At 50.7% G+C, this 142,330-nt stretch overlaps 2 protein-coding genes and 2 pseudogenes across 5 annotated transcripts; all 4 read left to right on the top strand.

Moving 5' to 3' along the window:
- The first annotated feature begins 26,835 nt into the window (after nucleotides 1-26,835).
- LOC103225972 (uncharacterized) lies at nucleotides 26,836-28,598 on the top strand (annotated as a pseudogene).
- Nucleotides 28,599-32,411: 3,813 nt separating this feature from the next.
- PADI1 (peptidyl arginine deiminase 1) lies at nucleotides 32,412-78,103 on the top strand. 4 transcript variants are annotated; one of them, XM_007980318.3, is made up of 16 exons: nucleotides 32,413-32,628; nucleotides 55,837-56,017; nucleotides 57,120-57,192; nucleotides 57,870-57,931; nucleotides 59,305-59,422; nucleotides 59,527-59,652; nucleotides 62,398-62,570; nucleotides 62,720-62,823; nucleotides 63,863-63,986; nucleotides 64,374-64,481; nucleotides 66,474-66,625; nucleotides 70,995-71,139; nucleotides 72,284-72,377; nucleotides 73,360-73,439; nucleotides 74,296-74,421; nucleotides 77,193-78,103. In XM_007980318.3, the coding sequence occupies exons 2-16, from the start codon at nucleotides 55,898-55,900 to the stop codon at nucleotides 77,424-77,426; spliced, it is 1,839 nt and encodes a 612-aa protein (XP_007978509.3). In that variant the 5' UTR covers nucleotides 32,413-32,628; nucleotides 55,837-55,897; the 3' UTR covers nucleotides 77,427-78,103. The 4 variants fall into 4 exon arrangements, with proteins under 4 accessions (XP_037859846.2, XP_037860233.2, XP_007978509.3 ...); XM_007980319.3 differs by lacking the exon at nucleotides 32,413-32,628 and adding an exon at nucleotides 39,070-39,278; XM_038003918.2 differs by lacking the exon at nucleotides 55,837-56,017 and having other exon boundaries at nucleotides 32,412-32,628.
- A 3,876-nt stretch (nucleotides 78,104-81,979) lies between these two features.
- Nucleotides 81,980-117,941, top strand: PADI3 (peptidyl arginine deiminase 3). The gene is made up of 16 exons (XM_007980317.3): nucleotides 81,980-82,111; nucleotides 92,175-92,355; nucleotides 94,765-94,837; nucleotides 98,245-98,306; nucleotides 99,306-99,423; nucleotides 100,423-100,548; nucleotides 102,899-103,077; nucleotides 103,544-103,647; nucleotides 103,732-103,843; nucleotides 106,167-106,274; nucleotides 107,470-107,621; nucleotides 109,272-109,416; nucleotides 109,527-109,629; nucleotides 111,455-111,534; nucleotides 114,415-114,540; nucleotides 116,560-117,941. Exons 1-16 carry the CDS (start codon nucleotides 82,020-82,022, stop codon nucleotides 116,791-116,793), a joined length of 1,995 nt encoding a protein of 664 aa, XP_007978508.3. The 5' UTR covers nucleotides 81,980-82,019; the 3' UTR covers nucleotides 116,794-117,941.
- Nucleotides 117,942-140,853: 22,912 nt separating this feature from the next.
- Nucleotides 140,854-142,008, top strand: LOC103225503 (protein FAM8A1 pseudogene; annotated as a pseudogene).
- The last annotated feature ends 322 nt before the right edge of the window (nucleotides 142,009-142,330 follow it).

Raw genomic sequence — 142,330 nt, 5'->3', positions numbered from 1 at the left:
TCAGTTTCCTCATGTGGCCAGATGACTAAGTGATGCCTGTTGGAGCATGGAGCACAGCCTCGTATGCTGGAGCTTTTAGAAAACAGCACCTACCTTTTACACTTAGTTCTAGGATACAGTTTTGACCCTAAGTATCTCTCTCACATCCCAGCGGGGGAGATGGAATTGGAGAGAAGAAAGCTGGTAGTTCATGAATCCCACCATGGCATGGATCCCATGTGACATGCAACGGGGAAGAGCTGAGACAGAAGCTCATCTAGATTAGAGTGATCAGGGAGGGCTTTCTGGAGAAGGTGGCCCCTGAGCTGAGCCCAAGGGAGGAAAAGGCTGTGGACAGGTGGATGGGAGAACAGAGGGTGTGTGGGCAGGGGGACAGGGTGTGGGAGCCATGGTGGTGGGATAGGACCCATACGCTGAACCTAGGTACAGTGTTAATGGGAGGCAGTGGGGTGACCTGTAGACTCTCAAGGACAATTTGGGGTGTAACAAGAATGGGGTGGGAGGCAGGGCCCACAGTCTTCTGGTGGGGGTGCAGGTGAAAGTCACTGAGTTGGCTCGGTTTAAGGAAGGTTTATTTCTTCAGCACCCAGCAGAGTTGAAATAGGTCTTGGCAGTTCAGGGGAGAGATGGGGGTGAGGGGGCTACAGCCTCGAATCGCCTTCAGGATAAAGTCCAAGCCCTCAGCCCGGCCTGCAGGGACCTTTGGAATTGGGCTTCTTCTCACCTCTCCAGCCTGAGCATCCCCACCCCAATCCTCTAGCCATGTTGTGGCACACCCAGTTCCCTGAGCGTGCCTCTGCGCCACTGCTCCATGGATCCTTCTGCCTGGAACGCCTTCCCTCATAACCACCTGGAAGACCCCCACTAACCCCTTAAGACTTGGGTTAACATGACCTCCTCCATGATATCTGCCTTGATCTACCCAGGAGGATGGTGGCAGGACATACGGGTGGTATCCCATAGCACTTGCTATCCACAGACTTCATAGCCAGTTCATTTTGCTCTCATGATAACTGGCTGTGTGACGTTGGGCAAGTAAATAAACTCCTCTGTCCCTCTGCAAAATAGGGGCAATAATTGTAGCTGCCTTGGTTGGGCTAGCACTTGTAAAGACTTTAGAAGAGTGCCTGGTGCTTAATAAATAGTAAATGTTACCCATTATTAAAATAATTACTCTTACCTCATAGGGCTGTTATGAGGATTAGAAGTTAAGTGCTTGTATCATGCTTGGAACATAGTGAGCTCTAAGGAATGAGAGCTATCATCCCCACTGTCTTCATTGTCCCCCTCATCCCCACAATGATCCTCACCATCCCCAATACCATCCTTACCATCCCCACTGCCATCTCCATCATCCCTACCACCATCCCCAACATCCCCACCATTATCCCCATTACCATCCCCACCATTTCCACCATTCCCACCATGGTCATCATCACCCCTACCATTGCCATCATCATCCGCACCATTCCCACCATCCCTGCCATCACCATCCCCATCCCCACCATCATCCCCACCACCATCCCCATTACCATCCCCACCACCGGTTCCACCACTCCCACCATGGTCACCATGGTGGTGACCCCACCAACCCCATCATCATCCGCACCATCCCCACCACCATTCCCACCATCCCTACCATCCCCACCACCATTCCCACCATCCCTACAATGCCCACCACCATCCCTACCATTGTCCGTCATCCCCAATATCCCCACCACAATTCCCACCATCCCTACCATCCTCACCACCATTCCCACCATCCTTACCATCCTCACCACTTTTCCCACCATCCCTACCATCCCCACCACCATTCCCACCATCCCTACCATCCTCACCACCATTCCCACCATCCCTACCATCCTCACCACCATTCCCACCATCCCTACAATCCCCACCACCATCCCTACCATCCTTACCATCCTCACCACCATTCCCACCATCCCTACAATCCCCACCACCATCCCTACCATTGTCCGTCATCCCCAATATCACCACAATTCCCACCATCCCTACCATCCCCACCACCATTCCCACCATCCCTACAATCCCCACCACCATCTCTACCATAATCCGTCATCCCCACTATTCCCACCATTTCCACCATCCCTACCATCCTCCCCACCCTCCCCACCATCATCCTCAACACCATCCTCATTACCATCCCCACCACCATTTCCACCATTCCCACCATCTCCAATACCACCCCCACTATCATCCCCAATATCCTCACCAGCATCTCCATTACCATCCCCACCACCATTTCCACCATTCCCACCAACCATGCCACCATCCTCACCATCCGCACCACCATCCCCAGCACCACCCCACCATCCCCACCATCACTACCACCATTTCTACCCCCCCACCACATCCCCACCACCATTCCCACCATACCCACCACCATCCCCACCATCTCCACCATCATTCCCACACCCCACCCCTCACCATCCCCACCAACATCCCACCATCCGTACCATCATCCCCACCAACATCTCATCATCCCCACCACCATCCCCACCACCATCCCCACCAACATCCCACCATCCCCACCAACATCCCCACCAACATCCTCACCATCCTCAACATCCCCACCATTCCCACCAACATCCCCACCACCATCCCCACCAACATCCCCACCATTCCCACTATCCCCACAACCATCTCCACCATTATCCCCACCATCATCCCCACCAACATCCCCATTATCCCCACCACCAACCCCATCACAATTTCCACTACCATCCTCACCATCCCCACTACTGTCCCCATCATTCCCACCACGACTGTCACCATCCCCACCCCCATGATCTCCCCAACCCCTATTATCTCATTATCATCTCCACCATCCCCACCCCCCATCATTTCCACCCCAATCCCCACCAACCTCGCCACTATCCCCACCATCTCTACCACCATCCCCACCAACATCCCACCATCCTCACCATCATACCCACCTATATCCCACCATCCCCACCACTGTCCCCACCACCATCCTCAACATCCCCGCCATTCCCATGATCCCCATCACCATCCCCACCACCATCCCCACCAACATCCCCACCAACATCCCACCATCCCCACCAACATTCCACCATCCTCACCATCATCCCCACCAACATCCCCACCAACATCACACCATTCCTGCCACCATCCCCACCAACATCCCACCATCCCCACCAACATCACCACCAACATTCCACCATTCCCATCACCATCCCCACCAACATCCTCACCATCCTCACCATCCCCACCAACATCCCCACCATCTCCACCACCATCCCCACCAACATCCCACCATCCCCACCAACATCACCACCAACATTCCACCATTCCCATCACCATCCCCACCAACATCCTCACCATCCTCACCATCCCCACCAACATCCCCACCATCTCCACCACCATCCCCAACAACATCCCACCATCCCCACCACCATCCCCACCACCATCCCCACCACCATCCCCACCAACATCCCACCATCCCCACCAACATCCCCAACAACATCCCACCAACATCCCACCAACATCCCACCATCCCCACCAACATTCCACCATCCTCACCACCATCCCCACCAACATCCCACCAACATCCCACCAACATCCCACCATCCCCACCAACATCCCCACCAACATCCCACCAACATCCCACCATCCCCACCACCATCCCCACCACCATCCCACCAACATCCCACCGTCCCCACCACCATCCCCACCACCATCCCACCATCCCCACCAACATCCCCACCAACATCCCCACCAACATCCCACCATCCCCACCACCATCCCCACCACCATCCCACCAACATCCCACCATCCCCACCAACATCCCCACAAACATCCCACCATCCCCACCAACATCCCACCATCCCCACCAACATCCCCACCAACATCCCACCATCCTCACCACCATCCCCACCACCATCCCCACCAACATCCCACCATCTCCACCAACATCCCCACAAACATCCCACCATCCCCACCAACATCCCACCATCCCCACCAACATCCCCACAAACATCCCACCATCCCCACCATCCCCACCAACATCCCACCATCCCCACCAACATCCCCACCAACATCCCACCATCCTCACCACCATCCCCACCACCATCCCCACCAACATCCCACCATCCCACCACCATCCCCACCAACATCCCACCATCCCACCACCATCCCACCACCATTCCCACCACCATCCCCACCACCATCCCACCATCCCACCACCATCCCCACCAACATCCCACCATCCCCACCACCATCCCCACCACCATCCCCACCACCATCCCCACCACCATCCCACCAACATCCCACCATCCCCACCAACATCCCCACAAACATCCCACCATCCCCACCACCATCCCCACCACCATCCCCACCAACATCCCACCATCCTCACCACCATCCCCACCACCATCCCCACCAACATCCCACCATCCCCACCAACATCCCACCATCCCACCACCATCCCCACCACCATCCCACCATCCCACCACCATCCCCACCAACATCCTCACCATCCTCACCACCATCCCCACCAACATCCCACCATCCCCACCACCATCCCCACCAACATCCTCACCAACATCCCACCATCCCCACCACCATCCCCACCAACATCCTCACCAACATCCCACCATCCCCACCAACATCCCCACCAACATCCTCATCATCCTCACCATCCCACCATTCCACCATTCCCACCACCATCCCCACCAACATCCTCACCAACATCCCACCATCCCACCACCATCCCCACCAACATCCCACCATCCCCACCAACATCCCCACAAACATCCTCATCATCCTCACCATCCCACCATCCCACCATCCCCACCACCATCCCCAACATCCTCACCAACATCCCACCATCCCCACCAACATCCCCACCAACATCCTCACCAACATCCCACCATCCCCACCAACATCCCCACCAACATCCCACCATCCCCACCATCCCCACCACCATCCCACCATCCCACCACCATCCCCACCAACATCCTCACCATCCTCACCACCATCCCCACCAACATCCCACCATCCCCACCACTATCCCCACCAACATCCTCACCATCCTCACCACCATCCCCACCAACATCCCACCATCCCCACCAACATCCCCACCAACATCCCCACCAACATCCCCACCAACATCCCCACCAACATCCCCACCAACATCCTCACCATCCTCACCAACATCCCCACCAACATCCTCACCATCCTCACCAACATCCCCACCAACATCCTCATCATCCTCACCAACATCCCCACCAACATCCCATCATCCCCACCACCACCCCCACCAACATCCCACCATCCCACCATTCCCACCAACATCCCCACCAACATTCCACTATCCCCACCACCATCCCACCATCCTCACCAACATTCCACTATCCTCACCACCATCGCCACCACCATCCCCACCACCATCCCCACCAACATCCCACCAACATCCCACCATCCCCACCAACATCCCCAACAACATCCCACCATCCCCACCAACATCCCCAACAACATCCCACCATCCCCACCACCAACCCCACCAACATCCCACCATTCCCACCACTATCCTCACCACCATCCCACCACTCCCACCACCATCTCCACCAACATCCCCACCAACATTCCACCATCCCCACCACCATCCCCAACAACATCCCACCATCCCCACCAACATCCCCAACAACATCCCACCATCCCACCACCAACCCCACCAACATCCCACCATTCCCACCACTATCCTCACCACCATCCCACCACTCCCACCACCATCTCCACCAACATCCCCACCAACATTCCACCATCCCGACCACCATCCCCAACAACATCCCACCATCCTCACCACCAACCCCACCAACATCCCACCATTCCCATCACTATCCCCACCAACATTCCACCATCCCCACCATTCCCACCATTCCCACCACTATCCCCACCAACATCCTCACCATCCCCACCATTCCCACCATTCCCACCATCTCCACCACCATCCCCATCATCATCCCCACCAGCATCCCACCATCCCCACCACCATCTCCACCATCATTTTCACCATCCTCACCACCCCCATCACCATTCCCACCACCATCCCCACCATCATCCTCACCACTATTCTCACCATCTCCATCAACATCCCCACCATCCCCACCTCCATGTCCACCATCATCCCCACCATCCCCACTATCCCCACCACCATCCTCACCATTCCCACCACCATTCCCTTCATCTCCACCACCATGCCCACCACCATCCCACCATCATCCCTATCATCCCACCACCATCCCCACCATCCGTTTGCCCACTTGCCTCCTCCACACTGTGAACCCCTAAGGCATGGCTGTGCATCCCAGCCCCTGCCTGCTGCTTCTATCTTCCATCCCACCGTCTTCCCTCCCTCCCTTCCTGGCCACAGAGGTCTTCTTGCAGCTCCCTCAACCATGGAGGCAATTTTCCAGCCCAGGGCCTTTGCATAAACTTCCCACCCACTCCCCCCGCCTGCCCCTGGCCCCCGACCTGGAACACTCTGTTCCTGACACTGTCTGGGGCCTTCTTATCCAAAGTTTCAGTTTAAATGTTGCCTCGCCCAGGAGGCTTTCTCAGACCTCTTTGTTTTCTTCCTTTACAGACCTAATCATGATTTATAATTAAGTGTACTGTTTTAAAACTTATTATCTCTTCTTTCCACCAATATGTCAGTTTCATGAGGACAAAGCTCTCTCTGGCTCCTTATTGCTACATCCCCAGAGCTCCAGGCAGTGCCTGGCATCTAAATAGGCCTTTGAGTGAAATGGAATTCTGTGCTTTGACATGAGGAAGGGGAATCAAGGAAGGCTCCCTGGAGGAGGTGTTTAGAGATAGAAAGAAAATGCAGAGAAGATGGGTGGTCAACAGTGAGGACAGTGTTGAGGTGCTCAGAGATAGATGGAATGGACCCAGGGGAGCCCCTTTACCCTCCCTGGAATATTTTTAGTCCTACCTGAGCCCCCAGAACTTCTGTCTAAGTGTGATCTTGCTCCAGGCAAGCTCTCCTGTAAAATTCCAGAGCCAGGTATACCCAATTCTGCAACGTGGTAGTTGCATGACTGTACAAGTCCCTTAACAACACTGGGCCTCAGTGACCTCATCTATTAAATGGGTTGGTGATTAATGGTCAGCATTTATGGAGGTTCCCACACGGTGCTAAGTGCTTTACACGTATCAGCTAACTGAATCCTCACTGCTGCCTGTAAGACAGGTACTATTGAATCAGAGGCCCGGAGAGAGCTCCATGCGGTTGGTCATACTGGTGAAGAGCTTGGCTCCATGACTGGTGAACTCTCAGCACAAGGGTTGCCAGTGAAACTCATGGTATAGGCATTTGTTTCCCTCCAAGAGGGACAGCAGCCCCAGTGCCCCTGGACGCTGACTAGGACTGAGTCAGGCCCATCCTCACTGGAGTCCCAACCTTAAGGCTGCCTGCACGGAGTGACGTCTGCAGATATGTGGGTCTCTCTCTGAACCTGGTCAGGCTTCATGCCCCTCAGAGCCTGCCCTGATGTTACCCCTAGCAGGGCTGTGAGTCACCTGGTTCCACCTCCCTGGCTGTGAGCCCGGCCAGCTGCTTTTGTGCCTCACATTTTTATGCCAGTTAATTACAACCATTACTGTCATTATGAAAAAGTTATGTGATCTCAAGCAGGTCCGGGAAGGCCCCAAGGCACCTGGGGGAGCTGTCATCCGTGGATGTTTGAGAGGAGGCTCTTCTGTGCCTGCCTGTTCTATCTTCCATTGGACTGGGACCCTTTGAGGTTAAAGATGGTGTCCCCCCTTAGGCTGGTGTCCTGGACAAAAATTCTAAAAGAATCTTTTAAAAGGCATGACTGAGCTGTCAAGAAAGTAGAGGAAACGCTCAAAAGCCAAAAAAAAAAAAAAAAGAAAAGAAAAGAAAAGAAAAAAAGAATGTGTACACAAATCAAGAGGGGGTGAGCCCTCGACTGGCAACTGGCCTAAAAGATTCCTGTAAACTAGAGCTTTGTTGTTTTTTAAGTTGTGGTCAACTTTACGCGGAGTAAAATTCACCCTTTTTAGTATAAAGTTATTTGAGTGTTGACAAACGCACAGAGTTGCGTACCCACCTTCACAATCAAGGTGTAGAAATTTCATCTGTCGTCAATGTCCCTGAGTCCTTTGGAAGTCGATCCCTGTTCTCATCTCTGCCTCCTGGCAAACACTGATCTGGCTTCTCTTCCTATATTTTTACCTTTTCCAGGATGTCACAAAAGTGGAATCATCCAGCAACATGCTGTCTTTTGAGTCTGTCTTTCACTTAGCATGAGGCAATTGAGATTCATCTGTGTTGTGTTTCTAAGTGTGTTAGTACTGTGCAGATGTGCCACAGTCTGCTGATCCACTCACTTGCTGAAGAATATCTGAGCTGTCCTCAGCTTTTGCTTATTAGGTATTTTATTTATTTATTTATTTATTTATTTATTTATTTATTTAGACAGTCTCTCTCTGTCTCCCAGGCTGGAGTGCAATGGCGTGATCTTGGCTCACTGCAACTTCCGCCTCCCAGGTTCCAGCGATTCTGGTGCCTCAACCTCCCGAGTAACTGGGATTACAAGTGTGCGCCACCATGCCCAGCTAATGTTTGTGTTTTTAGTAGAGACAGGGTTTCACCATTGTTGGCCAAACTAGTCTCAAACTCCTATCCTCAAATGATCCGCCCCGCTCAGCCTCCCAAAGTGCTGGGATTACAGGGTGAGTCACTGGGCCCGGCCTCATTTATTGATTTTTAAGACAGGATCTTGCTCTGCTGCTCAGGCTGGAGTGCAGTGGTACAATCATGGCACTGCAGCCTCAAACTCTTGAGCTCAAGCAATCCTCCTACCTCAGCCTCCTGAGTAGCTGGGACTACAGGCGTGTACCACCAGGCCCTGCTAATTATTTCTTTATTTTTTTGTAGAGACAGAGTCTCACAATGTTGCCAAGGCTGGTCTCAAACTCTTGAGCTCAAGCAATCCTCCCACCTCAGCTTCCCAAAGCGCTGGGATTACAGGTGTGAGCCACTGCACCTGGCCTGCTTTTGGTTATTATGAGTAAAGCTGTTACCAACATTCATGCATAGGTTATGGTGTAAATGTAGTTTTTTCACTTCACTTGGGTAAATAGCTGGGAGTGAGATTGCAGGATTGTATGGTCAGGGTTTGTTTGACTTCATAAGAAGCTGCCAAGCGGTTTTTCAAAGGGGATGTGCCATTTGGTACCCCCTCTCCCACTACAATGTAGAGCTTTGCTTTTAACAGATGCAGGGGAGATAGAAGACGTAGCCCAAGGCCTGACTGAGTAGAAAGTGGGGTCTGAGATCCCACACGAAGTCAGAGCTTCTGCAGGCAACATCCTTAGCGAAAGGGCAAACTGGAAAAAGATCTTCCTTCTAAAGGGGTATGGCAAGAAAAGGGGTGGTCTTGGCTTTCACTCAGAATAAAGATGGAAATAAACTCTCCCCTGAGCCAGCCCTCAGGTGAGATCAGGGCCCAAATTCCCACTTCTTGCTTGTTCCAGAAACACCAGGATGAGAACCTAGTTTCAAGGTGAATAGAACTCCCTGGTGAATAGAACTCCCAGGTCTCCAGCAAAAGCAAACTAAAATCCCTTCTAGAGAAATAGGTATCAAACCAGACCTTATAAAGTTCCTACAGTTAGAGTCCTAATGATCATGAGCTCACAATGAAAACATTTAAAAACATGCAAAGAAACCACAAACAGAGGAATCAGACCTGTAAACACTTCAGGTATTGGAATTAGAGTATTGGGTAATAAGGGTGCTACATAATTTAAATAACAGCGTCCCACTGGGCGCAGTAGCTGACACCTGCAAGCCCAGCACTTTGAGAAGGTCACTTTAGGCCAGGAGTTCAAGACCACCCTGGGCAACATAGTGAGACCCCCCACATCTCCACAAAATATTTTTCAAAAATTAGCTGGGTGTGGTGGTGTGAGCCTATAGTCCCAGCTACTTGGGAGGCTGAGGTGGGAGGATCGCTGGAGTCTCGAAGTTTGAAGCTGCAGTGAGCTATGATAGTGCCATTGCACTTCAGCCTGGGTGACAAAGTGAGATCCTGTTTGTAAAAAAAAACAAACAAACAAACAAATACAAAAAAAGAAACATAAAAGCATAAGCACAGAACGAGAGACTATTAAAAAGGACCAGACTTAGTTTCTTATAAAAATTAAATGTACATTTACCATATGAGCCAGTAATACCTAAGTATTTGCCAAAGAGAAATGAAAACACGACCATGAGAAGATTTGTAATGAAAGTTCATAAAAGTTTATAATAGCCCAACACTGAAAACAACATGAATGTCCATCAACAGCGAGCAGATAAGCGAATTGTAATTTATAATGGAATACTACTTAGCAATAACAAGCATGGTGGATACTTCCTTTTCTTTTCTTTTTATTTTTCTTTTTTCTATCTTTTTTTTTTTTTTTTTTTTTTTTTTTTTTTTGGAGACAGAGTCTCGCTGTGTCGCCCAGGCTGAAGTGCAGTGGCTCGATCTCGGCTCACTGCAAGCTCCGCCTCCCGGGTTCATGCCATTCTCCTGCCTCAGCCTCCTGAGTAGTTGGGATTACAGGTGCCCGCCACCATGCCTGGCTATTTTTTTTGAATTTTTAACAGAGACGGGGTTTCACCGTGTTAGCCAGGATGGTCTTGATCTACTGACCTGGTGATCCGCCCGCCTCGGCCTCCCAAAGTGCTGGGATTACAGGTGTGACCCACTGAGCCTGGCCTCTTTTTTTTTTTTTAGTATCCTTGGAAGAGGGCCAAGTGGGTGACTTATGAGATCAATTGTCAGATACGTTCAAACACATGAATCTAAAAAACATTTTGCAGAGAGAAAGAAACAAGATGCAAAAGAATACCAAGTCTATGATTTCATGTATAATTATTTGCAGGACAGGCAAAAATCTCGTCTATAGCCACAGAATGCATGTGAGTGGTTGCTTGGGGACAAGGGTTGAGAAAGGGATGGACTGCAAAAGGAAAAGCGACCTTTTGGGGCTAGTGAAAATGATGTAGCTCTTGATTGGGGGCGGTGATTATGTGAGTTTGTACATTTGTCAAAACTCAGCAAACCATACACTTAAAATGGATGCTTTTACTGTGTGTAAATTATATGCACATGTAAACTACACTTCAATAAAGTTAATTTTATTTATTTATTTATTTATTTGAGACAGAGTCTCTGTCGTCCAGGCTGGAGTGCAGTGACACGATCTTAGTTCACTGCAGCCTCTGCCTCCTGGGTTCAAGTAATTCTCCTGCCTCAGCCTCCCAGGTAGCTGGGATTACAGGTGTGCGCCACCACACCCAGCCAATTTTTGTATTTTTAGTAGAGACGGGGTTTCACCATGTTCGCCAGGCCGGTCTTGAACTCCTGACCTCAAGTGATCCACCCACCTCAGCCTCCCAAAGTGCTGGGATTACAGGTGTGAGCCACTGCGCCTGGCCCTAAAGTTAATTTTAAAACTAAAAAGGCGTTTACCAAGATGGGAGGCCTAGCTGGGGTCACTTTTCAGACCTTTTTCTTTCACATGCTGATCATGCACCTTATCTATTTATTTATTATTTTTATTTCTTTCGGAAACAGGGTCTTGCTCTGTGACCCCGGCTGCAGTGCAGGGGCATGATCTTGGCTCACTGTAGCCTAGAACTCTGGCCTTAAGTGATCTTCCCACCTCAACCTCTCAAGTAACTAGGACCACAAGTGTGTGCCACCACATCCAGCTTATAAAGAAAAAAATTTTTTTAGCGAGGGTTTGTGGCACGGGGTTCCACTATGTTGCTCAGGCTGGTCTTGAACTCCTGACTTCAAACAATCCTCCTGCCACCGCTCCTGGTGATCATGCTCCTTCTTGAGACCCTCTCTTCTGGGACACCCCACTCTGTCTTGGGTTTCCTCCTACCTGCCTGGCTCCTTTGTTCTCCCCAAACTCTAAACTTTGGAGGGCCTCAGGGCTCCGTCCCTGGGCCCCATCTCTCTCCTACCTACACTCACTTCCTAGGAGATCTCTGGCTTTGAAATTGTCTGCCCACTCCCACAATCCTATGTCCAGCCCAGACCTCTGACTTTGGACTCCAGTGAGATTAACCAGTCCCCTCCCCTGTGTCGCCCCTTGGAGGTCTAATAGGCACCTCGACCTCACACCTGCAAAACCATCCTCCTGATGTCCAGCCCTGCAAACTTGCCCCTCCCTGACACTTCCCCATGCTTCTGGGTGCTTGTGCCAAAACCGTGGAGTCATCCACTCCTCTCTTCCTCCCACACCCCACAGTTGATCCATCAGTGAACCCTGTCGGATCAGCCTCCAAAAAAATCATCTCTCACTGTTTGTTACCTGCTCCACTACTTCGTCCCTGGTCCAAGCCACCATTGCTTCTCGCCAGGATTACGACTGCTTCTCTGACTGGTCTCTCTGCTTTCTACCCTTGCCTCCCTATAATCTGTGGTCAGCAAAGCAGCCAGAGGGATTCTGCCAAGTTATGCCTCTCCTCTGCTCAAACCCTTCCGGCAACTCCTGATCTCACTCAGAGGAAGTGGACCCTTCCTTTGGCCTATAAGGTCAATATGATTCTGCCTTTCATCTCTCTGATTTCATCCCCTAGGACCCTGGTATGGTTTGGCAGTGTCCTCACCCAAATCTCGTTTTGAATTGTAGCTCCCATAATTCCCACATGTTGTGGGAGGGGCCCAGTAGGAGATAATTGAATCGTGGGGGTGGTTTCCCCCATGCTGTTCTCATGGTGTTGAATAAGTCTCACAAGATTGATGATTTTATAAAGGGTTTTCCCTTTGGCTTGGTTCTCATTCTCTCTCTTGCCTGTTGCCATGTAAGATGTGCCGTTTACCTTCCACCGTGATCGTGAGGCCTCCCCAGCCATGCAGAACTGTGAGTCCATTAAATCGCTCTCTCTTTTTTTTTAAATAAATTACCCAGTCTTGAATATGTCTTTATCAGCGGCATGAAAACAGACTAATACATAACCTGTCTCTTCCCGTCCCCTACCCCTGGGCCACACTAGCCTCCCAGTGGTTCTTTGAATGAGTCAACCAAGGTCCTGCACTTGCTGCTCCCTCTTCTGGGTCTCAGATTCTCCAGGTGTCCCCATGGCTGTGTCCTTGCATCCTTCAGGTCACTCATAGTTTGCTTTGCTAGAGAGGCTTCCCGACCCCTATAGAAATCAGTGCCCTTGCCCTGCTCTGGGTGCTCATCATCACTGAGGCGAACCTTGATCACCTGGCTGAGGTAGTGTTCATCAGTTCTCACTTGTTATGTGTTGAATTGTGTCCCCTCTACTCACCTAAAATTCACATGCTGAAATCCTAATCCCTAATACCTCAGAATGTGACCTTATCCAGAGACAGGGTCTTTACAGAAGTAATCATGTGAAAATGAGGTTGTGAAGGTGGGCACTAATCCAGTGTGACTGGTGTCCTAATAAAAAAGGGGAAATCTGGAGAGACACGCACACAGGGAGACACTGTGTGAACATGAAGATGGCCATCTATAAGCCAAGGAGAGAAGCCTGGAATAGCTCTGGTATGATGAGACTTTGTGTCCCCACTTAGATCTCATCTTCAATTGTAATCCCCATAATCCTCATAATCTCCTGATGTCAAGGGAGAGACCAGGTGGAGGTAATTAAGTCATGGGGGCAGTTTCTCCCACGCTGTTCTTGTGATAGTGAGTGAGTTCTCATGAGATCTGATGATTTTATAAGGGGCTCTTCTCCCTTCACTTCTCTTTCCTGTCGCCTTGTGAAGAAGGGGCCTTTCTTCCCCTTAGCCTTCCGCCATGATTGTAAGTTTCCTGAGGCCTTCCTGGCCATGCTGAACTGTGAGTCAATTAAACCTCTTTCCCTTACAAATTACCCAGTCTCGGGCAGTTCTTTATTGCTGTATGAAAATGGATTAATACAAGCTCCTTCTCTCACAGCCCTCAGAAGAAACCAACCCTACCAACACCTTGATTTTGAACTTTCAGCCTTCAAAACGGTGAGAAATTTGGGAACAAATTTCTGTTAAGTGACTCAGTTGTGATACCTGGTTATGACAGCCCTAGGACATTGACACAGCACTGTAAAAACAGAGAAACAAAGTAAAATGGCGGGTCTAAACCCAAACATATAAATGATTACATTAAATGTAAATGGTCTATATAGACTAATTAGAAGATGGAAATTGGTAGAGTGGATAAATAATACTGCACTATATGCTGTCTACAAGAAACTCACTTCAAATATAATGATATAAGTAGGTTTAACACAAAAGGATGGTAAAAGATATACCATGTCAACATTAATTGAAAAACAGCAAGAGTGGCTATATTAATATCAGATAACATAGACTTTAGAGCGAAGAAATTACCAGGGATAGAGAGAGTCATTACATATGATAAGAGTCAATTCACCAAGAAAATATAGAAATCTTAAATGTGTATGCACCAAACAATGGGTCTACAAAATATATGAAGTAAAAACTGATAAAACTGAAAAGAGAAATAAACACATTCACAATCATAGTTGAAGGCTTTAGTACTCTTTCAACAATTGATAGAACAATTAGAAACCAGCAAAGTTATAGAACTCAACAAACACTATCAACCAACAGTATCTACTCAACATTTTGTATCAGCTCACCCAACCAAAGTAGAACACACATTCTTTTTCAAGAACCTATGGGACATAAACCAAAATAGACCACATCCTTGGTCATATAACAAATCTCAAAAAATGTAAAAGAATTGGCATTGTAGAGTGTGATCTCTGACCACAATGGAATTAAAATAAAAATCAGTAATGGGAATATTTCCAAATGCTTAAAAACTAAAGAGCACACTTCAAAATAATACATAGGTCAAAGAAGAAGTCTCACGGAAAATAAAAATACAACATATCCAAATTTATGGAACACAGCAAGTGCTGAGAATGAAATCTAAATCACTAAACACTTACATTAGAAAAAAGAAAAAGCTTCAAATTGATACTCTAAGCTCCCACCTTAAGTAATTAGAAAAAGAAGAGGAAAAGAAACCAAAAGCAGCCAGAAGGAAGAAAATAATAAAGACAAGAGCAGAAATCCAAGAAAATAAAAATAGAAAAGCAATAGGGAAAATCAATGAAACAAAATCTGGTTCTTTGAAAAGATAAATACAATTGACAAATGCCTACAAGATCAACAAAGAAAAAAGAGAGAAGACACAAATTACCAATCTCAGGAATGAAATGGGAACATCAAGGCAGACCATGCAGACATCAAAACAATAATAATGGAACACTAAAAACAACTTTACAAGCATAAATTTGACAACTTAGATAAAATGGACTACTTTCTCAAAAAGTACAAACAGACAAAACTCACCCAACATGAAATAGGTAATTTGAATAGCCATATAGCTATTAAAGAAATTGAACTAGTAATTTTTTTTCATGTTTTCCTCTATTTTATTTTTTTTTATTTCCATAGGTTTTGGGGGGAACAGGTGGTGTTTTGTTACATAAAGAAGTTCTTTAGTGGTGATTAGTGAGATTTCGGTGCACCCGTCACCTTAGCAGTATACATTGTACCCAATTTGTAGTTTTTTATCCCTCACCACACTCTCACCCTTTCCCTTAAGTCCCCAAAGTCCATTGTATCATTCTTATGCCTTTGCATCCTCATAGCTCAGCTCCCACTTGTGAGTGAGAACATATAAGTTTGGTTTTCCATTCCCGAGTTACTTCACTTAGAATAACGGTCTCCAGTTCCATCTAGGTTGCTGTGAATACCATTACTTTGTTTCTCTTTACGGCTGAATAGTATTCCATGGTGTATATAAATATATGTGTGTATATATATATATACACCACAATTTCTTTATCCACTCATTGATTGATAGGCATTCAGGCTGGGTCCATATTTTTGCAATTGTGAATTGTGCTGCTATAAACATGAGTGTAAAAGTATCTTTTTCTCCGGGAATTAAATCTAAGACCTAAAACCATAAAAATTCCAGAAGATAACATCAGAAAAACCTTTCTGGACATTGGCTTAGGCAAAGACTTCGTGACCAAGAACCCAAAAGCAAATGCAACAAAAACAATGATATATAGGTGAGAATTAATTAAACTAAAAAATTTCTGCATAGAAAAAAGCAATCAGCAGAGTAAACAGACAATCCACAGAGTGGGAGAAAGTCTTCACAATCTATACATCCAACAAAGGACTGATATCCAGAATTTACAATGAAAAAAAAAACAATCCCATCAAAAAAATGGGCAAGAAGAAAACAAACAATCCTATCAGAAAATGGGTTAAGGACATGAATAGATAATTCTCAAAAGAAGATATATAAATGGCCAACAAACAGGTGAAAAAATTCTCAACATCACTAATGATCAGGGAAATGGAAATCAAAACCACAATGTGATATCACCTTACTCCTGCAAGAATGGCCATAATAAAAAATAAAAAAATAAAAATAGATGTTGGTAGAGATGTGGTGAAAAGGGAACACTTTACACTGCTGGTGGGAATGTAAACTAGTACAACCACTATGGAAAACAGTGTGGAGATTCCTTAAAGAACTGAAAGTAGAATTACCTTTTGATCCAGCAATTCCGATACTGGGTATCTACCCAGAAGAATTAGTAATTTAAAAACTACTGAAAAGAAATCTCCTGGCCCAGATTGTTTCACTAGAGAGTCCTACCAAATGTTTAAAGAATTTACACCAATTCTACACAATCTTTCCAGAAAACAGAAGAGGAGAGGTCATTTCTCAATTTATTTTACCAAACTAGTATTACCCTGACATCAAAAGATGTGAAGCTTAAATTGATGGAACTCCAAGAACTGGACAAATTTACTAATATAGTGGGAGATTTTAACATGTCTCAATAATTGATAAATAAAGCAGGCAAAAAATTAGTAGTCAATAGGAGATCTCATGAACACAAATAAAGCTCCATCCAATCAATGTATAGGTGACCCTGCGTGGGCCATTACACATTTTTCTCAAGCACATAAAACACACATGAAATCTGACTTATGTGGGTATTGGCAAAAGCAAGTCTCAACAAAATCAAAATAAAGTGTATCATCTAGACCACATCCTCTGACTCTAATGCAATTAACTTAGAACTCAGCAAGGATAATAAGAAAACCCTATTCATTTGGAAATTTTAAAAACCAGTCATTTAAACAACTCATTGATCAAAGGAGACATTGCGATGGCAATTCTGAACTGAACAGTAGAAAGGTCACATATGAAAACTCACGGACTCAACAAAAATGGTTCTTAGAAAGAAATGTGTCCTCTTGAATGTTTACGATAGGGACGAAGAACGGCAGAAAGTGAATGAACTAAGGAGAATTTAGAAAACTAATGAAATTAACCCCCCCCAAAAGGAAAGATCAATGTAAAAGTGGGAACTGGTGAAAAAAATAGAACTGGGGATCTCAATGGGCTTGAACGTGTTCCAAGGCCAGGTTTGCCTATGCCTGTCTCATCGCTTATCCCCAGAGAGTTCAGGGAGCCCACAGCCAGGGCTACAACTGGGGGCACGGCCAGCTCTGAACCACGGGCAGAGCCTAGCCCCTGCAGGTCAGGGGTTGAGGTGACAGGATGCTCTGGGCGCTCCCTGGAGGAGGCGGGCGTCTCCTGAGGCCTTTCTGGAGGCTGCTAATACAGTGGGGAAATCAAGCGTGCACTTTGGAAGCAGACCGAGCCAGGCTGGCATCCCAGCTTCCATGTAGGTGTTGCATGACCTCAGGCAAAGTGTCTCAATATCTGGAATCTCCTTTTTTTCTTCATAAAGATGCTTGGGGCCGGGCGCGGTGGCTCAAGCCTGTAATCCCAGCACTTTGGGAGGCCGAGGCAGGCGGATCACGAGGTCAGGAGATCGAGACCATCCTGGCTAACACGGTGAAACCCCGTCTCTACTAAAAATACAAAAAACTAGCCGGGCGTAGTGGCGGGCGCCTGTAGTCCCAGCTACTCAGGAGGCTGAGACAGGAGAATGGCGTGAACCCGGGAGGCGGAGCTTGTAGTGAGCTGAGATCCGGCCACTGCACTCCAGCCTGGGTGACAGAGCAAGACTCTGTCTCAAAAAAAAAAAAAAAAAAAAAAGATGCTTGGTCTCACAACCGTTGAGACTTGAATGAGGTGATGTTATGTTCAAGTGCTCTGCTTTGGGCTGGCACACGGTTGGTGGCCCACAAACAGTAAGTTCCACTCCTTCCCCAGTGGGAGCAGCTCAGCTGTCTCAGCAGAGCCCTTTCCCCTACTTGGGGATCCTGGTGGCTGGTGGGCGTGAGGACAGGGAGGAGGGATGTTACAAACCTCTACAGAGTGCATACGTTTTAAGTGTAGAGCTCTGGGCCAGATGCCATGGCCAGGTCCTGGGTTAGCCTCCTCAGGGGATGCCATAGGGATGGATACAGAGCCAGGAGAACAGCCCCACAAAGGGCAGCCCCCTAGGCCAGGCGCCGTGGCTCACATCTGTAATCCCAGCACTTCGGGAGGCCTAGGCGGGCGGATCACTTGAGGTCAGGAGTTTGAGACCAGCCTGGCCAACATGGTGAAACCCCATCTCTACTAAAAATACAAAAAATTAGCCAGGCGTGGTGGTGGGTGCCTGTAATTCCAGCTACTTGGAAGGCTGAGGCACAAGAATCGCTTGAACCTGGGACGTGGAGTTTGCAGTGAGCTGAGATCATGCCACTGCACTCCAGCTGGGGAGGCCTTGGGACTTGGTTGCTGACTGGAGCCAGAGACTCCATCTCAAAAAACAAAACAAAACAAAACAAAACAAAAACAAAGGGCAGCCCCCCAAGAAACCTGAATACGGAAGACCTTTCCGACATCCTGACCTGTCCCCACAAGGACAGCTGGAGGGGAAGTGCTGCTCCACATGGCTCCAGTGCTGCAGAGAGCCCTGGCCAGGGATTGGGAGCCAGCGTTGGTGACCTTGGGCAGGTTGCCACCCTTCCCTGCTCCTCACCATTCTCGTCTGTAAAAGGCAGGGGTTGGACCAAGTCATCCCCCAGGTCCCTTCTGGCTCTGGCCTTTGGGGATTCCCAGCCCCCTCCCAGCCTTGACTTTCAGAGAAGCTGTGGGCTGGCCAGGGCTGCCCCTTGGCAAGTGTTTCTCTTGGCTCACGCAGAAGCTGTGCCCCAGGCTCCCTAGTCCAGACCAATAAGCCAGGCTCATAAAAGTCTGGCGGGGCAGCCAGTCTCCTTCACATAAAAGTCATTTTCCAAACAGGATTGAGAAAGGCCAGCTCCAGACAGGCCATCTCGGGGGCACTGGGGCAGAGAGTGCCCGGCTGGCTGAGCCTTCCCGGGCCAATTCCGTCTGTCATCTGCCTCTTCTTGGTGCTTCCCTCCCTCCCCCTTGCCCTCTGGAGATAAACCAGGGCACCAGTCCTGCCTCCTGTGTGGCCTTGGTCCTGTCACGTCTCCCTCTGGGCCTCAGTTTCCCTATCTGTCAAACAGGGAGGCCCATCCCTGGCTGGCCTCACTCCTGGACTGTGAAGAGGCCTAAGGGAGGCCGTGTGTGACAGGCCTTGCCAGGAGTGAGCAGCATGCTGGTAGGGAAGCAGCGTGTGACAGTGCGTTGCCAGGAGTGAGCAGTGTGCTGGTGAAGAGTGGCTCTTGGCCCCTGGGTGACCCTCCCCATACCCCCCAGCCCGGACCTCTCATCTCAGCTCTGGCCTCCCACCCTGGCCCAGAACCACATGCCCAGAAGGAGCTCTGTGCACATGGGCAGAAGAGGCCTTGTGACTTGGTTGCTGGCTGCATCCGCTGGTTGTGCTGCCTCCCCCATCAGACAAGGAATCAGAGCAGAGGCTTCCTGAGGACCAGAGCTGCATCTCATCCATCAGACCAAGACCCCTGAGGACAGCAGCAGCTTCGTCTCCAACCTCAGAAAGAGGTGGGTCTTGAAGGCAGCAGTGGGTCCTTTCCACCTGCGGGAAGAGCGTCCTGAGGCCTCCTCCATCAAAAGACTCCAGGGCAGGGCTGTGTCTTCCCCATTAGATTAGAAGGTTCTCAAAAGAGAGAGGGGCATTGCCTATCCCTTAACTCTTATATGACGGGAGCTGTGTTTCCCCTATCAGACTAGATGATCTGTGTGTTCAAAGGCTATGCCTCACCATCAGATTGGAAGCTTCCAAGCGCAGAGGCTGTTCCTCCTTCATTAGCGAGGAGGCTCCTGAAAGACAGGCATTTTCTCTCCATGCTGTCTGGGGTCTCACTGAGCATGACCTGAGCCTCCTCTTCAGACCGTGGGCCGCACCATCTCCCTTCAGAGCCAGCACCTGGGAGGCCTGTGCTGGGTGTCTGGGAGAAAGGAGGGTGCATGTGAACTGAGGGGAAGTGGGGCAGGAAGCATGTATTAAGGCAGAAAGGTGGCTCAGAACCAGGTGTCCACCCTGCCAGGCTGTGCTGGCACCTCGTGCTCCCAGGGCAGAGGGCCAGGGGCAGGCTGGGTGATTCACACCTAGGTTGGAGCTGGTTGCTTCTCAGACTCAGCCCAACCCAGGCTGGACTCACTATGAGTTACTTGGGGGGATCCTTGTGAGGACATGGAGGCTGGGGGCACTGGGATGCTGTAGGGGAGAAGGCAGGGGAGGGGCGTTAGGAGATGTAAGCCTCACCTGGTCTCACTGAGTCAGAACTGGACAGGCCCCTGAGCATCAGCTGCCCAAGCCCCTCCTTGGAGAGGAGGCAGAAGGTTGCACAGCTGGTCTCCAGGGTCTTAGGACAGGGACCTAGGGATCCTGACTCCTGGCCCAGTACTCCTTCCAAGCTGGTGACACAGCTGGTGTTGTTAGAGAGGCCCCTCCCATATGAGTGGGGAAGAGAGAACCCCCACTTCCACCTAATTGTTAGCACTGAGTCCAGCTAACCCAGGCGGCAGGGCAGGGGTCTTTCTGGGAGCCTTCCTAACCACCGCCATCCTTTCTTCCAGCATCATTCCTCCTCCTTCCCTTTTATTACTCTCCTCTAGCTTTGCAAGCCCATTCCTCTGAAAGTCTCTTGTAAAGGGTCGCTTTACATAAGACTTTTCAAAACTGACCCCCCGGTAGACACAAGTAGATTCATGCAACCAGAGGTTGCAGCTGCACAGGTTGGCTGTGAGCAGAGAATCTCCTTGAAGTTTCCTGCGTCATATCTGTGTGCGTGTGAACTGAGTTCCACTCCACCATGCAGGGCTGCTGCGAGTGGATGGACAGGTTGTTCACTGCCTACAGAGGAGCAGTCGGGGCTGACTTCCCATCCGAGCGCCTCTTGCCAAGCTTTGTGCCTGATGTGGGGCTCATCTATCCCAAAGAAGGGGCATGCTTTTTCTTACTTTGCACAAAGATGCCTTAAGGGCCAGCAGAGGCCCCGCCATGACACGGCCAGATTTGTCCTAACATTTTCAAATACTCTTTTTCTCTCAAATTGTTGGGTAAATTGATGCTGCTGCAGGGAGCTGGGCCATGTTTCTCAGGGGGCTTCGTGGATCTAGATCACGGCTTGAGAAGCTCAAATTGACCCCAGATCACAACCTCCTGCGTGGTAAATGAAAACGATGGGTTGGCTTTATCTGCAAATTAAAATTTGGGCTTTTAAATATCTTGTAGCAGGCCAGGCATGGTGGCTCACGCCTGTAATCACAGCACTTTGGAAGGCTGAAGTAGGTAATTAACTTGAGCTCATGAGTTCAAGACCAGCCTGGACAACATAGAGAAATCCTGTCTCTACTAAAAATACAAAAATTAGCCAGGTGTGGTGGTGCATGCCTGTAGTCCTAGCTACTTGGGAAACTGAGGTTGGGAGGATGGCTTGAGCCTGGGAGGTGGAGGTTGCAATGAGCTGAGATTGTGCCACTGCACTCCAGCATGGGCAATAGAGCCAGACCTTGTCTCATAAATAAAATAAAATAAAATAAAAATCTTGTAGTGAATGTTGTTTCTGGAATGCTTTTGACTCTAATCCTATCAGCTGTACATGTGGTTACTTAATGAAACCTTTTCTGGCTTCTATCCTGGTTTGGGTGTGTTTTCACTATATGTAAAAAAAATGTTTAATTGCTTATTGAAGTTCCCATACATAAAGTACATACATTTTAAGTATATAGCTCAATATATGTTTACATATAATTACAGCAGTGTAATCACCACTCCGATCAAGATACAGAACATTTCCAACACCCCAGAAGCCTTCTTCATGCCTGCTGCTAGTCAATGCTGCCTCCTTTAAATATAATTACTTTTCGACCTCCATCACCATAGGTGAGTTTTGCCTGTTCTTGAACTTCATATAAATGGAAAACACGCAGTATTTAGTCTTTTGTATCTGGATTCTCTTGCACATCAATATGTCTGTGAGGTTTATTCCAGTTGTTGCATGGAACTGTAGTATGTTCTTTTTCATTGTTGTATAGTATTTCATTCAATGAAGGTACTATAATGAATGTATCCCTCTTTCTATTGATAGACATTTGGGTTATTTCCAATTTGTGGTTATTGAAAGTAAAGTTGCTATGAATGTCCTTATACATATCTTTTGGTGGGAAATGGTCTCATTCTTCTACGGTGTCTAGGAGTGGAATTACTGGATAATAGGTGTGTTAGTCCGTTTTCACACTGCTATAAAGAACTACTTGAGACCGGGTAATTTATAAAGGAAAGAGGTTTAATTGACTCACAGCTCTGCATGGCTGTGGAGGCCTCAAGAAACTTGTAATCATGGTGGAAGAGGAAGTAAGCACCTTCTTCACAAGTCAGCAGGAAAGAGACAGAGTACAGGGGAAACTGCCACTTTTAAACCATCAGATCTTGTGAGAACTCCCTCACTATCATGAGAAGACTATGGGGGAACCTACCCCCATGCTCCAATCACCTCCCACCAGATTCTTCCCTTGACACGTGGGGATCACGATTTGATATGAGATTTGGGTGGGGACATATATCACAGGGAAAGTATGTGTTGTGCTCCAACTCTAACAGATACTGCCAACAGTTTTCCAATGTGATCCTACCAATTTCCTTTCTCACAGGGAGTGTCTGAGAGTTCTATTTTTTCCACATCCACATTGCCAACACTTGGTATTGTGAGACTTTTTAACTTTGGCCATCCTGGTGGTAGTGTGGTAGAGTCTCCTTTTTGTTTTCATTTGCATCTCCCTGGTGACTAAAGAAGTCAAGCATCTTTTCCTATGTTATTGGCCTCTTGGTTTCTTTTACTGTTTTTAAGTGAAGTGCTTGTTCAATTTTTTTTTCGTTTTTGGGGGAATAGAGTCTCACTTTGTCACCTAGGCTGGAGTGCAGTGGCATAATCTTGACTCACTGCAACCTCCGCCTCCCCGGTACAAGCCATTCTCCTGCCTCAGCCTCCTGAGTAGCTAGGACTGTAGGCGTGTACCACCACATCCGGCTAATTTTTGTATTTTTAGTAGAGACAGGGTTTTGCTATGTTGGCCAGGCTAGTCTTGAGCTCCTGACTTCAGGTGATCTGCCCACCTTGGCCTCCCAAAGTGCTGAGATTACAGACGTGAGCCACCATGCCTGGTGAATTTTTTTTGCTCATTAAAAAAATCAGGAGGTTTGTCTTTTTCATATTTATTTGTAGCTATTCTTATAAATTCTGGATGTGAGCTCTTTGTCAGATATAAGGATTGTGAGTTGCTTCCTCTATTAGCAAATTTAACTTGCTTATTCATCAGCTAATTCCAAGAGCACCAATAATGAATGGGCCAGGCCCTGTGCTGGGTGCCAGGTTATCAGAAAGAGTATGATGTGGCCCTCATTCTTGAAGACAGCTCAACCGTGATGGAGGAGACAGGCATTTAGAATGAGCAAGAAATAAAGGTGGCTATTAAGGGGTCGGCTCCCCTCACCAAAGTAACTTTTGATTTACTTACAAAAGTTTTCTTAAGATTTCTTCAGAACCCAGGTAAAGTGAAAAGCAAGGGTTTCCCTATGCTTATTTTCTGGGCTGGGTTTTTAAATCCCTTGTAGTGAGTGCTGCTTTTAGAAGATTCCTTGACTCCATCAGCTGAATGTGTGCTCATCTGCTGATCCCTCCCTTGGTTTCCACCCTGTTTTGGGGAATGTCAGGCTGGACTCACCAGGATGTGGTCAAATTCTTGGCCCTGGAATCCAGTTCCTGGTGCTCAGTGCGGGTAAGTCAGACCCAGCCAGGAGGGCAGATGCTTTGGTGGGGAGTGGGGGTGGGACCAGGCTGGTGAATGCTCTGGAAAGCTGGGTCCAGTTTAGAAATCTTCACCTCTCCTGGGAAAACTTGCCATGTCAGGCACAGCCAGACTTCCCCTCCCACTCCTCAGGCTGCCAGCCCTGATGGGGACTCAAGGGGGGCTGAGTGGCATGGGGACAGAGGCCAACACATTGGAGTGAAGGGGCCACACTGAGGCCACAGGGGGTGAGCATGCATGAAAGCCAGGCCCAGGACATGAAAGAAGCCCATGGCCAATCAGTGCATGAATGATGGGGGGCACCTTGGCAGGCTTGGGGGCATCGTGTCCTGGAGTCTGAGAACAGGCACAAAACGGCAGTGCACAGGGCACTGGGCAGGGCACAAGCCCTGCATTCTAGCCTGGGCCCTGTTCCTAGCTCACCTGGTACCACCCAGCTTCCTTCTCAGTTCTCTACTCTAGTGGCCCATGTGTCATTAAGGGCCCAACAGCTCTGACATTGTCTGTAGCTTATCTAGGAAGGAGGTACTGTGAACACCTGGGAGCAGGTAGGGGGTGGGGCTGGCCCAGAGTGACGACAGGGAAACAAGGGGTGTGCTGGACACAGAGGCCTGACACCCAGTCCCTTCTTCACGCTGCTGCTCCACTGTCACCTCCAAGGAAGGCTCCCGACCACGGCTGGACCCAGAGCCCATGGTCCTGGGGGGGCCTCTCTATGTTCATCATCTGAGACACCAAAATAGATGCCCCTTTATCAACTAAGATGGACCCCAAGGTTAAGGAAATAAAAGTTACCTACAGGCAGAAGGTTCAAGGCCTGGTTGGCATGGCAACTCCCTAAATTCCTACCACTGCAAGAATAACCACACCTGGCGGGGCGTGATGGCTCATGCCTGTAATCCTAGCACTTTGGGAGACTAAGGCAGGAGTTCGAGACAAGCCCGTCTTTACTGAAAATACAAAAATTAGCTGGGTGGTGGTGGTGCATGCCTGTCATCCCAGCTGCTCAGGAGGCTGAGGCAGGAGAATCGCTTGAACCTGGGAGGTGGAGTTTGCAATGAGCCAAGATTGTGCCACTGCACTCCAGCCTGGGTAACAGACTGAGTGAGACTCCATCTCAAAAATAACCACACCCTTGCTAAACTCCCAATAATAAGAACTGTCAGGCAAATCGTCTCATCCTTCCTGACTTATATTTACAACCCAGACCACTATAGCTCTGACCAGATGGAGGAACTGCCTTACAAACATTTTCTTCTTCTTCTTTCTTCTTCTTCTTCTTCTTCTTCTTCTTCTTCTTCTTCTTCTTCTTCTTCTTCTTCTTCTTCTTCTTCTTCTTCTTCTTCTTCTTCTTCTTTCTTCTTTCTTCTTTCTTCTTTCTTCTTCTTTCTTCTTCTCCTTCTCCACCTCCTCCTTCTCCTCCTCTTCCTCCTCCTCCTTCTTCTTCTTCCTCTTCTTTTTCTTCTTCCTCCTCTCCTCCTCCTCCTCCTTCATCTTCCTCTTCTTCTTCTTCCTTTTCTTTTTTTTTTTGAGACAGGGTCTCACTCTGTTGCCCAAGCTGCTGTTCAGTGGCATGAACACGGCTCACTACATCCTCGACCTTCATATGATCCTTACACCTCAGCCTCCCAAGTAGCTGGGATTATAGGCATGCACCACCATGCCTCGTGATTTTCTTTTATTTTTTGTAGAGACGGGGTTTCGCCATGTTGCTCAGGCTGGTCTCAAACTCCAAGCAATCCACCCACCTTGGTCTCCCAAAGTGCTGGGATTAGAGGCATGAGCCATTGCACCTAGCCGCAAAAATCCTCTTCTGATACGCAACTGCAGTCCTTAAGCCATTTCAGCAGCTTATAGAGTCCGCAAACAAAATGTCTTTGGGTCCTACACCTTTTACTGTAAAGAACCAAATTCCACCTCATTTTAGTACTAGAACCCTAGCCCAAAGTGAACGTGGGGTGTGCCTGTGTGCATACGCTCCCCTCCCTTCATAAATATAGATAGCCTTTTCCCCAAACCTGCTGAATATGTATGACTCTATTGCGTGATACGGGCTCCGAGAGGCACAAAACCCAACCTGCCCTTTTCCTCTCCTGAGAGAGAGCACCTCCGGAGCACGCCAGAGACCGTCTCTTCCTGGTGTGCAAATTCATACCACCAGTAAAGCTCCTTTCTGCTGTTTAGCCATCTGGGTGGTCTTTTGGGCATCATGCTTGTCTGGGAAGAGCTGTCTTGTAATCTCTGCGTCTGCATCAGACTCTGCCAGACGCTGCCAGCCCCAGATTGGGAGTTCTGAGAGGACATGAGGCTGCGTCCCATGCCAGCAGCAGCATGCCAGGTTGGGGACACGTGAGAGTGTGTGGTGCAGCCCTGAGCAGCCTCAGGCAGACTCCCTGCATTCTTGTTCCCAACCCCCTCCCTCCATGGGTCAGGAGGCTGGGGTAGGAGGCCAGGCAGATCACAGCGTCCATGCCTAGATGCTCCCTGACCCCCGGGAGCCAGAAGTGCTGTCTCCTGAAGGCTCTGGAAACCTGGAATCAGCCTACGAGGCACCAGGGCCACCTTGGAGGGTGGAAATGAGGACCCCAGGCCCCAGAGGGCATGCAGGCAAGGTGAAGTTCAGGAGAGGTTGAGCCTAAGGACCCTCAGAGGCCATCACGCTACCCCCTCCACCCAAATGATGCACACAGGAAAACCACGGCCTAGACTGGACCACCATGGCCCAAGAGGATCTCTGACTTGTCTTGTCCCCCAGCCAGGAAGGGTCCCCTCTTCCCGGCCTGCTGTATCCCAGGACACAGGGCATATACGTGGAGGAGGAAGGGCTGCAGGGCGAGGCGGCCCACACTTTGGCTCAGGACAGGGATGGGACCAGGACACACAGGAAAACAGTCTGGGGTCCTGGTAATGGCAGGAGCATGAGCTCAGGGTTGGGCGACTGGCCTGAATGACCTGTGGGACTCTCTTCCTCTCTTAGCCATGCTTTGCTCACCTGTCCCTTCCTTGTGGGATGCAAGAGGCCACGGCAAGCGAAGGTGTGTGCCAAGAGCTGCCACTCAATGTGAGTCAGCGTGCTGACCTTCCTTCCCTTTCTCCAGGGGGCCTAGGTCTTTGCGGGGAGCCTGAGGACACGCTTCGCTGATGTCACTGTGGGGGGTGTACAAATGGCCACCCTGCTGCTTGTCGGCTCTACACGGGTGTCCAGGCTGGAGAGCAGGGTGTGGGGAGATGGAGATGCCACTGACAGGGACCTGGTTCCTAGAAGAGAGGGCGAGTTTGGGTGGTCCCAGAGGCGCCCTTCCCAGAAAAGAGAGTGGGAGGCAGGAGGTGGGCATGGAGAACGCGGAGGGGGCGTTGACAGTTTCTGGAGTGTTGGCCACCGCCCGTCTGATAAGACCTGGAGCCTCATTACCAAAGACTTAATGAGATTCGCTTTGTTTTCTTAGGAGCCAGGCAAGGTGCCAGGGGAACCGGCTTCCAGCCCCAGGCTCTGCAGCTGGCTGCTGTGTGACCCAGAGCCAGGCACCACCCCTCTCTGGGCCTCAATCTCCTTATCCATGACCCTCTTGCCTGCACCCTAACATTCAGTGTCGTTGGCCAAGTTACCTGATGGCTCCCCGCCTCAGTTTCTTCATCTGCACATTAGGGACAAGTACAGCCATCCACCTGGGAGGTGTCAAGGGGGCGTGGCCCCAGCACCCAGCCCATGCACAAGTTCAGTGATCATTACCTGTCTCCTCCAGCCCGGCCTGAGTGCCGGGAGCAGCAGGCTTGGGAAAGGGGAGCCCCCAGGGAAGCAGAAAGTGGAGAGGGAACACATGGGCTCTGGGGCCCCAGGGTTCCTGGGCTCTGTTCTGCCTGCCTGGGAGCTGTCTCCTGCTCTCCCTCGCAGGGTCTCTGTCTTTCTTTGTTCTGTTCCTCCCTCTGTCCTTCAGTTTGTCCCTCTCCATCTCAGTCTCTGGTTGTCTCGGTCTGTCTTTGCACCTCACTGTCTCTGCCTTTCTCTTCATCTCTCTTCCTTCGCCGGGTTCTCTCTCTCTCTCTTTTGTCCCTGTTTTGGGCTTTCTCTGTCTCTGTCTCTCTGTTTTCAGTCTGCTTCTTTCTGTTTCCATTCATTTCTCTGTATGTCTTTGTCCCCTGCACTCCCGTTCTCCTCCCATGCTGTCCTCTCCAGGGGCCCCTCTGGCTTCACTGAGCCACAGGCTCAGGCTGGGGTGCGAAGAAGCAGGAACTCTCCTGTCAGATGACGCTGAGTGCCCCAGTCAGGGCGATGGGGGCCAGACTAGGAGCTCTGCTGAGCGGCAGCTGAATCCTTTTCCCAGGGAACGTGGGGGCTACTGGCCAGCTGTGGGATGGGCAGCTGAGAGCTCTCATACCACTGCAAATCTAGATGTTTTTTACTGACATCAGCTTCCTGGCCCCCTGAGCCAAAGGCCTAGCAGGTCCCTTTCCGTGTCCTTTTGGAATGTGCAGTCCTACTTACCAGAGTGACAAGGGGAATAGAGTTGAAACAGGTAATTTCCCAGCCCAGGAGCCTGTGGGGGCTGCTTAGAGAACAGCACATTCCCTGGGAGCCAGAGCCATCTGGGAGGGCTTCCTGGAGGAGGTAGATCACGAGGGATCAGGATGGGGACTAATATGTACTGAGTGCCTGGTGGTGCTTTATAAATATCAGCAGATTGGGAGGTAAGCACAGCCACCTCCCTGGGAGGTGTCAAGGGGCATGTATTGTAAAGGCCCAGAGTGGTGAAGCGTCTACCATGGTCACCCAGATGGTGAGTAGTAGCCTTGGGTGGGGCCTGCCACTGTCCCCATGCTCTGTCCACTACTGGTGTGGCTTGCCCCACCTGTAACCATTGTTTCTTCCCCTCCACCCCTGGTGCCACTTCCTCTCTCCCTGGTTGTAGGGGAAAGAACACGGGCTGTGTGGCCTTGGGCCAATTGCTTGCCCTCTCTGGGCCTTCTTATTAGTGACAAACAGACTGGTGACTTTCTGAGAGGATCTATGCAACCTCAGGCTGCTGCACCAGGGTTACAGGGTCTTCTGGAGGGGAAGAGATGAGCAGGTAGGCTTTGACACCTGCCTGCTTTGTCCTGAGTGTCTATTATATCATCTGGGTTAAATGCAAAGCCCCTGGGACTTGTGAGTTATCTCTAGCTTTCTCCTTTCCTGACTTTCTGGGAGTGTGTGTACCCCCATTCCCTCACCCCAGCCATCAGGGCCCTTTCTGAGATGGGGCTCTTTCCTAGCTCTGGGCTAGACCCCAACCCTGGCCCTTTCCAAGGCCGGCAGGAACTGGAAGGTCTACACTCATGCCCTGGGAGGCTCCAGGCTCTAAGAGGTGATGGAGTTGGGTGGCCAGTGCTCAGAGGACCTTAATGGTGTGGGGAAACTGGGTGTCTCTTGAACCCTGTTGCCACCAGGCCTCTGTCCAGGAGGGCTGCTGGGGGCCAAGGGACCAGACACCGGACAATGACATCTTTGGCAGGGCTGAAGTTGGGGGTGTGTGACACAATGGGAGGGGCTGGGGCTGGCAGTCCCTGCAGCCTATAAGCACCAGCAACCCATGAAGGGACACAGGCACCCTCTGGCCTCATCCTCCTCGGAGCCAGTTGGATGGAGCAACTAAAATACAAGCTCCGAAGTTCCATGGACTGGGGTCGCTTCTCTGCTTCCATCCTAATTACCAAGAGACCTTGGCCACATTGCTTAAACTCTGACACTAGATTTTCCCCCTCTGCAAAGCAGGGACAACAGCAGTGCTCCCCTCCCGGGTCTGTTGCAAGGATTAAGGATGATGTCTGCAAAGTGCTTAGTCAGAGTTGGCATACCATAAGTGCTCAATACATGCTGGCTCCCATTATCAGTATCCCTTCCCTCCCTTTATCATGGTGGAATAACCAACCCCCTGGTAACAATATGTTCACATTTCCACACTCCCCATCAACCACGCTCACCTATAAAGCAGCCTGCGACCAGCTCCTTTTCATCTGTTCATTACCCGGCCCATGCTAGGGGCCCAAGAAATGTCTGCTGAATAAATGAGTGATTTTGGGAAAGATACTGGGCCCTTCTGTCCCATGAAGGTCTTGTGAGACAGTGTCTTGCCAGCAACCTGGATCGTGAGAACCACAGTGGATGGGCCGGATCTAGATGGAGAGTCTCCATTAGGCAGAGCTGCCCCTGTGAAAGAAAAAGAAGAGTTTTTCAAGAAAGCGTGGCAAGGGGCCCAAGAATTCAAGTTTCTAACTCTGGTTTTCTGTCTTTTACCTCGGTTTGCCTCTCCCTGGCTGTGTGGTTTATGGCAAGTCACTCTCTGCCTCTGTCTCCACATGTTCAAGGAGGCAGCCAGTCCAAGGGGCCTTCACTGAAGGGGCTGCCGATATGTGAGCCCTGCACTGGGGATACCCTACAGAGGTGCTGTCCCCCACCCCCTTTCCAGGTATGAGTGTCCCCCAGCTCTTAGTGAATCAGTAGAAGGTGCTGGACCTGTGCTGATTCTCACGGTGGGACCTCAACTCTAGCCCCAGGTTGACTGACTTTAGGTGACTTTGGGTCGCTGCTCTGGCAGCTGCAAGGAAGAGCCAATGTCCGGGAGGGAAACCCCACATTCCCTGGCACTATTCAAACAAAGGTTTGGTTAAAACAAAGAATTCTCATGGAGAAGAGTCTGAAGGACCCAAAACACATATTTCTTTTTTTTTTTTTGAGACGGAGTCTCGCTCTGTTGCCCAGGATGGAGTGCAGTGGCACCATCTCGGCTCACTGCAAGCTCTATCTCCCCAGTTCATGCCATTCTCCTGCCTCAGCCTCCCGAGTAGCTAGGACTACAGGTGCCCGCCACCACACCCGGCTAATTTTTTGTATTTTTAGTAGAGACGGGATTTCACCATGTTAGCCAGGATAGTCTCGATCTCCTGACCTTGTGATCCGCCCACCTCGGCCTCCCAAAGTGCTGGGATTACAGGCGTGAGCCACCATGCCCGGCCCAAAACACATATTTCTATAGACATCCCATCCCAAAATAAACCCATGGATCAAGCCAGACCCGAATATAAGAATGCTGTGAACCAGATGGTTCAATATTCCACACTTTCCCCATCCATTAAACCTCACCCAAGGTGGGAAGGGATGGATTTCCCTCAGTTCTCAGGGCCTAGAAGAGCAGGGCTTTTTTCCCTCAACTGGTTGAGTTTTACTTTGTGAACACCATGATTCCTAAAACCAGTTATATTTTCTTTTTCACCTGGGCCACCAGGGAACTCACAGTGAAATCTACCAACCTGACAGGATGTCCAGACCTGTCTTTTTCTTTCTTTCCTCATTATTTGACTTAATTTCCTCACTTGAAAAACAAAAAACAAAAAAACTCATCTTATTCAGGGTATACTTTATAGGCAGTCTTAATTTTTTTTATTAGGATGTGAGATGTAAATCTATAAAAGAAGTGGAAATGCTGAGTCTTCCTGTGGAGTAGGTGCTGGAGGGGAAAAGGTGGAGTTAGGGGAGGGAAAGGGAGGGCAGGAAGGTTGGTGATGGGCAGAGATTCACAGAGACTCCCAGATCAGGGAGCAATCCCCCAGAGGGGGCAGCAGGAATGCCCAGAGGAATTTTGATCGGGACAAAGGTTGGGCACTGAGTGAAAAGAGGTCCCTCAGAGGCTGGTCTCAGGGGCCTTGAATGCCACACAAAGTGTCTATGTCTTGAGCATCAAGCATATGCCAGGCACCTTTTACATATGTTATTTCTTACTTCTAAATTATTCCAGATTTTAAGCCAGGCGCAGTGGCTCACACCTGTAATCTCAGCACTTTGGGAGGCCGAGGCAGGCGGATCACCTGAGGTCAGGAGTTCCAGACCAGCTTGGCTAACACAGCGAAACCCTGTCTCTACTAAAAATACAAAAATTGCCTGGGCGTGGTGGTACATGCTTGACATCCTAGCTACATGGAAGGCTGAGGCAGGAGGATTGCTTGAATCTGAGTGGCAGAAGTTGCAGTGAGGCGAGATTGTGCCACTGTACTCCAGCCTGGGCTACAAAGTGAGACTCCATCTCAAAATAATAAACAAATATATAAATAAATAAATTCAAATTTTACCATTTAAGAGACTGAGCCTCGGAGAAGTTAAATCACTTGCCCAGACTCCTGAAATTGGAGAAGCAGCTGTGCCCAGATTGGAACCCTAGATGGTAGGGCCCTTTAGTCCTCTTCTATCTTGGGGGGATCCAGGGAAGGCTTTTCAGCAGGGGAATGATGCAATCGAATACACGTGTCAGAGGGAACATGACTGCTTGCGGCAAGGAATGCAGTAAGCCTGGGGCCAGGGAGACCAGGAGCTGCTGAGGTCTCAGCTGAGAGATGGTGGCTGGAACCAGGATGGTGATGGTGGAGGTGAGGATGGGGGCAAAGAGGAAAGGAAGGGTCAAGAGATGTTTGGGAGGGGGAGCTGACGGTTAGGAGGTGTGAGGGAGTGGGAGGGAGAGGTTGCCTGGGCTGGCTTGGGTGACTAGGGTGGAGGTGGCGCCATTTGCTGAGATGGGAAAAGTCAGCTGGGGGCAGGGAAGGGGCTGATGTGCTTGGAGGCTGCTGAGTTGGCCACCTGTGGGGATGACTCGCCTGGTCACAGCCCCCCGAGGGCAGAGGACACAAGCCTGCTCAGCTGGAGCTGTGCCATGTCCCGCCCTGCCCCATGAATGGTGTCATTAACCCTACTTGCTGATGCTGGCACACGGAGCCCGGGATGTCCCCCGACCTGAGGAGGGAATTGGTAATTCCCGCAGGTCCGCGGTGCCCAGCAGAGCCTGGTCTGGATTTCGGGTGCTGAGGGGACAGTGTGGATTGAGTTGGGTGACTCATGGTCCTCACCACTTCCTGCCATTAGAGCCTCCGGCCCACCCTCTGGCCCTGTGGGAATCAGTGGGTACCCCATTTTCTCACAATGGCCAAGTCAGAACCCCCAAGATTTCTCCCCCATTCACCAGAAGGTCCAGGATCCTGCCCTGGGTGCCAGGAGCACAGGAAGGGGTTGGGTCAACACAGGGAGCTGAGCAGACTCAGCAGATGTCCAGGACTCTGACTTCTGGAACGGCACCTGCATATAAAAAGTGCCTCATAGATGTTTGTTGAATGAATGAAGACTTTGGATCCAAATCTAGCTTCTTGTGACTTTACTGTGTCACCCTGGGTGAGTCACTGCTTCTCTCCGTGCTGTGGTTTACCCAGCTGGAAGTGAAGGGACTGCATTGATAGTTTCGGGGACCCTTCCAGCTTGAAGTTGGAGGATCCTGGAGAACAAGTGGAACTGTCCCTGTGGTACCCTGGGGGTGCTGGAAGGGGAGAACGGCCTCAGACAGGGGGTTACAAGAACTGGGCTCTGCTGATCCCCCCTACCTTCCTCCATGGAGTCCTAGGTGAGCTCAGGCACAGCAGGCAGTGTGTGTGTGTGTGTGTGTGTGTGTGTGTGTGTGTGTGTTAGGGAGAGGTCTCCCAGACCATAAGAGCCCACAGCTAGTGTCAGCAACACAAGAGTAGCCCCAGAACTTACCCTGATTGGTCCCAAGATCTGAGGCAGGCAATTTCCATGCCCTGATGGTGCCAAGGCTCCCTGGGGCCCACGTTGCTTACCCTCAAGGGTATCAAATGACTTCCCCAGCCAGAGTTATTCCGTCCACCCCTCTCCTTACCCACCAACACACAATAACCAATGCTAGGGGCCCAAACTCATGGCCCAAGGGCTGGGTCTGGCCTACCGGTTGGTTTTGTTTGACCTCAGTATTCTGTTCCTGAGAAACACTGACTTAATGTTTCTCATTAACCCAGCAGGCTCTGTTCCCTCTGCAGCAGTGACCACCCCTCCCTATTGTCTCCCAGCTGGTAACGTCACACATTTATATAATCTGCCTGCTCCCCGAAGGTGTCTGAGTTTGGAAACTCTGATCTAGCGTAACAGCCCATTTTGTAGATAGGGAGACTGGGGAGCTGTCGGGGGTGATCCTAGTGTTTCTGGATGAATGAGGTCAGGTTGCTTGCTCTCATGATCCAATAAGGAGATGCAGGCAGATTGAGAAAGAAGGGAGTTTATTTCTGCAACCGGTTACAGGGAGAAGGTCGGAGTAACTCACCAGACCCACTTGAAAGTACAAGTTTTTCTCCGGTGTTGTATACATTCTAAGCTGTATGCCTACGTGTGGGAGTACACCTTACCAGCGAGTAGGTCTGTTTCATTCCATCTTTATCTAATCTTTAGGGTCTAGGGTCTGGGAAGCTTTTTCTAGAGCCTTGGAAAGTTTCTTAATCTTTTTTTTTTGAGACAGAGCCTCACTCTGTTGCCCAGGCTGGAGTACAGTGACATGATCTCAGCTGACTGCTACCTCTGCCCCTGGGTTCCACCAATTCTCATGTCTCAGCCTCCTGAGTAGCTGGGACTACAGGTGCACACCACCACATCTGGCTAGTTTATATTTTTAGTAGAGATAGGGTTTCGCCATGTTGCCCAGGCTGGTCTGGAACTCCTAGCTTCAAGTGATCCATGCACCTCACCCTCCCAAAGTGCTGAGATTACAGGCATGAGCCACTGCGCCCAGCAGAAAGTTTCTTAATCCTAAATGGGCCCTGGTATGAGGTGTATGTGTAAGAATACTTTCATTATTTCATCAGACTTTCGGGTCTGAGAAAACCCAGGCGTGGTCTTAACGGGTTTGTTTTCACATTCCAGCCCTCATACTTGGACACCATTTTCTTCAGTTCTCTAATGTTTAACTTATGCATTCATCAGAATGAGAGGAAAGGGCTCTCTCTGCGTGTGTGCGAGACAGAGAGTGGCTGCTCTGGCTGCTAATGGAAACCCGGCTTGCCACACTAGGTTCATGGAATCTTAGTCCGTAGACACCTGTTTTCCTGGGCTCTGTATCCGTGGAGTAAACTTAGAACTTGCCTTGGTGCCTTTAGGTGTAATGTGCTTTGCAGATCAATAACGTTTGCAATAGGAAAGATTATTTCAAAAAAGACCTTCAAAATCAATAGTAACCTAATAAATGTTTATGTCATTATCACTAAGGTCTCATTTCCAGATCTCTGCTCCAATATCATTTCTTCAGATTGGCCTTCTCTGATCACTTGACTTAAAACAGCATCCCATCCCCTCCTCTCTTCTATTTTATTTGTCCGAATCACTTCCTGATATCAGTTTCTATCCCACCAGCTTTCTACCTGCCTGCCCTCCGGGATGCCCCATGAGGACATGGACTTGATCTATTTTATTCACTGTGGTATCCCCAGGGCCAGAATAATGTCTGGCACATTTTAGGTGCTCAAAAAAAAAAAAAAAAAATTGTTGAAGAAGAGGGAAAATGAGGCCCTGGCCATTGCAGCCCCAGCACCAGACACCTTCCCTATAGCAGTTTCTTGGGTTGTTCCAGGGGCTTCTTGGGGTCATCTTAGAGTCCCCTAGTCATTGGGCAGCGGGCTCTACCCTGCGTGGGGCCCCGTTTCAGGCCAAGGGGGGCCGGCCTCCCAGGTTTACGTCCTCTTCCAGAGGAGAAGGGGGCAGTGATGTCACAGAGGTCTGCCACCCTCGCTCCTCCCCAGTCTGACCGATCAAGGCTGAAATCCCAAGTTCAAAGCGACCACAGCGTGGGTGTGCAGGTTGTGGTGTTCGTGAGCTGTAGGCAGGGCAGGGGCCCAGGCGGGTCATGGTGTCTTAAAAGAATGTTCTTTGAGCTGGAAGAATGAAAAAGGGAGGCGGGGAAGGAATAGCAGAGGGTGGGGAGAGAAGCCAAAAGGAGGAAACGCATCTTATTTTTCCTTGAAGACAGAATAATGAGGGTGACTTCATTTTTTTTTTTTCTCCAACAGTAAAAATGTTGTTTGCTCATGAAAGTGATTCAAACAATACACAAAAGCATGGGGAAGAAATGACCTGATATTCTACCTCCCAGGGATCTAGTCAACAATCAGCCCACCAGGGTCAGATGGCCTGGGCTCAAATCCCGATGGGACCAACTTCCAACTGTTGACTTGCGAGGGTCCTCAACTTCTCTGTGCCTCAGTTTCTTTCGCTGTAAAATAGAGATGTGCCAATCCTCCTCTCCTCCTCCCTGCTTACCTTCTGCTCTTCCCTCCTTGCCGCCTTTCTCTTTCTTCTATCTCAAAGAACATTCTTTTTTTTTTTTTTTTTTTTTTCCGAGACAGAGTCTTGCTCTGTTGCCCAGGCTGGAGTGCAATTGTGCAATCTTGGCTCACTGTAACCTCCACCTCCCAGGTTCAAGCAATTCTCCTGCCTCAGCCTCCCGAGTAGCTGGGATTACAGGTGCCCGCTACCACATCCGGCTAATTTTTGTATTCTTAGTAAAGAGGGGGTTTCACCATGTTGGCCAGGCTGGTCTCAAACTCTTGACTCATGATCCACCCGCCTCGGCCTCCCAAAGTGCTGGGATTACAAGCATGAGCCACTGCGCCCGGCCCAAAGAACATTCTTTTAAGACACCATGACCTACCTGGGCCCTTGCCCTGCCCACACTGGCCAAGGGCACATCCTGCACATCCATGTGGTCTATTTGAACTTGGGATTCCAGGCTTGATTGATACCTGCCACCCAGTATTATTGTGAGGATTAGGTAAATGAATACATAGAAAGGTCTTAAAACAGTGGCACATGGTGAGGGCCACATATGTGTTTGCATCATCGTTATTGTTGTCATCATCACCATCATCATCATCATCTTTTTAGACAGCTCTTTATGCACCAGCCTGCCTTTCTTCCTCCCTCCCTTTTTCCTGTCTTTCACCTATCCATCTGTCTGTCCATCCATCCATCCATCTATCCATCCATCCATCCATCCATCCATCCATCCATCCATCCATCCGTTTAATCTTCTCTAATGGGAACACACCCATATGTTCTGCAGGAACCTGCTTTTTCCATTCCGCATTCCATTCCATATGAAATGGACACGATTATGTCAATAAATGCTATTAAACAAAACGACTGAGGTCCTGGTAAATTGGGGTTTGGGGTTTGGGTGATGGAAAACCATCCCTGAACACCTGTTTCCCTGAGTTCTGTATCCATGGGGTAAAATTAGACTTTGTCTTGGTGCCTTTAGGTGTAATGAATTTACAGATCAATAATATTTGCAATAAGAAAGATTATTTCAAAAAGATCTTCAAAATCAAAAGTAACCAAAAAAATGTGTATGCCATTTTAACATTTCCTGTTTCCCTAATCAGGCTGGGGTTCCTGCAGGCAGGGACTGTGTGTCCCCCACATCTTCCATCAGACTGACAACTCCTCAGGCAAGGCTGTTTCTCCTCTGTCTCTCTCTTTCTTGCTCTTTGCTGCCCTCCCACCCCAGCCCTGTGGACACCAGAGTTCTGGTTTCTGTGCCCCCTTTCCCACTCTGTATAACAGCCCCCTGGAAGGAGAGGACCACATTACTGAGGAGGGGTGTCCTGTGATTCCAGAGGGAACGGCTCTTCTCATTACCCCTGATGCCCGATATGAAGGGAACATGTCACCTGCAATTCACCACCTCTACCCCAAGCTTTGGCTAACAGATATCTCATGTTGAATGAGTCCAACAGAGAATGGCCAAGCTCCCTGCCCTGCTTTCCTTCCTGCAGTCTTCCCCATCTCTCTGATGACAACTCCATCCTTCTAGTTGCTCAGGTCTCAAATACTCCAGTGATCCTTGACCACTCTCTCTCTCACACCCACATCCAACTCATCAGCAAACCTCATCGGCTCTACCTTCAAGATACATTCGGGATCCAACCACTTCCCACCACCTTCCCTGTTACCCTGGGACCAAGTCACGCCATCCCTCGCTTGAATAATGGGAAGAACCTCAGTGCACCATCTAATGTCATACCCACTTTACTCATTTAACTTCACCTATGGTCTGTCTCCCCCAGAATATAAATGTTGTCAGAGTAGGAACCATGGTCTTTTTTGTTCATAATTGTATCCTCACCACCTAAATGAGTGCCGAACACATAAAAGATGATTAACAAACACTTGTCAAATTAACAAATGAAGTTCTGCAAAGAGCCTCAGAGCAGGCTGAAGCTTGCTGTGCTGAGCTGAAAGAAGAGGGATTTTCAGGAATGAGTCCATGCTCCCAGGTCATTACTCTGAGCTCTTTTTCAAGTTCCCTCCTCTCTGGCTCCCCAAGCTTGCCTGGGGTGGCTTCTGCTGTCTGTGGAGTCTGGGCACAAGGGCCTTCCCTCACCTGGGGGGGCGGGTGGTATTGTGTGGTGAGACGGGTGAACCTGCGTGGAATTCTAACTCTACCACTTACTAGCAGTGAGACCTGCAGCCATGATTCTCTTACCTGCAAAATGAGGATACAAGTCATAGTTGTTAGCATTTTAGTGAACACCAAGAGCCAGGAGCTGTGCTAATCTTCTTACATATAACTCATGTCTTTCCCACATCAACACAGTGGGACAGGTACTACTGTTACAGCTGCCAACTTACACATGAGGCAGCTGAGTCACAGAGAGGTTAAAAGATTTGATAAGGATCACAGGTGGTTAGAGGCAGAGCCCGCACATAGTCAGTCCTCAGAAACACTGACATCATTGCAATAGGGGTTCAGGCACAAGGAGTCTTTGGAGGGGAAGATGGGGCTGCTGGGGAGCTCTGGAGGGTCTCCTGTTGGCAGCTGAGCCCTGCTCCACCCGGGGCCCCCAGCTGAAGCTCCCCTTCCCCATCTCCCAGAGAGGCCATGGGCACCCTGACCTCCTGGATTGACAGCCCTGAATGAGGAGGGTGTGGAGCCAGGAGGTGGGGACCAGGCTCAGGCAAGCTAATCAGGTTGCAGGGTGAAATTAAAAGGGAGGAGGAGGCACCAACCCGTCAGAACTCACACTTCTTCCCGGCGAAGAAGTGCCCAGGACGGGAGCTGGGGAGCCGGAGCTGTTTTAGGAGGCTGGGAGCCAGGTGACAGGATGGCCCCAAAGAGAGCTGCGCAGCTATCCCTGAAGATGCCTACCCATGCTGTGTGTGTGGTGGGAGTCTCGGCACAGGTGGACATTCACAGGTAAGAGCTGGGAGGCACTCACCTGGCTACAGAGAGCTGATTTAGAATGGAGGTCAATGGGGTGGGTGCCTGATAGACAAGTCAGGCACATTGGAGAGGATGCTGGCAGGAGATAGCAGAGAAGGTGGACTTGGCTATGGAGCCTGGGAGGAAGGAACTAGGGTCTGGTCAGGTCCTCCTTGGGGCCCCAGCTTCTGGACACTGGGCTCAGGACATTGGCCTCAAGCCCCTGGATAAGAGTCCTCTGAGCCCTCGGGTCGGGCTTTGGGATCTGGGCCCTGAATTCTGACACCTAGGTAGAACTTGTGTGGAACATCAGATGGCTCAAGACGGGGAAGAGAACTGGTCCCCCCATCCCTCAACTTCTTGCCAGGCCCCCATCTCTCTGAGGCAAAGGGACATGTGTGGTAGCTTGATCCTTGGAGGTCAGCCAGGGGTAACTAGATTGATTCCAAACAGGAGGGAGTGGTTAGGAAATATTCAGTGAATTAATATGAGGAGAGAACCTGGAGCAAGAAGGCTGGGGATCGTGTTTGCTGTGACATGATGGTGATGACAGTGATTATGGTGATGAACAGTGATGATGGCGATGATGGCGGTGATGGTGGCAATGATGACATCTGAGGAGGCAGCAGTAGCATTTGCTTCTCCTGTTGACCCAAATCTTTCCTGTGCTGGCTGTGCCCAGATGGGGACTCGGAGACTAATTTCCCTACCTGACCACTAAGGGAATTGGGTTTGGTGATCTCTGGCGGCACTTCCAACTCTGACAGGCTGTCTATGGATTCCATCCCTGCTGGACCAGGTGGGGTTGAACCCCTTGAGATAGGGGGCTCGTGGTGGGAGTCTCCCTCAAAGAGGAGCTGGGGGCTGGGGGTCTGTTACTGGGTGGGATCTGAGCTCCTATTTCCCTCTTGGGACTCAGCCCCTGTACCTGCTGGTCTGGCTAAGGTATGCAGGACCCAGCTGCCCACCTGGCCTCCAGTGATCCTCTGCCCGAGAAGCCCTTCCTGCTTCTCTGTTGGCCAGTGGTCTGTGACCCCAGTGGCAGGGCTAGGGAGGAGAACCAGGAGCCATGGAAACCAAACCTTGACTCTAAGTTGCTGCTGGGAGCCCTGGTGTGGGGGACTGGGTCTCTCGGGTCTAGGTGGCTAGCAGAGACCCCATTGTCTCCTGCCCTGTTAACATAGGCTTGCCAGATTCAGCAAATAAAAATACAGGATGCCTAGTTGAGTCTGAATTTCAGATAAATAACAAAAAGCTTTTTTAGTATATTGCATGGGAGATATTTCTACTAAAAAAAAAAAATCTGCTGTTTAGCTGAAGCTGAAATCTTTTTTTTTTTTTTTTTTTGAGATGGAGTCTCACTCTGTCGCCTAGGCTGGAGTGTAATGGTGCAACCTTGACTCACTGCAACCTCTGCCTCCTGGGTTCAAGCAATTCCCTGCCTCAGCCTCCCAAGTAGCTGGGATTACAGGCACCCGCCATCACCCTGCTAATTTTTGTATTTTTAGTAGAGATGGGATTTCACCATGTTGGCCAGGCTGGTCTCAAACTCCTGACCTCAAGTGATCCACCCACCTCGGCCTCCCAAAGTGCTGGGATTACCGGCGTGAGCCACCGTGCCTGGCCGCTGAAGCTGAAATCTAACTAGGCATCCCACATTGTATCTGGGAATCTACTTTCACACCAAGAGTAGGAAAACGGTCCCTTGCAGGCCCCCTTCTTCTTATTTCAGGCTTCTGCTCTCATCTGAGGGCATGACTGTTTCTAGAAGGTGATTTCAGAACCTCTGGCTCTACACGGTGCTGCTAAGGCCAGAAGCATTTCATGGGGAGCTAGGAGACCTGGTCTTAGCTCTGCCACTGACTTCCTGCCTGATGCGGGCAAAGTTATTAGTCTTTTGTGGGTTTCATTTCCTCATCTGAGCTCCCGTGAGATAGCCGAGTCCACTCTGCAATTCACTGTGGAGGTGAAATACCCAGACTCCGGAGTCGAACACACTCCATTCTCAGGCTGGCTCCAGGCTTGGCTGTGTGACCCTGGGCAAGCTGCTGTACTTCTGAGCCTCAGTTTCCACATCTGAAAATGAAGAAACAATAAGGCCAGTTATAATGGGTTCAGGGGAAGATAAATGAGACCACGCATGTATAAGGCCCCTCGCACCATGGGTGCCCTGGCAGTGCTCACAGCTCTGGTAGCTCTGTGAGTTCCCTTTTCTCCAGCATCTGTTCTTTCCCTCACACCTGAGAGGGTGGGAGGAGACAAGGACATCTCAGACTGCATGTGCTGGGAGCATAGGGTGTCTGTAAAGCTCCTTAGCATCCTCAAACACAGGCCCTGGCCCAGCGAAGGGGCAACAGGAAGTTGCCTGGGCTATTCATAGCTGTTGTGCTCTGGTGGACTCTGGGAGGCAGAGGTTGCTCTGGGATCCTGAGTGAGCCCACGGGGCACCTCCACCCAAGAGCCCTTCAGGAACCTTCACCTGGGTGTTGGTGGTGACTATGGAGTTTCCAGTTGCTCTTACTGGTGGGAGGAGGGAAGCCCCCAGAAGAGGAGGTGTTGCTTGTCACCTGAGCCGCTGGGAGTCTGAGCCCTCCAGGAGATGGGTGTGTAGGGATGACATCACAGGAAGTGATTCATTCCCCCAGGGGCTGTGTGAACTGGTTATTTGGAGAAACATTTGTGTTTAGGGTAATTGTGTGCCCCAGGGTATCCCAGCCTAGGAAACCCTTAGGAATCCTCCACTCAGCATGTGCTGCAGGTCCAACCCCACACCCCAGTGGGCTAGCCCACCACCCTGTCCACCCCTGACCCCAGTGGGTTAGTTCACCACCTTGTCCACCCCCACCCCCCACCCCAGTGGGCTAGCTCACCACCCTGTCCACCACTGACCCCAGTGGGCTAGCTCTCCACTATGTCCACCCCCCACCCCAGTGGGCTAGCTCACTACCCTGTCCACCCCCCACCCCAGAGGGCTAGCTCACCATCCTGATGCCCCACACTCCAGTGGGCTAGCTCACCCCCCTGACCCCCACACCCCAGTGGGCTAACTCACCACCCTGACTCCCTGGATCTGGCCAGACTGCCTTGGCCGTCCTTGTCCTTGCCTAAGGAGTTCAGGTGGCTCATGCCAATAAAGACAGGAGTGGGTAGTGTGAGGAATCCATCTGCGGTCCTGCATGGCCCTCCTTGACTGCCCAGAGGCCAGAACCAGAGCCCCAGGCTGGAGGCCATAAAAAACTTTTAATCTTTGGGATGCCGAAGGCTGGCCTTGTAGGCGACAGGGACATTCTCCTGCACTTTCACCCAAGCCTTCCCTACGCCTGCAAAAGCAGCAATGCAAGACCGACTCGGGATCAGAGAGTGGTAGAATTGGAGGGGCACGGGGAGAAGGGACTCTGCAGGCCTCTCAGATGCATTTTCTGGAATTCCCTATATTTCAGAAAATGAAAATGCCAAAACAGAGTTTGAAAACTTGTGGTACATGTAATGTGTACATCGAGTAAATTAATGCTTTTAACTTGCACAGAAGAACGATGAGGCATAATTGTACTCCTCAGGGGAAAATTATAGGATTGACTCCGACACTAATTTCCAGCGAGCGACAGGCTGCCGGCAGCTGGCTGGACACATTCTCTGCTCCATCCTGTCACTACGGTAGGAAGGACACTCTTCACCAGAAGAAACATTAAAACTTCAAGTTTCAGGGTCCTTGGAGAATATGAAGCTGGGGTCCTCCGCAAGTTCCAAGGGACCCTGATGGGCCCCGGGGTTGTAGAACTGGACTCAGAATGGTGGAGGGTGGCATTCTTGAAACATAAAATATTGACATCAGGAAGGGCCTCAGAGGTCAGCCACCCCTTAATTCTGTGGAACGCCCTGCTCTCCTGGGTCCTAGCTGCCACTTGCCGTTTTGGGACTGGCTGGGAATCTCTCCCCCTCCTTCTGGCCCCCCAGGCCCTCCGCTTTCCGCCTCCTTACTCCTTCCTGGCATTTCCTGGATCCTAGTCTTGGAATGTCTCCTCACTCCGAGCCTTCTCCTCTTCCCTTCTTAACTCCCATCCCTTTTACCCCCAGCTGGTCTTTGCATGCTGTGTGATCTTGGGCCAGTCACGTAGCATCTCTGAGCCTGTTTTCTTCCACGTCACTCCCAATAGGAGTGACATCCCTTATTGCTTGTACCTTCGAAGCTGGCACCTTTATTTTTTCCATTTCATTTTATTTTTATTTTTGAGATGGAGTCTCGCTCTGTTGCCCAGGCTGGAGTGCAGTGACATGATCTCGGCTCACTGCAACTTCTGCCTCCCAGGTTCAAGTGATTCTCCTGCACTCCTCAGCTCCCCAAGTAGCTGGGACTACAGTTATGCACCACCCCATGTTTTTAATGGAGACAAGGTTTTGCCATGTTTTCCAGGCTAGTCTCAAACTCCTGACCTCAGGTGATCTGCCCTCCTCGGCCTCCCAAAGTGTTGGGATTACAGGTGTGAGCCATCTCACCCAGCATCAGTTTTTATCTTTTTTTTTTTTTTTTAGACATGATCTCGCTCTGTCACCCAGGCTAGAGTGCAGTGGTGTGACTATGGCTCACTACAACCTCAAACTCCTGGGCTCAAGTGATCCTCTGCCTTAGCCTCCCAAGTAGCTGGGATTACAGGCCTGAGCCACTGCACCCCCGCCTATTTTTCCCATTTTGCATTGAGGAATTCCACAATCCAAAGAACACGGACACGCTTTGGGGAGAGGAGAGGTGACTCACGACTTGGACTCTAAATTCAGGGCCCTATCTCTCAGGGACATTCTGGTCCCCAGCCCCTGTTTACCTCTTCTGGGAAGACTAGTGAGTGAAAGTTGTCCCTCTTCTCCAGCCTCCATTCCTGGCTGGGTAGAGCTCCACTTGGGAGAAGGCTACTTCAACCTGCGCCCTCAGCCTGGGCTCTCTGGGCGTGCCCCTCCCCAAGCAATGACAGGGCATAAGGCACCCACTAGTGTGATTTCTGTGAATGAGGGAGAAGACAGGACACAGCCACATCATGTGTAACTCCTGACTCCTGAGAAAATGCCTGAGCATGCTGAAGGGTCTGGGATATCAGCCATTGCCCTCCCTCAACCTCCATCAGCCCCAGCCAGTCCCCGGGAGAGGACCCAGGGGAAAGCTAAAGCCAGGGTTGCAAGCCAGGGGACTGGGGGTTGGAGCTACCCCCTCCCACTGTCTGGCGCCCACACCTCACATCTCAAAGAACCTCCTGTGGTCTTTTCCCCAGGGCAGCCTGCTCCTGGGCGCCTGCGCTGTGTTGGGCTCTGGCACTCGGTGATGATACGGCCCATGGCCACATGTGAGGAGCTTCCATCTTAGTCGGGAGTTAAACAAATTTCAGGATGTGGGTTTCAACAATTGCACACCTGACCCATTTTCTTGGTCAGGTAGGAGAGTGAAGGGAGGTGCCAGGGTCCTCTTAACCACAGGGCCCTGTGTCCTCTTTTGCCCAGGTCTGCCCACTCCTCCATGCCTTTCAGATGCCCTCTGTGGCAGTAATGATCATGAGGGCAGCCCTGGTTTTTGTTTGTTTGTGTTTGTCTTGAGATGGAGTCTTGCTCTGTCACCCAGGCTGCAGTGCAGTGGCACGATCTCAGCTCACTGCAACCTCTGCCTCCCGGGTTGAAGCGATTCCTCTGCCTCTACCATGCCCAACTAATTTTTTGTATTTTTGGTAGAGACAGGGTTTCACCATGTTGGCCAGGCTGGTCTTGAACTCCTGACCTCATGATCTGCCCACTTCAGCCTCCCAAAGTGCTGGGATTACAGGTGTGAGCCACCGCACCCGGCCGGCAGCCCTGTTTTAAGTGCTCACTGCACTATCTCAATTAAACCTCACAACAAGCCTGTGAGATGGGGACTACTATAATCCCCATTTGCAGACACATGGAGACACAGAGAGGTTGAGAGACTTTTCTGAAGCCACACAGCCCACAAATGCCAGAGCTGGGATTTGGACCCAGGTCCACCTGGTTCTAAATTCTGTGACTGCCCAGGCTCTGGCACTCTTCTATGTTGCTGGGTAAGTGAGGGGTGAAGTGAGGGCAGGGCAGCAGATGAGCTTTGTTGTCAGATCCAGGCAGGGGCCAAGCACAGCTGTGCCCCATCACCCTCTGTGTGACCTCTCTGCATTTCAGCTCATTTTCTGTAAAATGGGGAGAAGAATAATCACTCCCCTATTAGCAGGCAGCGGCCATGGGGATGGAATCAGAGAATGGAGTAAAAACCCTCCGTAGACTCTGACGGACCTGCCCCTTGTGGACCCCACAAGGGCAAAGCCGAGGATGATTTGTCTCTGCTTTCCTGGTGCCCAGCGTGGAACCTGATGTACAGTAGGTACCCAGGAAGGTACGTTGAGGCAGAGTCACTGGTAGCACTAATGGGAGCCCTGTGTGCCCCAGGGGAGCTGCTGGCCTTTAGCGCTGGAGCTCACGGGGTGGCGGCCAGTATCCCAGGACTTTCAGTCTCCAGGCAGATCCCTGGCTCCAGGCAGAATCGCCCACGGAGCTGGTCACCCCAGGGGATTTGCTGGACCCTGCTGGCTGACCCTATGGCATTTCTTGTGGCTTCATTCCAGGACACCTAGCGGCTGGTACCTGTAGGGCTCTGGCAGGCAGGATCCTGGCCAGGTATGCAGGGGAGCCACAGGCTCAGCCAGCAGTGGCTGCTCTTCAGCCTTGTCATCTGATTCTGCCTGATTCTCCCTCTCCTGCCCCCACCACTCACCCAGCGCAGTGCCCCAGACGACCCCGAAGAGCACACTGGCCCCCACCCCCACCCACTCGGTTTCTGTCCCCAGGATCTGGCCATGTCCAAACTGCAGCGTAGGACAGTTGGCAGGGAAGCCCTTCTCTGCGACTGCTGTATTTCTCTTCTCCCTAGAGACCAGGTGGTACATTTCCGAGCTGTTGCCATAAAGTTTGGCCTGTGGAGCCCCAGTGGGCCGAGGCTTCTGGGAAGCAAGTTGCAGCCACGCAAAAGGAAAAGCTTTCTAATGACCTGAGCTGTCAAAGCAGAGAGGGGTGGAGGTAGTGAGCTGTCTGTCTTGGGGAGCGGGCAGGGGGCTGGCCAGGATGACCTCCGAGGCCCGCCTCTGACCCAAGGCCTACCCTATGCAAGATGCTCCTTGGTCTGTTCTGTCATTTTAGGGCAGACAAGGACAAGAAGATCACAGGCACCAGCCCCCTGGCCTTGCCCTTGTATGTAGATGCATGGTGGGGCCAGGGGGCTGTGGCTCTCCTGCTTCGGTGCTACCACCCTCCCTAGGCCTCCCTGGCCTGCTGCCAAAGAGCCGTGCAGAGGAGCTCACTTTGCACACTCTCAACACATTCCTGTTTCCTTCCGACATTCCCGATAGTCTCCTCCTTCCAGTCCCCAACAGGGGCATGCTCAGGGCACACACGCACTCATTTTAATACCAGCCAGGACAGCTCCTCACTTTGCCATCTGTGTGACCTGAGAAAGTTACTTAAGTTCTCTGAGATTTCTTCATCTGTGAAGTGGGGACAGTAATGTGGAGTCTTCATTAGGGAAAAGGAGCCAGGCCCGTAGGAGCAGGGAAAAGTTAAAAAAAGAAAGCCGATCAGGTCCGAGCCTGCCTTTCTTCATGGTCCGGGACACACAGCCCTCCTGTGCAAATAACTCACAATCTTCCCGGGCCCAGCTCTCACCAGACCCCTGCAACTGAACTCCTCGCAGCCTTGGCATAATCAGTACTGCACAAAGCCCTTTTCGACAGCATAAACATCATCCTATAAAATCCCCAGCAAGGCTCTGTTTCTTTGCAGTCGGCTTCTTTCTTGCACCCCAGAGAAAGGCTTCTTTCTTGAAGGCTGACCGTCGTGTCTCTGGCGATGTATTTTCCTACTTTCTGTAATCAATCTGCTTTCCTTTGCATGCAACTGTCCTGGTAAATTCTTTTACTCCTGCATTACCAGCCGTCATTACCCTGTGACAAGTAACACCTACCTTGGTCGGGAAGCAGGAGTTGGAGTGAAGTCGAGATGAGATCGTGGATAGCAAAAGCTAAGCATGTGCCTGGCACATGGCAGGTGCTTGAAAATGCAGGCTCTTTCCCTGCCCCACTAGAACCCATGGAACATGCTGCCTCATGCCATAACCAGTGGGTGAACCCGCACCTTACCACAGGAGACAGGCAGGGGTGAAGAGTAGCTGGTTTTACACTCCTCATCCCACCCTCCACGTCTCCTTTGGTGAGATTCTGTAAGAATTCACCCCATCCTGCTCATAGCCCCTCTATTGAACCTGATGCAACTGGCCCTGCTCTGGGCATGAGGCTGGCAGGCATTGCAGGGTGAGTAGGAGGACGCTGCTCTGGGTGGCACAGACAAGATGTGAAGTGGCCACCAGGAAGGTCTGAACCAGGGCCATGGGGTCACAGAGAAAGCAATAGGTTTCCAGCTGGAGTGAGTTGGGCTGTGTGGGGCTGTGTGGAGAAGAGTAATCGTCACCGTGGTGACAGCATCTAAGGCTGAGAAGTCACCATCTCGGGGAATCCCTCCAACGGCCTAGGAAGTAGCTCTTGGGATTATGCCCATTTTACAGGAGAGGAAAATCAAGGCAGTTGAGTGACCCAGTTTGAGGCCATGCTCCACACAGAACCCACACTTCACTCCATGGAAGAGGTGGCATTGGAAGTGGGTCTTGAAGAATGCAAAAGATCCCCCTCCCCACCCCCCGCCGTGACCCTGCCCAGCGGAGATGGGGGAGCAGCCTGGTGAGGGGCAGGTTCATCAGCATAACAGTGGAAACCATGATAAATGTAATAGTGATTGCCGGGACACCTGATGGGGTGACTCCTCTAGTGGTAACGATTTTGGTTTTTTTTTATTTGGAGGGGTGCTTTCAAATCCATGACCTCACCTTCCTATGCCCTTGGGGACATGCCAGGACTGCACATCTGGGAGTTGGTTAGGTCTGGGGGCTACATCATGAGACCAAAGAGAAGCATCTTGGATAGAATTATTAGATTCAGAGGAAGCCGGGAGCAACTCGGGAAAGCTGGCGCGGCACAGCCCACTGTGGGGTGGCCTGGGGCTCCCCACAAGCTCCCACTCCTGCCTGTCACACCTCCCAAGGGCAGCCCTTCCTCCACGGCCAGTCACCTGATCTGGGCACCTGAGAGATCAGGAAAGGCAGTGTGAGCCCCGTCTCCCAGCCCCGGGGCAGGGGAGTGGTGGGATGCCAAGGGAATGAGAATCAAAGGCAGCACAGGGCCTGCCCGGCATAACCTGCCTTGCTTGGGTGCCAGAGAGAGTAAGCAGTCCCCTCCTCCTGCCTCTTCCTGGTGGTCTTCAAGCCTCCTGCTGGGGTACCCGCTGCTCTTCTGTAGCTGAAGCTGACCTGGATGGGGATGATGGGAGCCAAGTCTTGACAGCAGTAGGGCTGGGACTAGAACAGGCCCCTCCTCGTGCCTGCGGGAGTGGCCCTGGGTCTCAGACCTGCATAGCAGGTGTCTCCTGCAGGAAGCCACCTTTCCCCCAAGGCCCAACCCCTCTAGGCACTGCCCACTCATCTGTCACTCACAGGGGAGTGAGACATTAAGACCAGGAGCCCAGCACCCCAGAGAGAGGTGAACAGAGGTGTGAGCTACTGAGCAAGTTTGGGGTGGGGAGGGAGCAGATCCAGACTACAGGAAGCTGGGCTGGGCTTGGAGGGTCTTGATAGCCCCAGAGGAATGGTGCCCGTCACTCCTTCCCCCTTCTATCATCATGATCATCATCATCATCATCATCATCATCAATTTTCTACCAAGACTCCAAATAGGGGGGCTGTGACTTGGAGATGTCAACTTTTGCCCAAAGCTGGGGATTGGCTCCACAGAGTCCTGCTTCCCCTGAAAGGGCTGTGTCTGGCACTGGTGGTCCCTGAGTGGGGTGGAGCAGGAGTCCCCTATGAGCTAGAAACCCTTCTGCTGCCAGCTGGGTGCCCTGGGCTTGTGGCTACTTGCTCTTGGAATTCATGGGCCAGGCCGACTGGATTCAATCATGGCTCAGCCACCTCCCAGCTGGGCAGTCCTGAGGAAGCCACTCCACTGTCCTGAGTCACTGTGTCCTTGTCCAGAACTCATTCATTGTGCCCCTGGTTCACGCCAGGCACTAAGTTGGATGCAGAGATGACAGCAGCGATGCAGACAGCATAAAACAGAAAAAAAAAAAATTCTGCATTTTAGAGGGAGAGCGGTCAGGTGGCTGGGAGGTGGGGGCCGGTGCCACGGGCTGGAGTGAATTTGGGGCTGGGGCACCAGGCTCATGGTGTCATTCATGTCACGCCATTTGCAACAGACAAGAAGGGTACATCAGAAGGGCCTCGTATGCTACCCTGAAGGAAGGAAGTGAGGGGCTGGGTGGACTGTAGGGATCAGTGACAGGAGCTTTCCTGGTAGAGAGAGCTGTAGCCCTGGCATGCTCAACGAAGGGCAGGGAACCAAGCGAGAGGGCGTGGGGAGGGAAAGCAGTGGGTCAGGAAGGCCTGGGAGTCCACACAGGCTCTGGCGACAGGCTCTGAGCAGGAGGGATGCGACGGGACTTCTATTTTAAAAGGTCCCTCTGGCTGCTGTGTTAAAGCTGGACTGTAGGGAGAGAGAGGAAGCAGGGCACCGGCCTATGTGAAAAATCCACGTGGAAGCAACTGGTGGCTTGGACAGGGTGTGAGCTGTGGCAGAGGTGAGAGCAGTCAGGGTCTGCAGTTGCTATGAAGGTGGTGCTCATGGGATCTGCTGAGGGGCTGGCTGTGTGAGTGAGGGAACAAGACCAGGTGAGGCTGAATCAGAAGGTGGAGATGCTATGGACAGACTTGCGGTGGGCTGGGCAGGAGCAGGTTTGAAAGAAGTGGGGAAGGAGTGGGCATGGGAAGCAAGCTTTTGGCTTTGGATGTGTGAAATTTAAAATGCCTGGAAGGGCCGGGCACAGTGGTTCACGCCTGTAATCCCAGCGCTTTGGGAGGCCAAGGCCAGCAGATCACTTAAGGTCGGGAGTTTGAGACCAGCCTGGCCAAAATGGCGAAATCCCGTCTCCACTAAAAATACAAAAATTAGCTGGGCATGGTGGTGAGCTCCTGTAATCCCAGCTACTTGGGAGGCTGAGGCAGGAGGATTGCTTGAATCCAGGAGGCAGAGGTTACAGTGAGCTAAGATCAGGCCTTTGCACTCCAGCTTGGGTGACAGAGCAAGATTTTGTCTCAAAAAATAAATAAAATAAAATGCCTGGTAGACACCCAGGGAGAAACTCAGAAAAACAAGAAGTCTGGGAGTTCTAACCATATTGATGTGGCAGGTGGAGAAAACCAAGGAAGTGGGTGTAGACAGAAGAAAGGAGGGAGAGGTGAGGAGAGGGAGGGGAGGAGAGGAGGAGAGGGGAGGCTGAGCCCTAAGCCAGGTGTGCTGGGGCTAGCTACACTCTGAAGAGTACCAGTGTGGGGATTCTGCCGTTGCCGATGGTGCCTATTCCAATTACACATTTCGGAACTTGTTGGGGTGGGGCGGAACCACAGATGGGCTCAGGGGCTCCCTGGACCCACTGTGAGATGAACCTGAGCTGAAACTCCGTGGATCACCTGGCTTCCATGAGCCCCTGCTCTGCCAGGTGGGCGGCAGTGATGTTTCGGGTCTCCCAGACCAGTTCAGGGCCAGTGTGCAGGAGAACTGGAAATGTACGGTTACTTCCTTTTCCCCAGTGACAGTCACCCGGGTAAAAAGTTGTGCGTCCTCTTGGGGAAGGCTGGGAGAAAGATGAGCAGTGTAAGTTTTTGGCAGTGTACCAGGGTCCTTCCTCAAGATCTGATTATTTATTTTTTAGGAAGGTTATGAGCCCCTTTTTAAACACAGACACTATTTAAAATTAAATTGTACACACAATTAAACAAATTATATTAAAAACAAAGGCAGTAATACTGAAACTCATCACCGCTTAATTATTTTACTGCATTCTACCGTCGTCTATATATAGTGGAAGTAGTGATGTCACGAGGTGCTATTATGCATCTCTTTGGAACTCTGAGTCCAATGATGTTGGGCTGGTAACTTGAAACTGGCCAGAGTGGGAGTATTTACACCACAGACATTGGTCGAGGCTACAAATCAGGGCTTCATTCACGGTTTTATTGAATGTCTAGAGTTCAGAAAGTGATGGAGACAGGTTAACAATGCTAACTAAATTTAAAAGTGTATTGCATCTATAGACATGACATTGTGGTTAGTACCAAAAATTGATGAAATATTACTCCAGGATTATCTGATTCAGCAAAGAAGTTGCTCACATCCTAGATGAATGAATGAAGGGTGGCATGTATCTTCATTGTTTCCCTTTCATTTTGTTCGTGAATGTAAACAAAAATATCAACCAACGTTTACGTCACATATCAGATTTAGTGACAATAAACTTACGGAGGAAAGAATAAGCAGACTGAGATGCAATTGCATTGACCAAATCATGGTCAAATTGCAACCACAGGTTGACTACAGTTGCAAGACAGGGCATCTGGAAGAATCAATGGACTACATAGAATTTACAATACATTTTACAATAAAGAATAATATGTATTATATTATTATTTTTACATTATGTGCTACACACTATTTATATCAGTAAAATTTATAATAAATTTATGTATACATATATGTGCATAAGAACCTCCCACTCCAGAGAGCTGGTTGTTAAACATTTGCCAGCACACCATTGCCTGGAGTTGGGAGTAAGGGGGGTAACACAGCAAAGGCGTCAGACGAAAGGCCAGGGAGTCAGGGGAGAGCAAGCAGAGTCCATGTCCCAGCTGCCAAGTGGGAAAGTGTTTCAAAGACAGGTGATCATCTGGGCCAAGTGCCTCTGACAAGTCATCGAGGGGAAGAACAGAAAAGACCCATTGGGTTTGGCAACAGTGGGGTTTCCATGGTGTGGTGGGGAGGAAAGTCTGATTAGCGGCAGGTTGCAGAGGCAAAGAGAAGAAATAATTGGAGGTATCAAGGGAGCAGAAGAAAGGAGGGGATCAAAGGAGAATGAGTTTCAGGATGGGTGATATTCACCATGTCTGTGTGCTGGCTGCAAGGCGGGGGAGAAGGGGCAAGGCCGGTGATGCCCTTGAGTAGGGGATGTGCCCCCAGGAGGGCTGGTCTTGGGCAGGAGCCCAGGCAGCTCACTCCTCGTCCCAGGAGGGAGATGAGGTGGTGGGAGGAGGGAGGTTGAAGGCTCTGAGTGATGAGGAGGAGGAGCGGGGAGGCTTCCGGAGATAGGAGAAGATAGGACATAGTCCTCTAGGACACTGAAAGAGAAAAGAGCCTGGAGCAATGCTGTAGGAGCACCAGGCATGTCATGCATCCCTTGAGGTCAGCAGTCATGAATCCAAGTGAACCGTGGTCAGCTGTGTGGTGCAGGTGCAGAGAGCGTGGAGAGTTGGATCTGATTGTATAGCTGGAGCTCTGCCAGGCAACTCAAGAGAGGGAAGGATGAGCAAAAGATGAGGGAGTGGTGCAAGGGGGTGGCCGCAGTGGGGGCCTATGGCATCTATGGGACTATGCTGGGGAAGGGAAGAGGGAACATGAGGGGTGAGGGATAGCAGTGGGAAGTGGGTAGAGAGGATTCAGCCTTCAAAGGTCGAGTGTCCCATTGGGCTGAAGGCTTGGTGGCATTGGTGTGTTAGGAGCAAGCTGGAATATTGGGAAGCGGTGCCCGAGTGGGTTCCTAACAGGGGAGCTTGTAGTGGGTGCAGTTTTTCAGTAATGACATTCTATAGTGCCTGCCCCAGGAAGGAGGGGATGAGGCCAGGTGGAGGTCATGAGCATTGGAAGAGAGGTCAAGGGGCTGAGGGACCAGGGTGCAATACACCATCTACATCGCCATTGAAGTATAAACTGGTGACAGCAGCAGGCTGAGGAACATGGCAGGCGCTGGCACCCTCGAGATGAGGACAGAGCGACGGTGTGCAGGGGTGTCCCTGTAGATGGGCGGGGTAGTCTGGAAATGTCAATGCAAAGCTGGGGGTTTGCAGAATAAAGATGATGATCTGGAAGGGACATTGAGGAGCATGAAGGACCCTTGCCCACCTCCAGGCCCAGGGGCTGGAGGGAGTAAGGGGGAAGCAGTCACCATAGAGATGGCTGCAGGGGAGGCCATGCCTGCTGTTGGGGGCAGGCTTCCTTTAGAGTACAAGGTCAAGAAAACTGTCCGGGGCAGGACTGAGGATATCATGCAGATGACGGCGGCTGGGATTGAAAGGGAGTTGGGGAGGATGAGGAATGGAGTCAGACGAGAGGATGAGAGTCCAGGAGACTCGGGGTTTCCATGGTAACTGATGTAAATGATGAGGAAGAGCAGGTAAGATGGGAAGGCCCCCAAAAGTGCTGTGGAACGTGGTGATCATAAGGCCAGGAGTGGGGGATGGGGGTGGTGGGTCTTGCCAGCAGTCTGCGGGGGTCTGGGGCCCCTGCACACTCCTGCCTTATCTGTAAAATGGGAATTACAATCTTTTTGCTTTGGGGGGTTGAGATGAGCATTAGGGAGCACCGAGTAGGACTTGTGATTAGGACTGTTGTCACCGCAGTCAATGGAGATAGTTTTTTGATGGGGCCAAGTGATCATGGCAGAGGTTGCGGAGGGGGTCTGGTTTCTCTAGAGGGCTGAATATTTGGGTGGTTTTTTAGGGGTCCAGGAAAGGATGAAGGCGGGAGAATATGTAGAAGGACCCCTTTTGCAGAGTGGCAGAAAGTGAGAATCCATCCATTCACTAACAAGTGTTTATTGAGCACCTACCATGGGCCAGACACTGTTATAGGTGTTGGGGATGCAGCTGTGAGCAAAACAGACACAATTCCTCCAGCAGCATCTTTGTAGTCAGGTGGATGTCTGTAAGTGGACTTGACCTTGGGTGGTGTCCTGGTGGCTGATGACTCTGCCGTGGGGGATGATGTTGGAGAGCCCTGACATACAAAGGAAGAACAAGCACCCATGTGTAGTTCTCTGATTCAACCTCCCCTCCAGAGTGTGGACGCCACGGGCCCAAGAGCCTCCTGGAACTCGGGATTAGTGCAGTGCCTGGCACAGACAGGCCACAGTTCACGCTTATGCAGGGGATGAAAAATGAGATGCCACCCACAAAGGCTCTGTTGGTTTTGCTCTGGGTGCCCTGTAGCCTGAATGTGCAGTGCATCCCCCTCTGATGCTTCAGGCCAGGAAGGCTGGTCCCAATCAGCTGTGACTGGGAGCAGCTGGTGGTGTGAGGAGTAGGGTGGGGCCCCAGAAGATGAGTGTCCCAGGTTGGGGCCAAGGCAGATGGGAAGCTTCTCAACACCCATTTCTTGATCCCAGAGCTCTGGTGTATCAGGTGAATGCGGTGTATTGGGTGATGGAAAGAAGCTGCACTGGGTACTGGCATTAGTCAAGTTCTAGATCTCCACTCAAGTACAGATGGGCTTGAATCCCCCTGCAGAGCGGCAGAAAGTCAGAATCCATCCCTTCATTCACACGTGTTTATTGAGCACCTACCATGTGCCGGACACTGTTATAGGTGCTGCGGATGCAGCTGTGAACAAAACAGATAAAATTCCTGCCCTTGTGGAGTTGACCTGCCAACAAGAAAGATGGACAGTTGACTGGCATTGAGGTGGGAGAATCACTTGAACCCGGGAGGCGGAGGTTGCAGTGAGCAGAGATCGCGCCACTACACTCCAACTTGGATGACAGAGCGAGACTCTGTCTCAAAAAAAAAAAAAAAGAATCCGAGCAGGGGAAGGGAGATGGGGGGTCAGTGAGGGGGAAAGATGGGCAGGGTGCAGCATTAAATGGAGTGATGGGGGGGCGGGGGCTTGCTGAGATGACATTTAGGCAGAGCCCTGAAGTGGGTGAGGGAAGGAGCCTTGTGGACATCTCGGGGAGGAGCAGTCGATGTAGCAGAAGCAACCAGTACAAGGACAGCCTGGCATCTTCATGGCTCAACAGGAAGGCCAGCGTGGCTGGAGCTAAGTGAGCGAGGGGAAGTATAGTAGGGAGGAGGCAGTCAGCAACGTGGTAGGGGCACATCAGAAGGGCCTCTTATGCTACTCAGGAGGATTCTGCCTTTTACTGAGTTTGATGGAAACCACTGCTTTTGAGCAAAGGAACAACACGCTCTGCTGTGCGCAGAACAGACTGGAGGGGCCCGGGTGGGACCACGGACCCAGGAGAACCGCTCAGTGATCCAGGCGATGGGTGATGGTGGCTTGGGCCGCAGCGATGTCAGTGGAGGTGGTGAGAGGTGGTGGGTTAGTGGATTTCCTGTTGAGCTGGAAAGTTTGGAAGTGTCAGATCTGGAAGGGACTTGGGTGTGGGCTGGGGGTGTCCAAGGGTCTGCCATCTATGCCCTGGCTTCCTGAAGCCCAGCCCAGGTTGGTCTCCTGGTCAGTGGCACTGCCCTGTGCCTCCCCGGCCTGGCAGTTGAGGGGTGCCGTTTGAACGGCCAGGCAGCCCCAGGCCCCCACCCCACGGCGGCCACTCCTCTGAGTACTGGGTCTCTTCCCATTCCCTTCTCTGCCAGTGATGTGCCCAAGGGTGCCAACAGCTTCAGGGTCTCTGGAAGCCCTGGGGTGGAGATCTTCATGGTCTACAACCGCACACACGTGACAGAGCCCATAGGCAAGGTCCGTTGGCCACTGGACACTGATGCAGACATGGTCGTATCTGTGGGCACAGCCAGTAAGGAATTAAGGGACTTCAAGGTAAGAGGCCACTTTCTCACAGAAAAGGGTTGGCTCTCCCCACCCCCATCCAAGGTAAGAGCCCCACCATGGCAATTCCCATTCCAAACTCCCCACTTAACCAAACCTCACAAAGCTGATCACGGTACACACACAAAACGGATCCTGACACAACGCCACAGATGCCCCAACCACGCAAACCTCCACCACCGCTCCAGTGTCACACATGTACACATGAATACTCCCACAAAACACAAGCTCTCCTAGTCACCCCCTCAGATTCATGGACAACTTCACATTAATCCCTGTATTCAGCCCACACACAGCCCCAGCCAGAAGCCCCAGCACTCTCGTGAGGGCAGGATCACACAGCAACAACCCGTGCAGGTGCACACACACACGTCCACACCTTTGTGTGCACAGATCTCCCACGCCTAAGCCAAACTTCTCTCTCGTTGCCTGCCCGAAGCTCAGACGATTCCCTCCTCACTCGCCCCAGCCCTGGGCACCCATGGCACACAGTGACCCACCAAATCCTAGACATGACCTTTTCTCCCCGACAGGGAAAGGGCAGGGATGAGGCAGCTGTTGAGAGAGGGGCTCAGGAGCTCACCGTGGGCTCAGACCCCACCTCCTCTGCTTGCTAGCTGAGGAACTGCTGGGACTGCAGGCAGGACCGGGACAGTCTCCTGTCGATTGGGGCCATCCCAGGGGCTCACTGTGATGATGGAGTGGAGGTTCTCATTCCTATTTTATAAAGGAAGTACCTGAGGCTAAGAGGAGCTGAGAGACTTGCCTAGGTCGATGGAGCCAGCTGTTCCTCCCTCATCTGCCAGCCGCTCCTGCTGGGCGCTGCCCTGCCTTTCCCATCCCTCCACCCTGCCCCCACCCTCCTTGCTCCTCGCACCTGCTCTGGGAGTCAGGGTGGGCTCCACAGCTGCTTACTGGAGAGGTAGCTCTGAATCCCAGCCGGGAGCCCTTGAGTCTTGGGACTTCAGAGACTGGGAGGGTCTCCATGCCTCCTGTGCCTCTAAGTAGGGCTGTCAGGGTGTGTCCCCCATCTCCTCTGCCCCCGCCATCTCTGAAGGTGGTGGCCGTGCAGGCTTAGGGCTGTGTTCCGCAGGTGAGGGTCTCCTACTATGGGGAGCAGGAAGACCAAGCCCTGGGCCACAGCGTGCTGTACCTCACTGGCGTCGGTAAGTAGCAGCTCCCTGGCAGACCATCTGTCCCCTCTTCGCCACTCCAAGTTGCCTGTTTGAGGGTCTTAGTGAATTCTTTGGAGTGGAAGACCCATGGCCAGCTTCCTCCATCACTGAGGGGCTTGGATTCCTCAGGGACCTTCTGTCCACTCTGGAACCACAGGGATTGAGGCCCAGCAGGCCTTAGGACTACAAGGATCTAGAAACTTCACTGCCCAGTGAACAACAGCTAGACTCACAATAAGCCTCCTTCATCCAGAGTCCCACGTATACCCTCATTAGACCTCCAAGACCCAGCATGGAACGTGCCCCCTTCAGCTAGGGCCCAGGGCAATGGAACGGCAGAACCCAGCCCCTGCAACCTCAGGCCATGTCCCCAGTTGCCAGAGTTTGGGGTCACCAGCATATGATCTAGAACCCCAAAGCCAGCAAGAGCTAGCAGGTGGACATGCACAGGCAAGCAAGTCATTCAAGAGCCAAAGGCTTGGGTCCCTCCAACTCCCAGAACCACAGGGCAAGCCTCAAGGGCCTCCCAAGTGTGGGGTCTGACCCCCAGTCAGGGCATCCTGGCCCTCACGGGTTTGGGGCGGGGTCAGAGTTTGCCCAGCCTGGACTTTAGGGGTGTGAAGATGGGGCTGGATGAGCCCTGGCAGCCCCTCTCCATCTCTTTGCAGATATTTCCCTTGAGGTCGACACAGGCCGCACAGGCAAGGTGAAGAGAAGCCAGGGGGACAAGGTGAGACCCTCCTGGGCACTCCAAGACTGCAGGGTTGAAAGGCAAACTTGGGGCGGTCCCGGGTGGACTGTGCCCTCCCTACAGAAGAATGATGGATTCCCAGGGTCTGTAGTATCCAACCATGTAGGAAACCCATCTGGGACAGCCAAGTTGGCATGAATGGATATTAACCTACACCCTATAGCCAACATGCTGTGACTGCTGGAAAATAGCTTACCCTCTCTGGGTCTCTCTTGTGCCACTTTGAAATTGGGATTGGTTCTTTTGCTTGCTGCCTTTTTTATTTTGCGGGCTATATTTGGACCCCTATACATGTGGGAGTGCTTCCTAAAATGTTGTTGAGTAGTGACTGAAGGCAAGGAGAAGACAAGCCTTCGGGTAGAGGAGGCTATGGTGGCCAGCCCCAGGTAAAGCCTGAAGACTAAGGAGGAGGACAGAGTGGGCTCAGGGCCTCCCCCTACAGGAAGTATCTGAAAGCTTTCCTGGGAGGGCTAGAAGGTACAATTTGAAGAGAAAGACTCCAGAGAGGCAGCCTGGATCACAAGGCTTTGAGGACAAGGTGGGCAGGGCTGCCATGGATGGCAGTGCGGGTAGTTCACTGCACAAGAGTGCTTGGGCATGGTGGCAACTATGATACAAATCATGTCTGGGACCCTACTACAGAGTGGCATCTACCCAGAGGTGTGGGCAAGAGTGCCATAAAGGCTAACAGTGGCCCTGGGCAATCCCAAGGACCTGGGTTTGAAGGCCAGCTATGCGGCTTGGGACTCACCTCCCAGAACCTCCCCGCCCCCTTCTGTGAAATGGGGAAAGTGAGCCCTGCCTTGTGGGTCTGGTGGGGAGGCGTGTTGGGGAGAGCGGCAGCCACAGAGGCAGGGAGCGCTCCAGCCATCTTTCCCACCTCAGCTCAGACCTGAGCTTGCAGATCCTGCAGGACTGCGGGCAGATGCCAGAGATATCTATGGGACAGGTCCCAGGAGAGTGCTGGGATGAAGAAGGTCTCCCAAAGATTCTCCAGATCCCGACCCTCATCAAGGTCATGGTGGGCAGCCTCTGCCCCCCCAGGCAGAGCGAAAGCTTAGCCAGCTTTTGAGGGCCATTTCTGGGTATGGTAACACTTTTGCTTCTCCAGTATGATGGCTAGGTGGAGCCATTGTGTATGGTTGTGCAGACTGTTCACTGCACAAGGATGAGGTGGGTCTAGAGCCTTATCTGTAACTCCATTCCCCAAATAATCCTTTTTAAAATCCTTAAGCAAACCAAGAATATGAAAGTATACAATCTAACAAAGCAGCCCGCCCTGGCCATGTCTAGAACCGCTTCCCGGAGCCTCCTGGGTCCCACTGATCCCAAGGCATCTTATTTTGCCACAGAAAATCTGGCGCTGGGGCCCTGAGGGCTATGGGGCTATCTTGCTGGTGAACTGTGACCGGGACAATCACAGGTCCACAGAGCCTGACCTCACCCACAGCTGGCTGATGTCGCTGGCTGGTGAGTGACACAAGGTGTTGTCTGGGGAGTGGGGTGAGGGGATGGGAGGGGATCCTGTTGGTGGGGTGGAGAAAGGGTGATCTCAAGGGGGTCACTCTCTCTAGACTTGCAGGACATGTCCCTGATGGTGCTGAGCTGCAATGGCCCCGACGAGCTCTTCGACAGCCACAAGCTTGTCTTGAACGTGCCCGTCTCTGATTCCAAAAGAGTGAGGGTCTTCTGTGCTCGGGGTGAGTGGCCTGACGGGGCCTTGTCCTCCCAGCTCCATCCATGTCTATCCTCTCCTCCCCATTTCTCTCTCTTTTTTTTCCATCACCTTTTTGTAACTCTCATTACAGCTTACAAACAACCACTCCATCAGTACCAAATATAGTCCTCAAGGAGGAGGTTCAGCAACGAGTTCCATTTTATGGAGAGGAAAACTGAGGCTCAGATGCAGGAATTCACTGTGGCACAACCATCTGGGGTGGAGCAGGCATTCCAACCCAGGTGTCTTGGGTGCACCAAAGTTCCTCCTTTTACCATTGCCCCACTCCCGTTCCCTCCTCTGGTCAATCAGTGTGGACTGAACTGCATGCCAAGCACTGTCCAGGCAGGGAGGACGTGAGAACCAGCGAGGCTGAGGCCCAGGCCCTGCCCCTGGCCCCAGAACCCAACTTTCTCACCAGAGTTTTCATTAATCAGCCTGTGGCTTTAAAAAATATGGCCAAGGCTGGGCGCAATGCCTCACGTCTGTAATCCCAGTACTTTGGGAGGCGGATTACCTGAGGTCAGGAGTTCGAGAGCAGCCTGGCCAACACAGTGAAACCTTGTCTCTATTAAAAATACAAAAATTGGCTGGGCACGGTGGCTCAAGTCTGTAATCCTAGCACTTTGGGAGGCCGAGGTGAGTGGATCACAAGGTCAGGAGATCGAGACCATCCTGGCTTACATGGTGAAAACCCGTTTCTACTAAAAAATACAAAAAAATTAGCCGGGCATGTTGGTGGGTACCTGTAGTCCCAGCTACTCGGGAGGCTAAGGCAGGAGAATGATGTGAACCTGGGAGGTGGAGGTTGCAGTCAGCTGAGATCGTGCCACTGCACTCCAGCCTGGGCGACAGAGCAAGACTGCATCTCAAAAAAAAAAAAAAAAAAAAAAAAATTAGCTGGATGTGATAACTCATGTATGTAGTCCCAGCTACTTGGGAGGCTGAGGCAGGAGAATCGCTCAAACCCAGGAGGCAGAGATTGCAGTGAACCAAGATCATGCCACTGCACTGCAGCCTAGGTGACAGAGCGAGACTTCGTCTCAAAAAAAAAAAAAAAAAAAAAAAAAAAAAATTGGCTGGGCGCAGTGGCTCACGCCTGTACTTCCAACACTTTGGGAGGCCAAGGTGGGAGGATCACTTGAGCCCAAGAGTTTGAGACCAGTCTGGGCAACATGGCAAAACCTTGTCTCTACAAAACATACCAAAAAATTAGCATGTAGTCCCAGCTACTTTGGAGGCTGAAGTGGGAGGATCACTCGAGCCCAGGAAGTCAAGGCTGCAGGGAGCCGTGTTTATGCCACTGCACTCCAGCCTGGGAGACAGAGTGAGACCCTGTCTCAAATAAATAAATGAAATGAAATGAAACAAAATAAAAATGCACCTTAACCCCGGAGTGCTCTTACTTGTTTTTACAAACAGCAACAGGTTTCTAGCCCTTCCTGATTCCCCTTCACCCTCCTCTGTTCAAACTGACCCAGAACTAGTTGTTCCAGCTAAATGAGCCTGGCAGGAGCCAGAATGTTCCCTCCTGTGCACCAGTGGTGGAAGTTTAGGCAGAGGACTCAGCTTGAAAGCACTTAATGTGACACCAGGGAATAAGCAAAGCCTCGACAAGTGAATGTACATTCTCTCTTGCCCTGTGCGGCCACTGATGTGCTTTCTGTATCTCTGGAATTCCCTATCTCGATATTTCATGTCAGTGGAACCATACAGTAGGCTTCTTTCAGTTAGCATAATGTCTTCAAGTCTCATCCATGGTATAGCATGAATCAGTGCTTCATTACTTTTCTTATGTTTTAGAGACAGGGTCTCACTCTGGTGTCCAGGCTGGCGTGCAGTGATACTACCATGGCTCACTGCGGCCTTGAACTCCTGGGCTCAAGTGATACTCCCACCTCAGCCTCCTGAGTAGCTGGGACTACAGACATGTGCCACCATGCCTAGTTGTTTTAAAAAATTTTGGGGGCCCGGCGTGGTGGCTCACGCCTGTAATCCCAACTCTTTGGGAGGCCGAGACGGGTGGATCACGAGGTCAGAAGATTGAGACCATCCCGGCTAACACGGTGAAACCCTATCTCTACTAAAAATAAAAATAAATTAGCCGGGCGTGGTGGTGGGCACCTGTAGTCCCAGCTACTCGGGAGGCTGAAGCAGGAGAATGGCGTGAACCCAGGAGGTGGAGCTTGCAATGAGCCGAGATCGCGCCATTGCCCTCCAGCCTGGGCGACAGAGTGAGACTCTGTCTCAAACAAACAAACAAAAAAATTTTTTTTGTACAGATGTGGTCTCACTCTGTTGCCCAGGCTGGTCTCAAGCGATCTTCCCGCCTTGGCCTCCCAAAGTGCTGGGATTACAGACATGAGCCACCGTACCTGTCTGGTCATTACTTTTTATGAATTAATAATATTCCATCTTATGACTATATCATATTTTGCATATGTATTTATCCATGGGTAGTTTTCACCTTTTGTGCCAGGTGCTTCTATCTCTTTATTTAGCTTAAAGTTTATATTGGCCTCATGAGAAAATGTTAACCATTTTACAGATAAGAAACTGAGGCTCAGAGAGGTTGAGTCACTGAACCAAGGCCACACAGCTTGCACATGGCAGAGCCAGAGAGAAACCCAAGCAGCTCTAACCAAAAAGGGGGCTCTGTCCTGGATTCCTGGGCTTGCAGCCCCTCACCCCTGTCCCCACGCTAGCCCCTGATTCTTGTTCTTCCTAGGTGGGAATTCTCTCTCGGACTACAAGCAGGTGCTGGGGCCCCAGCGTCTGTCCTACGAAGTTGAGCGGCAGTCGGGGGAGCAGGAGATCAGGTTCTATGTGGAGGGGCTGACTTTCCCCGATGCCAATTTCCTGGGGCTGGTTTCCCTCAGTGTCAGCCTGGTGGACACGGGGGTGTGTACAGCACTGGGGGGTGGGCATGGAGGCTGAGGGGTTTGGGGACCTAGTTTGGAGGCTCCAAGGCTGGGCAGGCTGGGGGCTGGGGGGCTTGAGGCAGGCTAGGGGTCCCTGCAGGACCCACCAAGTCCTCATTTTCCCCTCAGACCGTGCCTGAGGTGACCCTCTTCACAGACACTGTGGGCTTCCGCATGGCCCCCTGGATCATGACGCCCAACACTCAGCCTCCTGAGGAGCTGTATGTGTGCAGGTGGGGCTCCTTCCCTCCAGCGCTCCCCCAGGTCTGGAGTGCAGAGGTAGGGACAGAAGCTGCCTCAGGGCTGCACGCCTCACTCAGACTAACGGATTCATTGTGGGCACCAATTCAGCTGGTGGCAGGACCGCAGCAGATGGGCTGGGGTCCCACCCTGACCAACCCTGACCCACCCTGCCCTGTGCAGCTAAGGCCCCTCCCAGGTCACTGGCTCAAGCTCTGGTTTTCCTGCCCATCCTGTCCTGTGGCTGCAGCCCCAGAACATCTCAGATTTAGTCTGGGCAGTGGGGCCAGGCTCTGCACAGGCTGCTGGTGACCATCGGAGAACTACCCTCACTGTGACATGGGTACAATCCCGTGCCTGCTAAGGACGTGGGAACCCAGTCCTCGGGTCTCACTGCAAGCCCGATCTCACCCAGCTCGCTGGTCCTTCTGCTGTCTCAGAATCCTCACCATGCCCTTGAGGGAAGGACCAGCCTCGACTGGCAAAGCCCTGCCAGCCCTCTGTGCCAGAGGTCAGACCACTGGAAAAAGCCACAGTCGAGCTGGATAGAAGTTAAAAGGCTGGGAAGGGTGTGGCCACACAGGTTTGCTGTGCTTCCCTGGATCTAGGTGTGTGTAGGTATTAAAAAGAGACTCTTCTCCTGCTTGCTAATCCCACCCTGACCCCTTTGCTTAGGCCAGTTGTGTGGAACAGGAGTAGACGGCGCCACCTGCCCCTCGCTGCTATTTTAACCCGAGAGATTCAGCCCCAGGTCACCTCTGTGGCGACTTCCCTGACCCCCTGTGCTGGGTTAGGTGTCCTGCCTCTGGGCTCCACAGCCTGCGCTTATGCCTCACCTTGCTTCTGTCACCTGATATGATCTGGAGACTTTATCCATCTTCCCCATGGGCCTAGGAGCCTCTCAAGGTCATGAGCTGGAACCCCCCTACCCCAGAGGCTGCACAGGGCCCAGCACAAACTGAATCAAGGCCACTCACACCTCAGCCACAGTCAGAGGCCATTAGCATGCTCCCCTCTCCCTGTCTTTTACAGTGTGATGGACACTCACGGCTCCAATGAGAAATTCTTGGAGGACATGTCTTACCTGACGTTGAAAGCCAACTGCAAGCTGATCATCTGCCCTCGAGTTGAAAATCGAAATGACCGCTGGATCCAGGTGGGAGCCGAAGCCGACTCCAGAAGAGAGCTGGGGGCAGCCCGGGAAGCCTGCAGCCTGGCTGGGGGAAAGGGAAGCCGCACAGGTGCCTGATGGACCTCCGTGTCGCTAGAGAAGCCACGGCCGCCTGGGCCAGGCTTCCGAGGCGAGGGCTTTTCCGCTGCCTGCCTCAGCCCCAGCCTCCACTGCTGCCCTCCAAACGCTCTGGTCCCAGACGAGAGTCCTCACCTGGCTGGGGTCCTAAGAGGCCTCACGTCTACCTCTGCCCCTCACCAGATCTTAGGGAAGATCTGCTGCCCTGCCCTGCCCCAGGCGCGGTGGGGACCATCCTGTTCTGTAACCCACCCGAAAAAGGTCACCATGGCTTTTTCATCTCTCCCCTCCCAGGATGAGATGGAGTTTGGCTACATCGAGGCCCCTCACAAATCCTTCCCCGTGGTCTTTGACTCCCCCCGGAACAGAGGCCTGAAGGATTTCCCCTATAAGAGGATCCTGGTATGTGGCGACAGGCAGAGTGTGGACACCCTGGCCGGGTCCTCCTGGAGGGGCACTGGTGAAGTCTCATCTGGGCCTGGTCCTATAAGGCTCGGAGAACAGGAAAAGGAGGCAGAAGTATACAGGAGGTGGGACAGCAGCAAACTGGGGAGCCAGTGGGGAGTTTGGGCAAGAGATGGAAATGATATGCAAATCACATGCACATAGGCAGCAGCCTGATTATTCCTGTGTTGAGAGGGGCAGGTCAGCAGAGCTCTTCTGGAGAAGGGACGGGTCACCAAGGGGAAATTGGCAGCGTGGTCAGCTTTGGGGAGACCAAACTGCCTTTAAGAGGGAATGTGGGAATGTACCCTTAGTGAGCCTGCATGGCTCTTGTTCTTAACAGCTAGGTCCTCTCTTTAGGTGTCAAATGTTTTCTGAACACCTACCACGTGCCAGGCACTGTGCTACCACCTGTGCACAAGATGGCAACAGCAGCACCCACTATTACGTATTGAGTTCCAGGCACTGTCTCCTAGCCTTCCAAGGCTTACCTCATGAATTCCATGGGGCACGCCTATGGATAAGTGCTATCATTATTTCCTCTTTATGGATGAGGAAACTAAGGCTCAGGGAGGTTAAATAACTTGCCCAAGGCCATGCAGCAAGTTAATAGTGGCACCAAGATGCAAAGCTAGAGGGGCTGTCCCCACAGCCCTGCACTCAGCCTCGAGTGCACTACCCCTCCAGGTGAGCGCATGGTCTCTGCCTGTTTCCCGGCTCCCACTCCCCCACTGCTGGGACAGTCCCAGTCTGGGTAGGAGCTGTGATGGGATGCAGTCTGTGGGCACACAGAGCAGGGGCATTCATCCCAGCCTGGAGGGATCGGGTGACAATGAACCCAGCAGGTGAGTGCACTTGCCAGGGCCAGAGTGCTGGAGAGAGACCCACCTGACCTGCCCTGGGCTTGGCCTATAGGGGCCAGGGGATTTTTCACTGATTTCTGCTCTCCTCTTTGTCGCTTTCATCTTCTACTTTCTTTGTGTTTAGTTTGCTATTCTTTTTCTAGCTTCAAATGGAATCTAAGATGATTCAGCCTTTTCCTAAAAAACACACGTGTTTTATTATTTATTTATTTATTTATTTATTTTGAAACGGCGTCTCGCTCTGTTGCCTGGGCTGGAGTGCAATGGCACGCTCTCAGCTCTGCCTCCTCTGCCTCCCGGGTTCAAGTGACTCTCCTGCCTCAGCCTCCCGAGTAGCTGGGATTACAGGCGCCCCCTCCCCGCACCACCACACCAGGTTAATTTTTGTATTTTTAGTAGAGATGGGGTTTCACCATGTTGTCCAGGCTGATCTCGAACTCCTGACCTCGTGATCCACCCACCTCGGTCTCCCAAAGTGCTAGGATTACAGGCGTGAGCCACCTTGCCTGGCCTACTTTATTTTATGAGACAGGGTCTTGCTCTGTCACCCAGGCTGGAGTGCAGTGGTGCAGTCTTAGCTCACTGCAGCCTCCACCTCCTAGGCTCAAGCCATCCTCCCACTTCAGCCTCCTGAGGAGCCAGGAACTCAGGCATGCGTCAGGATGCTCAGTTTAAATATACATATCTAGAGCTCTGGCAACTCCCTAGCAGTGCTGCCTCACCAACATCCCATGAGTTTTAATGTGCTATCAAAACACAGCAGATTTTTATGAACTTTCACTTCAAAATCTTGTCTAATTCCCGCTTTAATTTCTTCTTTGATCTATGGATTCCTTATATGTGTATTGCTTAATTTCCAAACATTTGGGGGAATTTCTAGTTATCTTTTGGTTATTGATTTGACTTTAACTGCATGGTTCTCAGAGCCTGGAGGGATTTGTAAAAAGTGGACAGAGATCGTTTTTCAAGCACCAGGAGCCATGGAGTGGGAGGCCCCCAGCATCTTCCCTCTGCTCCAAGAAGCTCCTCATCCGGTCCTCACTGACCTCTCCTTCTTGGGGCGGGGGTCTCGCTGGTCCTTCCATAGGGTCCTGACTTTGGATATGTGACCCGGGAGATCCCACTCTCTGGTCCCTCCAGCCTTGACTCCTTCGGCAACCTGGATGTCAGTCCACCTGTCACGGTGGGCAGCATGGAGTACCCCCTGGGCCGGATCCTCATCGGGAGCAGCTACCCCAAGTGAGGGGCTGGGGTGGGAGGTGGGGGGGCACAAGGGGTTGACCGCAGCATCCACCCTCCCTGTGCCCCCATCACAAACACAATTCCCTAGTCTGATAAGTGGTCTTAACTTCCTGTGTGGAATCCTGGGATCAAAGACTCGGCAACCTAGGATCTCAAAAGATTACAGAATCTTAGGAGAAAACTCACATGCCTGTGGCCTGTGATCTTTTGACCTACCTCATTTCATGGGCTTAATGAGTCATCAACATTAAAGAGATATCAGGGGGCCTCCCGTAAAAAGCCATGTTTCTGGCTTCTCATGAAAAACTGGAGAAGCTGGGGAGGTGAGATACAGTCTGGTACAGAGATGGAGGAATAGACTCATCGACTTCTCCCATTAGGAAGTCAGAATAGTTTCTGTCCTAACCATGGCTTAAAAGGGCCCTGAGGTCATGAAGTTCCCGGAGCAGGTGGCTGCAGGTAAGCAAGTGAGTGGCCAGGATACCCTATGACAGAGGTGAGTCAGTGGATCTCACCCGGGACAGATGCGATGGAGCAGGAAACAAGGCATTTAGGTTTTAACGCTCAAACAGGTGGCGATGTCTGTTAGGTCCTGCTGAATGGGTGCACACCCTCCCTGCAGGTAATCAAAGAATGGGGTGTGCAGTGCAGGGTCCTGGTGGGTTCCCCTGTCTCCTCCCTGGAGATGACACCCACTGCAAGCCCGGGAGATCACCTTCCTATTTGTGGGGGTTTTGCATGGCAGGGGTGCCCCCACTTGCCCCCCAAGCCCTGGCTGACCATCTGGTCTCCAGCCCAGAGGAGTCAGGCAGTGCTGAGAAGGTCACAGCCTCACCTGGTGAATCTGGCAGTCTCAGAGCTCTGGATCGGATGAGGTAAGGATTCCTGGCACCCACCCAGGCACGTAACTGGGTGCCCAGGCAGAGTGCCTGGGGCTGAGACCGGCCAGGCGAGAGGCATGTGACTCATGCCCAGACACTACTGTGTGTGTTGTTCTGCCCACACCCTTGGGGGCAGACGGGCCTTGAGGCCTCAGGATGGTCTTCCTCTAACTCAGGGAGGAAGCTGTGAGGAAGGAGCACAGGCTTTGGAATCAGATGGTCTTGGGTTTGAGTCCTGGCCCTGCCACTTGCCAGCCACCTGATTTGGGATGTGTCCCCCAAACCAGTGTTTACCACAGTGCCTGGCACACAATAGGTACTCAATTAATTCATTTAAAAATATTTTTGGTGTGCCAGGCACAGTTAAAGGTACTGGGGATACATCAGTGAACAAAAGAGATGCCTTTTAAATGAGCAAATTCTTTTATACTCCATGCCTCAGTTTCCTTATCTTTAAAATGGGCCTGATGAAATTCCCAGTCCCAGCTATAGAATCAGCATTACTGGGGATAAAGAATTCATGTCATCCACCTCTTGAATGCTTAGGTATTTTTCAGTTGGCCCCAGTAGTGGAGCTGCTTCACAGCAGGTGGAACTAATTGGACAAAATGTATTGACCACCTACTACCCACTACATGTCACACCCACAGTGCTTTTCCCAGGCGACCTCATTGAATTTCTACAACAACCCTGTGAGCCTGAGACCATCATCATCCCCATTTTACAGATAGGGAAGCTGAGGCTTGGAAAAGTTAAGTTATGTGCATTCTTTCATACATTCATTTACCAATTCAGTAAATATTGATGGAGACTTCCTATTGGCCAAGCCCAAGGTTGAATGCCGGGGATACAGAAATGGCTGAGGAGCTTGCCCTTGAGATTTAGAGTCTAATGAGGGAGACAGGGAAGCAATGGATCAGAGAGGGGATCACATATCATCCCACGTGTGGTGTCCCAGAAGGCTTCCTAGGGGCAGCCAACGATATGGACACGTAATCATAAATACATAATCATAAACGGTGAGCAGACTTCAGGTAGGTAAGGAAAGAAGCAAGGTAGGCTGGGCACAGTGGCTCATGCACTTTGGGAGGCCAAAATGGGTGGATCACCTGAGGCCAAGAGTTCGATACCAGCCTGGCCAACATGGTGAAACCTCGTCTCTACTAATAATACTAAAATTAGCTGGGCATGGTGGTGCACACCCATGGTCCCAGTTACTTGGGAGACTGAGGCAGGAGAATTGCTTGAATCCAGGAGGTGGAGGTTGCATTGAGCCGAGATCACGCCACTGCACTCCAGCCTGGGCAACAGAGCAAGACTCCATCTCAACAAACAAATGAAGGGAGGGAGGGAGGGAGGAAAGAAGGAAGGAAGGCAGGAAGGAAGGAAGGAAGGAAGGCAGGCAGGCAGGCAGGCAGGCAGGAAGGAAGGAAGGAAGGAAGGAAGGAAGGAAGGAAAGTAGCGTGGAGTGGACCAGTGTTGCAGGCAGAGGGAAGAGCACAGGCAGAAGCCAGGAAGCCAGAGAAGGTACAGCTCAAAGGAAAAGTGGGAAGAACTCGGTATGGGTGGCATGTAGATGAGCGGGGATGGACTGGTAGGACCTCAGGCAGGAGGGGGCTCTGCAGGTCCAGCTGGGGACAGAGTTCGGGGAGAAATCATTCTGTTCAGATGCCTCACAGGGCGGTTGTCTCCTCCGGGATCCCTGGGACCTGGGTTCAGGGGCCGAGCTCAGGGGATGCAGGCTGGGGAAGGGGAGGGGCTCCTTGGTGTTCTCCAAGGACTTTGCTTCCTTCTGTGTCCCAGGCTCCTGCCCCAGTCTCTGTATCATGCTGCAACACATGGGCATCCTTACCTGTCTGCTCCCACAAGCCTCACGAGCCAGGGAACCAAACCAGGAGCCTTCTCTCAAGGGTGCAGGGATCTGTTCTGGGAACTCCCAGGCACAGAGCAAGGACCCCACATGGGAAAGTGAGGGGTCTCCAGTGTGGACGTGTCCCCATTCCATTGGCTGTTGGATTGAAAAACAGGAATCAGGCCTTTGGTGGACAGATGGGACCTGAGGTTTGAAAAGGGTTGGCTACGTACTTAGGACCACACCGCAAGTTAGCAGTACGGTCAGAACCCAGGTCTCCTTCTACCTGGGCCCCAAACTCCAATTTAGCACCTCAGGCTGCTGTCCAGTGACCCTGCCTTGGTTTCTGACCTTAGCAATGGACAAAACAGACAACCAAACATTCCGGCAGCGAGAAACAGACAATAAGTGAACAAAACAAATAAGTACCTCCGATCATATGTATGAATATAGTATGAATGCATAAACAAATGCACATGACTTTAATTTTCTGGGCCTCAACTTCCTCATCTGTAAAATGGGGACAGTAATGGTCCCCACCCCACAGAGCTGTCATAAGGATTAAATGAGGTAGCCTGGGTAAAGCATGTGTGTGGCACATGTCAGTAAATGTTTGTCTCAGATTTGCTGAGAGTTTGATGTTTAAACAAAGCCTTAGAGGAAAAGAGGCAGTTAGGCCGGGCACAGTGGCCCTCACTTGTAGTCCCAGTGCTGTGGGAGGACGAGGTGGGGGGATCGCTTGAATCCAGGGGTTTAAGACTAGCCTGGGTGGCATGGTGAAACTCCACCTCCACAAAAAATACAAAAATTAGCCGTGTGTGGTGGCACATACCTGTAGTCCAAGCTACTCAGGAGGCTGAGGTGGGAGGATCGCTTGAGCATAGGAGGTTGAGGCTGCAGTGAGCCATGATCACAACACTGCTCTCCAGCCTGGGCAACAGAGTGAGTGAGACCCCGTTTCTCAAAAAAAAAAAAAAAAAAAAAAAAGGGAGAGAAAGAAAGAAAGAAGAAAGAAAGAAAAAGAGAGAAGAAAGAGAAAAGAAAGAAAGAAAGAAAAGGAAGAAAGAGAAAAGAAGGAAAGAAAAGGAAGAAAGAGAAAAGAAGGAAAGAAAGAAAGAAAGAAAAGGAAGAAAGAGAAAAGAAGGAAAGAAAGAAAGAAGAGGCAGTTAAAGATGTGGCTACTTAGGAGAATATTCCAGGGTGTAGAAACAGCCGTGCAAAGGCCCTGAGGCAGGAGCAGGCTGGAGACAGCAGACCAGCAGGGAGGCCGGTGGACCTGGAGCCAAGTGACCAAAGAGGTGCGCAGTGGGGAGTGAGGCCAGACAGCTCCGCCGAGCACACTTCAGATGTAACTTGGAGCTGGTATTTGTATGTATAGCATAGGGTCATCAGGAGGATTAAACAAGACACTTAGTGAGAGTACCCTAAGGACAGTACACAGTAGGTGCTCACATGCACACACAAATGCACAGTCCATTCTCTGTTGTCTTGGCCTCTCCACCCTCTACACCCCACATTTAAAGCATTCTTTGAGCAATCCCGCCCCCTGGTGGCAGATCTGATGATGACTGAGAGGTGAGGCCTGACGCCTCCCAGGCACAAGGTGACTGCGCGCCCTCTCCCTCCTGGCCAGGTCCGGCGGGCGGCAGATGGCCAGGGTGGTGCGGAACTTCCTGAAGGCCCAGCAGGTGCAGGCACCCGTGGAGCTCTACTCGGACTGGCTCTCTGTGGGCCACGTGGACGAGTTCCTGACCTTTGTGCCTACCTCTGACCAAAAGGTGCGTCTCCTCCCCTCCCTCCCTGCTTGAGCCACCTCTGCCCCTGTCTGACCTGATGGGATGAGTCAGGGCAAAGCCATCTAGAACCAGCTCAACCCTGTGCCCCGAGTAAGCTCTGGATTGGGGCATCCTCTGGGTAAGGACACCCTGACACTCATCCTCACACTTCCTGGGTATTTGTGCTTGAACCCAAATCCTTTAGCCAACGGTCAGGAATAATATTGATAATAATTGGTAATATTTACTGAGCACCTACTATGTGCCAAATACTCACATGTTTTAATTCATTTAATCCTCCAACAAGCCCGTCAGGTGGGTGCGATTATTATTGCCCCATTTTACAAGTGGGGAAATTGAGGCTCAGAAGGGCCATTAATCCATCCAAGCTCACTCAGCCTGCAGGTGTCAGGATAGGATTCAGATCTGGGTTCTGGGCCTCTACAGTAAGCCTTGCAGAGGTGGCTGGGGAAGGCATGGCCAGGGAGCCAGCAGCCTGGGAGAAGAGGCTTCCCAGTGACCAGTGGTTACAGCTCTGCTAGGGGCAGCTCTGACAGTGAAGGAGGAGACATCTGAATTGGGTATTTTGTTTTTGTTTGTTTTTTGAGACAGAGTCTTGCTCTGTCGCCCAGGCTGGAGTGCAATAGTGTTCTCTCGGCTCACTACAACTCCACCTGCTAGGTTCAAGTGATTCTCCTGCCTCAGCCTCCCAAGTAGCTGGGATTATGCCACCATGTCCGGCTAATTTTTTGTCTCTTTAGTAGAGATGGGGTTTCACCATGTTGGCCAGGCTGGTCTCCAACTCCTGACTGCTGGTGATCCGCCCACCTTGGCCTCCCAAAGTGCTGGGATTACAGGCGTGAGCCACCGCACCCAGCCCTGAATTGGGTCTTGAAGGAAGAAGTCAGAATGTCTTGGTGGGCAAAATGCACAGGGCCTCCAGGGAGGGAGAACAGCACAGACAAAAGTTCTGGAGGTGGGAACCTGCTTGGAGGACCGGGATTGCTGCAGACAGTGCTTTGTGGCTGGGGTGCAGACTGAGCGGGAGAGGGGAGTCCCAGGCACTGTCAGGCCCCTCCTGAGTCTGGGGTCTCCTGTGTCTAGGGGGACCCTGTCCACTGAACCATTCTCCCTCCCTCTGTGCCAGGGCTTCCGGCTGCTCCTGGCTAGCCCTAGCGCTTGCCTCAAACTCTTCCAAGAGAAGAAAGAAGAGGGCTACGGCGAGGCGGCCCAGTTTGATGGTGAGTGCCAATGACCCGGTCACCCCTGGGGAACCCTGCCCTTTCATCACCATCCTTGGTTACAGCACCTGCACCTGCAGGGCTCTCAGCTGGGCTCAGAACCCAACACCCACTCTCCGTGTCTTGGGCCCCCAGGTCCTCTGATGGGTGGGGAAGTTCCTGGGCCACACCCCAGGAGAGGAAAGGCACAGGAAGCCATGAGTGCCCCAGGTGCCAGTCAATGCCAGGCATGTTCTTGTTCTCGCTCCCGTCTGATCTCTCCTCCCCCTTCCTTATCCCTGTTCACAGAAGTGGAAACTGAGGCTCAGAGAGGAGAACTGGCTTGGCCAGGGCTGTGCAGCCAGGGAGCAGCAGTGCTGGGGGCTCAAGAGAGGAAGGAGGAGAAGCCAGGCTTGGTCAGGGCCGCTCTGCAGAGCTTCCTGCAGGAGCTAACAGATCCTCCAAGGGCTCGGTTGGCCCACCTCCCCTCCTTGTCACAGCCTCAGTGTTCTCATGTGGGGAATAGAGCACTGGAATGGATGTGGTGCCGCTGTCCACAAGGATAGTCCTGGGTTTAAATCCTGGTCTTGGCATTTGCTGGCTGTGGTATCAAGGGTGTGTTCTGAACCTCTCAGTGCCTCAGTTTCCTCTTCTCTGAGTTGTAGGTGATAATTAATCCCTCCTATAGTTGCTTCAAATATTAATAATACATTAAGTAGGATGTCCAGAGCATGGCAGACATTCAATAATGGTAGTTGTGCCATAATAATTAGGCTCTCAGTCCGGAGTCACTTCCTGAGGGGTTCCTCATCCACCACCAGGTTTTCCTTGCAGCCAGGGCCTGGTCCCATCAGGGTTCTCAGTCTCCGACTTTCTCTATCCTGGCTTCTGACACTGGCACTGAGGTAGGAGGGAAATCCTGGCCTGAATTATGTAGCCCCAGGCTGAAGAGGGCCTCCAGGCAGTGCTCCCTGAGCTATGCATTGTCTTTCTCTTCTTGCAGGGTTAAAACACCAGGCAAAAATAAGCATTAATGAGATGCTGGCAGACAGACACCTCCAGAGAGACAATCTTCATGCACAGGTGAGGGGCAGGACCACCAGTTGCTCTAAGGGGTCCTTTCCCTTCCAGGGAGAAGCAGCCCCAGGAACTGCTGCGGGGGCGTCAGGGATTCGGCGCTGGAGCTCTGATGGTCCTGGGGGCTGCTGGGGCCTGTGGGTAGGAAGCCTCTGCCTTCAGGAACCCACAGTCTGATGGAAGAGACAGAGCCATGCCCTCAGGCTGCTCCCAGCTTAATGAGGGAGACCTGGCCCCACTCTGGGGCAATGACCTATTTCCATAGAAGCAAACCTGAGCCTCTTATCTGAGAAGTCTGGTGAAATGCGAGACAAGAGACATGGTGGGGAAATAGGACCTTGCGGGGCCCAGAGGTGGGGCGGGTAAGAGTCAGGGGGATTCTGTGAGAACAGGTAAAGCAAGGTGTCAGGAAGGGGCAGGGCTCACCCCAAGATAAAAAGTGCCTGCCCCGTGCAAGGCGAAGGGGCTAGCGCAGAGTTGGTGCTCAATTAACAGGAGGAGGCCCCTTACCCTCCCCGGTGGTGCCTAGCACTTTCTCCTAAGCTGCTGAGAAGAGACAGCAGCATCAGCCACGCTGTGGCTGGGGCTGAGACAGTGTGTTGTACTGACAAGAACATTTGCATCCAGAAACTGTGTGGGTTCGAACCCCAGCTCTGGCACTTCCTAGCCGTGTGCACTTGAGCAGGTTGCTTGAGCCTCAGTTTCCCCCAGACAGCAATGGCTTCTATGGCACAAAGCTGTTGTGAGACTTCAAGGAGCTAACGGGCCCAGAGGGCTCCACACGGGCCTGGCACACAGTAGGTGCTTGGCCAGTGTTGTGTTCTTCCTGGTCCCAGGTTACCCAGCTGCCTCCTTTCCCCAGAAATGCATTGACTGGAACCGTAATGTACTGAAGCGGGAGCTGGGCCTGGCAGAGAGTGACATCGTGGATATTCCTCAGCTCTTCTTCCTGAAAAACTTCTATGCAGAAGCCTTCTTCCCAGACATGGTGAGAGCCCTTGGGCAGGGTCCTGCTGGGGGGTCTGCGGGGCTCCCAGAAGAAGCACTCCCTGGCCCAGGGCAGGCTGGTGCAGAGGCTGGAGGGCCCTGCGGACCTCTCCAGGGTCTGTTTTTGTGAATATAGAGAACATTCCCATCAGTGACTCTCAACTGGGGCAATTTTGCCCCCAGGGGATTTTTTTTGTTGCCATAGGGAGTTGTGTGCCCCGGTATCTGGTGGGTAGAAGCCAGAGATTTCACTAAACATCCTACAGGGCATGGGGTGCCCCACCACAAAGCACTTTTTTTTTTTCTCACCCAGACGGAAAAAGAAAACGTGGTTTGGTTCCAAGTGTTTCAGGCTTCTCTCTCTGGGTCTCAACTGCCTGCTGTGCTCCCACCACAGTCCCTCACTTGCTGCTCCCCAGTGGGGGTCCTGTGTCAGGCAGGCAGGCAGGCGGGGGCGGGCGGTGGCCTCACTGACTCTCATTAACCGGGCAGCTGACAAGGAGATGGGCAGATGTGATCTCACCTGGGAGAGGCCTGAGTGATGCTATCGGGGTGGACCTGGCCCAAGTGCCCATTAACCTCTTGGGAAAGGATGTTGGGGTGTTGGCAGCTGGGAGGGATGGTCCCCCAGGATGGGGATAGACCCTCTTTCTTTATACTGCGGTCTTCAGCTTGAATCCCTCTCTTGGGACAAGCCGAGGGTTGGAAGCGAATGTTGGAATCAGGATGCACGTTGTGGGAGGTGGCGAGGACCCGTGTGCTTTCCTGACTCCTCCTGGGGAGATTCCAGCCTCTAGGTCCTGGCAGAGACCCCCAAGCAGGATTTCTTGACTCTGTAGCTCTATTGCTGTTTTAGGCTGGATAAGCCTTTGTTGTAGATGCTGTACTGTGCCTCGCAGGATGTTGAGTGGCTTCCCTGGTCTCTACCCACTAGATGCCAATAGCACTCTCCTAGTTGTGACAACCGAAAGTGCCTTAGTGGACAAAATCATCCCTGATTGAGAACCACTGCTTGGAGTCAGGCAGTATTATCTGTTAGAACATTCTGTGCTGATGAAAATGTTCTATATCTGCACAATACAGTCCAGTAGCCACTCAGCTACCACTTGAAATGTGGCTAGTGTCGATGAAGAACGGAAATTGTAACTGTATGTAAGTTTAATTTTAATTTAAACAGCTGCATGTGGCAGTGGCTACTGTGGTGGACAGCAGAGCTCTACGGGACTGCTAAGCTCTGGTTCTGGCTGAAGGTGGGGGGAGGGCCTAGGCTGGAGCACGTGTGACTGTGGCCTGGCCTCTGTCTGCTGGAAGTCCCCTGCCTGTGGGCCATCCTGTGGGGATTCCCTAGCTTCATTCCAGGCTCTGCTGAAGGAACCCAGCTTGTCTTCACTGGAGGGTCCCATAGGGAACACCCAGTTAACCCCTTGGTTTGTCAGATGGGGAAACTGAGGCTTAGAAGGAGCATGGGTCATGTGTCTGAGGTCACACAGTGAGCGAGTGGCGGAGTTGGGACCAGCCCCCAATCCCATGACTCCTCATTTAGGAGGAAGCGGAGGCCCGGCTGGCTCTGACCCTGGCCCTGGTCCTGGTCCTGGTCCTGGCTCTTTTCTCCTCTTTCTGCCCTTTGCCCCCTGCATGCCCCACCCCCACTCCCACCCCAGCATGTTCTGGCCCATTAGTGGGCAAAGAGGTAGTTCAGGGTCAAGGGCAGGGGACTGACCTCACGGGACGCTCCAGCTTTATGTTGGTCCCTGACATGGATGAGGGTGGGGCGGACTTGAGGGTGGGGGGCAGAGCATGGAGAATTTGAGGGCAGAGTCCAGGACAGGCTCACCACGAACCCAAGACAGCCCAGAGCTGCCCTCTAGAGAGAAGGTCTGGAGTCCGCTTTGAACACCAAGGGTTGCCCTTTATGACCTCTTGCCATCAACCTGGGCAGATATTTACTCTAAGAAACCCCTATACCACTGCATGGGGGAGAATTCCCATCCCCAGAATTAGGACCCCAAGCCAGGTCCACAATCACGGGAAGGAGAGGTGCCCCCAGAGTTAAACTCAAGTGTCCCCAAAAGCTTTCAGCCCTTTCCCCCAACTCCTCAGTCCCACAGGTGGCCAGATACAAAGAGCATGGGTTTTGGCATCGGTCAGATCCAAGTCCAAATGTCAGTCTCATCATTCTCTGGCTGTATAATTATGTGACTTAACCTGTCTGAGCCACAGCTTCGGAGGCAGGCTGTGAGATTTAGTGATGATATATCTGGCACATAGAAAATGCTCAATAAATGCTAACAATGATCAGGGCTGCCAAAGACAGTTAAGCAAGCTGTGCACTGCAAAAGCTCACCACACTTTGGAAGACATTTACACCACAGACCTTGTAGGTGTGTATATTTGTTGTACAAGTTTCTGGTAGATGACATGAAAATCTCTTGTTCTAACAAAGTTGCTATAATATGACAGTTTTCTCATAGATGGAAGAAAGTGTTGGAGAAGTGGTTCTTTTTTTTTTTTTTTTTTTGTTTTGTTTTGTTTTAATGTACAAAATTCCTGGTAGCCCTGGCTGTTATTCAACCTCATTTCCAACCCTGAATCTTTTTCTCCTCTGCTTTCATAGACCCTAACTCTTGAGCAAACCCCAGTCCTAGAGCCCTTTCGGGCTCTAGCGATGGCCAACCCATTCCCCAGGGTCTGTCTTATTCCGGCAAGGAAGGGGTGCCGGAAGCACAGCGCTCGCAGCCAGACAGCCTCCCTCTTGCCTTTTCTGTCTTGCAGGTTAACATGGTGGTCTTAGGCAAGTACCTGGGCATCCCCAAGCCCTACGGGCCCATCATCAACGGCCGCTGCTGCCTGGAGGAGAAGGTGCAGTCCCTGCTGGAGCCTCTGGGCCTGCACTGCATCTTCATTGATGACTACTTGTCCTACCACGAGCTGCAGGGCGAGATCCACTGTGGCACCAACGTGCGCAGGAAGCCCTTTCCCTTCAAATGGTGGAACATGGTGCCCTGAGCCTGCCCCCACCCGCCATCCTCTCTGCCCTCTTGCTGGGGAACCCCGCCAGGGTGAGGGCAGGGAACAACCACCTGGCCTCCATTCTCTTGGGGGAGCCTTGGCACTTTGCAAACATCCTGGCCCCCGTGGGCACCAGGACACAGGGATGGATACCACCCACCCTCGCCTCTGGAACGGCCTACCCAACCTGAGAAGAACGCACATCATTCTTCCCTCGCCTCTTCCCCACCCACAGCCCCCAGAGGCTCCGGACCCACAATGTTAGCATGTTCGAGAATGGCTGTGGGTGGCCTAGGGAGACGGGCCCCACTTTGAATTGCTCCCCCTTCATTCTGATGCCTCCCTGGGGAACAAGGACAGTAACTTTGTGTGTCTGCACCAGGAATGGGGCCCGGAGGACCCGGGGTCTGGTGTGCCAGGCACCAGGCTGCCTCTGCTCTTGGAAAGCTAGGAAAGGAGATCAGAAACATCCTCTGCCCCATCCAGATTTCTTCTCCCAAAGGGGCCCCAAGGCTGTGACACTTACCTCCACCCCCATCCAGCACCCTTCAGCTGTGTGTGGACAAACAAGGACAGAAAAACCCAGTGTCCAAGGGCCGATTTAAACAGAAAAAAAAAAAAAAAGACAACAAAATTTTAATAACTGACTCCAACCTCAGAAGACTGATTGTTACCTTTCTGGAAAGACTTTAATTACCAGAGCCGGCTTCTCCCTCCTCAGAAATGCTGAGAGGCCAATGTGAGGCCTGAGGACACACAAAGGAAGATGGGGCGGGAGGGGACAAGGTCAGGATGGCGGAGTGTGTGATGATGGATTTGGGGGCCTAGAGGTGTCCATGGCTCCTGGGCTGGGATTTTGAACTCTGGATTTGAAGGGAGCTGGCTTCCAGATGTAGCAGGGGTGGGGGCCCAGATGTTAGAAGAGGGTGTGTGTGTTGGGAGGAAATTAGGTTCTCTCTGAAGGTGGAGTTTAATTTCCTTTAATAGTCTTTAATTATTCCCCTTCATTCTGCAGGCAGTGGGAGGGGAAGGCTTGTCCGGTCTCTCTCATCAACCCAGGGACCCTGCACATAGCATGGGTTTCACCCCTGAATACACCGCTGTGGCAGGCCCGTGTTCCCTCCCACAGTAGGGAAGACAGCTGCCACGGGAGGTTCATCGCCCTGAGTGTGGTCGCTGAGACAGGCACAGGCAGTCTGGTTCAGCTGGGCTGCAGGGCACGGGCGGGAGAAAGCCAGCCCACCCTCTTCCCCACCGCCAGCGTGGTCACTGCAGGGCAGTCGGCCCTAGAGCCTCTGCCCATCTAGGGTTTTGGTGGCCCCTGGGGAGACCTCACACTGAGCCAACTACTGTCACTCTTTTAACCAACAAAAGCTAGCCTGGAACTGCTATGGTTAAAGTGGGTGAGCAGGAACCTGAAAATCCCCTTCTGGAAGGTTCTACAGAACCGCATCTGCAAGCTCCTGCTTTAACCGGAGCACCCCCTGCTCAGGATCATACCCCAGGCTGCACTGAGTCAAGAAGGAGAAGGAGGCTCTGAAGGGGCCGGGGGTGTGAGCTGGGGTTGGGATTCCCCCGAGAAAGAGCTGTGGGTAGGAGGGGAGTGGGCATTGCAGAGATAGGGCTGGGGGTCAGGGCCACCCTGGGTGTGGGAAGCTCTGGAGTTGCTGCTGGGCCATCGAGGGGCCCTGGTGTTGGCTCTGAGAATGTTCTGGGTGACCAGTCACCACCTTTCTGATCAATAAAAATGTCGACATGCATTTCTTACAGGGCTGTCTCCCCAGCCTGTTTGTTGGGTTGGGGAGGAGGGGAGGAAAGTGGAGATGCCTGCTTCCAATTTCACCCACTATGCAGCTGCTTGGCTCAACTTCTGCTGCCACAGGCAGACCCTGCTCAGCTGGGAGAGCCTCACAGTGCCATGGCCAGTGCCAGGCAGGCTGATTCAGCAGGATGACTGGCACATGCCTCTTGCTCTGGGGCTGATGGCCCTGCTGAGATGGAGATCAGATCGGGGCAGGGATGGGTCCTGCCTCTTCCTCTCTCCTCTCTTCCTTCAGCATCTCCTCCATCTCTCAGGGAGGACAGGTCGGGGAGGCAGCCTGGGTCCTATTAACAGAGGTGAGAGTTCCCCAGCAGGGCTGGTTCCCAGGGCCACAGGCCACTACAGTTCCCTTTCTGGTTTTTGTTTTGTTTTGTTTTGTTTGAGACTGAGTCTTGCTCTGTCACCCAGGCTGGAGTGCAGTGGTGCGATCACAGCTCATTACAGCCTTGAATTCTTGTGCTCAAGTGATCCTCCCACCTCAGCCTCCTGAGTAGCTGGGAATACAGGCACAGGCCACCATGCCCAGCAAATTGCTAATTTATTTTTTACAGAGCTGGGGTTTTGCTGTGTTACCCAGGCTGGTCTCAAACTCCTGGGCTCAAGCTATCCTCCCATCTTGGCCTCCCAAAGTGCTGGGATTACAGGTGTGAGCTACTGTGCCTGGCCCAGTTCCCTTCCACTTTTGCCTCTGAAGCTTCTAAGTTACCTGGCTTCAGTGGTCTGATTTTGGATGCCTGAAAATGTCACCCTCTCATCCTACACGTTTGCTGTTGCCTCAAATTATACCCTTTGATACTCACTTTATTTTAGCTTTTGTTGTGGACTAAGAGGGCAAAAAGTTGTTGCCTGTTAGTCATTGACACTTTAGTCTGAGTTAACCACAAACCTGTTTCTAAAAGTTGGTATTAACGGGGGAGAAGTGAAGGCATTAATCTCCTTCCAAAGGCACATACAGTTCTCTGAGGAGGCAGGTCGTGGGCCAGCACTCCAGGGAAAGCCCCCACTTTCTGCGTCTATTCCCCATCTGTGCTCACAAGCAGGCTAGGGAGACTAAGGCTTCCTCCTGAGCTCGAACTCTTACCCAGGGCTGACACAGTCATCAAGCCGTTCCACAGCTGAAAACAGTGAAGCTGTCTCTTGGCCCAGCAGCCCAGCAGCCCAGCAGTTCTCCTTGAAAAGAACATCCTTCCCAGAAACTGAGACATGGAAATGACAATCTTAGGGTCCTGCTGAGGTCCTTGAACGGGTGCAGATGTCCCAGCTGGAGGTGCTGGGGAGCGGGTCCTGGTCCCCATCCTGCCTTAGGCTGTCAGCACTGCCAGGGAAAAGGGAGGAAACTTCTATTCAGTACCTCCTAAGCCTCCCCCAGGCAGGGTGCGTCTTCACTATTATCTCCACCAGCGCCAGTGATTAGCTGCATTTTCTACAGATGAGGAAACCGAGTCTCCAAGAGGGGGGGACACTGGCACCCAAGGCCCTATTGTGGGTACACAGTGGAGTCTGCATCTGAACCCAAGACTTCTCTCCCCAGAGCCCTTGCTCCTGCTCTTCCAGGAGCCCGAATGCCCCCTCTGACTTCAGTTTTCCCGCCCGACGACTGAGCCTTCCTACTCTGACATGCCAAGCTCCCCCGGCTGGAGAGAGTTCTCGCCCTCATCATTTACCCCTTTCAGAGGTTTTTGAGATCTAATGACAACAACAGTAATACAATAACGCCAGGCTCCATTCCAGAGCTCTACCAACGCTGCCCATGAGGCCTCACAGCAACCATTTTTCAGATGAGAGAAGTGAGGCGCGAACTATTAAGAAACTTGCCCAGGGTCGCCCACCTAGGAAGTGGCTGAGACAGGGCTGAAACCCAGGCCTGGCTCTAAAATCCATGCCAAAAAAAAAAAAAAAAAAAAAAAAAAAAGCTGATGTTTCTCAAAGGACACCAAAATGCATTGGGGAGCTTATCAAAACCTCCAGAGGGCCGGGTGCGGTGGCTCACGCCTGTAATCCCAGCACTTTGGGAGGCCGAGGCAGGTGGACCACCTGAAGTCTGGAGTTCGAAACCAGCCTGACCAACATGGAAAAACCCCATCTCTACTAAAAATACAAAATTAGCCGGGAGTGGTGGCACACGCCTGTAATCCCAGCTACTCAGGAAGCTGAGGCAGGAGAATCACTTGAAGCCAGGAGGGGAAGGTTGCGGTGAGCCAAGATCGCACCGTTGCACTCCATCCTGGGCAATAACAGTGAAACTCCGTCTCAAAACAAACAAACAAACAAACAAACAAATCCAGAGGTCAGGCTGCACCCCTAACCTGCTGGATCAGAGTGGACAACAGACCTGGGAATCCGCATTTTCACCAGCTCCCCAGCAGAGTAAGAAAGCTTCCCATTAAATTATATTGTCTCTGAAAATGCAGAAAATGGAGGTGAGGGAGAAAGAAGCGTCCGAGACCGGTATCATATATCTCTGCACCCCTTCAACAGCACCTGCCCCCAACAGTTCCTGGTGCCTAGCCAGGTACCTGTGGGGACTTGCTTCCCAAGAAATTAACTTCCTGGGTGCTGGGGTCAGGACAACAGGTTCATTACAAATACTGGGTCCCTTCCAGCCTATCCTGAGCTCTCAGTTTTGGGAAGGGGCTGGGCTTTCATGACTGGAGCCAATGAATCGGCACCCTGGCTGGAGGGGTGGGGCCAGGGGCTTTTAAACCTCATCCTAAGGGGCCTCAGGGGCAGTGTTGGGCTTGGCGGCCACAGCTAAGTCCAAGACCAGCATGTCGCTGCAGAGAATCGTGCGTGTGTCCCTGGAGCATCCCACCAGCGCGGTGTGTGTGGCTGGCGTGGAGACCGTCGTGGACATTTACGGGTAAGAGTCAGAGGTCTAGTGGTTTGCAGGCCCTTGGTGCTGATGCCCTTGAACCTTCCTCCCTTGGACCTTCCTCCCTGCAGGCCGGACAGGGCTTCTTCAGGGCCCACTCCCCAGCCCTGGCCTCGGAACAGCAGCCAATCAGGGAAGCCTGGGTCCTCCTCTTGGTCAGCTGAGTTTCCTGAAGACCTCAGCCAGGGAATTTGAAGTTTGGGAGGCTGAGCGGGGTAGAAGAGGCTTCAGTGACTGAGATCCAGACCAGGGGCTTGGAGGGGGCTGGTGCCACGAAGAGATGACACTTTTCTGTGTCCAAGGGATCCTGCAGGTTAGGCTGAGGATCTGTCTGGGGCACGAAAGAATAGGAAGAGGCAGATATCCCCAGCCCCATCTTGAGCCCATGAGCCTAGAAACAGACCGTGAATCATTTTTAAAAAATAGGTTAATACATAGCACTTACCAGGCACTGTTCTAAGAGCTTCACAAGCCTCTTGAGTTAACTTTCGAACTTTAATCTTGAATTTAACCCTTACAACAACCCTGTGAACTAGGTTTATTATTAGCATCATCTCATCAGACAAATGAGGAAACCGAGGCAGACAGGGCAAGCCATTTGCTCAAGTCACACAGTTACTATGTGGCAAAGCCAGGGTTTAAACCTGCTTGTGGTCTTACTCAAGAGTCTTATGGTTTTAGCTGCTCTGATACTTGGAAAATAGAGATTTCCAACCTGATTTCCTCCAGACACTCAATGGCCATGCATTATGCCCCTACTGTGTGCCAGGTCATGCATTTAAGGTCCATGGTGGAGGGAGGTAAGGCCCTGTCTTCTCTCTCTTAGGAAGAAAAGAGGGTTAAGGTAGGGTTTTAGGAGCTGGGCTCTGGGGACCACCAGGGAGCTGGCTTCTTAGGCTTTTGGGGAGTCTCCAGTTACCTGGCTTTGAGGTAATCAGGATATTGGGAGGGGAGGGTGCAAAACTGTGGGACAGCTCCTGCCTCCCGAGTCTCCCAGCCCTCTCCTCGGGCCAGGTTTCTCAACCTCGACACTACTGTCACGGTACCTCTTTGTCACGGGGGCTGCCCTGTGCACTGTAGGATGGAGAGCAACTTTCCGGGCCTCGTTTGCTAGATTCCAGCAGCACACTCCTGAGTTGTGACAACCAAAAATGTCCCCAGACGTTGCCAAATGTGCCCTGGGGTGGGGAGCAAAATGGCCCACCCATTGAGAATGAGTCTCCGAGACTAAGACTCGAAAAATCGGGGTGAACTTGGGAGCGGCGGGCATTGGATGAGAGGGGTGAGGAGCTGGTCATGGGAGGGAACCAAGTCTGGAGCAGAGCCAGTCCAGGACATAAATCCTGGTATTGGGTGGGTGGATGGGCAGTGAGGAGGAGGAAGGGGATTCAGTGGTTCTTGAAGGACGGGGAAGCCACGGAGGCTGTGCCACAGGGGTAAGGAGGAGGGGTAAGGAAGGAGGGGTAGCTGCCACTTGGCACCACTGTCTGCCTGCCATGGGGTGACTGGGCTGCGTGCCATGGGGTGACGCACCTGCCCCTGCTACCTCGTGCCTGTTGGGCAGATGTGTCTCCGGTTTGACCTGCCCCAGGAAGCCTGGGGCTGGCTCCTCCCCAGCAGAGCTTCCTTAGAAGATAGAGGATGGATTGGGGCGATAAGAGACAAAGGCCATAGCTTCCTGGAGTCACCTGAGCCACACTGGAGGTTTGCAGAGAAGGCCGTGGGTGGGACAGTCACAGGGTGGGGGATGGAAGCTCTGATACCTTCAAAGGAGGGATTATTGGGCCCTGATGGCCGAACCCCCCAGGGTTGGGAGTGGAGAGCTCCTAGTTCGTTCATTCACACATTCTTCAAGTATTTCTTTTGAGTCTAGTGTGTGTACCAGTCAGAGCCTTGAAGGATGAGCACAGGCTCTGGGGACACACACAAGGGTGCAGAAGCAGCCCCTCCCCTCTGAGAGGCCAGCAGAGGCCAGACAACCTTCTTACAGGGGTGCTGCAGAAAGGACTCTTTTCTGGGAAAGGGAGCAGGACTGAGTTAGCTCTGAGGTCCCTCCTGGCTTGGAGGTGCTGTGATGTAACAATCCTGGGTGCTCAGCCTGCGGGCCAACAAGAGAAAGGGCAGTAGGTGTGGTGGCTCCGTCCTGGCTCTGCAACTTCCCAGCTCTCCGACTGTGGGAAACTCCTTTAGCTTCTCTGAGTCTCTGTTTCCTCACCTGTCGCCTGGGGATGATAATAATACCAGCAATGACACTTAATGCCACTCCCCAGCAGTGCTGGTCCTAAGTACTTTCCATATGTTAACTAATTCTCACACAATTCTAAAGTGGGTACTGTCATCATTGTCATCTTATAGATGAGAAAACAGAGGCACAGAGAGGTTAAACAACTTGCCCAAAGTCACACAGCCAGTGAGTGGCAGAGCCAGGATGTAACCCAGTTTGGCCTTACTTCAAAGGGCAGTTGGGGGGATTGAATGAGATTGTGTGTGCAAAGCATGTAACTAATACTGATTTGTGGTGAACATTCAGTTACGTTAACTGTCACCATTATCATCATCATCGGTTTAAGGCTTTGTCCTGGGCCTGTGGACAGCCTCAAGCATCTCCAAACCTGCCATATGCAAGATGTCTGGGAAACAGCCTCTGGACCGTATTGGGAGAAGGAGTTGAAAAAAGATAAATTAGCATAGCTGAGTCAGGGCAGGCTTCCTGGAGGAGGGGCACCAATCAAAGCCTTGAAGGACGAGGACAAGCAAGTCTGTTGGGCCTCTCTATCTGTGGCAGTGGATTCAACTTTATCTTCTTGCCTTTCCATGAATTGAAGATGACCCAGGCATGATATGGGGGCTTTTCTTTCCTGAGCAGTGAGTCTTAGGATGGGGAAAGGGAAGGAAGGGTACCCTGGTGCACTGAGCCATGCACTGGGCGTCTGGTGGCTCATTAACTCCTCCCTGCAACTGGAGGCAGGCTCAGAGGGATGGTGGTCTGACAAGTGCTATCCCACTGGGCTGTAGGGCTTGAACCCAGATCCCATCAAGTTCCGCAGCCCAGGTGGTTTGCTTGGTTCCACACAGCTCTTTCTCAAGGCTCAAGCATCAGCGCAAACCTTAGCACAAAGCCTTGGTGCAGGAAGAAAGCTGCTTTCTTTTTTCTTTTTCTTTTCTTTTTTTTTTTTTTCTGGAGACGGGTTCACTTTGTTGCCCAGGCTAGAACACAGTGGTGCAATCTTGGCTCACTGCAGCCTGGGCCTCCCCAGGCTCAAGCGATCCTCCCACCTCAGCCTCCCGAGTAGCTGGGACTACAAGCATGTACCACCATCCCTGACTAATTTTTGTATTTTTTGTAGAGATGGGGTTTTGCCATGTTGCCCAGGCTGGTCTTGAACTCCTGGGCTCAAGTGATCCGCCTGCCTGAGCCTCCCAAAGTGCTGGGATTACAGGTGAGAGCCACCATATCTGGCCTGGTTTCATTCTTAATGGGCAAAATCAAAATCCCAGGACGACTTCTGGTGGAGAGGGCCATCCTCAGGGCCTCTGCCATTGGTCCAGTAGCAAGGACGGATTGGACCCACTCCCACTGGGCTTTCCCGTAACATGTGGAGATGCTTCCTGGAGTCTGTTGGGTTGTGGCTGCACCTGTGCCTGAGGGGCCCGTGAAGCTGGTCACCTTTGGGATTCATCACAGGTGGCCTTGGAGAGCAGTCCCCAGGCTGGTTCAGTGAGACATCTCTGGGGTCTTACCCACCCCTTCATTTTTCACTTGGGGAAACTGAGGCCTGGAGTGTAAATGACTTGCTCAGGGTTACATAGCGAGTTAGGGACAGAGCTAAAACTAGAAACCAGATCTTCCGATCCAAACGAAGGATCTTTGGCTATTGGTGAAGAGGAAACTGAGTCACAGAGGTACTGAGACTCACCTGGATTGGAGGTCCTGGTGGGGCTTGTGGCACCTCTGTGCTGGCACACTTGGCTCTAAGGGCCCCAGAGCTCCAGGTATTCTCAGCTGCACAGCTGTGTAGGCCCTGCAGTCAGAAGGTCCCCGAAGGGTCAGGTCCCATCTGCATGGCTGCAGAGGGGCCCAGCACACATAGCAGTCTGGAGGGCAGCTGAGTCTGTTCTGATGGCAGCCCAGACACCTCTAAGAGGGGGCCACCTTGACCTCAGCAGGTGCACAGCTCCCGCCCCAGAGAATGACCTCAAGTAGCAGCACATGGAAAAGACAGAAGGCAGAGAGCCCACCACTAAGGTACCCCAGGCAGGTGTCTCCTAAGGGACCACACCTGGTGATGAGCCATCCAGCTCCTCTTTTCTCCAGCTCGGAGGTTCTCAACCCTGGCAGCGTGTTTCAGTCACCTGGGGACCCATAAAAAAATGGATGCCCAGGCCCCACCTTTCGAAACCTGATTCAACTCATCTCTGAAGTGTCCCAGCACCCTAGGTTTTCCAGGATCCACCGGGGATGAATGTGCATCTGGGGCTGAGAACCGCTGCCCTCGTTGGGAGGACAAACAGCTCATGTCACCCTGTCTCCGCAGAGGCTGCCTAATGGAGCCAGGACCCTGAGTTCTGGTCCTAGTTCTGTTGCCACTCACTATGTCATCTTGAGCAACTTTCCACTCAACCCTGGGCCTCATTTTCCCCATATGGACGCTGAAGGGGTTGGCATAGAACAGTGGGTTTCAAGTTCCGCTCATGGAGGCCTCTGAATCCCCCCGCTGATTTGACAAAGCAGCTTCCATTCTGTCAACATCGGATTTTGTTTGATGTGAGAGCTCTGACCTGCCTGTGCAGAGACCTGGGCCCTGGGGGCGTTGGTGCGTTTCTACCCTTTTAAATACGGGGGATTTGGAAAAAGGGCGTATGTGGCTGCCACTTTCCAGGGGTGGGCTGGGGCAGGGCCATCCAGGATTACGGTGGGACTGTGATTTCCTGAACCTGGTTTTGTTGATGAGGCCGGCAGGGTCGGCGGATCTGGGATCCTTGCTGACTGGGGAGGGGCAGCTGGAACTGCCACCCAGAAACCCAGCTGCCTGGGTCTTGGTCTCCTCTGCTCCCACAGTCCAGCTCGGTGGAGACCTTGTTGGTCATCTTGTCAACCTTTCTGTGTTCAGCCATGGGGACCTTTCCCATCGGTTTCTCAGCTCCTGAGATGTCTGGTTTTGTTCTCCCAGAAGAGTCCAGGCCCTGAGTCCATGAAGGGAGAAGGTAGGTTTGGGTTTGCAGGGGAGTGGGGACAGAGCTGGCGGTCAGTCCTGGCTCTGTCCTTTACTAGCTGTGTGACTTTGGGCAAATCACCTGCCGTCTCCAAGGCTCAGTATTCTCATCTGTAAAGTGGGGATAATAGCACACATGTCATACGGCTGTGGGGGATACCTTCATCACCAATGCCCCATCCTCCTCCTCACCATTGAAGGGGGTGATACACGAGGGGATGGGCTCACACTGAGTCAACTCTACACGCGCTGGAGGGACCAGGCTCCAGCATTTCTAAGACAACCTACTCTAAGCCGTGATTCTCAGATGTCAGTGAACATCAGAATGGCTTAAAATGAGGTTCCAGGGCCCTGCCTGCAGCACTGTAAGAATCTACATTTTCAATAAGGTGGGTCTGAGGTTGGCTACTTTTAGGGAGACCAACTGCTCCTGTTTGTCTGGAACCTGGCAGGTTTTAGCACAGCAAATTCTGTATCCAGAGACAGCCTTAGTCCCAGCAAACTGATGCTGTCGGCCACCCTGCCATGTTTTACCCCCCACTCACCATCTTAGGCTGGCTGTGCCATGGGAGCAATTGAGTTCTCGGGCTGCCTGGGAGGGTGTGGGGCTGGGAGAGCCCTGGACAGACCTGTGTATGGAAGCCTCAGCAGGGGAGGCCCCAAGGTCCTGAGCCCAGGGCTAGACCAGAAGCACTGCCTAGAAAACCCAGAAGCCAGCATGTGGCGACTCAGCCATGCTGGCAGCTCAAGGTGGCCTGGAGAGGAAGGACTTTGTCCAGGTGAGGCTCCAGGTACTTCCCCTGTTCTCTAGGAAATGGGAAGCTAGATCCTCCTGTACCTGATGCAGGATCTCCTCCCAGCAGCTGCCCCTTTCATTTTCCTAACACACAGTTTTCATGACAGGCATGAGCACTGGACTGGGAGTCAGCAGCCCTACGTTCTAGTCGCTTCTCTTTTGGGCCTCAGTTTCCCCAGCAGTGAAATGAGGGCATGACTTTTGCTTATCCTGAGTGCTTTACCCACACTGGTTTCTTTCATCTTCTCCTCATCCCCACCAGATAGATGTAGACGCTGCGGCTGAGGGAGGCAGTCACTCACTCAAAGTCACACACCTAATGAGAGGTGGGACTGGGATTTGAACCCAGTTGCCTGGCCCCAGGACCACGGGCTCAAGTACCTCACCACGGCTTCATCATGTTGCCCCTCCTGATCAAGAACCATCGCTGGCTCCCCATTACAGAGGGATAAAACGAAAACAAGCTCATTATAACCTGAGTCTAAACTAGACCTCTTAAGGCTCCATGGTGAAAACACCTTCCCCTTACTTGTGTCTCCTCTTGGTGCCTTCCCTGGGGAACGTGCCCCAGCTGCCCAGCCCACTGTCTCATCCTGCCTCCAGACCCGTTTCCTGCACCCTCATTTACTTTAATAACCCCTTCCCTGTCCTGGGCCAATGGTGTTCCAAGCCTTTCCCATCTATTATCACACTTGAGTTTCATGATTGCCCATGAGGTTGGCCAAGTGTCATTATCCCACTTTATAGGTGAGGTTAATGGGCCCAGAGAGACTAAGTGATTTAGTCAAGCTCAGCTGGCTGATGTGTGACCCAGCCTGGTCTAGAACCTAATTCTTGACTCTGGTCCCAGCATCACCCAAGCCCTCGACTTCTGTGGACCCTCCCTTCCCCAACCTCAGCTGTAGCTTGTTCACCTTCTGTGCGAAGCCCTTGTTCAGACCGTGGCCCTGGGGACCCTCCTGGACGGGAGAATCTTCATTGGGAATCCCTCAGCATCTCACACAGAGCCTGGCACATGGAGGGGCAAGGGTGCTGGGCTGAAATACCCCACACCCCAGGGGCTGGAGCCTGGGAACTCAGTGGGGTTTTCATACTAGAAGGACCATCAAGGGCGCTCAGCCCTTGCCCATGGACGCTCGGGGCCCAGGGAACAGCTTTGGGGTTGAGGGAGTTCCATAAAAAGTTTACAGGCTTCAGCCAGGCATGGTGGCTCATGCCTGTAATCCCAGCTCGGAGGCTGAGGCAGGCGGATCACTTGAGGTCAGGAGTTCAAAACCAATCTGGCCAATATGGTGAAATCCTGTCTCTACTGAAAATACAAAAATTAGCTGGGCACGGAGGTGGGCTCTGTTGTCCCAGCTGCTTGGGAGCCTAAGGCATGAGAATTGCTTGAACCTGGGAGGTGGAGGTTGCAGTGAGCCAAGATTGCACCACTGCACTCCAGCCTGGCCACTGCACTCTAGCCTGGGCGACAGAGTGAGACTCTGTCTCAAAAAAAAAAAAAAAAAGGCTTACTTGGGAGGTGGAAGTCAGGTGCCTCAGGAGTGGGGCTGAGGGTGTTCCCGAGGGTATGAGAGGCTGCTCTTCCTACCTGGGTTTGTCTTCCTGTGTCTGTCTTTCTGACTCCCTGTCTCTGACTCTCCATCTCGCTGTGTCTCTCCAAGTCTCTCTGTCCCTATCTCTCTGTCTCTGTGTCTTCATGCCTCTCTACCTGGGTCTGCCATTTTCCCTGTGGGGCGCTGCCCAGGGCAGAACGGGCCAGAGGGCTCCACCAGCCCTGGAAATTACAGCCTTTGGGAGTAGGGTTGCCAGATAAAATAAAAGATGCCTAGTTAAAATTGAATTTCAGATCAATAATTAGTCATTTTTTAGTATAAGTATATCCCAGATATTTCATGGGAGTTCCAAACAATGATTGACTGTTTATTCGAAACCCAAGTCCAGCTGAGCATTCTGTATTTTTATTTGCTAAGTCTGGCAGCCCTGCCTAGGAGGAGAAACAGGTGTGTCTGTCCCTCCCACCTGGTGAGGACACCTGACAGGGACCCGGACACCAGAGTGGGACCCGCCTGATGGAGAGAAGCTTGGGCTTGGTTTATTTCCCTTTTTATAAAAAAGCTGCTTTGAGATGTATCAGAATCATGTTGGTGGAGAGTGAAGAGGGTGTTTTTGGGGAGGTCTGCCTTACTCCAAAGGAAAATGGGAAATGGGGGGAGTGGCCAGCTGTGAAAACTCGGGGAGTCCTGTATGTATCCCGAGCCTCGTTTCCCCATGTGTAAACAGGAGTAATGATCTCATCCTGGGACTGCAGTGAGGATCAGATGAGCTAGTGTACAGAAAGGCTTGGCCAGGCCTGCTGTGGTAAGGGCGCAGAGGCTGGGGGCTTTTCGTCTAACAGTATTGTTTTTACTACTCCTGGGGAGGTGGTGGGCAAGACTGTCGACTGAGGAGCCACATGGCTGGGTTTGGATCCAAGCCCCACCACAGACCTTGGGCAAGTTACTTAACCTCGGCTTTCCCATCTGTATAATGGGAGACAGTAATAGATGGTGCCTCCCTTCTAGGGTTATTGGGAGGATTGCATGATGGGCTGGCACAGAGCATGAGCTCAACAAATGTCAGTCACTGTTATCCCCCAGGAGGGTGCGTGCCGCTTCCTCCAGGAAGCCCTCCAACTCACAGTGGCCTCTCCCTACATGGGTTCCCACTAAGCTGTAATTCTGTGGCCCTGAGCCCCATCTGGCTCCCCTGGACAATGTTGGTCCTCAGCTCCCCAGTGGGATCAACAGCTCTGGGGCAGTGGGGAGAGCAGTGGGTGGATCGGCCCAGCCAGGCAGTATCTGAGTGCACAGTGGGCACCCCACAGTCAAAGGATGCACAGGCTGGTTTCCAGCGAGGAACTCCAGACTAGCAGGAACGAGGGAAATGCAATTTCAGGGCCAGGTAACATCACAGATATTTTAAACCTGCAATTAGTGCCTCGTTGTCTGACCAAATCCGGCCAAGTTTCCCGGGTGACACTGCAGGGCCGTGGAATAGCAGGGGCTTGGAGTCAGACCTGGTGCACACCTGGCTCTACCATTTGATGCAACCTCAGGCTTGTCCCTAGGCCTCCTTGAGCCTCAGTTGCTAATATGTTAAATGGGGATGATGTTGCTCACCTTACAGCTTGTAAGAGTGGAGGGAGCTGTGTGTGCCAGGGGCCTGCCATGCAGCGGGCACTCAACCAGATTGAATTCCCTTCCCAGGGAAGAATCCAAGGATATCTTCCCACCCACTAAGGAGACATGTGATGGGATCTGGAGTGAGAATTGCTCTTTTTAAAGCTCTCAGAACTGTAAGGGGCTCCACCCACCACTGACTGGTGTTCACTGAGCTCTTCGTGCCCAGCCCTGCCCCGGGGATTTATCCAGCACACGGCTGGGTTCTGACTTCTGAGGAGCTCGCCATTCTGGTGGGTGGTAAAGAAACTCACGAGGGAAATGTTAACGACATTAACACAGGGGCTTAGAACGTCAGACTATGTGTATGTGTTTTGTTTTGTTTTGAAACCGGGTCTTGCTCTGTTGCCCAGGCTGGAGTGCAGTGGTGCAATCTTGGCTCACTGCAACCTCTGCTTCCTGGATTCAAGCGATTCTCCTACCTCAGCCTCCCCAGTAGCTGGGATTACAGGCGCATGCCACTACGCCCGGATAATTTTTTGTACTTTTAGTAGAGATGGGGTTTCACCATGTTGGCCAGGCTGGTCTCGACCTCAAGTGATCCGCCTGCCTCGGCTTCCCAAAGTGCCTGACCTCAAGTGATCTGTCCGCCTCAGCTTCCCAAAGTACTAGGATTAAAGGAGTGAGTCATCACACCTGGCTGACTGTGTATATGTTTGTGTGGGGTCCAGGCTTGACTCCTGGGAACTTGCTGTGAGGATCTGAGGGGCCTGGGTGGCCAAGGAAGGCTTCCTAGAGGAAGCAGGGCTTGAGCCAAAGCTCAAACATCTGAGCAAAACACACCTCCTTCAGCACCGCCCATGGCTGTCTGTCCTGCCCAGGTCAGTGCCTGAGGGCACAGAGATGTTCGAGGTCTATGGGACGCCTGGAGTGGACGTCTACATCTCTCCCAACATGGAGAGGGGCCGGGAGCGTGCAGACACCAGGCGATGGCGCTTTGACGCGACTTTGGAGATCATCGTGGTCATGAACTCCCCCAGCAATGACCTCAACGACAGCCACGTGAGCTGGTCCCTGGTGGGGAGGGGAGAGGTTGCGGGGGAGGCAGCTGTCTAGCTGTAGGAGGGCCCAACATTCTCTTTCTCTAGAGCGCAGGGCAGCACAGTGGGTAAGTGCCTGGCCTTGGAGCCATGCTGCTGGTTTTGAATCCCAGCTCTGCAAGTTACAGACACATACCATGTGTCCTTGGAAAGCTGTATCACCCCTCGGGACCTCTGTCTGTCATCTGTGAAATGGAGTAATCAGACCCCCTGCGTCCTATCACTGCTGCGGAGTGCCACAGGAGCCAGTGTTGCTCCTTCTCTTGCTTCCCAAGACCCCCTGGAGAAGGAGTTGTCCCAGTTCTGCGGAGTTGGGTCTCAGTTTCCCCATATGTAGGCTGAGGGTTGATTAGGGGATCTCTGCCACTTTGAATTAAAAAAAGAAGGCAGGGACAGGGGAGGGACACCAGTGCCTGGGGAGACCCCCTTCCTAGGTGACATTTCCCCAAGGTGCTTTGCTGTCCTTAAGCTGCTCTCTTCCTGACCCTTTTTGCAGGGTAGGGGACATTTAACACATGGGAGAAATGGGTGGCCTTTAAGCTTGGCACAAGTCATGTTCACTTCAAGGGCTGATGGGGACCAGGACTTGGAGGGTGGGAGTAGTGGGATCCACTCCATGTCAGAAGCAATGTTTCAGAAACTGGCCCTTTAAGGAACACTGACCACGTGCCAGGCACTGGGCAACCGTGACCTCATCCGGCCCTCACAGCAGCCCAGAGAGGCAGGGGACTGATGCCCATTTCACAGATGGGACAACTGACAACTGAGGTTCAGAGTAACTGTCCCTGGACCACATACTAATGGTCAGGAGAGCTAGAATTCAGTGCAGACCTGCCTGACCCCTGGAGGCAGTCTCCCTCCATCACCCCCACCTCTGTTCCCAGCCATGCATCTGAATTGAGCCTCTCCACTGAACTCCGTGAGGCACATGGTGCAGGACCCAGTGAACCCATTTAACAGGCAAGAAAACTAAGACGGAGAAGGGGGCGTGGCTTTCCTGAAGTCACATGATCTAGCGAGTGGCAGAGTTGGTGAGAGTCAGGACAGAGTCTCAGAGGCAGTGCAAGAGGACCGGCCAGTCTGTGAGGGGCCCCACCTTGGTGCCAGTTGAACTGGGGATGGTGTGGGTACCCCCCTCCTTGAATTCCTTGGCCATGATGGCTGGTGGGATGGAGGAAGTTCAGAGTCTCTCCTACTCTTCCCCCTGCCTGCCATATACCCCTGCTCCCAATCTGGCCTTTGGCCAGGATCCCAGTAACTGTATGTTTGAGGCAAGCATCACTGCTGGTGATTGACACGTGGGGGTCAGTAATTGCAGGATTTAGGGGTTCCCAGGACTAAGGAGGTGAGTGGCCCCTGCAAGATTCTTCCCTCTGGCTGAAATTCAAACATCAGAAGCAGAGAGTTGAGAGACCCACATCAGGAGGGAACACCCCAACAGGAGGGTCATGCTTTAAAGGGAACTTGGATGCCTTGGATTCGTCTGCCTCCAACCAAATATCATCCTCGCCATCTTCATCCTCATCCTGTAACAGTTCTTGGGTGCTCACTGTGGGCCGGGCACCGAGCTGCACATGCCCCATGCATGACTCCTTTCATCTTCACAGCCTCTAATTAGTCCTAAGGGGTAGGAACTATTATTATCCCCACTTTACAGTTGAGGAAATTGAGGCCCAGAGAAGATCAGTAACTTTTCCTGGGATATTCAAAAGTGGAGGATCCAGAATCTGGGTCCAGGCCATCTGACCCCAGATCCCTGCATTTAACCACCCCCACCCCACCAGATGCCATCTGCCCACTGATAACAGTAGCTGGTATTTCTTGGGCACTTCCTATGGACTCAGTCTTTTACATTTATCATCTCCATGCTGCACTGCAAGCCTCTGAGGTAGAGACCTATAGAGGTAGAGACCTTTTCCCATTTTGCAGATGAGAAAACTGAGGTGGCTCAGAGAGGTGAGAGGCCTTGGCCAAGGTCATAGAGTGCCCAGAGGTTCCAGGCTCAAGCCCAGGCCTGAGTCCCACAGACAAGAATGTTGGCTTGGAGAGTGGCCCTAAACCCTGTCCAGTCCAAACCCTTTATTTTACAAATGGCAAAACTGAGACCCAAAGAGGAGTAAGAGCTTATCAAAAATCACGGAGTAGGTTATTGGAGGGACTGGGACCCAAGTCTCTAGAGAAGCTCTTACAAATAACTCCCATTTACAGATATGCCAACCGAGACACAGAAAAATAAATGGCACAGAGGAGGTTAAAGAAAGGGCAAGGTTCCTGGAGCCCCTTCCCCTCCTTACCAGATCCCCGAGAACTATCTTTTGGGGTGGGAGCTCTTGGCTTCTGCTGGTATCACTCTGTGCCCAACTCTCCACAGGTTCAGATTTCCTACCACTCCAGCCACAAGCCTCTGCCCCTGGCCTATGCGGTGCTCTACCTCACCTGTGTTGGTAAGTTGGGGGCCATGTTGATGGTGTGGCCAAGGGCACATTTTAAAAATTCAAACAGTACAAAAGAGTGTACATTGAAAATTAAACCTCCTTCCCTCCAACTCAAGACTTCTAGTTCCCCAAACCCAGCATTTTCCTAGAGATATGCTGTGCTTATATATGAAGGCACATACATACCTGTATATCCCTACTATTTTGTAAGCAAATTGAAGCATACTATAGACATGAAACTGGACCTTGCTTTTGCCAGCTTAAAGTTTTTCTGCTAAGCCTCCACAAATGGATATATAAACTCCATGCAAGATGATTCAGATGTTGGAGCTATCAGACAGGGCATGCAAAGTAATTGTGATTAATATGTTAAGAGTTCTAGTAGAAAAGGTGGACAACATGCATGAACAGATAGGGAATTTCAACAGAGAAGAAAATTGTTAAGAAAGAGTCAAATGGAAATGCTAGAAATAAAAACCATAATAATGGAGATTTTAAAAATGCTTTTGAAGGTTTCACCAGTAGACCTGACACAGCTGAGGAAAGAATCAGTGAACTTGAAGATAAGTGAATAAAAGTTACCCAAATTGAAACCCAAAGAGAAAAAAGAATAAAACAAACAAATGAAAAAACATAAGAAATATTAGAGCTCTGTGACAGTATCAGACAGTCTAAATTCAATGCAATTCCCATAGAAATTCCAACATGGCTTTTTTTTTTTTTTGATAGAGTTTCGCTCTTGTTGCCCAGGCTGGAGTGCAGTGGCACAATATCAGCTCACTGCAACCTCCGCCTCCCAGGTTCAAATGATTCTCCTACCTCAGCCTCCTGAGTAGCTGCAATTACAGGCGCATGCCTTCACGCCCAGCTACTTTTGTATTTGTAGTAGAGACGGGGTTTCGCTGTGTTGGCCAGGCTGGTCTTGAACTCCTGACCTCAGGCTCCCAAAGTGCTGGGATTACAGGCGTGAGCCACTGTACCCAGCCCCAACATGGCTTTTTACTATAACTTTACAGAGCTGATCCTAAAACTTGTATGGAGGAGCAAAGGTCAAGAATAGCTAAGATGATTTTGGTGAAGAACAAGGTGGAGGGATACACAATTCCAAATATCAAGACTTTTTTTTCAAGCTATAGTATTTGAGGCATTGTGAAATTGGTATAGAGCAATGGAGCAAATAAAAGAACCCAGAGACAGACCCATGCTTGTGTGGCAATAAATGAACTTGGAACCCTACCTCACACCATACTCAAAAATAAATTTCAAGTCAGTTAAAAATCTTAAGGTGAAAATCAAAATTGTAAAGTTTTTAGAAAAGAATATCTTTGTACCCTCAAGATAGTAAAGATTTTCTTTAACAAGGCAAAATGAAAGTGCAAAGATCATAAGGGGAAAGATTGCTAAATTAGACTGTATTAAAATTAAAAATTTATGTGCAACAGACGACAAGTAAAAAGCCAAACTATGAACTAGGAGAAGAAATCTGCAATGCATATGGCTGACTTGGTGCATATAGAATATGAAGAACTCCAATCAATAAGAAAAGGACAAAAATAATAGAAATGGGCAAAAACGTGAATAAGCAATTTACAGAAGAGAAAGCCCCAGTGATCAAAACCCAAATTAAAAGATGCCTAACTGAGCATTGCCAAGGTGGTGAAGCTGGGAAACTCCTTACAAAGGAGTGGGTGGGAGTTTGCTTTGGCTCACACACTTGTGAAGCAATTAGCAAAGAAATTGAAAATGCTTTATCTGTAGGAGGCATTTTTTAGAAGCAGAACTTCTAGGTTATAGAGAATCTGTATTTTTTAACTTGATAGATATTGCCAAATTGCTCTCCAAAAACACTGTATCAGTATACATGTCTGCCAACTGCATATATGCTTTGCCAACACTGCATTATCAACTTTTTCCCTTTTTGCCAATCAGTTGGCATCTCACCGTTGTTTTACTTTGCCTTTCTTTAGTTAGGAGTGAGGTTGGGCATTCCCCATCTGCAGCCCAAATACATACACACATGATCATTGGAAAACAACATAGACAGAAAAGTACATAAAGCTTTATTTTACATACATATGTGTATAAAAAATATGAACACACACACACACACACACACGAATAATTGCAAAGCAAACTGAAGAATAGCCCAGGAAATAAACCCAAGAGTAGCCCAAGAAATAAAACACTACCAGCACCCCAAAGTCCCCCTCAATGTCCCCTCTCTGATCATAACTTCCTCCTTCCCCTACAGGTAACCACTATCTTGTGATAAGTATTTTCTTGCTTTTCCTTATGGTTTTATCTCCTGAATATGCATACCCAAATAACATGGTCTAATTTTACCATCTGATTTTCTACGGATGCAGTCATATCATGTATATTCTTTTGTGTTGGGTGTCTTTTGCCCCATGTTATGTTTATGAGATTTATCCACTTGTTGCATGGTGGTTGAATATCTTTTCACAAGTTTAAAAATCATTTCAGGCCACGCGTGGTGGCTCATACTTGTAATCCCAGCACTTTGGGAGGCTGGGGTGGGTGGATCACTCGAGCCCAGGAGTTCAAGACCAGCCTAGGAAACATGGTGAAATCCTGTCTGTATGAAAGATACAAAAATTAGGTGGTCATGGTGGCATGCACCAGTAGTCCCAGCACTCAGGAGGCTGAAGTGGGAGGATCACTTGAGCCCAGGAGGCAGAGGTTGCAGTGAGCCATGATCATGCCACTGCACTCCAGCCTGGGCAATAGAGACCCTGTCTTGTCTCGGAAAAAAAAAAAAAAATCCTATCCAATTTATTCTTTTTTCTCTCCCTCCGTGCTCCTCACTGCTTCTTCTTTAAGAACTAAGAAGACTACTTTTTTTTTCAGAGCAGGAAGATTGATCTGACCTCTTGAATGCTCCATTTGCATTGTGAAATCTCCCCCAGTGTCTAGGGATAAATGTTAAGAAGGTGGGATGGGGGTGGGATTTGGGGACTGTGAGTGGCTCAGAGAGGACACACAGTCAGTAGGTGGCAGAATCAGGGTTCGTGTTCACATCTGTTTGACACCGAAGTCCAGGTTTGCTACCCCATTCCAAGGAGATGAGGCGGCTTTATATAGACAAGAATGTTCCTGGAGACCTGGGCTCAGTTCAGGGCGTGCCTGGGACTGCAAGGGCTGCAAGGATGCAGATAGGAAGTGGTCAGGGAAGGCTTCCTAGAGGGGGCAGCATTTGTCTTGGGCCTTTGCTGTGACCCTGCTTCTTGCCTCAGGCCTCTTTCCCCAGCCCAGAGGGTGCAGATGCCCTCACCTCTTGCATGGTGTCTCCTTGGAAATGACTTGCCTTTGCCCAGCCCCAGACAAGCCCTGAGATCAAGGCCTGCCCTGGGCTCCTGGGAACCTTGTAGTGACTTACCCTCCGCCTCCTCTTACAGACATCTCTCTGGATTGCAACCTGAACTGTGAAGGAAGGCAGGACAGGACCTTTGTAGATAAGGTAAGCATCTCTGCCTGGGCCCAGGAAGCGGGAGTGCAGTTGGAGCTTGCTCTCGGTTGGGTTAAGAAGGGTGAGGCCATTACAGATATCCCCCTGCCTCCCAGCTGATGCTGAGGCCAAGGGAGCCACAAACAGAAACCAGGCATGGCTAGGGATCTTCTTTCACCAGGAGAAAAATCATCACCAGGAATTATCAGGCATGGAGGTACCCAGCCCTGAGCTAGGCCTTGGTTTGTGGGATCAAGACCTTCTGGACTCATAATCTAGGTCAGGAGTGGGCAAACTCTTTCCATGAAAAGCCACATAGCAAGTATTTTAGGCTTTGTGGGCCATATGGTCTCAATTCTGCCATGATAGTGCGAAAGCAGCCACAGTTAATACACAAACAGATGGATGTGACTGTGTGCCAATAAAACTTTATTTATACAAACAGGCAGCGGGCCTGATTTGGCTCACAGTTCATAATGTGCTGATCCTGACCTAGGTGAGAAGAGAAACCAAATATGAAACTGTTGAAGAACTTGGGACTGAATTGCGTTGGGACTTGGTGCCCTGGGAGTTAAAGGAGAAAGTTGAGGTGGGCTGGGCAGGAGAGGAAGGCTTCCTGGAGGGACGTGCCCTTGAACTGGGCTCTGAAGGGATGCAGGAGGGATGGCATTCCAGGTGCAGGGAATGGCAGAAGCAAAACTAAGGAGGGTTTAATGGAGGAATGAGCACAGAGTAAGGCATGTGGTCCTATAATCGGGAGGTTGCCTATTGAGAAAGAGGATGTTGGCTGAAGGCCCATCACAGCCAGCCATGAAAGACAGCTCTGCGCTTTGGACTGGATGGTATGGGCAATAGAGAGCCATTGCCATTGCCATGTCTTGAGAAGGTGTTTCGAGAACGTGGACCTAACCTCACAGGGTCGGGTGGTTACAGGCCAGGCTGGGGTTCCAGGGCAGGGAGGCACAGGTCTCATCTGAGCCCTCACCACTGGCTATGTTTTGCCATTGGCAGCGGCAGTGGGTCTGGGGGCCCAGGGGGTATGGTGGCATCTTGCTGGTGAACTGTGACCGTGATGATCCAAGCTGTGGTGTCCAGGACAACTGCGACGAGCACGTGCGCTGCCTGCAAGGTGAGGCCAGGGCAGCCTGAGTCCCCAGGTGTCCAGGGTCACTGCTCAGTTACCCCTTGGGAGTTCCAACCCACCCACGGGACTCTGAGGCCAGAGTCCAGGGGAGAGCGCCAGCCTCCAGATACTCCTCAATGCTCCTCAAAACCCATCTCAGGCTGGCAGCTGCCCCTCCCTAGTGTCTCTAGTGCCAGCAGGCACTCACATGCCAGGGCAGAAGCTCTGGAAATGAGCCACTTAGCCATTCTCTTCCTCCAGGGGAGCAGAGGATGCTAGCATTGTTTGAGCATCTACTGTGTGCCAGGCCCTTTCCCCAAATTCTCGTTGAATCATCCAAGTGGGACGGTATCATCACTCCAATTTAGAGATGAGGATGCTGAGACTCAGAAGCCAGGATACTCCCTGAAGATGGTGTCTGATCCAGGGCCTCCCCTCTCAAACCCAAATCTGGGCCTCCTCCTTCTGCACCTCTGGCCTGCATTTCTGTGACACCCCACCTCTTGCTAAGCCCATCTGTCCTGAATTCCAGCCCCATGGAGAATGAGCTGCAATATTCCAGGGTGTGCTAGGTGCTGTCCATGGAAGAAGCCCATGGCTGCCTTCTGAAGTGGGCACCATTGGAGATGGGGATGCTCGGGCTCCGGAAGGGAGGGGCTTGTACCGTGTCACAGGGAGGGATGCTGGGACGGAGACCAGAACCCTCACCTGCGAAATACCCCCATGGCCTTACCCTCCTCACTTCTCTGGAGCACCTGTTGCGTGTCAGACACCGCCTGGCTATGCCACACTTCATGTTTCTCTGGGCAATTGAGGAAACATGAGTCCAGGAGAGCATAGATGTCTTCGTGGTTTGTTCTTGATGGCTTCCAGGGTTTTCACAAAGCTGGGGCTGGGAGACCCAGGTCTTGATACCCACTGACCAGGGGAGGGAGCGAGGCAGCAGAGGAAGGGGCCAGTGGCCAGGACTCCCCTGAGTCACTACCACTCTGTCTGGCTTCACAGACCTGGAAGATATGTCTGTCATGGTCCTGCGGACGCAGGGCCCTGCAGCCCTCTTTGACGACCACAAACTTGTCCTCCACACCACCAGCTATGATGCCGAACGGTCACAGGTCTTCCATGTCTGCGGTGAGTTTGTGCTACTCCCCCTTGCCGTCTGTGCCCTGTTGCCAGGTTGCCTGCCAGGGAACCTCGTCTTCCTGCCTTGGGCCATGGGCAGGTCCTGCTCACACTCTGGGAGATGCCCTGGTGGGTGGCGAGTCACAGTAAGAACAGTCAGAAGTGGGGGCTTTGGAACTGACGAACTGGTGCCCCCAGCACAGCACCTGGTCTGATGTCATTTTATTGGATGAATGAACTTTTCAAATACATTTTAAGCATATGTAGAAATTCTTAGCAAAAATTTCAAACATACACAAAAAGCAGGCCCATGAATCCCCACGTGCCTGTCACTCAGATTAAACAATTATCACTGTTTTGTCTGTCTCGCTGAAGTATTGTAAAACTAACCCCAAACACCATAGATTTCACCCCTAATTAATTCAGTTTGTATTCCCCCCCAGATATAGATAGCTGCTGTTTTACATAGTCACAGTGCCAAAATCACAAGAAATAAAGTAAGAATCTAAATGCCTTTGAGAGAGTAAAAATGTATACAAGTAATAAGATGCTTTTTTTTTTTTTTTTTTTTTTTTTTTTTTGACGGAGTCTTGCTCTGTCGCTATGGCTGGAGTACAGTGGTGCGATCTTGGCTCACTGCAACCTCCACCTTCCAGGTTCTGGCGATTTTCCTGCCTCAGCCTCCCAAGTAGCTGTGACTACAGGCATGTGCCATCACCCCCAGCTAATTTTTTGTATTTTTAGTAGAGACGGGTTTTCATTGTCTTAGCCAGGATGGTCTCGATCTCCTGACCTCGTGATCCACCCACCTTAGCCTCCCAAAGTGCTGGGATTACAGGCGTGAGCGACCACGCCCAGCCACTTATTTTTTAAATAATGACAATGACATTTTTAAAATAATGACGATTTTTAAAATAAAGACAATATGGAAGTATAGAAAATGAAACCTGAGAGTTCTCTACCCTGTCTCTAAATCTGACTTTTTTATTGTATTTATTTGTTTATTTATTTATTTATTTATTTATTTGAGTCAAGGTCTTGCTCTGTTGCCCAGGCTGGAGTGCAGTGGCGTGATCTCAGCTCGCTGCAGCCTCTACCTTTCAGGCTCAAGCAGTCCTTCCACCTTAGCCTCCCAAGTAACTGGGACTACAGGCATGTACCACCACACCCTGCTAATTTTTGTTTTTTTTTTTTTTTGTTTTTTTTTTTGGTAAAGACAGGGTTTCACCATGCTGCCCAGACTGGTCCTGAACTCCTGGGCTCAAGCAATCCACCCGCTTTGACCTCCCAAAGTACTAGGATTATAGACGAGAGACACCACACCTGGCCTAAATCTGACTCTCACTGTTAACGAGTTGGGTTGTGCACTTCCCAACTTTATTATACATGCTCTCCGGCATGTGTCCATATGCTGCTTTCCAACCGGCTTCTTTCATCGAATAATAATCCCACACGTCTTTCCTGGTATTTATTGAGCTCCACTTCATTCTTTTCCACTGCTGTATAATATTCCTAAGCATAGAGGTGCTGTGACTTACACAGTTCTCTGAACATCATAGTGGTTTGCAGTGTTTTGATTTTATAACAATGCAGGTTGCTTGAGGTCAGGGGCTTTGTTCAAGTCCAGAACCATGCCCCATGGGTGCACTGTAGTTGCACAGTAAATATTTGATGAATTAATGAATATCGAGCACTCTTGTACAGAAATATTATGTGAATTTGTACCTTTTATTGTTTGTTTGTTGTTTTGTTTTTTGGTTTTTTTTGAGACGGAGTCTCGCTCCGTGCCCAGGCTGGAGTGCAGTGGTGTGATCTCGGCTCACTGCAACCTCCTCCTCCGGGTTCAAGTGATCCTCCTGCCTAAGCCTCCTGAGTAGCTGGGATTATAGGTGTGCACCACCACTGCCCGGCTAATTTTTGTATTTTTAGTAGAGACAGGGTTTCACCATGTTAGCAGGCTGGTCTTGAACTCCTAACTTCAGGTGATCCACCACCCTCGGCCTCCCAAAGTGCTGTGATTACAGGCATCAGCCACCGTGCCCAGCCTGGAGATGTATTTTTGTAGGAAAGATACCTAGTAGTGGAATTGCTGGGCTAGGGGTAAGCATTACTTTGTTGGATGCTGCCAAATTGCACTGCAAAAAGACATGAGCACCAGTCTTAGAAAGGAAGATCCTTTCCCCCAGCCGTGTCCCCACTGTGTATTACCTGTCCTCTCCTTTGCCAGTGGAGGTGAAAGGATGGAGTTGTTGGAGGACTTGGAATTTTTGGTGAGGCTGCAGACCTCTTCCTGTGTCCCTCATACTCATGCTCCCTGGGCCCACAGGGAGTCACAGCCACCCCTTCCCTCCCCTTCCAGGTCCTGAGGATGTCTGTGAGGCCTATAGGCATGTGCTGGGCCAAGACAAGGTGTCCTACGAGGTACCCCGCTTCCATGGGGACGAGGAGCGCTTCTTCGTGGAAGGCCTGTCCTTCCCCGATGCCGGCTTCACAGGACTCATCTCCTTCCATGTCACTCTGCTGGATGACTCCAACGAGGTAGGGACAGAGGGGTTTCAAGAGGGGGTCCACTCAGGACCAGAGTGGGCAACATGGTGAAACCCCATCTCTACCAAAAAAAAAAAAAATTAGTGAGGCATAGTGTTGTGCACCTATAGTCCCAGCTACTTGGGAGGCCGAGGTGGGAGGATCACCTGAACCCAGGGGGGTTGAGGTTGCAGTGAGCCATGATCACCCCACTGCACTCTACAGCCTGGGCAACAAAGTAAGACTCTGTCTCCAAAAAATAATAATAATAAAGGGCGGTGGGGAGGGCTCCATTCCTAGTAAGTCTACCAGGCACCACTGGTGTGAAAGACCCCGGACTTCTTGGCCCCCCCTCTGGTTCATTTCTGTCTTGCAGAGAAGCAAGAGGCTTTCTTACAGACCTCAGTGGTGGACTCAGAGTCCCCCCAGGCCTCTGGACTCCAAGTCCAGCTCTTTCTCCCCTGGTCTGCCCCTGCAGGATTTCTCGGCATCCCCTATCTTCACTGACACTGTGGTGTTCCGAGTGGCACCCTGGATCATGACACCCAGCACCCTGCCGCCCCTAGAGGTGTATGTGTGCCGGTAAGTCTTGGGGCAGTGGGTGGCTCCTCTGGCCCCCAGGCCCCGGCTCCATCCTGAGCCCCTCCTCCCTGGGCTTCTCCATAGTGTGAGGAACAACACGTGTTTTGTGGATGCGGTGGCAGAACTGGCCAGGAAGGCCGGCTGCAAGCTGACCATCTGCCCACAGGCCGAGAACCGCAACGACCGCTGGATCCAGGTAACCACGCCTGCTGGGCAGGGCCCGGCCAGGACACCATCCTAGAGGGAAAGGCCTTCCTCTGGAGGCCACCGAGAAACATCCAGGAGGACCTGGGTGAACCCCAGGGAACTTGCTGCCCTTTCTAATCTGAGACCTAGAGGCCTCTCTCCAGAACTTTCTGGAGACCCAGACACACACTGATGCTGGATTCAACACCCATTCACCCACCGGATCTGGGCTAGGCACTGGGCTAGGCCCATAGGGGTGGCACAGGTGTGAGACCCACACTCCCTGCCCTCAACAGCTGAGGCCAGTGGTTCTCATCGAGAGGCGATTTGTCCCCAGGAGACGTTTGGCAGTACCTGCAGACAGTGCGCAGGACAAGCCCCCACAATAACATAATCCAGTCCCACGCATCAGTAGTGTTGAAACTGAGAAACCCTGGTGTGCAGAATGATGGCTACAAAAATACCTACTCCTACCATCTAGGGTGTAGCTCGGGCAACATGGTGAAACCCTGTCTCTACAAAAAAGTTAAAAAATTAGCATGGCATGGTGGCGTGTATCTGTAGTCCCAGCTACTCTGGAGGCTGAGGTCAGAGGATCACCTGAGTTTAGGAAGGTCAAGGCTGCAGTGAGCTGTGGTTGTGCCACTGCACTCCAGCCTCGGCAATAGAATGAGACCTTGTCTCAAAAAAGAAAAGAAAAGAAAGGAAAAGGAAAGGAAAGGAACGGAAAGGAACGGAAAGGAAAGGAAGAGGGAAAGAAGGAAGGAAGGAAGGAAGGAAGGAAGGAAGGAAGGAAGGAAGGAAGGAAGGAAGGAAGGAAAAAAAAAAAAAAAAAAAAAAAAAGGTCTAGGGTGCAGAGGCTGTACCAGCAAGGCACCAGCAGGGTTTGGGGGATGCAGCATCACCTCTGCCCAGGGAATCAGTGAAGACCTCCGGGAAGGAGAGCATCTGAGCTGGGCCAGACTTGGCAGATGGGTGCACATGACTTCTGCCATTTACACAGCATTTTCTGCAGGCCAGGCGTAGCATCATTTCTTGATAACCTCCTGTAAGTCCACCATCATTCAGGAGCTCTTAGGGGAGCAAGACTGGGCCACAGAGCTGATACAGGCAGTGCTGGGACTCAGGCTGCCAAGTACCAGGCTGTACAGGGTGGTGATCCTGGCAGAGACCAAGCATGCGCAAAGGCCCAGGGTGGGAGGCAGGAGAGAGAACGTTGTGTGTTCTCCTCTGTCAGGGCACTGGTTCTGAGAAAGGCAAGGGTTGAGGTGGGAGACCTTGAATGCCAAGTTAAGGAGCTTTCCTCTTGGCTGGAGGTCAGTCCAGTGAGAGGGTTTGGGGCAGGACTCTGGGGCAGGATGGGCTGGGTTTAGAGCCTGGCTGTGCCACTAACTGACTAGCTGTGAGCTTTGGGACAAATATTTTTTAATTTTTATTTTTTTAATTAATATATTTTGAATTTATTTTTCTTTTTGGAGACAGTGTCTCTCTGTCACCCTGGCTGGAGTGCCATGGCATGATCACAGCTCACTGGCAGCCTCAAAGTCCCGGGTTCAAGTGATCCTCCTGCCTCAGTCTCCTGAGTAGCTGAGACTACAGGTGCAGCCATCAGGCTCAGCTAATCTTTTGTAGGGATGGGGTCTTGCCATGTTGCCCAGGGTTGTCTCAAACTCCGGGCCTCAAGCAGTCTTCCACCTCATCCTCCCAAAGTGCTGGGATTATAGGTGTGAGCCACCACACCCGGACTGGATAAATAATTAGACCTCTTAGTTCCTCATTTTCGTCATCTGTCACATGGGGTGATTATGGCACCCATGTCAAGCGTGTCATGAGGATGAATGGAGTTAATGTTTATAAAGAGTTTAGGGCAGGACCTGGATGTGTAGTTCATTCACACTGGGCCATCTTTTCCTTCAGAATCTGAGGGGTCAGGACTGACCTGGGCACATTTATGGGTCTGAGAAGGAGGCATATTTGTATCCCCACAGGGCCCCTCAGCCCTGCCCAACTCAGGCCACCATGGGGGCTTCTCTGTGTTCACCTGCCCTGGCCCAGCACTCATGATGACACCCACAAGGTCATGTCCATGTTCTCGTTCACCTCCGGCCTCTGTCTTGCTGTGTGACCTTAGACAAGTGCACCCCCTCTTTGAGCCTCCAGCCCCTCCTCCAGTCAGCAGGCACCCTGACCTGGGTCCTCTCCACGTCCAAGCGCAAAACATGCTTGGGACAGGGGTCTTGGTGAGCAGTCTGCACACAGGGCTCAGAGCCGAGCCAGCAGGGGCAGCTGTTGACTGTCACAGCTGTGCGTCTCTCGCCTCTCCTCACTTGCAGGATGAGATGGAGCTGGGCTACGTTCAGGCGCCACACAAGACCCTCCCGGTGGTCTTTGACTCCCCAAGGAATGGGGAGCTGCAGGATTTCCCTTACAAAAGAATCCTGGTGAGTGGTCCCCGGCTGCAGCCCACCCCTGAGAGCTGAGAGGCCTTACCCCAACGGCCACACTGGGGTGTGGGGTACAGAGGGCAGCAGTGGGAACTGTGCTCTTTCGGGATGAGGGTAGGGTTGCCAGATAAAATGCAGGAGATGCCCAGTCAAATGTGAATTTCAGACAAGCAACAGGTTAACTTTTTGGTGTAAGTATGTCCCAAATACTGCATGGGATATACTTACACTAAAAAAAAGTTGTTGTTTATCTAAAATTCAAAGTTAATTGGGCATCCTGTATTTTTATTTACTAAATCTGGTAGCACTAAATAGGGGAAGCAGGATGGTGCACATGCTCAGAACACAAGCTTTAGAGTAAGAACAACCCTGCTCCATTACTTACATGCTGTGCGATGTTGCGTGAGTTACTACCACTCTCTGAGCCTTATTTTCCTCATCAGTAACAATGATATTTAGGCCCTGGCCTCACAGGTGTTTGTGAAGCGTCTCATTGTCCCAGTACCTGCATGGAGGGAATGTGTGTGTGCGCGTACCACCGTTAGCTGGTATCATTATTGTAATTAAAAAGGATAACAGGGAAGGCGATGGTTGCTAACTAGGACCTCCTGAGAAAAGAGGAGTGACTTGCTTGGTGCCATAAAGAACAGAAGACCCCTCCAACCCCCTCACTGATTACACAGATGCTAGGAGCTCTCTCTCCTGACCCTTGATGTTGTCGAAGTTCCTTCTGAGAGATGGCCCTGGGGAGGTCTCCCCTTCTGTAGAGTTCAAAGACAGAGGCCCAGAGGGCCATCAGCAGCCTCTTGGTTCCCACAACTGGCCACTTGGGCTGCCACTTGCCCTTGGTCTGAACTTGGCAGGAAGGCTGTGTAGGTAAGGGGGTGGGGTGGCCATAGCCTCAGGCTGCATGTCCGATGCGGAGTGGTGGAGCGACCAGAGCGCCCCCTGCTGTCTTGCTGTGATAAGGCAGCAAGGCCAGAGAGTCCAAGCACTTCCCAACTTTGCCTGCTATGCGTGCACGAAATTTTGACTGGCTCAGATCCCCCACCCACCGCCAATGACTCTGTATTTCCATCTGAAGAATGGATGGCCTTTCCCACCCTGTCTTGAAGGAGCTCAGAGCCCAGCAAGTTGGTTCAGGCTCTTCCTGGTACCCTCCAGCCCCGCCTAACTTGGTTTCCCTCTCCAGGGTCCAGATTTTGGTTACGTGACTCGGGAACCACGCGACAGGTCTGTGAGTGGCCTGGACTCCTTTGGGAACCTGGAGGTCAGCCCCCCAGTGGTGGCCAATGGGAAGGAGTACCCCCTGGGGAGGATCCTCATTGGGGGCAACCTGCCTGGGTGAGAGAGTGATAGGGAGTGGAGTTCGTGGGGTGGAGGTTGAGGGTTGAGGGTGGTGGTGATGTTGGAGCAGGGACCATTCCACTCCTTGAAGAGAACCAGAAGCAAGGAGTGAGGAAATTATACTCCCGATGTAGCAGGGGTGGTGGGTGTTCACCAGACACAGTCCACACTTACCTCGGGGACTTTGAAACCAGAGAGAGCAGAGACCTAAGAGATCATTCGGTCCAACACTTTTATTTTACAAGTGGGCCCAGAGAGGGTAAGTGAGTCACATAGAAAGCAAAGTTATAACTAGACTCAGGTTTTCTGATCCTGAAAATAAATGGATGATACTAGTAATAGTCAATTAAAAGTAACAGAAGAAGACCAGGCACGGTGGCTCACACCTGTAATACCAGCACTTTGGGAGGCCAAGGTGGGCGGATCACGAGATCAGGGCATCGAGACCATCCTGGCTAACACAGTGAAACCCCGTCTCTACTAAAAATACAAAAAAAAAAAAAGTTGAGCGTGGTGGCGGGTGCCTGTAGTCCCAGCTACTTGGGAGGCTGAGGCAGGAGAATGGTGTGAACCTGGGAGGTGGAGCTTGCAATAAGCCGAGATCACACCACTGCACTCCAGCCTGGGTGACAGAACAAGACTCTGTCTCAAAAAGAAAAAAAGTAACAAAAGAAAAAGTTTCCATTCCCAACAGTCCTGGGAGAAAACGCCTTTAGGTCAAAGCTTGTTCAAATGATACATTTGGTTAAAAATATCATTTTTACCAAAACAAATGATGTATTGTTCAGTAGTGACACAGGGGTGCTGATGGAAAAGGAATCCTATCATATTGATTACTTGCTGTGGACTAGACCAAGACATTGAGCTAACCAAATGCAACAGAGCTGTTAGAACAGACTTGGGATCAAATAATGAATGAATCCAGAATCAAGCTTTGCAGGGGACTCACTGCCCTCAAATACATAATCCCATTGAAAGAGGAAGCTGGACCATGCCCTTAGATACATTTTCCTAAAGATTGAACATGCGGGTGAAATCTGTCTCTTGGAGAATGAGAAGAACCTGGTGGTGGTTTTGAATGGTGGGACCTGGTGGGTCATTGCCCTGGTATGACCGACCTGTCCTGAGTCTGCCTCATGCAGAACTCACCCTGAGTGGAATTTTAAAATATACATATCTGACTGGGCACAGTGGCTCATGCCTGTAATCCCAGCACTTTGAGAGGCTGAGGCGAGCAGATCACTTGAGGTCAGGAGTTGAAGACCAGCCGGCCAACATGGTGAAACCCCATCTCTAGTAAAAATACAGAAAAATTAGCCTGGCCTGGTGGTGCACTCCTGTAATCCCAGTTGCGTGGGAGGCTGAGGAGGAGAACTCCTTGAACCTGGGAGGCGGAAGTTGCAATGAGGCAAGATGGTGCCACTGCACTCCAGCCTAGGTGACAGACTGAGATTCCATCTCAAAAATAAATAAATAAAGATATAAAATAAAATATACATATTTATTATCTTTCCTGTTTATAGAAGTAATGCGTATTTTTTGTTTTCTAAAAAATCAGATATTGCAGGAATGCTGAACTCTTGTCATTTTATTTTTGCATGGAGTCTTTTTAGTTAAGCGACTTTTTTTTAACCTCGTGGGTCCCAGGTCAAGTGGCCGCAGGGTCACCCAGGTGGTGCGGGACTTTCTCCATGCCCAGAAGGTGCAGCCCCCTGTGGAGCTCTTTGTGGACTGGTTGGCTGTGGGCCATGTGGATGAGTTTCTGAGCTTCGTCCCTGCCCCCGATGGGAAGGTAAGAACGTCGTGCATGACATGTCTTTCCCTGGCATCTGGGGCAAGAACTGAGCTCCAGGGCGCCACACCAAGGCAGGAGGCTCAGCCGAATCTGTTCTCTGCACACAGGGCTTCCGGATGCTCCTGGCCAGCCCTGGGGCCTGCTTCAAGCTCTTCCAGGAAAAGCGGAAGTGTGGCCACGGGAGGGCCCTCCTGTTCCAGGGGGTTGTTGGTAGGTAACAGCGCCATGTCCCTCCTTGCAGCTTGCCTGCCCCTCACCCAAATGAAGACACATTATGGCTTGAGATGGGGAGGGCAAGTTTTAAAGCAGGGGTGTGTCCCCAGATTCAGGGCTTCTCACTCCTGCCCCCGCACACTTTGCTTCACCAGATACCACTGCCCACGACTGGGGCCAAGCTGAGGCAGGGAACGTGGTGATGGAAGGCGGGCATGGACCGAGCAGGGACATAGTGGCTTCCCAGGCAGGCAACCAATGCAGTCACGCTGTGGAGCTTTAGGACAGTCACTGTCCTGAAATCCCCTTTTTTTTTCTTTCCTTTTTTTTTTCTTTTTGAGACGGATTTTCGCTCTTCTTGCCCAGGCTGGAATGCAATGGTGTGATCTCCACTCACCGCAACCCCCGCCTCCCGAGTTCAAGTGATTCTCCTCCCTCAGCCTCTTGAGTAGCTGGGATTACAGGCATGCGCCACCACGCCCGGCTAATTTTGTGTTTTTAATAGAGACGGGGTTGCTTCATGTTGGTCAGGCTGGTCTCGAACTCCCGACCTCAGGTGATCGACCCGCGGTCGGCCTCCCAAAGTGCTGGGACTACAGGCATGAGCCACTGCACCTGGCTGTCCTGAAATCTTAATTCTGTTTTGTGAGGTCTGATGGATCAATGGAGCGTCTATGGGGCTTGGAGCCTCTGCTCAGGCACAGTCCTGTCTCCCAGCCTCCCTGCCTCCCTGGCACAGATTATCTGCTGCCTACTCCTATGTTCCCTTGAGCCCCAGTGCCAGGCCTCTCCATCTGTTGTCATTGTCCTGAGATGCTGCAGCACCGTGCCCCCAGCAGGAGCCTGGGCGTGGGCACATGTGCCACTCAGCATCTTCATGGCATCAGTCGTCCCTGCCCTGCAAGGGCATTTGGTGGGCAACTTAGGAGGGGTAAGTGTCTCACCCAGCCTTGCTCAGGTACCCAGCACATACCCAGAGGCCACAATACTCTGGAGGTCGCCCATTTGCCTTGGCTTGGGGTGGCGGGCCTGTAGGAAGGAGAGATGCCAGGCTGGACCTGCTGGCCCCATTCCAGGCACAACATGTGGGTCTCACAGCAGAGGCATGGCCAGGCACAGCCCACTGGGAGCTGGGCCTCCACTATGAGGCCCACAGGCCAGGCCCTGACACCAGCAAGGGTCTGCCCAGCCCCATGCGTGTCCCCGGCAATGTGAAATAGCAAGCGCTTACTGAGTGGCAGCCATAGGATTGTGTGCCATTGACTCTAGCCTCCCCTTCCCTGTCCAGTCTCATCTCCATGGGCACCCCATCAGGCTGAGAAAATCTGGGCCCCTGGGAGGTCCCCATTTCATGCAGTCACTCCTGGAGGGCAGGGTTGGGGCCTGATGGTGTCCGAATCCCAGGACTGGCTGGTTCGCTGCTCAGTGAACCTATAAAACCTGACTCTGATGGTGGGTGGGTGGGCAGCAACTGACCCAGCTCCTGGCTCAGCCAAAGCAAGAGGAGTCCTCATCCAGTGCCCTCGGGCGGTTGTAAATTTCTGGTGAAAGGCGTTACCACTTCTGGTGAACTCAAATAAAGGTCTAAAGTTCATCCCGCTATGGGAACCAGACCCTCCCACTCCTTACACACCCAGATGTGCACAATGGCCAAGACAAGCTCAGATAGGTGGTGCCCACCCAAGACCCGGGAAAGTCAGAGGCTGCTGACTCGGCAAGACCAGTAGCTGTGAACTTGGCTCCTGCCTGTCTGCTTCCCTAAACACGGGGTCCTCATGTTGGTACTGTCCCTGTCCTTCCCTTTCATCTCTCTCCTTCACAGATGATGAGCGGGTCAAGACCATCTCCATCAACCAGGTGCTCTCCAATAAAGACCTCATCAACTACAATAAGTTTGTTCAGGTACAAGGGCTGTGGTGTAACTGTGGGCTGTGATTTGGGAGCAGGCGGGCCTGGAGGCAAGGATGGGATACGGACATCTAAGGCTCACCGTTCATGAAAGCTCAGGTTAGAACAGGCGCAGACAGAGGGGCCCCACACCCTCCTTTGACCCAGGAGAAGTGAGGGGAGCGAGGCATGTGTATGGGAAGAAGACAGGCATTCCAGGCAGAGGGAACAGCACAGGCGATGGCCCTGAGGTGGAACGAACAGGCCTGGAGTATTTTAAGACAAGCCAGGAGGCTGATGTGGAGCCAGAAGAGGCCAGGTCACATCACGTGAGGCCTCGTAGGGCATCGCTGGAACTTTGGCTGTGACTCTGAGTGAGATTTGAGGCCATTGAGGGATATGAGCAGAGAGACCAGTCTGAATTATGCTTTAAAAGATCTCTCGGCTGGGCGCAGTGGCTCATGCCTGTAATCTCAGCACTTTGGGAGGCCAAGGCAGGCAGATCACAAGGTCAGGAGTTTGAGACCAGCCAGTTTGAGACCAGCCTGGCCAACATGGCAAAACCCCTTCTTTATTAAAACTATGAAAATTAGCCAGGTGTGGTGGCATGCGCTTGTAATCCTAGCTACTCAGGAGGTTAAGGCAGGAGAATTACTTGAACCTGGGAGGCAGAGGCTACAGTGAGCCAAGATTGCGCCACTGCACTCCAGCCTGGGCAACAGAGCAAGACTCCATCTCGGAAAAAAAAAATCTGTTGCTGTGTTGAAAGCATATATTCTGTGGAGGGAAGGGGTGACAGTAGATTCCAATGGGAAATACACGGCACCTGGAGCTGTATAACTGCAGAAGAGGTTGATAAAGGACATATTTACAAAGGTACAGGCAGGCTCAAGGAAACTAGCAAAGGACTGTTCGGTGTCCCAGGCTAGGATGAGCGGGAAGTGTTACCACCCCTACACCTGAAGGAATGTGGGAAGTGGAAGTGTTCCTGGAACCTGCAGAGGCCACCAGGATAAGAGGCTGTGAGACAGGAGATGTGACAGCCAACCCACAGTGAACTGGAGGGAGGGAGCTGCAGGGACAAATACCTCAGCTGTATTCTCCTCCTTCTTTGCCCCCGTTGGCTCAGCCCAATCAGGAGCCAGAGGGCACTGGAGTCCTTGATTCCTAGGGATCAGCCTCCCTGTGCACAGGGCAGAGATGGGCATACAGTGTTCCTGAAGGGCAAACAGAATTTCCCACGTAGGGACTGCATGAGTCGAAATCCTCCAAGAATGTCAAGATGGGGTTAAACATGTCAGAGTTTTATTAGTGAAAATGCCTGTGTGAGGAAATAGACTGGGAGCCAGAGAAGACTGGGAGACCCCGAGTGAAAGAGAGAAGGAAGGTGAGGTGCACGCATCCTATACTGCATACAGCCTGGGGAACCTTTAGCAAAGCCGTGGGGGATCCCAGCAGCCACAGTTGGCCACTAGAAGAGTCCCTCGTCTCTCAGAAATGGGTCTGCCTGAGTGCACTATCACTGTCAGCCGTTAGCTAGGAGCAGTCAGTGAGGTGTGACCTTAAACCCAGGAAGGGCTTCAGAGCTGGGCAGCAAGCACCCTTGGTCAGTTACACTCCCAAGTTGGAGGTGTGCAAGAGGAGTTATCATGGCTGCCACATGGGGCAAGGGCAGAGACCCCATAGGAAGCCATCGCGGTCCACCAGGCTGGAGTGGGTGGCCTTCAGACCAGGTGGCAAGGGGGCAGATTGGGAACAGATGGCAAAGGTAGCACCCACAGGACTTGCTGATGAATTGGATTTGGAGGAGGGGACAGGAGACATCAAGAATAACAGCAAGACTTGTGGCCCTAACAGCTGGGTGAACAGCAGTGACATGTACTAAGCTGAAGAACCCTGGGGGAAGAAGCAGGGTAGTGGGGTAGAAATTAAGCATTTCTCTTTGGATGCATCATGTTTGATGAGCCTGTTAGACACCCACGTGAAGATGCTAAGTAGGCAGCTACACTCACATGTCGGAGCTTAGGAAAGAGATGGGCTTTATAAAGAGGTTGGGATTAGCCAGGCATGGTGCTGGGCGCCTGTAATCCCAGCTACTCAGGAGGCTGAGGCAGGAGAATCACTTGAGCCCAGGAGGCAGAGGTTGCAGTGAGCCAAGATTGTGCCAGTGCATTACGGCCTGGGTGACAGAGACCCTGTCTCAAAAAAACAAACAAACAAACAGACAAAGAGGTGGGGAGATGCACATTTGGGAGTTGTCACTGTATAGAGGTGTTTTAAACCATGAGACAGGCTGGGGGCTGTGGCACATGCCTCTAATCCTAGCACTTTAGGAGGCTGAGACGGGCAGATCACCTGAGGCCAGGAGTTTGAGACCAACCTGGCCAACGTGGTGAAAGCCTGTCTCTACTAAAAATACAAAAATTAGCTGGGTGTGTTATGGTGGGCACCTGTAATCCCAGCTACTTGGGAGTCTGAGGCAGGAGAATCGCTTGAATCCAAGAGGCAGAGGTTGCAGTGAGCCGAGATCACACCACTGCACTCCAGCCTGGGAGACAGAGCGAGACTCCATCTCAAAACAAGCAAACAAACAACAACAACAACAACAAAAACCATGAGACAGAGTGAGATCCTCTAAGGCATGAGGGATTTGAAGAAGAGGGTCAAGGACGGAGCACTCTGAAACACTCATTTTTAACCTTATGGGGTAGGACTGTGAGGGGTGGACACGGGATAGGTATATTTTGACAAAGGGGCACGCAGATAAGGTCTGTGTGGACAATTGACCTATGGGCACTTGGGTATCCTGCCTCTCCTCAACTAGACATGATGCCTTGAGTGCCCCCAAAACACACTGGCAAGGTGTCCCCAACTGTAGCCCTCCCCTGCCCCCAGAGCTGCATCGACTGGAACCGTGAGGTGCTGAAGCGGGAGCTGGGCCTGGCTGAGTGTGACATCATCGACATCCCGCAGCTCTTCAAGACTGAGAGGAAAAAAGCAATGGCCTTCTTCCCTGACTTGGTGAGGCCACCACCCATGACTCCAGACTACACCAAATCAGGCTGCAAGCCTCTAAGCCCTAGAGGGGAAAAATATTTGGTCACAGTCATATTTAGGATTGTGGTGGCCAGTGGGGGTGGCAGGGAGAATCAGGGGTCCTATGGTGCTCCTCAGAAGGGCTTCTAGCTGGCTGACCACCATGGTCCCTGTGGAATGCTTGCTGGCCAAGCCCTGGCCCAAGAGGCGTCAGGGAAGGGGACCATTTGACATTTGTGGAGTGAATGAATGATTGCATGAGGTCGCATGTGCAAAGCACATGGCATCAGCTGGGAACCCAGATGCTCATTCTGCTTTCTTCGTCCCAGCTTGCGGCTCTTCATCCATCCCACATGTATTTAGAGTTTCCTGTGGCAGATGCAGAGATGATTAAGAATGCCCCCCGCTCTCAAGGGACTTTCAGTCTAATCTGTTGAGAGGGAAATTCTCCCCCTCTCTGAGGACATGTCCCAATGATCTATTTTGTAGGATAAGGCGATGTGGCAGTTTGGAGGTGAGACAAAGCACTTCCAGCCTAAGAGACAGGACTGGAGATCCAAGAGGCTTCATGGAAGAAGTGGCCTTTGACTGAGCCTTGAGGGCTTTGCCTCTGATGCTTCTAAATCTTTTTTTTTTTTTTTTTTTTTTTGAGCTGGAGTCTCGCTCTGTCGCTCAGGCTAGAGTGCAATGGCGCTATCTTGCTCACTGCAACCTCTGCCTCCAGGATTCAAGCAATTCTCCTGCCTCAGTCTCCTGAGTAGCTGGGATTACAGGCGTGCGCCACCACACCTGGCTAATTTCTGCATTTTTATTAGAGATGGGGTTTCACCATGTTGGCCAGGCTGACCTCCAATGACCCACCCACCTCAGCCTCCCAAAGTGCTGGGATTACAGGCGGGAGCCACCGTGCCCGGCCTGCTTCTAAACCTTGAGCTTGCATTTGAAACACCTGGACAGGTGGGGCCCACCCCGCAGTCCTGATTCAGCAGGTCTAAGGCAGGGCCCGAGGCACTGCTGCCTCGTTAACAAGCGCCCAGGTGGTGCTGATGCTGCATTTTAGAGGAACACAGTTTGAGCAGCACTGCTATAGGCCACCCAGCTCCCCTCTCCACGTTCCCCCACCTCCATCCCCTAGAAGAACTCAATTTGCCATTGTCAGAGCCTTGAGGGGAACCTGTCCACACCACTGTTGCTTCATGCCCCTCTTTTTCCTTCCTCTTTTCAGGCAACTTTTTGCCCTCCACTTGCAAAGCCTCTTGCCACTCCCCTTCCTTCCTGTTTGAGGCTATCTTGTAATTATATATGTGCCCCAAGAAGCTTAGGCAATGATTCAGGTTCTTGTGTTCACAAGAGAGAGTCCTACTCAAGCCAGCTTCAGCCAGAGGGAGTCTTAATATAAGGACACCAGAAACCTGACAGCAGGATAGCTGCAGCAGAGCCTGGAATCCTCTCTGTTTCTGTGTCTACATCATTCATTCTCTGTCTTTCTCTTACCCTCTCCACCTCCTACTTCCTCTCCCTCTTCTTCCAGCTTGACTTCCTTTGCTTCTCTGTTCCTGGGGACAAAGATGAGTATGGCCATGCACAGAGACACTGACACGGGCAGAGACCGACTAAACTCTCCCATTGTCAGTTGCAAATTCCTGGGAGAGGGACTCTGATTGGTCCATCTTGGACCAGCTGTCCTCCCTGGCCAATCAGCTATGGCCTAGAAGGTTGGGATTCTGTAGCACAAACATGGCAGCTGCCACAATCCACAATTCCAAATTCACATTAGGGCAGTTTCCAGAGGACGTTGCCAGAGTGAGCTCTGCAGATGCTCCCAAAGGTACCTGGCTAAAGTGTTCTTCCCAGCCCCTTTAGCCGGTTACCCTCTCATTGCACAGGAAAGGGTGAGCAGCTATTGATGAGACTGCCTAAAACACAAACCTAGGTCCTGCAGATAGAGTAGAGGTGTGAGGTGGGAGCCCAGTGATGAAGTTCTGCCTCCCCTTCGGACTGCAGGTGAATATGCTGGTGCTGGGGAAGCACCTGGGCATCCCCAAGCCCTTCGGGCCCATCATCGACGGCCGCTGCTGCCTGGAGGAGAAGGTGCGATCCCTGCTGGAGCCGCTAGGCCTCCACTGCACCTTCATTGATGACTTCACTCCATACCACATGCTGCATGGGGAGGTGCACTGTGGCACCAATGTGCGCAGAAAGCCCTTCTCCTTCAAGTGGTGGAACATGGTGCCCTGAGACAGCTCCCATCCACCATCCTGTCCCCTGGGGCGGGCATTGGCCCAGGTGGTGGAGACAGAGACAGGCCCCTGAACGATAAGCACCAAGAGACCCCAAGGCTCCAGATGGAACACTGAGGGTGACCGTCCCTCTCAGAAGCCTTTTCCCTGGAAGTGTCCATGCCTCACCTGCAACCCATGTGGTTCTCAGACTAGAATCTTCTTGGCCCCACAAAAAGAAGGACCTCATTTCTTACAGCCTCTCCTGTGATTCAACACAACCCATGGAGATGTCCCCTCCTCACTCTGAAATCATCCATTTGGGGACAAATCCACATTGGGGTCTAGAAACATCCATGTATCTCATCAGCCATCTTGTCCTGTTTATCCTAATAGAGGAAGGATCCATGATTCTGCTTTGGTCCAATTGCTTCCTCTCTGCAGAGGAACAACCCTAAAACCAGATCACTCCACACAGGACAGGCAGGAGAGATTCTTCCTAAAGCCTCCCCCATAAAAAGGGAGCTGTGGATCCACTTAGATCAGGGCGGGACTATCTTTCACCCTGCCAAGTTCCTGCCCAGATGTTGGCCCTCACCCAGCATGAGCTGTCACATGGTATGAGCTTCTAGATGCGTGTGGAAGCAATGAGAATTGTCCCTTAGCCTTATAAACTCTCCATCATCTGACATGCAGAAATCCAGCTATGTCCCGAATCCTCCTGGAATTTCTTGGAGATGAAATTATCTGGGGGATTGTTGGGTACTGGGAAGACTGGGTACAAGGGTGAAAAATATCTCCCATAATACACATGGTTGACTATGGTGATCCACCTTGTGATGGTTAATATTAGGTGTCTGGAGAAGGATGCTTCATTGGCCCCGGGACCTCTCTCTGCAGGAGGAGAGACCCCTGCCTCTCCTCTGGATTGGTCCCAGGCTCTCTATTGGCCTTTGGTCAGCGTTTCCACATAGCTGCAGAAGAGGGAGCTAAAGGGGCTGGATCCACCAAGACAGCTCACAGCGGGAAAACTCTGGGAATGAACCACTGAATTCAGGGGATGGCGGTTGGGGGGACGGTTCTCGAGATGTGTGCCAGCTACACGTGTATTCTGTATGGGTCCAGCTGCGTTTCCATCACTCGCTAATAAATCAACAGAAACACAAATGACTTGGCTCTCATGTTGACCCTTCTTTGAGCTTAGAATGAGACAGCAAAGAAAGAGGACTGTCTTGCAGCTGAAGCATTTGCTTTCTTGACCCCCAAGAATTTGGGGCTGACATCCCAAATTTTGATAAGACTGAGATTGCCTTGTCTTGGCCAGAAGATGGGTTAGGGCTGCCATGGACAGTTGTGATGATATGGACACATAAAAGCAAGCCTGGGGGTAAAATGCTAGGCTACCAGGACAAGTGAGCATGGCCGGGCTGTAGCCGGAGGTTGCACTGTGGAAGGAGGGGCAATGGGGAGCATGTGGAGGCCTTTTGCATGTCCTTAGCAGCATCCTCCTTCTGCCTGCAAGAGGCTGCAGGAAGCCTTACTTCAGAGCACTCGGGCACTGCCCCCTTATTCTCCCTCAAGGTGCAAAACACAGAAACGCACTCAAGCTCACCCCAGGCTGGGTGGCTAGAGCTGTGCAGGTTTCTCCAGTGCTGCCTCCTTGCCACAGATTACTTGGGTTCTCTGAACAGATTCCCGGTGTCCCCTCACATGCCCAGATTTTGACAAAATAAGCTCCCTCCCCCATTTCCCCCAGCAGAGGAAGCTGAGACAGATGAAGAGGCTGAGAACATCTTATTTTCTGAAAGGGTTTGGGGAGGGAAATGTGACTCTCTAGAAGGCAAATGCCTAAAATTCGGAGAAGAGGGACGAGTTTCCAACAGGCTATTCTTACCCCCAAGACTAGACACAGGACTCTGGGTGGACCCAGCATAAAGCCCTAAAAACTTCTTGCCTCTCAAAGTTGCTCCCTATGCTCTAGGTTGGTGTGGGTGGGGCAACTGAGCAGTGAAAAACCTAACCCAAAGGCGGACGAGAAGCAAAACAGTTGAACACGGCATCCACCTGTCCGCACGTCAAAGGAAAGGGTCAGTGCATTACGTTTTGAAGGCTGCTATAACAAATTACCATAAACGAAGTGGCTTAAAACAACACAAATGTATTATCTTATGGTTCTGGAGGTCAGAAGTCTGACATGGTGTCATGCTGGACCTCCACTGACTTCAGTAGAAACTGGGCATGGTGGTACATGCCTGTAGTCCTAGCTAGTCGGGAGGTTGAGGAAGGAAAATTGCTTGAGACTAGGAGTTTGAGGTTACAGTGAGCGAAAATCACACCACTGCACTCCAACCTGAGTGACAGAGTGAGACTCTATCTCAAAAAAAAAAAAAAAAAAAAAAAAAAAAAAAAGGGATGGCACTATGTTTGAGAGACCAAAGAAGAGACCTGGAGCCAGTGACCAGGACAAGGTTTATTGAGGGGACTCATATACAGGGCAATCCGGTGGTGGCGGGCTGGACAGGAGAACCACCTCTGCTTGTAAAAAGCATGCAGTTGGCCAGGCACAGTGACTCACGCCTGTAATCCCAGCAGTTTGGGAAGCCAAGGTGGGTGGATCATGAGGTCAGGAGTTCGAGACCAGCCTGGCCAAGATGGTGAAACCCTGTCTCTACTAAAAATACAAAAATTAGCCAGGTGCAGTGGAGGGCACCTGTAATTCCAGCTACCCAGGAGCCTGAGGCAGGAGAATTGCTTGAACCCGGGAGGCGGATGTTGCAGTGAGCCGAGATAGTGCCACTGCACTCTAGCCTGGGCGACAGAGCAAAACTCCATCTCAAAAAAAAAAAAAAAGGAAAGAAAAGCAAGCAGTTTATATAGCATTTTCACTTAGCACTCTCACCCTAACAACCTCCTCCTGGCAATCTTCATTTCACCCATAACAAAGGGCCTCAATTCCCGTACAGCCTGCATTCTATGAGATAAGCGGTGGGTCCCAATGTTCCTCATAGAAAAGAAATGAATCTCTGGGTTGGGCACTTTCCATAGCTGGGAATCCCAAATGCACATTTGTCATAGACTGTAAGGTCATTCTCAGGGTATGCTTCAGTTAAGCTATTGCTGGCAGTGCGTCTGCCATACACATGGCTCTCACTGAGCTAAAGTCAGCATCTTGGAAGCGCTGGTTCCTTCTGGGCTCTAGGGAAGAATCCTTTTTCTTGCCTTTTCCAGCTCCTAGAGGCTGCCTACACCCCTCAGTTGCTGGGCTTTTCCTCCATCTTCAAAGCCAGCAGCGTAGTAACATTTTTATATCTTCCTCTGACGGATTCTTCTGCTTCTTTCTTCTACTTGTAAAGACGCTTGCGATGCCATTGGGCTCATCTGGATAAGCAAGGCTCACCCACCATCTCTAGGTCAGCTGAGGAGCGAACGTCATTCCACCTGCAACCTTCATTCCCTTTTACTAAGAAGGTCATATACTCATGAGTTCTGCAGATTCAAAAGTGGAAATCTTTGGAATTTTTCTGCTGATTCGAAAGTGGAAAGTGGAATTTTTCTGCTGACTACAGGCAACCAGGCCCCGACTGCCCTTTCTGGCCTCCAAGAGTGAGACCATACCCGGTCCCCCCTGAAATCCACAGAGGCAGCAGCAGAAAGATGCAGTCAATGAGCCCTCACTCTGGGACTGGTGTTCAGTTCTGGACCCTCAGCTGGGCTGAGATCTGGGATCCCGTGGATGCAGGCTGGGTGGCTCCAAAAAGCACTGAAAGCTGCCCCTACCAGGACTGGGGTCAGGGGTCACCTCCACTGGCCACTGCCTTCCCAGACAGCTGCCCATGCCACACTTCCTGGTCCCTTCCAGAGCCTGGTTCTCAGGCCCGGAAATCCCAGGGAGACTGGGATGAGGCTTGGGTTCTTGTGGGGAAACTTCCCCTTCACCCTATTGTGGTTCCTCTAACACCGTGGGCAACCTTGACCAGGCCTGAGGATAAGGGAAGACATCCAACTGGCTCACCTACTCCCAGCTGGCTGCCTGGAACCCTCGGAGTTGGACCATTAGTTGCTGAACTTGTACTCTGTAGCTGAGCACTTAACCTGTGTGAGCCTCAGTCTCCCCCTCCATAAAATGGGCAAAATAACTGCCTGCCTCATAGAGCTTGCATGGGGATGAAGTAGGGTAACTCACAAGACACACTTAGTGTTAACAGCACAGTGCATGGTGCATAGTAAGTGCTCAGTAAATGATGACTGTTGTTACATAACATCCCCTAACCCTTCCTCAAGCATCTGCTGTGTAGAACACTCCTAATCCCCGCACTTTAATAGATGACAAAGACCCTCTGAGACCCAGAGGCGAGATGAGGGAGGTATGGAAGGGACAGCTGTCCTGGCTATTCTCAGATCATACCCTGCTTGTCTCAGCTGTGTGGGAATGGCCCAGGTGGAGGTTCCTGCCCAGACAAGAAGCCGACAAGAAAGCCCGTCTTTCTTATGGGGATTTGCAGCTCTGGGCGGCCCTGACTCATGCTTTCTTCAAATTTGGAATAAGTAGCTGCAGGGCTTCGGCAGGCGTTGCTCAACCCTGTGGCCTCCTGCGGCTTCCAGCAGCCCAGGAAAGAGGGCCCTGGGTGAGGATGGCTGGACAGGAATTCTGGATGGCTGGACAGAGTCCGTGGGACCTGTCACTTCCTACAGTCACTGTCATCCCAAGTCCCCTCCAGAGTAATGACAGTGAGTGCAAGCATTGTGCCAGCAGGTACCGAATGCTCCCCGAGCACCATCTGATATATCCCTCACAGCATGCCAGCAGGCAGCTATTATTATTGCTCTCACTTTATAGACAGGGAAACTGAGGCTCAGCCACATAAAAGAGCTTGCTCTGGTCACAGAGCTATTAAGTGGGGGAGACAAATTTGAGCCTAGACACATGACCTCTGTACCCTGGGTTCTTAACCAGTCACACCAGTGGTTCTCAACCCATCTACACATTAGAATCACTTGGAAGGCTATTAAAACCTAGCAGGGCCAGGCCCCCACCATCAGAAATTCTGTCTGGACATTGGGATGTTACACAAAGTAACTCGGTGACTCAGGTGTGTAGCCAGGACACGGCAACACTTTGGGAGGCCAGGCGGGCGGATCACCAGAGGTCAGGAGTTGGAGACCAGCCTGGCCAACATGCCAAAACCCCGTCTTTACTAAAAATACAAAAATTAGCCGGGCATGGTGGAAATTGCCTGTAGTCCCAGCTATGCGGGAGGCTGAGGCAGGAGAATCACTTGAACCCAGGAAGCGGAGGTTGCAGTGAGCAGAGATCGTGCCATTGCACTCCAGCCTGGGTGACAAGAGTGAAACTGCCTCAAAAAAAAAAAAAAAAAAGAAAAAGAAAAAGAAAAAGAAAAAAAAGAAGTGGCCAGGGAGGCCTTCAAGGGAGGTGGCATCTCAGGCTGGGCGTGAAGGATGGGAAGGAGCCAGGGAGGAGAGGGTAGCTCGTGCTATGCCCTGAGTGGGGACTGGCGCCATGTGTTCCAGATGCTGGCCGAAGGCTTCTGGGGTGGGGTGTGTGGGTTCAAGGGGCATGACATTGGATAACATGAATGGAGGGCAGGTCCCTTTCTCTGGGGTCTGGGAGGCCCCAGCGATGAGGATGGCTGCCATCTGATGCAGTGGAAGCCCTCTAAGCAGGGTGTGACATGAGGTGCTCTGCCTTTTTTTTTTTTTTTTTTTTTTTTTGAGACGGAGTCTCGCTCTGTCTCCCAGGCTGGAGTGCGGTGGCGTGATCTCCACTCACTGCAAGCTCCGCCTCCCGGGTTCACGCCATTCTCCCGCCTCAGCCTCCCATGTGGCTGGGACTACAGGCGCCCGCCACCGCGCACGGCTAATTTTTTTGTATTTTTAGTAGAGACGGGGTTTCACCGTGTTAGCCAGGATGGTCTCGATCTCCTGACCTCGTAATCCGCCCGTCTCGGCCTCCCAAAGTGCTGGGATTACAGGCGTGAGCCACCGCGCCCGGCCGCTCTCCATTTTTTTTAAAGTAACAGTCCCCAGCGTTTTTGGCACCAGGGACCAATTTTATGGAAGACAATTTTCCACAGACATAGGGAAGGTGGGGATGGTTATGGTTTCGGGATGAAACTGTTCCACCTCAGATCATCAGGCATTAGATTCTCATAAGGAGCATGCAACCTAGATGCCTTGCATGTGCAGTTCACAAGTGGGCTCGAGGTCCTAGAGAATCTAATGGCGACCCGATCTGACAGGAGGCAGTAACGCCCACTTGCCTGCTGCTCACCTGCTGTGAGCAGTTCTTAACAGGCCTCAGACGGGTACCAGTCTGCAGCCCTGTTTTTTTGGTTTGTTGTTGTTGTTGTTTTGAGACGAGTTTTGCTCTTGTTGCCCAGGCTGGAGTGCAATGGCATGATCTCGGCTCACTGCAACCTCCGCCTCCTGGTTTCAAGTGATTCTCCTGCCTCAGTCTCCCACGTAGCTAGGATTACAGGCATGCACCACCACGCCTGGCTAATTTTGTATTTTTAGTAGTGATGGGGTTTCTCCATGTTGATCAGGCTGGTCTCGAACTCCCGACCTCAAGTGATCCACCTGCCTCAGCCTCCCAAAGCACTGGAATTACAGGCGTGAGCTACCACGCCCAGCCTACCCTGTTTCAAAGAATGCTCTGGGCTGGGCAAGGTGGCTCAGGCCTGTACTCTCAACACTTTGGGAGGTGGAGGAGGGCAGATCACCTGACATCAGGAGTTGGAGACCAGCCTGGCCAATATGGCCTGTCTTTACTGAAAATACAAAAATTTGGCCTGGCATGGTGGCTCACGCCTGTAATCCCAGCACTTTGGGAGGCCGAGACGGGTGGATCACAAGGTCAGGAGATCGAGACCATCCTGGCTAACGTGGTGAAACCCTGTCTCTACTAAAAATACAAAAAATTACCCGGGCATGGTTGCATGTGCCTGTGGTCCCAGCTACTCGGGAGGCTGAGGCAGGAGAATCGCTTGAACCTGGAAAGCAGAGGTTGCAGTGAGCTGAGATCATGCCACTGCACTCCAGCCTGGTGATGAAGTGAGACGTTGTCTTAAAAAAAAAAAAAAATCACCTGGGCGTGGTGGCGCACACCTGTAATCCCAGCTACTTGGGAGACTGAAGCCGGAGAATCGCTTGAACCAGGGAGGCAGAGGTTGCAGTGAGCCATGATCGCACCACTGTACTTCAGCTGGGGTGAGACGGAGCAAGACTCCATCTCAAAATAATAATAAAGAAAGCTCTGCATGGGGAAAAGCTTAGCATGAAATTTTGGGGTGAGGGACGGGAGCAGGGAGACAAGTCAGAAGGTGGCAGCTAGTTCAGCTGAAGAGAAGCCACTGCGTTCAATTCACTCTTTGTGGGGAAACCAGAAGCGACCGGCTTGCTGGGCCGGACGTGGGGAACAGGGAAAGGGCAGGGACGAGAGTCCCTCCCAGATTTGGAGATTTATTATGAAGTAAATCACGAATACAAACCAAGTTTTTTATAATGTTTCTGAATGACTTAAAGAATAATTATGGAATGAAAACCTGTGTACTCTGGCTGGCTGAGTGCGGTGGCTCACACCTGTAATCCCAGCACTTTGGGAGGCCGAGGCGGGTGGATCACGAGGTCAGGAGATCGAGACCATCCTGGCTAATGTGGTGAAACCCCATCTCTACTAAAAATACAAAAAATTAGCTGGGCATAGTAGTGGGCGCCTGTAGTCCCAGCTACTTGGGAGGCTGAGGCAAGAGAATGGCGTGACCCCAGGAGGCGGAGCTTGCAGTGAGCCGAGATCACGCCACTGCACTCCAGCCTGGGCAACAGAGTAAGACTCTGTCTCAAAAAACAAAACAAAACAAAAAACAGAAAACCTGTGTACTCTCAGCATCTTCTCTTTTAAAAAGGGAACATTCCAAACCCCTCTGCAACCCTACGGGGGCACTTCCTACTTCCTCCCATACCCGGGATTCTCACTCATCTGAAATTTATGTTTATCATTCCTTTGCTCCTCTTTATAATTTCCCCATGTGAGTATCCCTGAACTGCATACTGTTTAGTTTTGCCTGTTGTTAGAAATTTTTTCATAGGGCCATGTTAATGTTGGTGTCCTGTGACTCTCTTCTTTCATTCAGCACCGTATTGGTGTCATTCATGTTGTACGTCACCATAATTCATTCCTTCTTATTGCTACAAAGCATTCCATTTTATGAATTGAATTTATATTATTATTATTTTGAGACAAGGTCTGGCTCTGTCACCCAGACTGGAGTGCAGTGGCACAATCTCAGCTCACTGCAACCTCCAGCTCCTGGGCTTAAGTCATCCCCCTACCTCAGCTTCCCAAGTAGCTGGAATTAGAGGCGTGTGCCACCATACCTAATTTTTGTATTTTTTGTGGAGACGGTATTTCACCATGTTGCCCAAGCTGGTCTCGAACTCCTGAGCTCAAGCAATCCACCTGCCTTGGCCTCCCAAAGTGCTGGGATTACAGGCGTGAGCTACCGCCCGGCCAGATGAATGGAATTTATTATATACAATTTATTCATACTTTTTTGTCAACAGGCACGTGGGTCATTTCCATTTTTTTGTCATAATAGTCAATGCTGCTGTCAACATTCTTAGGGATGTTCCTGGTGTGCACATTCACGAATTTCTCTAGAATATATATCTAGATGGAATATATATCAAGGAGAATGGTGGAGCCATGGGGAAAGAAGGGAAAGGATCAGTCTGGAGGAAACACTCACTCACTCAGGTAGGCTAACTTCCCTAACAAATAGACTAAAACATGTATAACTGCTCAGTCACAATATGTGTTTATTTCTTGCTCGCGTTGACCCTTTAAGGCTGGTCAGGTCTGAATGGTAAGTATGTATGTGTATCAGGGTGGCATGGGGGATCTCTGCTCCACACAGGCACTCAGGGACCCAGGCTAATAGAGGCCCTGCTGTTTTCCAAATGTGACTTCCAAGATCACCCTGGATGTTGACCTTGAGCCAGCAGAAAGGAGAAGAGAAAAGATGGAGAAAGCAAACCTGCTTCTTAATCCCCTCAGGCCAGAAGAGACACACATGACTTCCACTTACAGTCCATCAGCAAGAACAACTCAGTGGCCATATCTGGATGCAAGGGGCTCTGGGTAACATGGTCCTCGCCTGGGCAGCCGCCTCCCAGAGTCAAATCCATGCTGTAGAAGAGGGAGAAGGAGTTCTTCGCTGACTCAGAAGAGAAAAAGAATGGGCCAGGGAAATAAAATAAAATCTCTCCCCAAGGGAGGCACCCCAGGTCTGAACCTTCAGTTTGTAGCTCCAGTTTTATTGCTGCTCACTTCGTGGTATCCTATCCTTAGGGATTGAGAGTCAGCCTTCCTCTCCTAGCTGTGGCCATACAGAGCTGGACTTAGCCCCTGTAGGTTCCTCTCTGCCTGCCCTCTCACCCCACTCCCAGCACATTCATCCTGCAGTCCTGTGTTTCAACCACTGATCAACAGCCACAGCAAGTAGTTTCCTGGAGAGAGACGAATGAGTCAGTATAAGCAGAAAAAAAGGGCCCATCAAGGGTAACTGATGAAGGTGTTTGGAGAAATGTCTCTTTCCATCTTTCCCGTTTCCCTGTCAGTGGGAATGAAGCAATGGAGATGCCAATGTGGAAGCAGGGTGAGGCTGATTGCCGACCTGTACCTGCCCACTGCCCACAAATGAGAGCTTCACAGACGGGAGGTGGAACCAGGAGCCGACTCTCAAGTACACTCCCATTAATTCATTAGATGTTTATTGAGCATGGACTGCGTGCCCAGACAGTAAGTGGCAACGGCTGCAGCATAGTTGAAAGCATGGATTCTGAGGCCAGACTGCCAGGGTGTGCTTCTTGGCGTTGCCACTTGTCAGCTGTGTGACATTGGGGAGGTTACTTAACCTCTCTGAACTTTGCTTTCCTTGTCAGTAAGATGGGGCTAGTAGTGGTACCTATCTTGGGGAGCCATTGTGAACAGCGTTAAGAGGTGGTCCAGGGAGGAGCTCGGCCTCGTGCTTGGCAGCTGTCTGTCAGGGAAGGATATAACTTGAAGCAGCTTGTCCAAGTAAATGAAAAAGACAGGTGGGCTTGGCTCTGAAGACTCGGTTTCTCTGCACTGCCACCCAAGGAGTCTCTTACCCACTTTTTCCTGGTGACAAATATGTTTTTAGAAAGTTACAACTGGACACTTAAAAAGTCTGGCTATAGGCCGGGTGGTGGCTTACGCCTGTAATCCCAGCACTTTGGAAGGCCGAGGCAGGCGGATCACAAGGTCAAGAGATCGACACCATCCTGGCCAACATGGCGAAACCCCAACTCTACTAAAAATATGAAAATTGGCTGGGCGTGGTGGCAGGCGCCTGTAGTCCCAGCTACTCGGAAGGCTGAGCCAGGAAAATTGCTTAAACCCGGGAGGCAGAGGTTGCAGTGAGCTGAGATCGCACCACTGCACTCCAGCCTGGGCGACAGAGGGAGACTCCATCTAAAAAACCCCCCAAAAAAGCCTGACTATAGCAAAGCTTTGATAACAAAGCAGGTATGTGTATGCCCCATTTGCCCACCACGATGGGCCAGTGGCCACTCCCCCAAGACTCACAGATGAGTCAAGCAGTGGGCAAGTTTTTTTGAGGCTTGGGGCAAGAAAAGGGCTGGGATCCCTGTTCCCCCAAGTGCATCCCCCCAATTCTGGGCCCCAAGCCTGGGTCTCCTGGTTCACAGCATTTCATTGTTATGTTGGTGGTGAGGATTTGAGATGGTTCCTGATAGGATGTCAGGGGACAAGGGTCACCTTCCGAGTTCCTGGAAAGGAATGTACACTCAGAAACCCAGGCTGAACATTGCTGGCGTGGGCGCTTGGTGGATGTGTGTGTCCTGAACCAGCAGATGGAAAGAAACCACCGCTCAGCTGGCTCTCTGAAGCAATGTTGTCTTTCAAGAACTGGAAGCCAGCACTAAAGCTAGCTCCATAGTTTCTTTTCTGAACCCTTCTTAGGTCTTTAAATAAGTCTTGGCATTCTGAGAAACTGCATCTCAATGCCAATTATCTTAACCCAAAACATCTCAATCACAGAAATTATAGCCGCCTCGGGCAGTTTCCAGTGCTCCAGCAAGCAGGGACCTGAGCAGGGCTGGGCAGGGCATCGCTCAGAAGTAAGTGTTTATGTGAGTAACGCTCCCCAAGAGGCTACTGGACAGCTCAATCAGCATATTTACTTACCGGTTTTTTTTTTTTTTTTTTTTTTTTTAATTCCCTTGACACATTCCTGTAGGGATTTGAGGTGACTTATATTAACAGTGCATTCAACAAGCTGATGATTAATTTTTTTTTTTTTAATTAAGACACCAAGGCCAGGCACGGTGGCTTATGCCTGTAAGCCCAGCACTCTGGAAGGCTAAGGCAGGTGGATCAGTTAAGGTCAGGAGTTTGAGACCAGCCTGGTTAACATGGTGAAACCCCATTCTACTAAAAATACAAAAATTAGCCAGACATGGTGGCGGGTGCCTGTAATCCCAGTTACTCAATAGGCTGAGGCAGGAGAATCACTTGAACCCAGGAAATGGAGATTGCAGTAAGCCAAGATTGCACCATTGCACTCCAGCCTGGGCACTGGAGTGAGACTCTTTCTCGAAATAATAACAACAACAATAATAATAATACACCAAAACAGAAAAAAAATCCAGAAAATAAAACCCACAGAAAAGGACAAATATATGACCATAAGAACCAAACTAGAATTAGGATCGGAGCTTCCCAGCAGCCCATGCAAGAAGGGAACCAGAGTCAACCACCTAATTCTCATTATCAGAAGGAAGGCAGCATGCCAAAATGATTCCCATCATACATAGACCTTTATAAAGGAACATGGAGTGGTCAGTGTGCTCAACCACCTTGCAAGAGCAAATTCTACATTTGCTCTTAGCCAAAAGGCCAAGAAGCAGTTGCAAGACCAAATTTGATGGGCGATTTCTTATGGCTGAGCCTCCATTTGCTTATCTGTAAAATGGGAATAATGCTTACCTTCATGGGCTGTTTGAGGACTAGAGCAGTACCTGGCAGAGAGTAAGAACCTAACAAATGTTTATTTCTTCCTTTTCTCTCCCCGGCAAGCTTAGTGCCTTCTTCATCCTCTCCAGGGTAGCTACTTAATCCTCACACCTATTTTACACGGGCACAATTTTCCCTACTATGTATCCAGCTCAGCAGCAGATTCTGGGGATACAGAAGTGGGTGAGCAGATATGGAGTCTGCCTTTAGGAAGCTCACAGGTTAGTAGAGAAGCAGGGCAAACGGACAGTAGCAACGTGGTATGATAAGTACAATTGTAAAACCATAATAATAACTGTAATAGCTTCTATTTTTTAGCATGTAACCTGAGTTTGTTGTTGTGCTTGACACGAACAGAATAAGAAAGAAAACCTATAGACATAACAATAAACCCATAAATGCAAAAATTCTAAACAAAACTATTAGCAAACTCAATTCAAAACTCATCAGATTGTACAATATCAGATCAGAATAAATTGATCCCGGGAATGAAAGTTGCGTCTTAGAAAATCAATTCAACAGGTTAATAGATCGAAGAAAAAATTTACATGATCATCTCAATAAATCAGAAAAAAGTTAATAAAATTGTCATTTATGATTTTTAAGCAGAACTTAAGCTAAGAGTGAAAAGAAACTTCTTTAACCCCATAAAGAATAGCTATAGGCCGGGCATGCTAGCTCACTCCTGTAATCCCAGCAATTTGGGAGGTTGAGGTGGGCGGATCATTTGAGGTCAGGAGTTTAAGACCAGCCCGGGCAACATGGTGAAACCCCATCTCTACTAAAAATACAAAAATCAGTGGGGCATGATGGCGCGTGCCTGTAATCCCAGCTACTCAGGAGGCTGAGATAGGAGGATTGCTTGAACTCAAGAGGCAGAAGTTGCAGTGAGCCGAGATCACGCCACTGCACTGCAGCCTGGGTGAGAAAGCAAGATTCTATCTCAAAAAAAAAAAAAAAAAAAAAAAAGCTACAATAGTGATTCTCAAAGTGTGGTCCCCAGACCACCATTAGCATTATCAGCATTACCAGGGAGCGTGTCCAAAATGGAAGTCCTCAGGCCCACCCAGACCTTCTGAATCAGAAACTCTGGAGGCTGGGGGAGCAGCAGTCTGTGTTTCAATAAAGCCCTTCAGGTAATTCTAGTGCCACTGAAGTTTGAGAACTACTGATCTGTAAGAAACTCACATCAAAAATTATTCTTAATGATAAAGTATTGAAACCATTCCTTCTAGGATCAGAATAAGAATACCCATTATCATAACTGTTCATCAGCATTGAACAGAAAGTTCTTGCCATTGAGTTATAAGATTAGAAAGGAATTATCATATATGCAGAAAATCCAAAAGAATCTACAAAGTAGAAGAATTCATAAGAGGGTTTAGCAAGGCTGTCACTATAAAACCAATATACAAAAATCAATTGTATTTTTTTTTCTTGTGGGACAGGGTCTTGTTCTGTCGCCTAGGCTGGAATGTAATGGCTCAGTCACGATATACTGCAGCCTCGACCTCCTGGGCTCAAGCAATTCCCCCACCTAAGTTTCCCAAGTAGCTGTGACTACACGTGTGTGCCCCCATGCCTGGCTAATTTTTTTTTTTTTTTTTTTTTTTGTAGAGACAGGATCTCGCATGATGCCCCAGCTGATTGTGAATTCCTGGCCTCAAGCAATCCTCCCGCCTTGGCCTCCCAGAGTACTGGGATTACAGGTATGAATCACCACACCTGGCCCAACTACATTTCTGTATACTAAAAAGAAATAGAAAATGGCAAATTTGAAATATACCATTTATAATAGCATCAAAAAGTAAAAAACAGCATATCTAACAAAAGATGTGCAAAAACCTTATGGAGCATACTATACAACTGTATTGAAAAAACATTAGAGGAGACCTAATTAATGGAGAGATATGCCAGGTTCATAGATTGAAAGGCTTAATATTAAAAAGATGTCAATTCTCTGCAAGACCTACAAATCAGTGTAAATCCAATCAGAATTTCTACAGGGTGTGTGTACGTGTGTGTGTGCACATGTAAGAGGGAAGGGGAGGGGAGGGGGAGCGGGGCGAGGCAGGGTGAGGCACTGGACGGGAAGGGGAGGGACTGGATAGGAAGGGAAGGACATTTATAAGGTGATTCTAAAATTTATATAGAAGTGCAAAGAGCCAAGAATAACTAAGTCACCCTTGAAGATGAAAAGATAAGAGAACTTGCTCTACCAGATATCAAGACTTATTATAAAGCCACAGTAATTAAGACAATATAGAACTTATGCAGAGACAAATAGACCAATTACACAAAAGAGAGGGCAAGACATTTTATTATTGAATGATAGCAGTTGTTTATTAATCCTATATACTCATCAGTCATCATTTGCATGTGTAACAAATACATTTCTCCTAGTTTGTGGTTTATATTTCTGTTAACCAGAGTTATTTCTACTCTTTCAAAAACCAGAAGCTCTTACTTTTATTAATTATATTACATGCATTAATAATATATTAAATATATTAAAATAGTTAAATTTATGATTCTTTCCTTTTTATCATTTTGTTTTTTGCGAACCAGTATCTAAGACGTACAAACAATGCTCCTACCATTCAATAAACATGAGAAAAAGAAGATAAACAATCCAACAGAAAAGGTATTCAACCTAATTAGTTATCGGGGAAATTCAAATTAAAACCTCAGTGGCACACTATTACATGCTCCCCACTTAGGAAAAAAATAAATATACAAAATAGAACTGGTAGCAAGGATGTGGAGGAGCTAGACCCCTCACAATTGCTGTTGGGGATGAAATTGGTACCAGCCCTGAAAAACAGTTTGTGCTACTCATTGAAGTTGAAAATGCCTACACCCAATGCGAGAAATTCAACTCCTAGGTAATACTTAGAGAAACCCTTGTTCTGCCTCGGGAGACATGAATATCCATAGCAACATTGGTCGTGTTATCCAAAAACTAGACACGGTGCCCATCACCAGTAGAACAAATAACTAAATTGTGGTCTATTCATACAACGGAATATTAGAGAGTGATAAAGATGAACAATTTACGACTCACACATCTGTGGCTAACAGCCACTGCTACTACTTGAGACCATCACTATAGCAATTACTACTGTTACTGCTTGAGACCATCGTTATCAGACTGAATGAAGGGATGAACGTAGAAATGAAAACTTAAGACAAAAGAAACTATTATAAAGGAAGGGGAACCAGGCAGGAAGAAGAGCGCTCCCTGCTTCTAGTGAGCAAGGCAGCCCCTGAGCTTCCACAGTCCTTCTCATTCGCTGGGTAGAAAGAGCAGGGAGGAGGAGGCAACGATTGGTCAGCTGCTTAATTGATCACAGGTGTACATTATTACTAACAGGCTTCAATTACACCTTATAACAAGAAACACTTGTGCCTGGGTCGTGACTGCCCTTGGCAGTCCTTCTGGGTGGCAGACGCAGTTTGTCAGTTTGCCAACATTCTGCTTTCATGAGCACAGTTTGCTGTTTACTCATATAGCCTCCAGTGGTATACTGAGTTGATCATGACCCTCACTCCTTCAGCCTCCAATATACATCAACATGGATGAATTTCACAAACACCATGTTAAGTGAAAGAAGCAAGTCACAAAGGAATAAAGTGTGCTTTCATTCACATAAAGACAAAAACAGACAAAACTAAACAATAACCAATGCACTTGACCCATAATGTCAGCACTTTGGGAGGCCAACGCGGGAGGATCACTTGAAGCAGGAGTTTGAGGCCAGTGTGGGCAACATAGTGGGAACCTGTCTCTACAAAGAATAAAATAAAATAAATTAGCAGTCGTGATAGTGTGTGCCTGTAGTCCCAGCTACTCAAGAGGCTGAGTTGGGAGGATGAGTCCAGGAGTGCAAGGCTGCAGTGAGCTGTGATTGCACTACTACTGCCCTCCAGGCTGGGCGACAGAGAAAGACCCTGTCTCTAAAACAACAAAAACAACAATAAAGTACAAACCGTAAATGCAAGGGAATGATGGTCACAAAAGTCAGCGTAACTGTTAGCTCTGGGGGCGGGGGGATGTAGTCAGGGAGATGTCCCCAAAGGTGGCTCACACCTGTAATCCCAGCACTTTGGGAGGCCGAGGCGGGCAGATCATGAGGTCAGGAGATAGAGACCACGCTGGCTAACATGGTGAAACCCTGTCTCTACTAAAAAATACAAAAAAATAGCCAGGTGTGGTGGCGGGCGCCTATAGTCCCAGCTACTCGGGAGGCTGAGGCAGGAGAATGGCGTAAACCCAGGAGGTGGAGCTTGCAGTGAGCTGAGATCACACCACTGCACTCCAGCCTGGGTGACAGAGCAAGACTCTGTCTCAAAAAAAAAAAAAAAAAAGCGTACTGAGGACTTTCTATTTCTTAACCTTGGTGGTGTTTACTTGGTATTCAGTTTAGTATTATCCCGTAAATGCACATATGTTTATACTCTCCTCCAGATGTATATTTTGCAATTTTAGAAGTTGCACACAGATACAAAGGCAATCATGAATGCATATGTATGTGAATTAATCCAGTTACTCCACACTGTTCACACTGACGGGACAAAGAGGAGGTCTGGACTCCAGTAGGCAGATTGCAGAGGACTGAGTAACCCACGGTGGGGGCACTGGGGGTGGGCTGGCAGGGGGCCAGCTGCTGGAAGCTTGGGGAAGAGCAGGGTGTTGCACAGTGACAGACCACACCAGGATGCCATCACTGAGCTGCCTCTCTGGAAAAGTCCCTGGGCACATGTGGGTGGATGGCAGCTGTGTCAAGGAAGTCTTGCCTATTTCCTGGGGAGCGCAGGTGCATGGGCGTGGGGGAAAGAGGAAGGACCAGTCGCCAGAGGAAGATTCAAGTCAAGAATTTTAAACTTGGGTCCCCAGGTGGGGTCCATGGGTCCATAAATCCGTCCAACTGTACACAGAAAATTCCATGTGTGTCTTTCAGAAGAGTGTGTTCCCAGCTGTCTTCTGCTGCCGGGAGGAGTGTTAACCCTCCCCCAGCCTGTAGAAGATGCCATGTGTGCCCATCCACTCCTCCTACAACCCCTCCTTCAGCTCAAAGAGACCCGGACTCCAAGTGCCAGCACCTGCACTGTTTGCCTGAGGCCTTCTCTGACCACTGGAGCCTGCTGACCAAAGGGCTAGAGAACTAATACTACCTGGAGCAACCCTCAGCCAATTGCAGAAGGGAGTGGGAATATAAATGCCCCAGCTCCCTTGCTCCTTGGGCTAACTCTGAGGCATGGGCTTCACCCTACTTCTAGCACTCCTCAGGCGGGGTGATCTTCAGTTACCCACAGGTGGTAATCAGCTCATTAACAGACCCTTTATTCGCTTCTTTCCTTCCCTGACTCATTTTCCCACTCTCTACCTGTGTATCCTGTACCTCCCAAATAAGCCACTTGCACACAAATCCTAGTCTCAGAATTGCCTTCTGGGGGAGCCCAAACTAAGAACCTCCCAGAAGATGAAGAATGCTAACTGAAGTCAGAAGAGGAAGCCCCTACCTTCGTTCTGCATCCACTTGCCTGTAGCTTAAGGCAAGTTACAGCTTCTACCTGAGCCTCATTTTCCCCACATGCAAAAAAAGGAAAGCAAAGGACATCTTGACTGCTTCCTTTAAATGTTCAAAAGGCTAAATGACCCCATAGGATTAGGAACCCTGCCTTAAACTATGTGGTGCTGGTTAATTTTTTTGTGTCAACTTGGCCAGACCACCAGCTCCCAGATGTTTGGTCAAACACCAGTCTGAATGTCGCTGTGAAGGTGTGTTTTGGTTGAGATTCACATTTAAATCAATAGACTTCTAGTAAAGCAGATGACTTTCGTTTGTGGTGGGCCTCATCCAATTGGCTGAAAGCCTCCAGAGAAAAAAGACTGACACCCCCGCAAGGAAGAGGGAGTTGGAGTTCTACGCCTGTTGGCTTGAGCTGCAATATCAGCTCTTCCCTGGTCTCCAGCCTGCTGGCCTACTTAACAGATTTTGGATTTGCCAGCCTCTACAATCATGTGAGCTGAGCTGATTCCTTGAATTCTCTCTCTCCCCCACTCCATATATACAAACATACAGATATAGATGTAGATCTCTGTCTACATCTATATCTGTACATCTATATGTTCTATTGGTTCTGTTTCTGTGTGTCCCCAATGCCTAGGACAGAGGGGTGCTCAGCAGAGGGGTGCTTAGCAGGTGTCTATTGAATGAATCTAAACCAGAAGATCAGAGGGTCTGGAATCTTTTATCTCCCCCTGTATTTGGCCAGCAAAACCTTGTAGTTAAGGCTTTGCAATCATCTAGATCTGGGTTCAAGTCCTGATTTCTTTTGCTAACAGTTGTACAATCTTGGTTGAGTCATTCCTCTTCTCTGAGCCTGTTTCCTTGCCTACAAAGTGGGGTCAATAATGACTTCCTCATGGGGTTGAAATAAGAATTATGTGAGGCCGGGTGCGGTGGCTCACACCTATAATCCCAGCACTCTGGGAGGCCAAGGCGGGCGGATCACCTGAGGTCAGGAGTTCGAGACCAGCCTGACCAACATGACAAAACCCTGTCTTTACTAAAAATACAAAAGTTAGCCAGGCGTGGTGGCATGTGCCTGTAATCCCAGCTACCCAGGAGGCTGAGGCAAGAGAATCGCTGGAACCCAGGAGGCAGAGGCTGCAGTGAGCCGAGATCACGCCACTGCACTCCAGCTTGGGCGACAGAGCGAGACTCCATCTCTTAAAAAAGAAAAAAGAATTACATGAGATGGTACATGTCAGCAGCTCAGCCTGAAGCCTGCAGAGGGCTCAGCACACCATAGTCAATGTCACTGGCTGGGAACACGAACATTAGGACCTACCATTCTCTGCATAAAGGTACCTGAGGAAATATTATTTGGGGGCAGCATATTTGAAATCAGAACATTCCAGAAAAATTGAGGCCTGACTTTCTTGAGACCTGGAAAGAGGGCCTGGCACATGAGTGTTGAAGAAATCGAATGGAGGAGGGGTGCACAAATAGTATGTTACAGCCATTTGAGGCCCTGATTAGTGAAAAATAGGATGAGAGCACTAAAGTAAGAGGAGATATAGCAACCCCATGCCTAACTCTTCTCCATCATGGCTTCTGGGTCCCGGACTATAGGACCAAGAGGCATGTTCATTCTAAACCATTCTAAAGGCAGCTGAAGATGCCTGGGCAACTCTGCTTATCAAGAAGGAAAGCTTGGTGAAGTCTGGGGCACCTGGGAGAGAAGAACTAACCACCAACTAAACAGGCAGCTCTGCCAACACCCTTGGGACAGCATGATCCAGCCCTACCTCATGACTTCTGCTGGGTGTGAATCACAGAACAAATAAATTTTGGAAAAGAGAATCACTCAAGCCTGACAGACGAGAATGTGAGGCGTCAGAGTTATTTCAAACCAGCCCAAGGTACAAGTTTTGTGGAAATGTTACATGAACACAGCTCCAGGTTCAACCTTCAATTTGCCGTTGGAAGGATACGATCACAGTCCTAACCAGAAAAAGTAAAGTGATGAATTTGTGAGGTTGCAAACTGCCTGCAGCACTCCAGTTTCCCGGCGTTGGCACTAACCATCTCCCACTTCTGGCCCCTCACCACTGCCCCCAGCCCTGCCAACATCTCTCCTGACCAATATTGCTCTAATATAACAAGAGCAACTACAACATCGACAACTTGATGACAAATACCGGGAACGTTTGTTAATCTCATTAGGCAGTAAATGAACATAAAATACCACAATCAAAATAGCAGAAACAGAAACAAAAAAGAAAGTTTCTGGACAGGCCAGGGTGAAGTGAGCAGCCTTGAGTGTTAAATATAGAGGTGGGGTTTGATATCGTCCTTTGGAAAAGAGTTTCAAATATCAGGAGTTCAATCTCTAGGAAAATAAACAAAGAAGTAACTCTAATCAGACACAAATATTTATTAGGGATTCTTAATAGCAAAAAATCAGAATCGAGCTGGTCAAAATGTTAGAAACCCGTGGGAATGAGTAGGAAAATTGCGGTATCTCCATTTGATGCAATATATGAAACCTCTGAGGTCTTTATGATAGTGTGACAAATACCTTTTATGTTAAGTGAAAAAATATGACTACAAAAGAAAATCATCGATGAAATGACAAAGAGCTAAACAAGAAAGTAGAAGTGGTCTAAGTGACGGTGGTTGTAGTAATCGTTACCTATGGAAATTGATTAAATTAGGCATGATTTGCTTTGACTGCATCTTTTAAGTTTTTAAAGTATAGAAAAAGAGGGAAGGTCAAGTGTGGTGGCTCATGCCTGTAATCCCAGCACTTTGGGAGGTCTGGGCGGGCAGATCACTTGAGGTTAGGAGTTCGAGACCATCGTGGCCAACACAGTGAAACCCCATCTCTACTAAAAATACAAAAATTAGCCAGGTGTGGAAGCAGAGGTTGCAGTGAGTCGAAATCTCACCATCGCACTCCAGCCAGGGCAACAGCGCAAGACTCCATCTCAAAAAAAAAAAAAAAAAAGTAGCCAAGACATGGAAATAACCTAAGTGTCTATCAACAGATGATTGGATAAAGAAAATGTGATACACACACACGACACACACACCCAGAGAAATATTATTCAGCCTTTGAAAAAAGGAGAAAACCCTGCCATTTGAGACAACATGGATGAAACTGGAAGGACATTATCCAGGTGAAATAAGCTAGGCACATAAAAACACATTTTTTGTGTGTGTGTGCACATTCTCACTTATAACTGGCATCTTTAAAAAGTTGAACTCAGCAACAGAGATGAGAATGGTGGTTACCGGGGATGGGGGTAGGAGAAGATGGGAGATGTTAGTCAAAAGGTAAAACTTTCCATTACAAGATGAATAAATTCTGGAAAGCTAATAAATAGCATGGTGACTATGGTTAATAATAATGTATCTTATACTTGAAATTTGTTAAGAGATTAGATCTCAGGTGTTCACACACACACACTAACACACGTAACTATGTGAGGTGATGGATATGTCAGCTTGATTGTAATAATTATTTCACAATGCGTGTGTATAACAAAACATACACTTTTTTTATTTATTCATTTTTTCTGAGGTAGAGTCTTACTCTGTCTCCCAGGCTGGAGTGCAGGGGTGTGATCTCGGCTCACTGCAACCTCCACCTCCCAGGTTCAAGGGATTCTCCTTCCTCAGCCTCCTGAGTAGCTGGGATTACAAGTGCATGCCACCACACCAGGCTAATTTTTGTATTTTTAGTAGAGATGGGGTTTCACCATGTTGGCCAGGTTGGTCTCAAACTCCTGACCTCAGTTGATCCACCCACCTCAGCTTCCCAAAGTGCTGGGATTACAGGTGTGAGCCACCTTGCATGGCCTCATACACTTTAAATGTATATAATTTTTATTTGCCAATCATACCTCAAGAAAGCTGGAAAATATAAATCAGTATTGCTACTATTAATAATAGTTTTGAAACAGTAATTGCTGGCTCGCACCTGTAATCCCAGCACTTTGGGAGGCTGAGGTGGGTGGATCACCTTAGGTCAGGGGTTCGAGACCAGCCTGGCCAACATGGTGAAACCTCGTCTCTACTAAAAATACAAAAATTAGCCAGGCATGGTGATGGGCATCTGTAATCCCAGCTACTTGGGAGGTTGAGGCAGTAGAATAGCTTGAACCCGGGAGGCAGAAGTTGCAGTGAGCCAAGATCGTGCCACTGCACTACAGCCTGGGTGACAGAGCAAGACTCTGTCTCCAAAAAAAAAAAAAAAAAGATAATCTGTAAGATATGAAATCAAAAATTCTGTTAAAAATGGAATGAAATGAAATTATGTGCTGGAAATGACTGTTTGATTGAAACCAGGTAATATTTTTATTTTGTATTCCCTTCAACTCATTTCCCCCTCCACCACCATTTTTCTTATCATCCACTTATAGTAAGGAGGGGGAAATTGTTTCTAAACTTTTTAAAAGGAAACTATGGAACTCACTAATTCTACTCTGCAAAATATGAGGTCTCCCTTGTGAGGTTTCCATCAACAGGAAGCAAAGTTCCAAACCTGGTGGCATTTTGAGTCTCCTCCAGTGGGTAGGGTAAGATCCTTGAACATTGTCAGGGAGAGATGTCTTCTTCAAACTCCCAAATGATGAGCTGGTTGTTTCCCCCCCCGAAATAGAAGAAATTTATCCTTTGACTTAGTCTCTGCCAAGCTGGGGAAGCCTCCTTTCACCAGGGAGAGAAGCAGATTCTGAGCCTATTCTCCACTGGCTGGACCAGATACCAGTTGTCACCAGCACCAGGAAAGCCTCTCTCACATAGTTGCTATGGGCTCTTCACATCCAACTGCCCAGTGGTGGAGGAAAAGTCTTGGACATTGAGCCAGCTTGGGTCAAAATTCCCATTAAAATCCCTGGCGGCCAACATGGTGAAACCCTGTCTCTACTAAAAATACAAAAATTAGCTATGTGTGGTGGCAGGTGCCTATAATCCCAGCTACTTGGGAGGCTAAGGAAGGAGAATCGCTTGAACTCGGGAGGTGGAGGCTGCAGTGAGCCAAGATCACGCCATTGCAATCCAACTCAGGCAACAAGAGTGAAACTCTGTCTCAAAAAAAAAAAAAAAAAAAAAAAAAAATTAGCTGGGCACGGTGGGAGTGCCTGTAATCCCAGCTACTCAGGAGGCTGAGGCAGGAGAATCACTTGAACCCAGGAGGCAGAGGTTGCAGTGAGCCGAGATCACACCACTGCACTCCAGCCTGGGCAACAAGAGTCCTTCTCAAAAATAAAAAAAAAGAAAGAAAGAAATTAAAAATACAATACTGTTTATAATCACTCCAAAAAAATTGTTAGGTTTAAATCTAACAAAACATGTAAGAGATTTATATGTTGAAAGCTACAAAAGACTGATGAAAAAAATCTAAAAAGCATCTAAATAGAGACACATACCATATTCATGAATTGAAAGACTCACATAGTAAAGATGTCAATCTTCCTCAAATTGATATATAGATTTAATGCAATTGCTATCAAAATCTTAGCAAGATGTTTTTGAAGATATAGGCAGGTTTATTCTAGCATTATATGGAAAGCCAAAGGAACTATAATAGCTAAGACAATTTTGAAGAAGAATAAAGTAGAAGCAATTTGTCTATAGATATAGTTTGGATATTTGTCCCTGCCCAAATCTCCTGTTGAGCTGTAATCCCCAATGCTGGATGTGGGGTCTGGTGAGAGGTGTTTGGATCATGGGAGCAGATCCTTCATGGTGTTGGGAGAAAAGCTGTGTGTTGGGAGAGAAGCTGAGGCAGGGCTTGCATGTCTGCTAGACTTGCTGGCTCCTTGCTTCTAGCACTCCCATTATCTCAAGCAGCCATATGTTTCTCATTCACTTGATACAGTGTTTCCTTTCAACCCCCACATCCTCACCACCTCTTTGTTTGAGCACCAGTAAATAGCAAGGGCTCCCAGAGCTCGGGGCCTTCGCAGCCTCCACACTCGTGATGGCCCCCTGGTCCCACTATCTCTCTCACTGTCTTTTTCTCATTACTCTGACTCTGGGGGACTTCATCGCCTCCACAACCTGGTGTTGGGTCTGATCACCCCAGAAGTTCCTGACATCCAACATGGGACGACAAAGACCCCGGTGAAGGAACGCCAGAGTGTGTGAAAGCAGAGGATGCATTGTCAAAGGACACCTGAGGACGTCTAAAAGAACCTCCGCAGGAAAGCTGAGCGCTTGGAAGAACCAGGGTAACAATGAGACACAGTGAAAGCAGACATTCTGCTTATTTAAGTTTTTTAAAGCATTTGTTATGAAGTGGGGGAGTAAAAGTACTCAAGAGTTTGCTATCACTTTTTTAGTATGGTAAAACAGTTTTGCCCATGGTTCCTGAAACAGGGGACTATAGAGTTGGATGAATGGGTGAGAATTGGAAGAGATTTTAAAAGGGCATATAAAGATGGAGCAGTGACAGGTGCCGTTGGGGGGTGCTGCTGGGGTGACGATGGTTGGGGGAGAGGGGGCCCAAGGCCACCCTTCCGGGCGAAGGGAGGGCAGAGGGGACCAGGAGCCCATCCCTTCACTGCGGGACCTTCTGCCTCGGCCATCCCATGGCCCCGCGGCAGCCCCCAGGCTGGCCCAAGGCCGCAGGCCTCAGCCGCTGCTGCTGACACGTCGGAGCGGCCCCGCGAGCTCGGGAGGCGCAGGGAGGCAGCCTCCACCTCCAGTGCTGGGCTGCAGGAGCAGGCGGGGCGGCGAAGGGCCCAAAGCCGCCGCGCCGTGGGAGAGACCAGCGCAGCTGAGCGCCCACGAGTGCTCCCGGCAAGGGCACAAGTGGCTGTGGCAGTCCTGCTGTGGCTAACTCACCTGGCACAGCAGCCTGGCTGCCTTCCCCACCTATTGCATCCTCCAACGGCCCTCGCAGAGTGTCCCTTCGGGCGGCGCTGCAGTCCCTCGGGCCTCGGGGTCTGACCCAGGGACGGCTGCTGGCATCAGCACCCCTGCTCCAGTTGCCGGCCTGAGACCCCAGGCCCCTCAGGTGCAGGCGTACGTCCGAGCCACTCCAGTGAGGAAGGTAGGATGTGCAGCCCCTTTGCGAAGCCCAAGTGAGACCAGGCAACAGGCAGGCAAAGAATATGTTATTCCATCCTTGACCCACAGATTTATGGCGGAGAAGGTGGATTTGTTTATTCTCCTTTTGTAAAAGCAACCATTGTCTTAAGCATTATGCGTCTCAGTGGGATAAAGGATATCTCTTAAGTTTGCTATGCATTATATAATGGAAAAAACAGATGAAGACATCAGTGGAAAACTTGCAGAAAATCATGGTTGTGTCTCTTATATACAGATTATTAGTTTGTTTTTATGAGATAATTTGCATTTGGGGAGCAGTTGGAGCTACCCCAGGGAAGTTCCTGGTGGGGCTTCAAGTTGTGACATGTGATAGATACATCAGTGCTTATTGCACTAAGTCGGGTTTCAGTGATTCTTTCCTCAAATGTCAGCATTACAACGTCCACTATACGAGCTATGATCAAAAATTTTTTGATTGCTTCTTTTTTCTCTGCTTTCATCACACTGCTGTTTTTTTCAACATAATTGAACAGCCTATGACATTGTAGCAGGAACCATTGTGGTAAAAAGAAATAGGGTCAGATGATGCCCCCACAAAGGCCTGATTTCCACACGCTATAAAGACAAGATTAAATTATGTATTAAGGCCATCAGTATCCCTGGGTTACACTAATTGATGATTTAGAAATTAAAGCAGTCACTCCAGTGTGATGCAGGTCACTACTCTGAAAGTATTGATTTTACTTGAATGCCAAAGAACTTTTCCAGAAGAAAAACCTATTAAATTCAAGTATTCAAATTTTTAGATCAAAAAGGCAAGTGATTTTATAAACAATGGACAATATATACTTAAGATCTACGGCACTTTCTTAAGGTCTAAGAATTTGCTGAAAGCATTTTCAGCTTTG

Source organism: Chlorocebus sabaeus, chromosome 20 (genome assembly GCF_047675955.1).
Source record: "Chlorocebus sabaeus isolate Y175 chromosome 20, mChlSab1.0.hap1, whole genome shotgun sequence".
NCBI classification, from domain to species: Eukaryota; Metazoa; Chordata; class Mammalia; order Primates; family Cercopithecidae; genus Chlorocebus; species Chlorocebus sabaeus.
The sequence above is the reverse complement of the archived record's forward strand: the minus strand, read 5'-3'. Positions and strand labels throughout refer to the sequence as shown.

Coding starts and splice junctions, on each gene's coding strand:
- PADI1 (XM_007980319.3), top strand. CDS start 39,187: ATGGCCCCAAAGAGAGCTGCGCAGCTATCCCTGAAGATGCCTACCCAT. Junction 62,571..62,719: donor TCAGCCTGGTGGACACGGGG/GTGTGTACAGCA, acceptor TTTTCCCCTCAG/ACCGTGCCTGAGGTGACCCT. Junction 72,378..73,359: donor CGAGGCGGCCCAGTTTGATG/GTGAGTGCCAAT, acceptor CTCTTCTTGCAG/GGTTAAAACACCAGGCAAAA.
- PADI3 (XM_007980317.3), top strand. CDS start 82,020: ATGTCGCTGCAGAGAATCGTGCGTGTGTCCCTGGAGCATCCCACCAGC. Junction 100,549..102,898: donor ACAGGTCTTCCATGTCTGCG/GTGAGTTTGTGC, acceptor CTCCCCTTCCAG/GTCCTGAGGATGTCTGTGAG. Junction 109,417..109,526: donor TCCCTGCCCCCGATGGGAAG/GTAAGAACGTCG, acceptor CTCTGCACACAG/GGCTTCCGGATGCTCCTGGC.